The sequence below is a fragment of the Micromys minutus genome, assembly GCF_963924665.1.
Source record: "Micromys minutus genome assembly, chromosome: 8".
Taxonomy (NCBI): domain Eukaryota; kingdom Metazoa; phylum Chordata; class Mammalia; order Rodentia; family Muridae; genus Micromys; species Micromys minutus.
Window position 1 is genome coordinate 991,669 of NC_137977.1, and position 135,473 is coordinate 1,127,141.

The window sequence follows — 135,473 nt, forward strand, 5'->3', positions numbered from 1 at the left end:
CCCACAGAAGCAGTTAAAAGTTAAACTCTGGCTTGTAGCCTGTACACACCTTTAATCCTGGCAGATGCAGGCAGATTTTCTCCAGAAACAAACATTCTAAATTGTTGGACAAAGGCCACTGTTCTTTAGAGGATTTGGAGGAGAATGGCCCCCATGGGGTCAAGTTTGAATATTTGGCCCACTGGAAAGGATTTGGTGCTGTGGCCTTACTTGGAGGGGGTATGTCACTGTGGGTTAGCTTTGAACTTTTTAAAATACACTGAATGGAAACATTTGATAGGTAGATTATAGGGACAGAGGAGGAACCCCTGTTGTGAACCCCAGATGGCAGCTGATGACATCCTTAGGTTTTGGTAGAAGCTAATGTTTACTGAAGCAGTACATTTCAAAAGGTTAGTCAGTCACAGGATGTCAGGTCTGACAGAAGTGATGAGGAGTGGCTCTCGGGGCTAACGATGGACTGTAAATGCACTCGGGCTGCAGCGTACTGACCTCTACCCAGTCACTGGGGCTGCAGCGTTCTGACCTCTACCCAGTCACTGGGGCTGCAGCGTTCTGACCTCTACCCAGTCACTGGGGCTGCAGCGTTCTGACCTCTACCCAGTCACTGGGGCTGCAGCGTTCTGACCTCTACACAGTCATGTTTCATTCAGTTGATCAGCTCTGTGAGTGACTGGATCAGGGTAGGGGAAGGTGTAGCCTCTTTCTGAGAACTTTATCACAGTGATAAAGCATCCTTCCTGTCCATGTCTACACATCTATTGATGTCTTTGCTCAGCTCACATTTGGCAGTCATGTTGCTGAGACTGGGTGGAGCTTCTGACATCCCTAGGAGACAATGATGACAGAGGCCATGGATTTGAAAGAAATGGAGGCATGGGAGATTTTGGAAAGAAGAAAGGGAGGAAGAAAATAGTTTAAAAAACATAATAAGCCTTTGTGACTCCTATGTACTGTCTTGTGCCCACTGCTCTGAGAAAACCAGCTGCCATGTTATACGGGCACTCAGCCAGGACCCTGGAGAGACTGCCGCCGCCCGAAGCTGAGCCTCCTGCCAGTAGCTGGCAAGTAGCTCTCAGCTGTTCCAGCAGTCAAATGAAAGGATGCAAAACATGCCACTCCCAAATATGCCACCCTGTTCTGGTGTTCTGAGAAAACTTTAACAACAGCTACAAGAAACACTTGTAACCTTCCTAAGAAGGAGATGAACTACATGTAGGAAGGCATCCTTCCTGAACCACAGCAAGAAGAAATCTACAAATCAGCCTTGTTGAACTAACCTTTCTCTTCCTAGTCATATGGCCATGATTACCCCTTGCCTATCTTTTTCTTGAAGACTCAATGGCTGACTTAGTTACTGCTCTATTACTGTGAAGAGGCCATGACCAAGGCAACTCAGAACAGGAGCCACTTAATTGGGAGCTTGCTTATAGTTTTAGAGGATTGGTCCACGATCATCATGGCAGGAAGCAGAGGCATGATGCTGGAGCAGTAGCTCAGATTGTCACCCACAGACCCATGGACACCTTATAGTCCATCGTTAGCCCCGAGAGCCACTCCTCACCACTTCTGTCAGACCTGACATTCTGTGACTAACAAAAACTTTTGGTATGTACTGCTTCAGTAAAACCTTTTTAGCTTCTACCAAATCCTAAAGGTATCAGCTGTCATCCGGGGCTCATAGCAGGGGTTCCTTCTCTGTTCCTATAATCTACCTACCTAATGTTTCCATTGGAGTGTTTTTAAAGTGTCTTAATTCATGATTTCTGTGTTGTTGATACAAAAATGTAATGAAACTTACTCTCTGTTAGTACATGAGTTGGAGTAACTGGTCCTGGGCTGTACTTACTCCTATTTGGTTTCGGAGGAAACCATCCTGTTTCTTTAAAGTTAGAATTGTTTTTCTTTTCTTTTCTTTTTTTTTTAACATGAATGTCACTTATACTCTGAAAGTGCATTTTATAACATACTATACTATTGGTTCATGGGTCAGCCTTGTGCAACTTAGAAGTCCCTGCTCCCCAGGCCTACCAAAGCCATAAGTCTCAGCAGAAAGTACAGAAAGTGCACTGTCTTGGATGCTGGCTACCATGGTAACTGCGATAGTGCAGCTACCACTTTCTCATTCTCCTCATCCTGATCTGTCTTTTCAGAGAGCATATCCCATACAAATCCATTGTTCTTGTGTGTTAGTACACACTACACATGGACTAGCATGAGGCAGTTGTTCCCTAATATTCATCACTGTTCAAGCATCGTGATGGCACTTGACATATTTGGGTAGGTGCTCAACTCTATTGCAAATGAATGAAAGTTTGATTATACCTGTGTGGCTCAAAGGCTTAAGAAAACATCAGATGTGCTGGGGCAGATATGACAGAGAATGTTTTATTCTTGCTAACTGTCCCATAGGAAGGAGCAGTACCAGGATGCGCTCCCTAACTACTTGTAAATATAGGGGCTGGAGGCCTTTAGGTGAGTTTGTTACAGACAAGCACAAAAGGGTGTCTTTGTGGACATGTGTCTTCCTTTATCCTCATAGGGATAGAAGATTAAACTCCACCTCTATCTTGTCAGAGGCCCCAAAGGGTCCAAGAATTAATTTTCGTTTTTACAAAGATTTAACTTTATACTTTTTATTAGTGTTTGCTACAACCAGTTCATTTATATATGTTTTACATGGCCCAGGAGCTTGAATGGAAATGAAGTCTAAGAATTTGTTACTGGGAAAAAAAAGAATTTGTTATTGGTCTGACAAATGGCTCAACAAAAGGTCCTGAGTTCAATTCCCAGCAACCACAAAGTGGCTCACAGCCACCTGTAATGTGATCTGATGCCCTCTTCTATTATGCGGGTGTACATAAATAAGTAAATCTTTAAAAAATAATTTATTAATAGGCCAAACATGGTGCCATTCACCTTTAATGCCAGGACTTGGGGGGCAGAGGTAGGTTGATCTCTGAATTTGAAGCCAGCCTGGTCTATAGATCAAGTTCCAAGACATCCAGGAGTTACACAGAGAAACCTATCTCAAAATAACAATAACCAAACAACCAACCAAACAAACCAAGGGTCTGTTGCCAATATACTGAATTGGACAAAGATTAGTAGTCCGGCTTGAAGAAGCAAGGGGATTATGCATGAAGACACAATGGTCCCCAGCTTACCACAGGGTACAGGCCCACAGAGAGCGGTGCCAGCCACAACAGTGGGCTCATTAACATAGTGAGGATAACCCCACAGTGCCAAGAAGCCTGTCCTTCTGTCAAATAAACAACACTAACCAGGACATCACAGCCCCTTTCAGGGGGTACAAGTCTCCCTCGGGATTCACCCAGTGTGTCTCTGTTTCTCTTTTATTTAAATTGATTCCTTGTTTGTTTGTTTTTATTTCTTGGAGACAGGGCTTCTCGGTGTAGCCCTGACCGTGCTGGCACTCCCTCTGTAGCTCAGGCTGGCCACCTTCAACTCATCTTCAACTCGTCCCCACCTGCCTTTTGCCTCCTGAGTGCTGGGATTAAGGACAGTGCTACACTGCCTTTTTTATTTTTTAATTTTTGTGGTGTATGTGTGTGTGTGTTTATATATGTAAGTGGAGGCCTGAGGTTGATGCTGCAAATGATCCTTTATCAGTCTTCCACCTTATTCATTGAGGTAAGGTCTTTAAATCAAATCCAGAGCTCACAGATATGGCTAGTCTTGCTAGCCAGCTTGCTTTGAGGATCCCCTGTCTTTTGGTCTCTGTCTTAGGATTTTAATTGTGATAGAATACCACAGCAGAGCCAAAAGCAATTTCACCGACGGAGATGAAGGCAGGAACTAGAGTAAAGGCCTTGGAGGAAGGCTGCTTCCTGGCTTGCCTTTAAAGGTTTGCTTAGCCTGCTTTCTTATAGCAGCCAAAACCACACGCCGAGGAATGGCACCACCCACAGTGGGCTAAGTCATTCCAGATCAATTATCAATCAAGAAAATGCACCATGTTTGTCTTCGGGCCAATCTTACAGGGACATTTTCCCAATTGAGAGTCCCTCTTCCAAAATGTGTTAAATTGACATAAAACTGGTCAGCACACCTTCCTGGAGCTGTGGAGACCACCGTTTCTGGAGGTCTGGACGCCAGTCCTGCTCACACAGGGAGTGCCTCAAGTGCAGAAGCACGGCCAGCCCTGCAGTGTTTTCAGTCCTGGTGCTAAATAAGCTTTACCCTCATGCCACAGCTTCCAACCCCGAAGCGCCCAGAACAAGATGAACGAGGTGAGAGTGGTCCTGGACCTGTTCTTATTAAAAAGGACAATAGGCTAACATGATGCAGTTTAAACTCCTTCCATCTAGACTCAAAATGACACACTTCCCCTTTAAAAATGCAAACCACCCCAAAGTCCAAGAAACCCTCCTATCTATTCCTCAGCATACTTTTTCTATACACATGTAACTATGCAGAGACACTTACATCGAGGCCCAGAACACCTAAGTACAGGGGATCAGAAAGCAGGGACACATGTTCAAGACTTGCAAGAGAGAATTTGTAACACACAGGGACTAGCTACAGGTGTACATGAGGCAAGGTAGAAAGATGGGGTGTAGCAAGGGGGCAAGAAAGGAAAGACACTCTACTGCTCGGATGTGTCTGTCCTGGTGACTGACGGGAAACCCGCCTAATTGAAGAGACACAAAACCTACAGATGGTGTGTCTTTCCTTCCCAAGCATTCCAAGCAAGGATGCCAAACACAGCAAGTGACCCAGGCTTGCTTAGGCAGCATTTCAACTCTCAGCACTCCCCCCTCATCCCTGAACACCTTTTTATTTATTTATTTATTTTTGCTGCCTGATCAAGGATCCAGCTTCTGCCTAAAGCCCTCCCACTGGGAAGGGAACTCCTCTGGACAGCTGGAGGAAAGGCTTAGTTCTATCTCCACACAGGCTGTTTGGTTTCCCTTTGCTTTTTGAGACAGGGTTTCTCTGTGTAGCCCTGGCTGTCCTGGAACTCACTCTATAGATCAGGCTGGCCTTGAACCCAGAGATCTGCCTGACTCTGCCTCCCTAAGTGCTAGGATTAAAGGTGTGAGCCACCATCGCCCTGCAACACACAGATTACTAAAACTAGTTCCTCTTATATTATCGATGCTCCTTTTCTAACCAAAAGGATTTTGGAAAGTTCAAAGAAGAAAACAGAAGTCATCTAAATAGTGGCTAGGCAGTGAAAAGCTCTCTAGGAACGATGGTGGATGGTCCGTTAGTCATTTGTCACCTGGTCTGACAAAGAATAGGTAACAAAAATTAAAACAAACAAAAACAGCAACAGGAAAGTCTGTATGCTACTTTTCGGTTCTAGAAAGTGTCAGAAGCACCCTCTAGAATGCTTACACAAACATGTGCAGCCGCCTACCTCACAGACCAGAGCTCCTGAGCTCTGCAAAACAGTCTAAGAGTAAAGTAAAGAAGAGAAGCAACCACCCAGCAGGGGCAAGGGGTGTCAGGGCAGGCAAGTGCCCCCAGTCCTTGGCTGAGCTGTCTGAGGGCTGCACTCAGTCTGTCCCCCAGTAATCTGAGCTCACCTCTTCCCAGGTAGAAATCTCTCCTAGGGTTCCCATAGAAAGCCTGGTACTTGCAAGCTGAGCTGTCTCTGAACCCCCACTTTTTGTTCTTTTGTTGCTGTTGTTTTTAAAACTCCTCCAGCCCACAGTGTTTTGGTCTGTCCTTCAAATTCTTATCTTTCCTGTTCTGCTCAGCCCCTCCCTCTTGCTTATCACTTTCAAAGCAGCACAGCCCTGGTATAGCCAAGTAGGGTCCAGCCCTAGCTTCACCAGGCCTCAGGTTTTGGCTGCCTTGGGTCCTTTTCCAGCCCCTTCCTCAGAGGTAAAAGGAGTTCACAATGAATTCAAGCTATAGTTTTAGTTTACTAACTCTTGTTCCATGTTCCAATACTTTATTTAAGCTTTCAGAAGGTACAAAAGTTGTTGAGCAGTCTTCTAATGCTAGTTCTTGGGAGATGCGTGCTATGGAACTTGCCTAACATGCATACTGCCTTCTGGCTTCTAAGTTCACCAGCACTTGTGTGGACATACTTACCAACACACACACACAAACTTAAAACAAAATAAATCTGTAAAAGAAAGTCAAATAGGAAAAAAGGTATTTGCCATAGTAGCAAATGAAATCCATAAGCAAACTTCCGGGAAACAGAAATACATGTTAGGTCAGAAGGGGGCGCCACAAGAAAGGCAAGGCTCCTCAAACTCCGGTAGCTCATCATGCTGCGTGGTAGATGCCTTTATTTATAGAGCCATCTCCTGGACCAGGGTAGTTTCTTCTAGGCCTCTCCAGTTTGTAGCTGGCCACTTGGCTGGCTGGGAATTTAATGCCCTAATTTCTATTTTCTTCTTTAAATAAAGGCGCCAGTCACGTTGGTTTAGGGATCCATCTGATGACTTGTTTGCCTTAATTATATCTTTGAAGCTTCAAGCACATTCTGAGATATTGGGGATTAAAACTTCAACAAGTAAACTCTAAGGGAGGGGCGAAATTTAGTCCTTAACATCTTAGCAGATCACAGCACTCACTTGTCAGTATGACTAAGGTCGACTGCTCAAAAATCAGTTTCTGGGGCTAGACACGGTGAACACAGAAATCGTAGGCTCGTAGGCTTCCTCTGATGCACGCTTACAGTTAGCCTCCTGCCTCATCTCTCTAAACAGACAGAAGCAGGAACCCTAGGCGTAAGCGACTCAGAATGTCACCACTGGTGAGCAAGTTAGAAACCAGGCTGGCCTCCCAGCAGCCCATAGGCTTCCGGGTCACGTGACTAGCCCTCCTCCCTCCTGGAAGGGGCGTGTCCTCGGGATGGTCCCTCCCCCGTCCGCTGAAGCGCAGACGGCCCGGTCACGTGGAGAGCGGGGCGGGGCGGGGCCTACGGCAGCGGCGGAGCGGCGACCGGAATCGTGGACTGCGACCTCCGCGGACGAGCTCCGCCGGTCCCAGCCATGGGCGGCGAGGACTACTACCTGGAGCTGTGCGAGCGGCCGGTGCAGTTCGAGAAGGCGAACCCGGTTAACTGCGTGTTCTTCGACGAGGCCAACAAGCAGGTGAGCGGCGGCGAGGGCCCCGCGCCCTGACGCCTCAGCGCCGCTGCACGGGAGCCCAGAGTGCTCGCACGGGAGCGGAGACGAGTGTGCAAGTGCATGGGCGGTGCCAGGGTGCGCGCTGCTGTCAGCGGTCAGTCTCAGCGTCTGGCCTGCTCTTGAAAGTCGTCCAAGCACCCACCTACGAGAATGCCCTGTTAGTTTGTTCGGATGAATCGAGGACGTGGTGCGGTAGATATGATCCTTGAAACACTGGGTTTAGGTCCCTATAAAGTCTGGCATTAACGTTGCCTCTTTTCCCCAGGTTTTTGCTGTTCGCTCGGGTGGAGCTACGGGAGTGGTCGTTAAAGGTCCAGATGATAGGAATCCCATCTCTTTTAGGTAATTTGCACTTTCAGTATAGTACCCACATGTCAACACCGCGGTTTTCTAACCTGGAAAGTTGAATCACTTTGTCTCTAAGCGGCCTGATGTGTCAGGAAAAAGCAGTGGACATTAGCTGCTATAGTTTGGGGACAGCGCAACTGTCAGTGAAATACGAGTGGCAGTTCAAGTGGGAATCACAATCAGCCAGGGCACCCACTTCCTGGTCCCTGAAGTTATTGAGTCCGTGTATTCCTGCACGAATGAGTCCTGGGGACGCAGCTCCTAGAGTTTCTGCTGGGTGGAGGAAAACGCAGTGTTCTCGCGCAATGGAGGAAAACCAGGGCTTCCACTGAGACAGTGTGATTGACAGTAGCAGTCTCTTTCATTTTCACAAGTCCCTCAGTTTGTAAACACTGTGGCAAAGGGAAAGTGTGGTTGGTGTAGGACCTCAATTCAGTGGTGGCAGAGGCCTATAATCCCAGCCCTCTGGAAAGCTGAGTAGAAGATAGCTGGCAGTTGATGGTGTAGCAAGATCCTGTTTTTTAAAAAAATTTCAGAAAAAATTAAAAAATAGCCAACTTTGTTTTTCTCTCTTTTTCTTCATTATTTTCTTCCTTCTTTTTTTTTAATTTTTTAAAATAATTTTTTGAGACAGGGCTTCTCTGTGTAGCCCTGGCTGTCCTGTGATTCATTCTGTAGACCAGGCTGGCCTTTGACTCAGAGATCCTCCTGCCTCTGCCTCCTGAGTGCTGGGATTAAAGGTGTGAGCCACCACAGCCTGTCTTGTCTTCTTTTATTGGCCCTTGCTCAGCACACCCTGAATGCCGCAGACAAGGATTTGAATTAGTCTAGACCCCTTTAATTGGAGAGAAGAGATTCAGCAAATATTGTTTGCCTGCTAAGCTCTATGCTAAAGCTCTGTTCATTATGAGGAAACATTTAAGGGGTGCAGCTTTGGTGGGAAGGGAGTGATTTCTGGTTGGAACCCAGGCCTAGATAACACCAGGAGCAGAGGCATGGTGTTTTGGGGACTCTAGGTCAGATGATTTGCGTAGGGAAGGTGTGGCCACTACCAGGATCTATTCTATGAAGTTTTCCTTGAGGGTGAAGATCTGTCAGGTCAGGCGTGGTGAGGTTACCGCAGTGTTTGGAAATACTGTATGCCTGCATCCTTGAGGCTGGGTTGTTGGGAACAGAGACAGTAAGAGCACTGCGTGCAGGTGAGCTTTGTGTTGCCTAAATCCATGGGGCTTGGAGGTGCAGATTGCCTTCCTGTGGACATCTGATAGAGCCTGGGAAGTTAGGGGTGAGATACCCCAGTGAGGGGTGGAGACTGGGAGGGAGCTGTCCATCACAGACTGCAGTTCAGAGCTCTGAGGAGCTTGTGGTCTTGGTAGCATACAGCATTTAGTTTGTAAATGTGTATGCATTTTTATTTCCTCCTTGTGGTTTGAGACATTGTCTCATTGGCACATTAGCATGGCAAGCGATCCTTAAGGGCTTGCTTGTCTGTCTCCCCAGTACTGGGATCATGAGGAAATGCCACAGTGTTGAGATTTTTTCCCATGGGTTCACACTCTGGAGATCACACTCAGCTCTCTGTGAGAGAGCTGAGCCCTAACTTTTTATTTTTTAATTATTTATCTATTATGCATACAGTTTTCTGTTTGCCTGCAGGCCAGAAGAGGGCACTAGATCTCTTTATAGATGGTTGTGAGTCACCATGTGGTTGCTGGGAACTGAACTCAGGACCTCTGGAAGAGCAATCAGTGCTCTTAACCGCGGAGCCATCTCTCCAGCTCCTAATTTTTTTAACAGCCTTATTCAGTTATAATTGGCTGGTAATAAATTGCACATTTACAATTGGTATATTTATATACCCAGAAAACTGTCACTAAGGTAATGAGTGCATCTCTATGCCACAAGGTCTCCAGGAGTCTTCAGGTGACATGTGTGTCACCCTAAATTCTCCAACCACTTGGCTATGTCATCTGTTTACCTCATGAGCAAGTTGTTGCCTGTAGATTTTGGTCACAGCTTCAGAAACACAATGGTAGCATTAGTCTCGGGTCTGATGCTTCCCAGAGTTCCTGGCTCTTTGTCAATGGAGCGAGAGCTGGAAAGCCCCTGTCCTAACAAGTGCTTTCTTCCTCAGAATGGACGACAGGGGAGAAGTGAAGTGCATTAAATTTTCCTTAGAGAATAAGATACTGGCTGTTCAGAGGACCTCGAAGACTGTGGTAAGACATGGCTTAGAACAGCACTGGAAAGAGAACAGCTTGGAAGAGACAGAGTCTGAATTCTGGTTGTTTGCTTGTCCTCAGAGGGTCAGTGATGTGGAGCTCCTGAGAATCTTTGCAGATGAGAAGATAAATGAGCTTAGCATTAGTCTGTCCTTAAAAAGCCGTGTGTATTCATGATATGAAATGCTGAGCTTCATCATGACATTTTTTAAAAGATTTATTTATTTAATGTATATGAGTACACTGTAGCTGTCTTCAGACACACCAGGAAAGGGCATCGGATCCCATTACAGATGGTTGTGAGCCATCATGTGGTTGCTGGGTTTTGAACTCAGGACCTCTGGAAGAGCAGTCAGTGCTGAGCCATCTCTCCAGCCCTCATCATGACATTTTCACACATGTTTATTATGTCTGGTGGTCACGTTCCGCCCCACTGCCCTCTCCTGACTCCCCTCTTCTAAGTGGTCCATTTTCTACTCTGATCATTTTTATGTGTGTTCTGCCTGTTGTGTATGTTTCTGAACCATGTGTGCCCTAACCTGAGAAGGCCAGAAGAGGGCATAGGATTCCCTGCAACAGGAACTACAGGTGGTTGGGTGCTGGGAATTGAATCTGGCTCCTCTGTCTGTAACTGTTGAGCTAGTTCTTTGGCCTCTGTTTTGTTTTTTAAGTAATTTGGATCATCATACGTCTTTATCTTGCTTGCTAACTGGCAACATGGATTATGGGAGGTATATATTTTGATTACTTGGTGAATGACTTGTATTTCAGGTCACTTTACCATCTGGTATTTTTCCTGTTTTGGGTAGGAACAGGCAGATAAACACAAGGCAACTTGCCGATACTTCATTTCTTGGACATCTTCACCATTGCTTGCCTTGGGTTGGGCTGCAGTGGTGATTACTCTAGCATGAAGAGATCCCGGGTTTGCTCCTAGTGTCACATGTCAGTCAGTTACTCACCCTGGTGGGGAAACCGGCAGACTGCTGTGTTTGCTGCTGCTTCATTTAGTTATGTTGAATTCCCAGGAAGCCTGAGGAAAGTGATGTCACCCATTTGAGGAATATATTTCTTTCCTTCCTCCCCTCTCCCTCCTTCCTTCCTGTCCCTTCTCTCCCCTCATCTCTTTCGCTCTCCAATCACGTCTCCTTTTATGGCCAAGGTTGACCTGGAACTTACCACATAGACCAAGTTGGTATTGAACTTGGAGTAATCCTCCAGTCTCAGCTTCTTGAGTGCTGAAATCCTAGGTGTGAGCTGCCTGCTTGGCTTGAGGAATGAGTTTTCAAAGTCTGAGTGTTTAGATGGATCCGGTTTAGTTGACTGATACATCTGATATATTTTACCCTAATTGTCTTTATGTCTTTTCACTCTGTGGGTGTTTGTCCAGCTGTCTTTTAATCATCTTAAGAACCTGCTTGTCAGGCATGGGGCGCAGACATTACCCACCAGCACTCAGAAGGCAGAGGCAGGTGATCTCTGCAGTACTTCCTAGTAGGCTGTATCTCAGAACAAAAACAAAAACATTTGACTGTTCTATTTTGTAGTAGGCTGTTCAACCTGAAAATTCCCCTTTGTGTGTGTGTGGTTTTTTTCTGTCTTCCAGGACTTTTGTAATTTTATTCCAGATAATTCTCAGCTGGAGTACACACAGGAGTGCAAGGTACACAGGTGGTGTGGGGGATGGGCCTCGTCTCACTGCAGTGTCCACTGTTGTTTGTGTGTGGAGAACAGTGGTGGGGAGATGTCTGTGTTGATGCAGGACAGTTTCACCTGCAGTGCTGTCTGGGGTTTCCTCACCGTGCTTGCAGGCTTCTGTGTCTCAGGCCTTGGATCCCATATGTCCCATCTTGTGAGGTTCTTCTTTCCTCGATGAGTCTCCCTCTCGTATTCCTGCACCCTCTGTAGGTATAGACCCTAGTCTCTCTTGAGTAGATCAGCTTGGTGTGATAAATAAGGCTGTGGGAGCTCGCCATGGTCTCCCTGGGAGCAGCGGGGAGAGTGGCCAGAGCTATCAGGACATGGGTCTTGGCATCTTGGTTAAGTGGCACACAAGATGGGGTCCTTAGCTGTGAGAGGAGCCTCAGGACTTACACAAGCTCCTCCCAGCCCTTCGGGTGCTTCAAGTATGGAACAGCTCCTTGTCTGAGCCCTGCTATGCCCCTTCTGTGGTCTCAGGCCCCTTGACCCCGTCTTGGTTTGTGTTCACTGAAGAACTTCAGCCCGTGTGTTCCGACTGTGAGTGGGAGAGTGTTGCAGTTTGGGAGGCAGACATTGGAATTTCTGGCCTCTGATATTGTCTTTCTATAAAACTCAGGCTTCTTTCTCTGTTCAGCAGAGTAGAAGGAATTAAGACTCAGAACCTTCAGTAGAAGTGTTAGGACTAAAATCGGGGAAAGCCGTATTTAAAAGAACATTTGAAATCAGTGTGGAGATGCCTTCCTACAGCCCAGCGTCTGGGAGGGTGAAACGAATCTGAGCTCCAGGCTGCCCAGGCTGTATTGCTCAAGGCCGGCCTTTGTCATAGCCTGAGGTCTGTTCTGAAAGCCTCATGAGTTAGTGACAGGAAGGGCTGAGCATTGAGGTTTTGAAGAGAGCTGCACAGCCTTCTTAACAAACTAGAGCATTTACACGTGTTAACGCTACAGCAGGCGCTTGGTTTGTGTGTGGTGTGTACAGTGTGTGCAGGTTAGCCTGCCCTCACAGGTCAGCGAAGGGTGTGCAGTGTCCTGCACTGCGTCATTTTATCCCCTTGAGGCAGGTCTCTTACTGAACCTGGAGACAGGCCAATGGCCAGCAAGCCCAAGAGATCCCCCCCTCCTCTCATGACCCACACCAGCACTGTGGTTATGGCCACTTGTGGCAATTTATGGGAATACTGGGGATTTGAACTCAAGTCCTGCAGCAGGGGCTCTTACCCACGAGGCATCTCCCTAGCCCTTTACTTTTTGCTAATTTTTACTTATATTTTGGAGATAATGTTCCATGTGCAGACTGGCCTGCATCTTGAAATGTAGCCATGGATGGCCTTGGATTCCCAAATGCCCTGCCTTAGCCTCCTGGGTACTGGGATTATAGACATGTGTAACCAAAGCCAGCTAAGAACCATGTTTCCTGCAATTCTTCCAGACCAAGAATGCCAACATACTAGGCTTCTGCTGGACCAGTTCTACCGAAATCGTCTTTATAACGGATCAAGGCATCGAATTTTACCAGGTATTGTATCAGTTATAGTTTGCTAGAGATAAAGGTTCCTAAAAATGACTGTCAGCCCCAGTTCGTATACAATTTTAGTTTTCCTCTGGACTCATGTATTTATTATTGTTATTATTTTACAAAGGGGGCTCCTGCACATAAACTTTGTGGTGTGGGTTTTTCTTGCATAGCAGTATACTTTGTAGCTTGTTCCCAGATTTCATTCTAAGAACAGTTCTGTTCTGTGGATGATCTGCTGTCTTGTCACTTCCTGTTACAAGATGTCTAGCTTGATTTCACTTTTTTATCATTAAGTCAGAACTTGTGCTGAGCCGGCTTATATGTTTCTTCATGTTCATGGGTGACCGGTATTTGGAATTGTGTAGCACGTTCATACTTTGAGAAGTAGTGTGGGAATCTCTTGTTCACATTGTTGCTGTGCCTGAAATTCAGTTGTCTTCTCAGAGAGAGAGAGATTCTCACTGTCCTTTTAGGGCAGTGGGTCACAATCCTTTCACAAGGGAAACCTAAAACCATCAGAAAACACAGATATTTATAACTGTAGGCTTTTCTACTACACCCCGGTTCCTAAAGTGATGACTCTGAGACTGAATTATTTATGAATAAATGCCTAGGCCATAGTCTTGGGCTTGCTCCCTGGCCAGCTCTTAACTTAATTAGCTCATTTATTCTGTTCTATAAATGCCACATGCTTACCTCTCCTCAGATTCATGTCTGTCTCCTCAGAGTTCAGGGTAAATCTCTTCCTGAGCCTGACTTTATCCCAGAATCCTCTTTTCTTACCGGGACTCCCATCTCCTATGACCTGACTCAGCAACATGCAGGGACCTTGACAGCAGGGGCTCCCTGCAGCCATCTTAAAAATATCTGCGCCTGGTGCTTAAGAGAGCACTTATTGGTCTTTCAGGATCATAGTGGGTCGCAGACATCTGAACTTCAATGCCAAGGTATTGAAAACCTCTTCTAACTTTCACAGGTATGAGACATGCACATAGTTCATATTAATATTTTTGCACATATATATGTAAAACATACACAAAAAACAAAATAACACTGGAAAGAAGATCTGTTCTCTCTAGTGAGAAAGTACATCAAATCCCCAAGGCATAAGTTAGGTTTAGTGAGATGGGTCAGCACTTGCCACCCAGGCCTCATGATCTGAGTTCCATCTGTCATGAGAGAACTGTGGCCTCAGAGGTGTGTCCAGATTTCCATGTGCACACTATGACTTACCCAGGACTCCGTATATATAGTAACAACAAAGAAATAGATGAAGGAGAAAGAGAGCTCCAGTGTGCTCCTTTACGGCTCATGTGGAGGTCAGGACAACTCTGTGGAGTCCTTTATTTCCCTCCATTGTTTTGTGGGTTCTGGGATTAGGTTTAGGTCAGGCAGCAGGTGTCATCTTTCTGGTCCTGTACATTCTCATCTTGTGAGGCTTGGATGAGGACATTCATGCTTTCTGGCCTTAATTTCCCTCTTGGTTCCTTGCTGTGTTGCTGGGTGAGTGTTGATTTCTTGAGTCTGCAGTGTCCGCAGTGTGTCAGAATATAGAGGTAGATGTGCTTAGATTCTCAAGTACTGCACTTGCAAGCAGGCTTATGAATAGTGGGGTTAGGAAAAGGGAGCCTGACCTGATCCACTGCCAGGAGTTAGTGTTAGATAGAGCTGGTGGCTAAGAAGGGTGGCTGACTTAATGCTGGCGCCCTGGCATTGCTTTACTTCGACTAATTCTCAGCTTAATGAAAGCTTGTGGCCCTCGCTCTTAGGCACATGGTGCCAGAGCACGTGGAGGCTGGGTCTTCCTCAGCCTCAGTCTCTCATCTGTCATGTGCTGTCTCTCAGTGTGGGAAAACACCATCACAGCATGCCGTAATAAATACAAGTGACATACCTGTGTGACCCTGGGCTGGTTACACTTGCTTTGGTTTTTGATGGTGTTGGTGACTGAACTGGGACCTCATGTGTACCAAGCAGGCTCTCTTCCACTGGGATTTATCCCAGACCTCAGTGGCTTTTTGTGTTCTTTATTTACTTAATTTGTTGTAGCAGTCTTGTAACGTGAAGATTCCTTTTCTTGACCTTTGTCCCAGGTGTTGCCTGAGAAACGAAGTCTCAAACTCCTCAAGAGCCACAACATCAATGTGAACTGGTACATGTACTGTCCCGAGAGTGCCGTGATCCTGTTGTCCACCACAGTCCTTGAGAATGTTCTGCAGCCTTTTTATTTTAGGGTAAGAGTGAGCCTCAGCCCCTTGAACTCTCCACCTGTCTGCTGGTTCTAAAGCAACAGTCACATGTGAACGCCGCACCTCAGACCACGAGAGGGCGCACTTCACCATCCCAGCCGTCAGAGGACGCATCAAAGACTGTCTTCATTGCTTTCATGTGGGGCAGGCTAAAACGTGGAAGAAATGCCCTAAATGTTCCTAAACTTCCCCCTAAACAGGCTGGCACCATGTCGAAGCTTCCCAAGTTTGAGATTGAGTTACCAGCTGCACCGAAGTCAACTAAACTTAGCCTTTCAGAACGAGACATTGCGATGGCGACCATGTATGTCTGTCTTCAGAGGGTAACATGCCATTGCCCTTTGCGACATGAGTGATAGGGGTGTGTTAGAAGCTCAGGGAAAGGAACCCTTAGAAGAAGTAACGAGGACTTGCCTCTTTTTTTTTTTTTAACATGACACTTTTAAACAAAGGTTTATTTTTCTGTGTGTGTGCACCTCAGAGGCTGTAAAAGGGTGTCACGTCCTCTGGAAATGGAGTTACAGCTGGTTGTTAGCTGCCATGTGGGTGCTGGGAACTGAACCTGGGAGCTGAGGTGTGACTTGGTGTGTTGGAATGTACTTTCCTTCTTCCTTCTCCTCTCTGTTCTCCACCTGGCCACCCAGTTTAGGGAGCCGAGAAGTAAGGGCAATTCTGGGTGGGCGTTGGCGGGCCAGGGCTGAGCTCCTTGCTGGAGTTGACGTCCACACTCCATAGCTGCTCCCAGCAGCACCAGTAGGTAACATCCTTTCCTTATGGGACGTGTCCTCATTCTATGAAAGGAAACAAAGATAGAGGTGGAATAACCAGTGGGTGTTGTGACTGTTGACTTCTTCTTCCCTGCTTTGGAATTCTGTGCTTGGCTATGTGGTGTTCTTCCAGAAGACTGTAGTCAGACTGCATGTACTATCCCTTTAAGACTGGGTTGGAACTTGTTCTGTAGTCAAGATGACTTGAACTTCTGATCCTCCTGAGTGCTGAAATTCTAAACATAAGCCACCATTCTCAGTTTATGGCACTCAGGGGGCTCAAACCAGGGCTTTGTGCAGCTAGGCAAGCCTTACTCTACCAGCTCAGCTCCCTACCCAGCGGGGAGGAAGGACTCTGAAGTGGCCTAAACTGATGTGCATTTCTCTCTGACTAGATACGGGCAGCTTTATGTCCTCTTCCTGCGGCATCATTCCAGGACCTCCAATAGTGCAGGAGCAGAGGTGGTGCTATACCACCTCCCACGGTACGTCTTCCTCATGCTTCTCTCTTTGCTTTTAAATTGAACTAAGGCTTGCTGACCTCTTTCTCTGACCTCTGTGCTGTCTTACAGAGAGGGTGCGTGTAAAAAGATGCACATACTGAAGTTAAACAGGACGGGAAAGTTTGCCCTGAATGTAGTGGACAACCTGGTAGTTGTCCACCATCAGGACACAGAGGTACAGTCTCATGTGGGAAGCTGTGGTTGTCTGTGCAGGGCCCTTTAATAGGCTTTGTGAGAACTGGCAGACCTGGACAAGGGCGGGGAAGAGAGCTGAAGCTCAAAGGAGTTAACGGATTAGCTGATTCCCTAGCAGTTTATTAAAGCGGTTTCAGTCTGGGGATGCAGCTTGCTAGGCAGAGTGCTTGCCCCATCTGTCCCGTCCCAGCATTGCTTATGAACCGGCTGTGCGGTGCACACCTCTTAGCCCAGCACTTGGGAGGCAGAGGATCAGAAACTTAGTCTTCTTTAGCTCTATAGTGGGTTTGAGGAAAGCTTGGACTACACGAGCTGCTATCTCAAAAAAACCAAAGAAATTAAAAACTTCGAAAAAATATCATTTGATGTGATGTTTGGATTCTTGCTCAGTTGAACCAGTGGAGCTGGGACCTGCAGCAGACCCTGGTGTCACCGAGTCTGGCCTTTGTTTCATGTGTGGGTGTGGATAACAGTATCTGACCGTCATGTTTGGACATTATTGGGCCCATTGGTCTGTGACAGGTCTTGCTTTTCTGGTAGTAGGAGAGCCACACATTTCCCTAGTTTCCTGCAGGGTCCCACTGCTATGTCTCTGACTAATGCTGGTTCACGTTTAAGTGAAACAGACCTGCCTATGTCTCTGAGATCTTACAAGGAAGCAGGGAGCATTTGTGAGAGCAACAGCAGTGGGAAGGAGAGTCGGCATGAACACAGCAGTCTCTGAGGGAGAGCTGGGCTGGGGGTGGCTGGGAGCACACAGGCTTCCAGACCTGCAGCAGGTGATGTGTTTGTCCTACTAGACGTCAGTGATATTTGACATCAGGTTACGGGGAGAGTTCGATGGCACGGTTACCTTCCATCAGCCTGTGCTTCCAGCCCGATCAATTCAACCTTACCAGATCCCCTTGGCAGGTAAGAGAAATTGTGGGAAATGGCAGTGCTGTCTTTTCCCCACAGGGCCACATTCTTGTTAGAATCTTCTGGGGTCATGCTCACAATGGGACAAAGAACATGGGGAACCCCTGTCTGCTTCATTTTGCAGAGGAACATTTGTTTTCTTGTTTTGGGATGCTGGAGATTGAACTCAGGACCTTATTAATGATTTCTGTTCTCCTGTTTCTGTAACCCTGGGATTAAATTCAGCTGACTGTGGCTGAATAATTTTAATGGGGTTACATGCCCCCTACATTTTCATACTGTGTTATGGTTACTATTTTTTTTTTTTTTTTTAAGATTTGCTTTTTGTTTACGTGTCTTTGTCTGCATGTATGTGTGAGCATGCATGCATGAGTGTTGTCAGAAGGCAGAAGAGGTGCAGGATTCCCTGGAGCTAGAGATATATACAGTTGTGACTCTGAGGATGCTTGGAACTGAATTCAGGTTCCATGTTAGAGCAACAAGGACTTTTAACCACTGAGCCAGCTTACCAAACCCTTGTGTTTTGTTATAGTAGATGTAGCCAATGGTTAGTCACAATAACAGCTTACAGGTATGGTTCTTGAGTTTATTCTAGATCATTCCTCCTACTAACATCAGGGAGAAAGTCAGGAGAGTAGAAGGTCAGGAGTTTAGAAAATAAATAGTCCCATTCGTAACAGGCCTCTGATAATACTGTTACTATACTTCTATAGGGGACTGCAGTCGTTAGCTGACTGAAGCCCCCAATCTATGGTTTGTTAGGAGTCACACTTGTCAGCTGACCTTTGGCAGTTCTCAGCCTCTGATTTCCTTGTGCTTTTGGTACGACAGTTGAGAGCCACGCTCTAGATGGTAGATCGATTAGCAAGTGCTCAGCCTCTGGGCGGCTGGTCCTGTGGGAAGGAGCGGCCGGCACAGCCGGCTCTCACAGGTGTCTGGCCTTAGCTGGCTTCTGTGTGCTTTCGGGCCTCTGGCTTTTCCTGGATAGTAACATTAGTAAGGAATGGATGACGGTGAATTATTGACGTGGGTAAAACCACTGTAAACATGTAAAATTCTCAACTCTGATCCAGTAATAAAGGAGCAGTAAACAGGCTAATTGCTTGACCAAGGTGCTAGTGGATCAGATTAGCCCAGGAAAGACTGATGGAAGAGGGCAGAAACCTATGGGCTCCTGCGGTTTTAGGCGCCTGAGCAGGTGGAGCCTGCCTTTTCCTTCGTGTTTCCTGCTGGAGCCCCTGGGAATCTGAGACTGTTGCCTACCTGGCACTGTCATTGGGTGGGTGTGTGTTCACAAGCTGGTTTTCAGAGATGTATTGGTTTTGTCTTGCTGAGCAGGCAGCTTGTGTTTCACTGATTACCTGGGGTCTCTGAAGATTGAAATGCCGTGCTCTCCTGAGGCCTGTGATAGGCAGTGCAGTTTTTCTCTTCAGTCTTGTGCTAGTGCTTTGCTGACGCTTGTCTGACTGCGGGCTGTTAGAAAGACCATCTTATCTGTGCAGCTTAATAGCACTGCCTTCTGAGTATAGCTGGGCAGTCTGCACAGAACTGGGAACTCTGTTTATCGTGAAAAGCTCTCATTTCCCCAGGTGGCATGAGTCCCAGTCATGAGGGGTATGCTTCTTAGGTGGCCCTCACCTACCTACGTCCATGGCATGCAGAGCAGGTAATGGTGCTCAGTGTTAAGCAGTTAGCCACAAGCCATCTTTATTTGAACCATTGGTGAGCCCTCCAGGTACACATTTAAATGGTTAAAAACAAACTCAGGGCTGTAGAGGTGGCTCATTGGTTAAGAGCACTTGCCTAACTTGCAGAGGACCTGGGTTTGGTCTCTGGTACCCATGTGGTGGTGGACAACTGTCTGTATCTCCAGTTTCAGGGATCCAACATCCTCTTCTGGTCTCTTCAGGTACCAGACATGGATGTGACAGACAGACAGACAAACACACACACACACATTTGGGCAGAACACTGAACCCATAAAACATTTTAAAAATAAACCTTAAAACCAATCACTGTAAGGGAAGCTTTGATACTCTCTTCCTGAAGACGAATCTTCATGACTGGTGTGGGTGTGTCATCAGTGAGACAGGCTCGTCCACCTCCTCACCTAACTACAGTCAAGTCACGGCTGCTGGAGGCATTACAGTCTTTCCATGGCTCAGTTCTCATCCTGGCATGTTTCCTGACTGTCTCCTCACACTTGCTTTCTCTGTTTGTAGGTCCTGCTGCTGTCACAAGCCAGTCTCCTGTCCCCTGTAAACTCTGTATCCTCATGAAGGTGGTAGTACTGCACACGGGATGTGTCCCTGCCCCACTGATGAAGCTACTCTGGGGAGGGAGGCCTTTTGTGGCCTCAAGATGTGGAGGTTGGGCAAGCGCTAAGTGAAATGGGGCTTCCCTTTTATTTCCCAGTGTTCCCAGTGTGAGATTTCCTTTAACGTACAGATTCCTCATCATGGATTGTCTTTCAACCAGACATCATTATCAGTGCAAGCCAAGGTAGGTCTGAGGGCCGCTGCTAGGATAGAACAGCACGTGCCCACTTTACTCCTGCCAGAGTCACGTCAGTGTGAGCTTTGAGGTGGCTGACCTCGGTCTAGAGAGTGGGTTGGATTTCACCCTCTACTCAGGCTCTTTCTTTTTCATGAGCATGTATGATTCTTATACTTAAAGTGACTAAGAATGGCCAGTCCTGGTTTGACTCCCAAAAGCTGCCCATGGGTCTCCATCCTCATTTTGTAGCCCCACTCCCCATGTTCCTGCCCAAGACGCCTGTCCGTTATCTCGTCTTGGCAGTGGACAGCTCCTCCAGCCTGCGGTCTCCCCTGTGTGATTGCCTGTGGCCTGCACTCGAGAACTTTGCATCAGTCTCTATCGTTTTCAGTGTTCAGTCTCGTCCTCTAGGGTTCTTAGACACCCACTGCATACAGTGAGTTCACTTCTTCCACACACGGACACTAGGGCCAGCTCTTGGAAACTGAGAAAGCGGTCACTTGAGTTATTTTTGATGTGACATATCTTTCCCTCATGGAGCTCTGGTGGCACCAGCTTGCTTGTTAGCGCTCAAATAGGCTGATGAGTGAGTGGGGATGTCACTGACGGCTTCTGGGGTACCCATGCAGGAGAAACTCAAGTACCTGGTACAGAGGTGATGAGGCGACTAGGCGTGTTGAAGAGGACGTAGTCCTCTGGGATTGAGCTGTTGTCCTTGGAGACAACCATGAGTGTGATTCAGTGCAGTTCTTCACACATTAGAATTCAGCGAGGTTTTCTGAGATAGTGTGACGTCTTCCACAGTCCCACCATATCCTGGCTCCATGTTGGTCAGGAAGAAAGGGCCTTTAGCTGTATTTAGTCTTTAACCTGGAGAGGTTAGGACATTCTTTGTTGGTTTTGTTCTGGGTTGCACACATTGATGAACATGCTGCCTCTTAACGTCCAGGTTACCTCTGGAACCTGCAGGTGAAACTTCAGCCCATAGTGAATCTCTTGCCAGATAAAGGAAGATTGATGGACTTTCTCCTCCAGAGGAAGGAGTGCAAAGTGGTCGTTCTGTCTGTCTGTTCACAGAGTAAGTGCACTGACCCTTTCCCATGGTCTGTGGAAAAGCACCATCTCTTTATTTTTTAAATTACACCTGTGCATACATGTATAGGCACATGTCATGGTACACATGCACATGCAATGGCAGGTGTCTGGATCTTAGAACGACTTACAGGAGTTTGCTCTCCTTCCATCATGTGGGTCCTGAGATAGACATCAGGCAGTTTATCACCTGCTGAGTCTTCTTGCAGGGGTGTTGACCATGCCTGTTGCACTCTGAAGGCTGGATTCTTCACCCATAGGAAAGGCTGTAGACTGTGATAGAAACCAGCCACTAGGCAGTTGCTCTAGTGGAAGCTGATTACATCCTCTGGTGACACTGCCTCGCTCGTGTCCTCGTCACTTGCAGGGATCCTGACTGATTGTAATGTAGCACAGGGGGATTCTGATTCCAGCGGGTCTGAGCTCATGCATTGTCCTTTCCAGTGCTGAGTGAGTCCGACAGAGCCACGCTGCCTGTGATAGCCACCGTTTTTGACAAACTCAACCATGAGTACAAGAAGTACTTGGATACTGAGCAGAGCTACACAATGGTAAGATAGACCGTGTCAGAGGAGTCCTGCGAGGTGACGTGGTTATGTGGCACAATGGAGAGGGCAAGGTGACAGTGGTGTGCCGAGAGTCCCCTCCTGCAGCTGGCTCAAGGCTCCAACTCAATACCTTCACTGTTTTAAAACTGTTTGTGCTTATGTTTGGATTTGTTGTAGGAAGATTAGCCATGGCTTTTGACAGCCTGCACTAAGCAAATTAGAGGTGTGATCTCCCCCCCCCCCCCCCACTGTTGGCAGCCTTTCTCCTTTGCAAACTATCCTGAGGGAAGTTCGGGCAAAGTGTCCAACGTGCAGCACTTGTATGAACATGTTAATTCTAAAAGATGGTTTTTATCTCAAATAAGAATGAATGAATGGATGTGTGGATTTGGTTGTTAGGGTTTCTCTATCCCGCTGTCCAGGCTGGCCCCGAGTGCTGGGGTGTGCTACGACATTTGGCCAAAATAACTTTTTTTATTGATGCATTGTGTCCTTTGACAATTTCCTGTCTATCTTGGCGATGTTTCCTCTCACTCCTTTCTACCCATATCCTCATCGCTGGTCACCCCCCCCCCCCGCCCCCTTACAAGTCTCTTTCCTGTTTTGATGGTTTTTATGACCCACTGATTTTAATGAGGACTGTCAAGGAGCACTGATTTGCAAGTGTCCCTCGGAGCTTGGTGGGATCACTGTTGGATACTCAGCCAAAAGCCACGACTGTCTTTCAGAATAGTTCAGCAGGGAGGTTTAGGGTCCCATGAGCCCACCCAGATCCGTGATTGACTGCTGACAGGGCCAGTGCATTGCAGTTATTGTGAGATGTGTTGGTGATGTCTGTGTCCAGCTCTATGGATGGTGTTTTGCAGCCCTGTCTTCTGTTTTCATATTACCTCCTGTATGATGTTCTCTGAGCCTCAGAAGGGGCTGAGTACTCAACAGTTATCCTCAGCATCTGACCACACAGGTCTCTGTACGCACTGACATTTACTGACAGAGCAACAAGGCTTGTCCTAAGATGAGAAATAAAAGGTACCTTAGGACACTGCCAGCTTAAGTGTCCTGTGAGCCATTGGCTAAGTACCAGCACTGTGCATTTCAGTTACGAGACCGCACATGTTGAGTTAAAGGTGGGGAAATTATTGTGGCTTATTACTAGGTACCAAGCTTAGTACTTCCATTTTTTTCTAAAGCAAGAAAGAAACTTGAGCAAGTGGAAGAAATTATTTCAAGGACAGCTTAGCAGCAGTGGATATTGTTTTAAACTGAGAACCTCACTTTGTTTAGCTGTTTGGGGTTGGTCTGTCTGATGGGCCGCTGAAGGCCAGGCTGCCTACATCACCTGTCCTTGTTCTGTGTCAGCCGTCTGGTTGTGCCTCCTTCCTCTGGGTCCTTCTGGTGGTGTCCTGGGCTGTGGAGCCAGTGGTTCCACACTAAAGCTCTGCCTGCTCACACAGATCACAGCTCGAGACTCTGAGGAACTCTGGCTCTCTGTTGAATAATTTCCGTTACACTGGCCTGTGGCTGTGACTTGGTGGTAGAACTGTAGAGACTGGTGAAGCCCTGGATCCATTTCAAACACTAACATAGATCCAGGGCAAGAAGCACTGTTTACTGTCTGGGAGAACTTGGTGAATGCGGGTGCAGCTGGCCTCGAGTGAGGGAATCAGGTCAGTCACGAGTCTTCAGAGGTTGGGAAAAGCGTCACTGGCTCGGTTATTTTGCTGCAGTCTCCCAGAACCCTGGAGTGTTTCCAGGGCACCTGCCGTAGGAAGGATTTTGCGTGAGTCTCATTTGTCAGGTGTCTGGCTCACATAAGCTTGTGTCTAGAAATTTAAGTCTACAGTTAACTGTAGTGGGTACATTTCTGTGGGAGATGACTAAGGTCACAAGTTGTCCTTCTTTAGGCAGTAGAAGCAGGGCAAAGCCGGAGCAATCCTCCTCTCAAAAGGCCGGTGCGGACCCAAGCAGTGGTGGACCAGTCTGATGTGTACACACATGTGCTGTCACCATTTGTGGGAAACAAGGTATGTGATGGTTTCTGGCCTCTGAGTGGGTTACTGTGTGGCAGCAGCCCTGGGAAGAGGCTGAGGATGGTCACTAGGGGGTGTGGTTCACAAGGATTTGTCTAACACCAGCAGAGGGAACTCTGGGCTGCCTGTAGCTCCTTTTGCAACTGATATTACAAGACCCCCTTCTTCCTCCATAGGAAACACCACACAAGTTTGTGGTAGCTGTGCTGATGGAGTATATCCGCTCTCTGAACCAGTTCCAGATCCCAGTGCAGGTACCTTCAGAGGGGTCTTGCCATCCCACACTAGAGGAATGGGGGCGGAAGAGAAGGCTAAAGAACCTGCAGACCCCGGGTGGCTAACACGTCGGTTCTGTGAGAATGGGCATAGCTATGATACCATTTACGTTCCTCTTGTGTTCCAGCATTATTTACACGAACTTGTCATCAAGACACTTGTCCAGCACAACCTATTTTACATGCTCCACCAATTTCTGCAGTACCATGTGCTCAGCGACTCCAAGCCTTTGGTCTGTATCATCGGATGTCCATGTTAGTCACTAAACCTTCCAGTGGGAACCTTCTGGCTGAAACCAGCTGAAACCCTGTCTTTCAGGCTTGCTTGCTGCTGTCCCTAGAGAGCTTTTATCCTCCTGCTCACCAGCTGTCTCTGGACATGTTGAAGGTACCTGCCCTGCCACAGCCTTAGGTACTGCCAGCATCCCTTCCTGTGGTTGCCCTGACCGCCATCTTTCTTCCTTGCAGAGACTTTCAACAGCAAATGATGAGATAGTAGAAGTTCTTTTGTCCAAACACCAGGTGTTGGCTGCCCTAAGGTTCATCCGGGGGATTGGTGGCCACGACAACGTTTCTGCACGCAAATTCTTAGATGCTGCTAAGCAGACTGATGACGTCATGCTCTTCTATACCATATTCCGCTTCTTCGAACAGCGAAACCAGCGTTTGCGAGGGAGCCCTAACTTCACACCAGGTAAGGGAAGGCCCAGAGCGATCACAAACAGCAGCAGCTTTCATGAAGCTATTCAGGATGAAATTTAGGCATCGTGGGCATATCTTATATCTGATCTTGGAATCCCTCGATAGAGTAAGTAGGGTTTAGAGCACACATAGTGGCTAAGGACGTGAATGCTTCAGTTGTAAACAAGAGAATGAGCTCGTGCTGAGTGTACACAGTACTGAGAGCCAGGGAGGCTCTGGCCTCACGGGATGTGTGAAGTGTGAGTTCTGCAATAGAAAGACCTCAAAACATAGGAGGAGGAGGTATTTTATTAAAGAAAAATAAGTTAAAACCCAGCATATACCCATGAGTGTTGTCTGCTGTGACCAGCTGGTGACTAAGTCACATTTCCTGCAGGAGAACACTGTGAAGAACATGTCGCCTTTTTCAAGCAGGTTTTTGGAGAACAAGCTCTAATGAGGCCCACGACATTCTGAAGTCCCTCAATAGTTTTTTTTTTTTTTAATATAAAAATGTACAAAGTTAATTTATTGCATTAATAAAGCTCTTTAAACTACAAAAATGTTGTAATAAAGTACCTACAGCATCCTCAGATGTTGCAAACTCCCAAAAAAAGGAGACAGCAAGACAGCACATGGGCTGGCTTTCAGACTGTGAAGTAAAAGCTTAAGAGTTCTCTGGAAAGTCAGTTGTGTTGGATGGTGTCTTGCTGGGGCAAACACAAGAAAAACATTTCACTGAAGCAAGCACGTGAATGACAGGCATGACTGGGTGGTCTGCCTTACATTGCGAAGTTGAGCTCCATCCACAGAGAGAAATACAGACGTGTTAGTCTTGAGTCTTCGGCTGAGAGGAACAGCAGATGTTCCGGTTGACCCTGGCCCCTCCTGCCTACTTGTGGTTCAGCTGAGGCCTGGCTCTTCCTGTTCATGCCACTGCTGTTAGATCCAGGAAGTGTTAGCGGGTGGGTGAGCTGAACTGCTGGTTTCATGACAACACAGATGGGATCTGCTCCAAAGAACCTTCCTAAACAGGTCCACTTCCCCAGTATCCTTACTTTCCCACTCTGGTGGGTAGTTGGCTAGAAGGGAAGTTAAAGTGTTAAAAAATTAAAGTTAAGGAACTGTCCTTCCTCGTGCCCAAGATGAGGTTTCTTAGCCTGTAGGGGCTGGTGACTGTTGCCTTCAGATTCATAATACTGCTTCACAAGTTAAGTGTGCATTCCTGAGTTTAAAAGCATGGGTGGAGCTGCATTTGCCACAGCTGTGACACAACCTGACTTCTGGGAACAACCAGCAGCCTTGACAGTGCAGCTGTTATGCAGTAAATTTGACCTATCCAGACACAAAGTCACCAAAGCCTGCTACAAGGCTAAAAATTGAGGAGCCGTTCTCTCTCTGTCCCTTTGTATCGCTCTTGAGTGGTGTGTCTTTTAGCTTTATTTACTGACGGTCCTGTGTGAGACAAAAGAGAAAGAAGTGTAAACAATCTCCCTGGGCTTGAAAACAACCCATGGTTTTGTTGATGTTTTTCCTGTTTTATTTTTTTGTGTTTTGTCCACATGTACGCCTATGCGTGCCATGCTCCAGAGGACAGAAAAGGGTCAAATTCTCACAGTCTGGAGTCGTGAGCTGCCATGAGGGTACTGGGGACTGAACTGGGGACCTCTGGAAGAGCAGCAGTGTCTTTCTTAACCACTGAGCCACCTCTCCAGCCTCCAGTGACTTAGTAACAAAGCTGTAAGGCAAACTCATCCTGTTACCTTTTCAACTGGGCGTCACTGTATGAGGTGAAGTCACCTCAGCCACACAAGCAAGGATTCTGCAGGGGCTGCGGCAGCTTTCATCTCACGGAAGCAGCAGCGAGCCTAGGTAGGCCTCCAGCACATCTAAGGAAATGACCTGGCTAGCTAACACTAAAGTCCTGGGGAGCTTTCACTTTTTCGTTCTGAACAGGTCACTGTCAGTACAAACTCAAATACTTTAGGAATGTCCAAATCTAAATTTTTCTCTTTGAGCCAGGTCTTCCAGCCTAGGCTGGCCTCAAACTTTGGATTCTTCCTGCTTCCACTCCTGTGACACCATGCCCAGTTAACGCCCGGTCCTTCCTCTCATGCCTGTGAGAAGTGCTCTTACCTATGTAACTGAGTAAGACAGGAAGAAATATTAGTCCATGAGTGGCTCCAAGTAAGACCATGGCTAAGTACATCCTGAAGTAAAATATCTCAAAAATTTGAGATTTGGCAAAGGCCAGTACCACGATCCCTCCAAATTTCGTCAGTGTGATTCCACTGAATACCTGGAGAGGGAGAAGTGAGCTGTCAGTAAGCATCCAGTCACACAAGCCTTAGTGTCCAGCTACTCTACTCGGACAGCCTGGATGAACAGAGTCATGCATCCAAGGATGTCTGGGTGCAAACTGAGTGAAGGTCAGAGGTCAACTTTGGGTGTCTTCCTCAAGCCTCCCCACTTTATGCTATGGCCTGTGAGCTGCAGGGATCCGTCCTGTTCAAAGCACTGATGTTACAGCAGCACCCACCGTATGTGAGTGCCCAGGAGGAATACATTTCTTCAGAGAACAGTTTGGGCCTTTTTGGTTAAAATGGAGCAGTCTGAACAAGGCAGATTCTTAGATTATTGTGTGTGTGTGGGGGGGGGGTCTGTAGCATGCATATAAGGTCAGAGGACAGCTCTGCACATCTTCCATCTCTCATGTGGGTTTGGGGATCAAAGCCAGGCTTGCCGAGCAAGCTCACCTCGGACCTGCTGGTTATTGTGCTGGCCTGGAAACCTTATTGAGTCTCTGAAGTTGTTATAAAGCAAATGCTTGCATTTTCACCCTACTGATGCTTTCTACAGTGGCAAAGTGATTGATGGGGAACAGCAGGATAAAGGGCTGGGTCAGGGACCTCCAGGGGATCTGAACTCACAAGACCCCTTGTGTCACCTCAGAATTGCTTTTAGCTCTCTAAGTCTAGGTTCCTAAATCTGCTTAGAGAGAGCACAGACAAAGACGTATCTGAGGAGTTTCACATGTCTGTAGACCTGGCTGTTTAGTGAACCGTGAGAATCTGTCATTGCTGGGAGCTGCCATATGCAGAATAGATCCAAATTGTCTTATCGTCTGAATTTGTGTTTCTGCTGAGAAGCAGCCAGTCACTGGAGAAGCATTCCTGCTGCAAGCCCCACCCACCCTGGGGCCAATGACACTCACAGAACTGCCCATGTGGGCCAGCGCCTCCTCCGCCCGGCTCACGCGGCTTCCTTTGGTGCTCATTGTGAATGCTCTTGTTATGTGGCTGCAGAACTCCACAGAAATGCCGCAGCTCTGGAATAAAGTGTCCCCATGAGAACACATCTTTTCCAGCTGAAAATTCCCCTAAACTAGAGGGGCTCCACCAAGGCCTCTACTTTTCTACAGTGCCTTGGTTTTGATTAGGGGAATTTCTGGAAACGTCCAAGATTATCTACCCTTCCCCACTGAGCCAGCACACGGCAATCCATCACGCTGAAGGTGTTCTTAGTGCTTACCTTCCATTAATACTGTTTCAAGCTGCCCCCTTGTTTCTCTGCATGGCCCCAGCTGTACTGGACTCACTGTAGACCAGACTGATCTCAAACTCCAGAGATCACCATGCCTGGCTACATCTTCAATGCTTCCTAAGCACTCGAGAGCTGGGCAACTCTACAGGAAGCCTTATAGAGTAAGTAAAACTCAGGGTCTGGATGTCACTAGGCTACATGGTCTTTTGTTTTCAGACAATTTCATTAGTTCTGGCTGGCTTCAGAACTTAAGTGAAATCCAAGGAATAATTCATGCAAGACTCAGAGGAGCTAGGGACAAAGTGAGTTGAGAGTAGACCAGGACTAACCATCACCAAGTTGACCAAGGAAACAGCATTCAGGCTGATGCCCCACAGCCACATAACACCGAACATGTTGACCAGGATCATGGCTATGGTGACACACATGATGACTGCAGACCACAGCTCACAGCCCAGAACCACCAACGTCACCAGAAATATGGAGCCCAGAGACACACTTAGGTTAAAGATGGTGTCATCAATAATGGTCAGGTACTGTTCGTAGAAGACGTAGAACACACTGAAGAGAAGAGGATTTGGTTAGAGCTTGTCCTCCCAGGGCCTCTTTATCCAACCCTGACACCCCAGGAAACCACCCGAGATTGGCACCGTGCACCTAGAGCAAAGCTCGACATCCAAAGGAAGCTTAATAATAACCCAGTGTGAGGCTAAGTAGACCTTTTACTTGTAAGCTCAATTTTTGCTACCTTATAAATACTTTCAAAAGAAAGAAACCACTCAGGTCTGCTCTGGGAACTGCCCTGGGTTACCCTGGGCTGTTTCTCCAGTGTTAACCCACTTCTGCCTGAGAAGTTTGCACGAAAGGGCTGGCGTTCTTTAACCACACCGAACGGTCTGAGAAAAGCAACCATTTGCTTGCTTTGCCTTCCTGATTTTCCACAGAGAAAGCAGCAACAGAACACTAACCCCAGCACACGCCTATATCAGAGCAATTTCCCAAGTAACGAGCAGGTAGGGATCCCGCCAACGAGTTCCATGTGCAAGCTCTACGCTCCTGTGTCTCTTTGGAGTTCCTTGTGCAAGCTCTCCGCTCCTGTGTCTCTTTGGAGTTCCGTGTGCAAGCTCTACGCTCCTGTGTCTCTTTGGGCTGGGACACCACACCAGTCCTGTGGCTAAAGAGGCTATTTGCCCCACTTCCCTCAAATGCCTCTCATCTACCACTCTTGGTTAAAGATAAAGCAGATGTCAGGATGAGAGCTAAGGACCTGCAGCCCTACCCTGTCCCCCTGCAGCCCTCCCTGCTTTACCTGTATGGGAACACACGGTAGTCACTCCCCTTAGAACGCATGGTTTCCGTGATGTTATTGGCTATAAGCCGAGCTTTCTTCATGGCATCAATATAGTCAGCAGAGGTCTTAAGTACGGTGTGGTAGGTCATGAAGTGAGTGGCCCCAACGTACATGTCATCTCCCACGATGTTAACAGCTGAGCTGTAAGCAGCATGTCCCCTGAGGAAGAGGGAGTGGGCGTCAGAAAGGCTGTGGGCAGAATATGAGTACTTTGAGCGGAGTCGCGTGGCTCAGAGGCCACAAGGATGAAGGGCCTATGGAAGGCTTTGCCTTATCTCACTGCTGTGGTTTGCCTGGTGCCCAGCGGCTATTGTTCTTTATCTGCTTCCATTCAAAGCAAACATGATGCAGAGCTGAGGTGTTACTACTGTACAACAGGAGGTGAGAAAGGGCAAGAACCACACTCAACCTCGGTGAATACTCTAGCCTGGGAGTGCTAACCAGTAGGGACAGTGAGGGGTTTGGCCAGACACTGTACAGTGCATACTCCTTTTGGCTACTGCTTCCTAATAACTGAATTCCAAAGAACTCCCATGCTTTCAGGAGGAAAATTCCAGAATAACCTCACTATTAACAAGCCAAGAGAGTTCTAACATCTATCTCTTCTTAGAGGCAGTCTTTATAGAACTAGCAGAAGTCTCAGAACAGCCATAGTTCTCACAAGGGAAGACTGCTCTAATGGAGGCTCTGTTCTTCCAGACACGGTCTCTCTGTGGAGCCCTGGCTGTTCTGGAACTCACTCTGTAGACCAGGCTGGCCTCGAACTCAGAGATCTGCCTGCCTCCACCTCCCAAGTGCTGGAACTAAAGGCATTTGGCACCTCCATCTGGCTCAAATGTGGATTCTTACAAAATCCAAGTATATCCACGTCAGTTACATCATACACATGTGGTATTGAACATTACCTATAGAAGCTTCTGAATCAATCTTTACTATTTCTGGGCCAGATATTCTGCTCCTGCTCATGTGGGCAATGGGTGTTCTGGCTGGACAGGGATTTAGACAGCTCAGCCCCTCACAAGGTTGGAGTGGCAGGCATTGGAACCTAAACCTTACACTGTGCTAACCTTACCAAAGCAAAAACGCTGTCTCTATGCCCACTGTGTTGGTACAGTGGGACTGTCTGGGCCTCTTTCTCTCTCTCCTTTGTCCACCTGTGCCTCTACTCCTTCATGACATGTGTGGGAATCTGCCTCCATCCATAGGCCAGGGTGAGGACAGGAACCAGGCATAGACAAGGATTACACAGTGAGAATGAAACCTTCGGAAGCCCGAGGAATTTTCTTTAAATGGCATCTCTGTCATTGCAGGACTAGGACCCCCTTTCCCACAAGCCTTCTCCATCCCGACTTGTGAAAACTGGAGTGAATGCTTAGAGCTCTCTGGCACTCACCCTTTGCCACACTTGGGGTTGGGGTTATCAGAAAGGAACATGGGCAGGAATTTCATGAATTCTTTTCCCTGAGGCCTCTGTTTGCCCTCTGGAGTCAGAGGTCTGCATCGGACACAGGTTGGGTCAATCACTGGCAAAAGAAGAGTGCCAATCTTTAGAAAAATGGGTGTCAAGAAAACAAACCAGTAGCAACAACAAACACTTAAGACTTAACACTTATGGACTAAGTGTTTAAAGACCAAACACAAGGTTTTCTTGCATTTTTCACCCCCCAAAAGCCTCAGCTCCATTTGGTTTCAAGGCTCAGTAAGTGACAACCCCTCCTTGATGCAGGTGCCCTGTTTTGAGAGCATCTAAGAGCTCAGGACTCATTCATGTTCATGAACATCCTCAGCACTCGCAAAGCAGCTGGAGAGAGCACACCAGTAGGCAGGCACTCTTAGGAAGGCAGTAAGTGTGCTCTCACAAATGAGAAGTCTGGGGACCAAGCCCTGATGTGTCCTTGCTTGATGCAGCTCTGAGAGTCACACGTGTGACTGAGCTCAGGACAAGGGCAGAAGGAAGGAGACAGCCCCAATTCCGACAAACACACACATATGAAGGGGACATGAAACAGCCAAGCGATGCTACCATTTTTTTGAAATTAAAAAAAGAAAGAAAAGTCTAGAAAAGGAGATGGAAGTACCAGAGGCGTTGCAGAACTGATGAGTGACATTGTAGAGTCTACAGCAGGAGGACTTCGGTGACACCCAGTCAAAGTAATCATCAATCCAGGACGAAGGGGCAAAGCCTATGTGGGTGCTGGACAGAGGAGAGACAGTGGTGGGCTTATCGGGACTCTGGACCCCAGCTCCTCCCCCACATTTGACATTGCCACACAACTGACCAAACCTTCCCGACAACCCATGGCCAATGAGTCCACTTTGCTCACATGAAACTTGGTCTAATGGACTTTTTGAAATGACAAAAAGCTTTCCAAAAGAAAATCTGTTTTTAGTGAGAAATTTCAGGCCTGAGTTGACCCTGGCCATGAGGTTCAAGATTACAAAGGACCAAACCCAGGCAGGTGACGAACTGGTCTGTAATCCTAACACTCAGGAGGCTGAGAGAGGGCCCACTCATATCTCAAACCAAATATTAAAGAGAAAAAGGTACAAAGGACCAGACAGTCCTGATACTGACTAGGTGTCCAGCTCAGCTGCATTGAATATCTGCTGTATCAGGGAGTCATTGTCACAGCCCATGCCACCGCACACCATGTTCTGCCCTCTGCGGGAGCTGTAGTTATAGCCTTCCTCCAGGACAAAGTACACGGGTGGGCCTGAGTGCAGGAACTGACCGAGTGACTTGAAATAGTCAATCACATACGAATCCTGAAAGAAGACCAAAGAGAAGTACAGCTTGATGGGAGGCTGCTAAGAACAGACGGAGCTGGGCCCGAGCAACCTAGATGATGCATGGTCCTCCTCCCGGGGCCAGTGGTCCTCCTCCTGGGGCCAGGGATCTCACAGTGATGTCCGGAGTTCACAGGCCAGCAGCCCCTTCAGCAGAGCCCTGTGGCAGATAACTGCTGCCTCTTGCATGGCTTGCACTCAGAAGCAAGCATAGCACCTACACACATGCTCTGAAAACTATCCAACAGCAGCTTAAAAGTTAAAGAAAAGAAAGTTGCTTACATTTGGCATCGAGAGAGACTGATCCAATCCAATTTCTACTTTGTTCACTACCGCAATACTGAACGACAGAACGCCCACAAACACAGATATCTGGAAAACAGCAAATCACGAGATGATTGCTAATGTAATCACAAGCTGAAGAAGAAATAAAATCTTACACACCAAAGATATGTCTCTATTGATTTATTTTGGGGTGGTAGGAGAGGTTGAACCCCATGCCTTGTGTAAGGCTAGGCAAGGACTCTACTCCTAACCTACATTCCCAGTCCAAAGCCAGACTTTGTAGCAGCTCACATAACAACTACAGGCTCTTGCACACTTACATGCAAACACACACACACAAGTCTGACTCTAATATTAAACTATAATTCTGTGTATTATTACAACTGTGTGTGAGACACAGTATACACTAGAAGATACCAGGTGAGAGAAACAGGGTTCTCCACTTTCTTTGCAACATTCTGCAAAACTACAACTATTTCAAAATAAAAACTTAGGGTTTGGGCACAAAAACAAAAGCTAAACTCCAACTCAAATCCAATGTTGTCAATACTCTTGCCAATGCTGCCTGATTGACAACTGCAGGAGGTGCAGGAGAGACGGCTCAGCAGCTGAAGGACTGACTGCTCACCACACACGCATGCAGGAAAGACATCAGTGCACACAAAAGTAAATACACAAATTAAAAAGATGTTTTTAAAAACTGCACTAGAAAAGGACCCTGCTACTGTGTGCATTAGCCCTTGTGGTTTGTACACTGTATTAACAGTGGTTGGAATTGACCTCCCAGGCCTCTCAGAAAGAATGTGATACATCTGTGTAGAGAGAAGACAGAAACCACAGAAAAGTTCCTACCACAATTGGCCGCAGCCAGTCCTTCATCAGGAGCGGGGCAAAGAAGTTTTTGAAGAAGCGGAACAGGTAGCTTTCGGAGGCGTGGGGGCCTTGTCTGTCATCGGCACCTCCAACACAGCACAGGATGTCCAGACGGTTTTTCTGAGCATAGAGATGAAGGGAAGTATGGCAAACGCTTCCACTGCACCTAGACTCCAGACTCAAACAGACCCTTGTCTTACCTCCTGCCTCTTAATATCTAACCCCAAGAGGCTCACAAAGCAGGTGATCTGCAGGAGGAAGTCAATGAAGACAGCCATCCCCGCAAACAGAGAGAAGGTGTGGACAGCTGGCATGGAGGACAGCGCCCCTACAGGGGGAGAAGAGCACTGTCAGCCAGGACCCCCGTCTCAGGTATGTTCCCATGCACATCTGCTTTCCTCTGGACCCACATTATACTGATCGATTTTCGGATCAAAAATATTTTTAATAAGCTGTCAGTATTTAATAGTGAAATAAAGCTTAAACAAAAATCTAGATTCACCAAATTATTTTGGAGGAAAACGTTTTTGATGCTGGGCCAGCCACGTGATCCTAGAGACAAATGAGGACAGCTGCCTCTCTTTAGATGTGGCATGTGTAGTCCTTAGGATGTGGCAACATCCTGCCCCCAAGGGTGGTCAAGTCACCCTGACCCTGAGGCACACTTGTGCTGAAGAGTAAAAAGGTTTGTCCCTTTGCACCTGTCAAAGGTGCAACAGACCACAGGTTTCATGTCAGCTCTATAGAAACAGGAAGTGACATGGTGCCAGATGGTGGTCATGGCAGGCACTGCAGCTGTGACCTCGGACAACGTCTTCTCCCCACAGATTTCTGGCCTCTTTTAGTCTCCACAGGATCTCTTTCTGCACTTTGGGAGATAGACTGAGCAGGAAGCATCCTGACTCAGTGGTGACTCTGCACAAAAGAAGTCCGAGGACTTTTTCTAGCTCATTATGGTTTGTTGTACTGAAGCTAATGAGCATGTTTCCCCCGGGAGTGTGTGCTCAGGGGAGGAAGCCTGTGAAAACAAAGGCAGAGCATCCTGCAGGCCACCCGGTGCGATACTGCGGAGGGAGAGCCAAGGACTCTGTGGCCAGCATCAGTACTGCTCTGGGACAGAGAAGACTCAAAGCTGACTCCGGAGACACTGCAGTTCAGCATAATCAGATACTCAGCAAGCCACAGGCCTGGTACAATCTACTGCAAATTTACCGAAGAAAAATGCCGAGGTCTCAGAAAAGGATGAAAGGAACATGGTCGGAGCCACTTCCCCAAGGATCCTGCCCAGCTGCTGATCCAGCGTCTCCTCCTGAAGACGCTCATCTCTCTTAAAGAAGAAAAAAAATGCACTATTAAAATTTCTCAGTAACAGAGCTGTCTGGTTCCTGTCTTCTTAGCTGCAGCAGCTGATTAATCCCATGAGTTGAGTTGGATCACTATTGGGGTAAATGAAAAACTCGGCAAAACTGAGTCATGTTATCAGACAGCTGCCTGTTATACCTGGGTTGCAGGAAGATGGACCAATACACGATACTTGTATATCACCGAGTCTCCACTCGGACAAGGACTTCAGCAGACTGGGTTGACACTGTGCCTTGGGCAGTGTGTCAGAGCACACAAATCTGTTACGTGTCTGCTGTGTGCTAGACACCATTTTAGTAACATTAATACCTGAAATAATCCCCTAAGTATGTTAGTTCCTGCATATAAGTGACTATAGTATCTAATACCAAATTCTCATTTTGTATCTACTTCAGCAAGTAAGAGAGGGCTGAGGTTCTTGGTTCCAAGTATGCAGAATGAACCAAGGAGACCACACAGCCATGAAGGAAAGAAAGGGCATGGAGCTGTGTTCTCATAGGCAGTGCTGAGCAGCCATTGACAAGCCGGAGTGCTTCGACACTGAGAAGATGGGCAGTTACCTGGTAGGTCTGCACTAGAATGAAGATGTTGTCCACCCCGACAGCCAGCACCAAGAATGGGATGACCTCAATGACTATGAGGGTCAGTGGCATCCCGATGTAGCTGAAGATACCCAGGGAGCAGGCCACTGAGCTCAGCACAATCAGGATCCCCGCAATGCCCAGCGAGATCTTAGAATCCACCTGATGTTGGACAAAAATCATCAGTCAGAGAGAGCTTTCTGTCCTCCCTGTTACAGGGCTCACTCTAAAAAGTATTAAATGTACAACACACAGTGTGAGAGAACAGAAAAATGTGTAGTTGCTCCCTAGCAACCAAGGTCATGCACTTACAGGTACTGGTATGGGCCAAACAGAAAAAAGGGGCTGATACAAATTATGTGAAGTAAACCTTAGGAAGGGAAGAAAGCAGAGACAGAAAACATGAGGATCATGTCTAACACCCTTCCTGCGTGCACCTCACACTCACCAGAAGCCTGCTACAGCTCTGGATGTGTCCCAGGGCAAGAGAAATGTACAGGAACATCACAGCGTAGCTGATGATGACGGTGAACACATCACTGCTACTTTCCCGATTGAGCTCATCTTCAATGCTTCGTTCAGCGGTGAAAGAGATGCTCAGATTTGGGTTCTTGTAGTTTTTCACAAAATGAATAAATCTAAGGAGTAAGCAAATTGTTACATTTTAAATTAAATTTAAATTAAACAACAGACTAGAGGAGTGTCTCAACACTTCGGGCACAAACACCAACCTGCTGGACCTCAGCCCAGGAGCCCAGGCAAGACTCTCAGACCGTAGGAACTCCAGTCAGGCGACTGCACCCTTCGTGGTGTTGCTGGGGACCAGACCCAGGACCCTGGGCACTCTAGGGCAAGCTCTCAACCTACAAGCTGTAACCCCAGTCCTGAAGCTGTCTACAGTTTACAATGTGTTTAAATTGGTTCATGGTCTATTTTTTGTTTTTCTATTTTTTTTTCCTCCATGTCTCACCATGTGCCTTCTGAGCTAAAGTGATCCTTCTGCCTCAGCCTCCGAGTGCTGGGATCACTGGCAAGCACTGCCATGTTCAGCTTAAATGGCACACATGTGAATGGATGTACATGGAACAAAATTTTAAAAGTGGACGTAGAAGTTGTACACAGTCTCCCAGACCCAGTCTGGTTCTTTCTAGAAACGATCAGCCGCTTCCCAAACTCACATACAATTACTGCCCCAAGCAGCCGTAACAGTCCTGAGACAACAAAGTACAATTTTACTTTCTAGTTCCAAACTCATCACAGTAATCCAGAAAGTGTGACACCGGCACAGACACAGGGCAGACAGACAGAAATGCTCAGAAGAACTACAGACGCATGTGCCTGAGGGACAGACTTCCTGTAAGTACACTATGACCACTCAAAAGTACAGGGACAATCTTTTCAGCGAATGGTTAACAGAGAGCTGTGTGCAAAGGATGAGGCTGGACCCTGACCTCACACTGCAGAAGAAATGGACGCCAGGGCAGTTAGGGTTGGCTCAGAGCTGTTAGAGCAAGACCTGGTCTCAAAAAACGAAGGGTGGAGCAGATAACTCCATGGCAGAGCATTTGCCGAGCATGCTAGGGGCCAGATTTGAAAGGTTTAAATGGTCAAAGGCCAAAATAGAGGACTTTAAATTATACAATTCTCAAAATAAAACACAAGATAAACCTCCTGTCACTGTGTCAGGCCACAGACCCACCAAAAGCACAGGAACAGAAGGATGAAAAACTGAACTTCAAAATGGCAAACATCTGTGCTCCAAAACCTCCACGGGAAAGGACCACAGAAATAGACAGCAGTCACATCTGATAAGGGACTTCTACTTAGAATATGTAACAAATTTATATAACTCTAAACAGAAGAAGCACAAATTCTCCAATTAAAATGAGCAAAAGATATGGAGAGTAAGTTCACAAAAAGATGCTTAAAAATCTTAATCATCAAGAAAATGCAAACCACAGGGCTGAGGATGTGATTCTGATGGTGGCACGCTCACTGAGCATGCACAGAGCCCTAGATTCTATCCCCAGCACTACAGGAAACCGGGCATGGTGGTGCACACCTGGAATCCTAGAGGCTCAGAAGTTCAAGCCCTACGCAACATCGCAAGTTCAAGACCACCCTCTACCACACAGGACTGTCAAAAACACAAAAAAGAAATCAAAAAAGATAATTCGGTGCCACCCATCAGAACAGCGGGGCGGTCGAGCACAGGCTGGCCTCACCAGGTGGTAGGAAATCGTCTATCAGGTCTTCGAATGCTTAAAGCAGCATTATTCTAGGATCCAGTGACCTTACTCCTACAGATATATATGTCTCCAAAGGAAATGAAAACATGTCTGGTAAAAACGTGTATACAAATATGCACAGAGCCATTCTTTATAAAAGACAGATGCAACCCAACTGTATGTGGATGGCAAATGCACAGATAAAATGAGGTAGAGTTATATACAATGGGGTATTTGGTCAAAATGAGAAACACAGCACCAACACGCCACAACCTGGAAAAGTCCACATACACAACCATATTCATATAACATTCACAGCATACAAAAATCTGAGGACATAAAGATTTGTGGTTGCCTAATGCTGTGGGTGAGAGGCTAAGAAGGGGCTAAAGGGAACAGGATTACTAAAAGCGACCCCCGCAGGGTCGCTAAAGGGAACAGCATTTATCCTAACAGAATCAAAACGTTCTATTGACTGACGTCTTAAGTGGGATACTCAAAACGAGTGGACTGAACGAATACTTCTGTATTCCCAGGTACAGGTACCTGTTTAGACCGTCTGCTTCTAGGCAATCTGGTCAAGGGCTTCTTAGCATAGTTACTACCAAGAGAAAATGATCCTGCAACCTAGATCTGCTGCAATACAGAGTGAGGTCCAAGCACGCATGCTGCCCAGGTCCAGCCCCATGAGACTCACTCTTTCTCCCAGGCCCAGGCCTTCTGGAGCTTCTCAGTGTCATTATAGTAATTATTGACAGGGAAGGTAATCACAAGTGCGGTGGCATTATTGTAGTTCTGATCTAGAAAGTAAAAATATGACATTAAAAAGCCAGTATTAGAATGCAGAGTCAGATAAGTCTGAGTCACCAGCCACACTCCATTGCTGACTCTGGTTTCCTGACTCAGTGAGAGGCTGGCACAGAGCTAGCCTGTGCTATTTCAGCTAGTAAATGCAAAGAATTCTGACTTCCATTATTCGGGAAGAACCTGCCAACTTATCAATTACACATGATGGGTTAACATATATTGTCATCCATGTACACAATGCATTTGATAACATGTATCCCTACTGATCTTCCCACCCCACCCCCATGCTGACCCATCCTCTTCTAGTCCCTCTTGTATCACAGAGACAGGGTCTCTCTATAGCCCTGGCTGCCTTGGATGTCCTGGCTGCCTTGCCTCCCAGTACTGGGACCGAAGGCGTGTGCACCATGCCTGGCTGGTGAGCACTGCAGAATTCCACAATTTCCGTTTCTAAAGTGTCATTCTATTCCTAGTTCTTTCAGCTGTCAGCAGCTGGGGTGTGTTTGCAGCACACCAGGCAAACACGTGTATAGTCTCCCTTTGCCCACTTTACAAAGAGGAACAGCTGCTCAACGGTATAAAATTGTGTACCCTGGAACCTACTGTGGCACACATCTCAGAACTTTGGACACTCAGGAAGGTAAAGTTGTAGCTAGCCAGGGCCTCGTGGCCAAGTTCTAGGCCACCCTGGGCTACAGATCAAGGTCCTGTCTCCAAACACAAAACAAAAGTCAAAACAGAGATTGCTCCATTTCTGTAGACACAGAATGCATGCTGGTTCTTCTCTGCAGCACATACAAATATTCCAGCATAATTCAACAAGGTCCCTGCCGCTGGGTATCTTTGCGAGTTTTAAAAATTACAAACAAAATTACTACAAAGGATCTACAAAATTTTAAAATAGAGTTCATATCTGTAAAATCAATTTTTACCTGTTCTCTTTGAGTCAAAACTATGGACACATCTAATTTTTAATAAGTTCTGTCAAAATTCCCTCCAAAGTTTTGATCCCGTATTTAACAAAATAATAACTGAGTCCTGGGGCCAGGTTTTATTTCATGAGCTGTAGATACACTAGGAAGCCAAAGACAGAAGCTGCCACCCCTCCTTGGGGCTTCCCGTCTAATAACTAGCCAGACTTGCCATCTTTTCCCCAAACAGGGTTTTCTCAATATCTGGTCTATCCTGTGTGTTAGTACAAAGACAGAAGTGAGACACGCTTCACAAAAAAGAGTGAACATGAGTATTTCCTTATATAATTAAAGGTCAGTGTGGCTGCAGGAATGGCTTAGCAGGTGAGACACACTTCCTGTGCAAACAGAGACCTGAGTTTGGACCCCAGAGCCCTCTAAGAAGGTGGGAAGACGTCACTCATCCTGCCTTTTACCCAAGCATGGGGGGTGGGGGGAGGGTCGCTGGGGCATGCTTGCCCCGAGCTTAGCTCCAGGGTCAGTGAGAGACCCTGTCTCAAAGGAATAGGTGGCAATGATGGAGCAGGCCACCCCAGGTTCTCCTCTGGCACCCTGCCCCCACCCTGACACGTGATCTTTAAACTTCCCCTTCCTCACCATATAGCTCTTTTTATTAACAGCAGAATGTTGTCTGTTATGAGTAGTAATAGGTGTGTGTGTGTGTGTGTGTGTGTGTGTATTTGCACATGCAGTTTCTTGCTGTTTACTTTTAATTAATTTTCTGAAAGGCAAGCAAACAAACTTTATTGAGAAAAAAAATAGCTCCCTATAGCCAGCAGATTACTAAAAATGAATTTTCCTCTTGCCTTCAAACAAACTATATAATCTCTCTCACACATGACTTTAAAATTCTTAGACAAATTCAGTCCTTCCTCTTGTAGCTTTTACATTATCTTTGTTGCCTATAAATACATACTCCATTAAAAAAATCACTTTAAAAAATCCTCTGTTTTCTTCCAATTCTTTAACAGTTTTGCTTTTCACACACACATCTCTGAACCCCGAGAGTTTATTCTGGTGGAAGAAATAAAAACCCAGAGCCATTTTCCCTGTGGGATGGCTCGGTACTGACACCATTCTTTCCCCTCCTAAGAAAGGGCTCCCTACACACAGTCTCTCTGTAGCTCTGGCTAACCTAAACCCCGCTCTGTGGACCAGGCTGGCCTAGAGCTGAGAGGTCCGCCTGCCTCTGCCTCCCAAGGCATGAGCTCCTTATGACAAGATCACAGCCTCTCCCCTGCCAGGGAATGAGAACAAAAGCTACTTGGCCTCTTTAAGAGCGGGAGAAAAACCCGTTTGGCTGGCAGCCATCACAGATGTTAAAGGTGTCACAACCTTTACCTCACAGGGTCTGTGCTCAAGGATGTGATGCAGGAGGCAGCAAGGGATAAGCAGAGAGTGTTCACTGCCCTGACTAACCAGCCAGGGCTTCACTGTGCTGAGACGCGCTCCGGCCTCATGATGCAGCCTATCAAGTAGCAGACTCATGACCCTCTCCTGCCTACACCTCCTGATGCTGAATTATTAAGTATGTCCTCCCTCACCTGACTCACTGCTTTTAAATCCAGGATAAAATTCAGACCCAAAGCTAAAGGAGACATTATTGTGAGGACTCAATGGATGGAGAAATAAGACTACCCACTTTCCTAACTTAGTGAGCACCCTTGCTGGGTAAGGACGGAACCAGGGCAGCACTGTGGACGGGGGACTTCTTACCATCATAACCACCCAGCACCAGCCACGGGAACACCGGTCCTCCATATGTACCCAAGCAAGGACCATGGAGCAAACTCGTATCATTCAAGGAGGCGGGAGCCCTGCCGAAAGTTCAGAAAAACTCATCATTAGAACCTCCACGTCGTCATACCAACCTGCACACTTTGGATGGCGTGCCTGCATTCTGAGCACACTATGGTTCCTTAGTGAATAACACAGATGTCACGCACCCAAGTCACTGGGCACCAGGCAGGCAGAGCTATCACCCCAGAGAGGCCAGCAGTCCATGGTGCTCGCTGTACACAGACAGGGATAAAGGCTGCAGGGGCAGACAGCCACCATGAGGCCTGCCTGGCTCTCTAGGTGAAGGAAGCTGTACATGACAGATCCTTAAACTGTGGGCTGTGAGTCAAATGTGGGGGTCACAGAAAACCCCCACTGTCAACAATAAAGTTTGAAAATTTTCAACAACCAAAGTTATTAAAAAACCAAACACAAAGAATCCTACATTTGTGGTAGTGTTCCCTGACGTCTGTGTGACTTGAGGGCAGCCTGGGTTCTGGACATGTGTACTTTGCACAGCAAACAGACCAACAGATCCAAGACTGCTGCATGCTACAGGCTGCGGTGTTTTACCGTGCATACAGGTTTCTGTGGAAAACGAAACCTTTCAGTATTTCTGTCCAGGTCATTCCCCAGTGGGTACCAAATTATAACAGTATATATTTGGACTATGTTGTGTTAGAATGGCTTGATTTTCAAAACTAATGCTTGAGAAGTTTCATAAAACTTGTTAAAGGAACCATGGCTTGGGATTAAGTCAGAATTTCTAATTGCCCCAAACAAACCTCTGTCCTTTTATACTATATATTTATGAGAATAAATGCTCTGACTATTGATTATTGTAATATCAAAACACTGACCGAATCTGTGTTCTGGGGTGGCCAATGCCCACCCAAGATTTCATTTTTGATGTGAAAGTACGTAGTATACCCACCTCCCAAGAGTTCATTCTTGTGTGAAAGCACCTAAGAATACCACCTCAATGGCGTGTATGTTCGCTTTCATCTTTAATGATGTGACTAAGAACATCCCAAAAGGGAGCCACATGCAATAACTAATTAATTAGACACAAGGACAGAAGGTTCTACTTGAAGAACAAAACCCACCACAGTGGGCTCCAGACTCTTAGGACCTGTTAAGGCCGAGAGGTACCTGGTACATACGACCACACGGGGAAAGCTCCTCCCCCAGGGCCCCTGCATTTACCACTCCTGCTGCCTGGACACGTCCTCTCCCAGCCACAGGCTTCCTCCTTCCCGCCCCTGTGTAGCCATCCTGCTAAAGCAGCACAAACCAAGCCCTTCCTGCTCAGCCGTGGCGTTCTCGCAGTCACACGGGGTAATATTGCTTAATGCGATCATTGGGTAAATACAGATCATGACATTTGCACCAAATTAACAATGATGTTTTCACAATGTGCTCTGACTGTGAAGCAGCATAAACGATTTATTTATTTACTGCTGTTCTCCCTTCGTTAGCACGTTAGCACCATGCACATGTGGCCCCATGCACTGGGTCTCCAGTTGCATGAGGAGAGTAAGCAACTGAAGTTCTCAAATTCTGAGGGGCACACGGATGGCTGCACCACTTACCGTACACAGTACAGAAAGTGCGTGTGGTAATCGGCATAGACAAAGAAGTCATCGCCTAGACGGTGGTCCAGCACCGCATGGCTGTTCTGGAAATAATTCAGCACACTCAGAATGGTGCAGTTCTTGTTGTACGGAGAGAGAGGGGCCACACAGATGTCCTCAAGTGTCACAGTTTCATTGTTATAAGACGCGGTAATACTTTCAATGGCGATCTGTAAGTCCAGAACCTAAAAGATTTGGAAAGTAAGCAAACCCCAGAAAGGTGTCAGGTTTCCTCAGCTCCTCACTAACCAGCACTGCCCTAAGAACTCGTCCGATAAAGACTTTCCAAGGATATACTTCCTAGGACTGGGGAAGATTATTCAACCATACAGAGAAAGCCAAAAGCCCCTCCTAACAGAAAATTGTCATGAAGAACTCGGGTTCGCAGTCTCTAGGAAGGAGACACCGTTACCATAACAGATCTTAATAAGAGGCATAAAATCATCCTTCACCCTGTTCCAGTGTCCACCAACCAGGCTCCAGTTTTGGAGTAAATTTCTGGTATTCTTGACATTGTCCCTTGCCAAAATATACCACTCCCTGCCTTGCTCTGGCCCGTGACCATTTATATGTGTATGTGTGCGCGCACATTCATATTTTCTGATAGAGATTATCTGGGAAGAAAACTTTAATTAAAAAATAGCCTTGGTCAGACTGGCCTGTGGGTATATGGGCTGGGGGCAGTCTTTAATCGTAATTGACATAAAATGGCTCAGGCCCCTGTGGGCAGCACCATTCCCTAGGCAGGTAGTCATAAACTTCCTAGCAAGTACCACCCTCCATGGTTCCTGCTGTACTTATTTGGCTATGATGTGATGGGAGTAATGCTGTGTGGAAGAGCAAGCAGGCTGCCTTATATTCCTGCTTGACTTTCCTTAGTGAAAAACTGTATGTTCTGAAACTTTAAGCCATATAAGGTGTTCTTCCCTTATGTGGCTTTGGGTCAGGCTGGTTATCACAACAGAAATAGAGAAATAGTCTAGCTTCCTTGGAACAATGACTGGAAATGACAGCTTACCTGGTGCAGAATCTCTTTGTTCAGGGGAGGCCCAAAGGGCACATCGGCTCCTGAAGGGTATGGCTCGTAGATGTGGACGCTGGTGTTGGGGGCCTGGATAATAAGCTGCTCCGTGCGAAAGAAAGGCCCAAAGTGCTTGTCAAAGTACTCCTTTTCCAAGCGGGCCTGGCTGTGAGGGGCTGACCAGAGCTCCACAGGATTGGTTGTGACCCGGACAAACACCAGGCCAGAAGCACACGCAGCAATGAAGACCAAGGAGAAGAAAATGACGCAGGTGGGATTTCGGACACAGAAAGCCCCCCACTTTGTGAACATTCGCCTCAGACAGTCATCAAATGCAGCACCAAGTGGGTCACAGCATGAGGCCTCCCCTGGGGGAGAGGAAAGGAGAGGCGGTTACTAGCTATTCCCAAAGCCACAGAGGGGGAAAGAATTAAGTGCTACACCGGGTGCTGGGAATCCAGTCCTACGCCAGCCATGCTTGAAGGCCCCAAAGCCTCTGCTCACCTCACTGTCCTTGGCCCTCTGGTGACTCCACTTCACTCAATACAGCTCTCAGGGCTCCTGTGGCTCCTCCTCCCTCAGCCCATAATAATCACTGCTATTAATTACTTCCTTCTGAGGTACCACACAGATGCCTAGTCACTCCCAGAAGGCAAGGCTGCCTGTCGGCCTTCACTATGGCCGTGTCCTCGGCAACAGTGCTCTCACACTCAGACCAGCAGGATCCCGTCCCCTGACCTCTGCAAACACACCTACCTTTGTCACTGCTGTTCACAGAAAAGGCGATGTTGCTGTCAATGGGGGTGTACTCAGACACAAAGTACCGCCGTCTGAAACAAAGCACAGGCGTGTCACAAAGTGCAGCGAGCTTCCTCGCCCTGCCCCCTGTAGTCCCTGCCTGGCCGCCAAGGAGAGACCTAGGAAGGTATTAAAATGACAAAGCACTGATAGGTCACTCCATATTGGGATCCACACGAGTCACTTTTAGATCCTTTGAAAATGTGTTTCTAGTCGCAAGGAGCACCCCAGTGCCCAGACCATGGCCCTTGAAGCCACTGTCTTAACGAAAGGGACCGGAAACTGCTTGAGCAGAGTGACACCAGGCTTACGGCAGGGTAGTAACCACTGAGCCTGGGAGGGAGCACATCCAGAGAACGGGGAGCCGAGGGAAGGAACTCCAATATCACACTCTTGGATATAGTCCACTGAACGAATGATCGTAAAAGGTCCACTACTGAGTAAGAGGGAGGGTCCTATGAGTAAATGGGGAGGGAGGGAAGGAGAGGGAGAGGGAGAGCCAGCCCCAGATCACCCTGGGGCAAGCAGCACAGATTTGAATGGCCCCCCAGTGGACAGCAGGGTCAGGCTTGAGGAGAAACTGTTAGTTTAGCAGCCAAAATGGAGGGCAACTGATCAAAACTGGCCTTTGTGTACACATTTGCACATGCATGTACACACGTGAACAAACACATATCGCCTTAAAACAAGACACAAATATAGGAGCGTAATGCTGCACGTAACTAGATTTTGATCAGAAGTGGTTTACACTGACTAGCTGGTTTACTACACAGGGCTTTAAATCAGTATAATTCACTTCAAATGGTTAAATCTATAAACAAAACCTGATTTACTAGCTGGAGGGCACAAGCTATCCCGGGGATGATGCCCATATAGATATTTACTTCCTGTCTGTGAGCTCAGGGTGGCATGGGGGCAATATGCTCTTGTCTGGAAGGAAACAACCTACCAACCAGCTTACCTGTGGCACCACACTGCCAACAGTCCTCCAAAAAACACAAGCAGAAACGCCATGTAGGTAACCCACATGATGACATACATGGCGTCCAAGCCCAAGATCCTCCAGGGCACAGGAGGCGGTGGGGGCTGGGGTTTGGGGCCACAGACAACGGAGCAGTCCTGGCAGCTACATGGCCCTGTGACCTCATCTACAGACTCGTTGCAGCCTTTGGTAGCATTTCTCATGGGCTCCATCCCGAGGACTGCAAAATCTACAAGAAGAAATCATGCTGAATTAGGACCTCATGAGAATATGTTCCAAGTTTTGTATCTGCTTACATTTAAACCCCATGGAGAGCACACAGGGTACAGTGTGGTGCAGCTGAACCACAAGGCCGGAGGGCTGCTGTGTAAGCATTAGTCTTTGTTGCTGTCTCTTAGGGTTCGGGGTGGGGTGGGTACTGACAATGTCTTACACAGGCCAAGCTGGCCTGGAACATACGCAGCTGGGTATAACTGAGCTTCTGACTCTTCCCCTGCATCTCCTGAGTGCACCTGGTTTCTCAACAAGGTTTCCCAATCTGTTGTGATGCCAACAACCCTGAACAGCATGTACCCTGATCTTCTGCCGCTCACATAAGGTGGGTCCTCAATGTGTCTGGCTTCCACTCTGAACATCTGGTCTACCACGTCTCAGCTTTTAGAACACACACATGCACGCACACAGTTCAGGGTTTTAACATTATCAATTCCTAAGAGCAATTCCCTTCTCACCCAGCCCTCCCAGGTTAAACCAGGTAGGACAAATGTCCTACTTCTCTCTCTGAATTTGTTTCTATAGCTGATTATGATTCTTGAGTTTTTGAGAGCTGCCATTTGTACCTGAAAATATGGGGGTGATGGTAAATGGCGCTTGTCCGTTGTCCTTATTGAACATGTACTCAATCCAGTTGGTGGCATTGCAGGCACGGGCTTCCCTGCCACAGAGGAGTCCTAAGGCCTTCTCATTACTGGAAGGCGCCTCCACATCACGACAGGCATTGTACATCGCTATAAGAGGAACCCCAAGGGAAAAAGATGGAGATGTTACGCTTGCTTGAATTCACCACTCAGAGCAGGTTAGAACCTGGGGCGCTGTAAGACAGGGAGGGAAGGAGACACAGAACAGCAAAGGGAACCAGCATCAACTGTTCTCCCAACAGCTTCCAGAAATCCCACCCCCACTATGGAGAGGCACTCAGAGTCAGGAGAGAACCTCACTCTGCCAACTCTGCACTGGGAAACCACTAAGCAGGAGGACCGAGGACTTACAGGGATCACACATGAATCAATTTAGTTATAACTTGTGGGTCTCACTTGGTACAGACTTCCTGGGATCACCTTCCCCTAAACGCCACCCTAGACACACAGGTTAGCCAGTGTGACAGGGTTGGAATAGATCCCATTTGGCCTCTATCCTGGCTGAAAAGGACATTTTCAACTGTTTGTAGGCACTGATGTGCTCTGTTTGGAGCCCTCAATCCTCCTGCCTCAGTCCCTAGAGTATGAGGATCACATGAGCCACCATGCTTTCCTTTGTTTCAAGATGTATATTGCTATATATGTAAGAACAAGAAAACACTACAATGTAGCTCATTATTCTCTGTGTGGTTTCAAAACAGCTCAAGCAAAGAAGCTACACTGAGGGTATATCTTTAAAAACACAAAAATCACAAAACAACGAGTCGGGCTTGTGGGTCCATGCCTTTGATTCTAGCATGTGGAAGGTGGCCGGCCTTTGTGATATACCGAGTTTGGAGCCAACTGTAAGAGTGCCAACAGCTAGAGAAGGAGAGCCAGGCGAGGACTGGGGGTGTCTACACCTGCCGTCTGGTTACCAACAGGCACCTGGGCATACAGAGAACTGCCCAAACTTTACAAGTGTTCGAGGATGGTATCACAGGAGTTCAAACCAAACTGCAGGAGATGCTGGGGGCGGGGCATGGACACAGTGGGAGTTCCTCCCATCCTGAGAGATTCTTAAGTCAACAGCAGGTTGACAACTGTTGGGTGGTCCAGCAGGGCCTCCTGCTCACTCATGGTTTCTGTGTGTGTGGTGGGTCTTCACCGACCACACGTGTACATAGTTTCTATAGGGTCTCCCTGTTCACATGTGTTCACAGTTTGAGTGTTGGGGCTGTATAGCTACGTGCCCCCTACACACACACACACATTCATGGCTCCTGTACAAGCTCTCCGCCCACATGTGCTCACGGTTTCTGGGTCTCTCTGCCAAGACATGTTCGGTGTCTGTAAGGAGACACTGAATGTCTGAGAAAATGGCATATTATCTTCAGCTTCACCAGGTATTGCAAAACTGCTTTTCAAATGGTTTCAAACAGTTACAGCAGCCACGAGGGGCAGTCTGTTGACTCCCGTTCATGTCCTCAACAAGCTGGAACTGACAAGCTTACACTGTGCCAGTCTGACGTGTGTCTGGTGAACAACTTCATGCGTTGTTCTGGACGCTAACTGCCTCTGGTTTCTGCCTTTATTTCCTTGTCAAGAAATATTTTCTTATCTTAAAGTCATTATAAAAAAACCCTATGTTTATTTGTACAAATTTCCAAGTATTTTACATCTGTATAACTTATAATATACATACTAAAATATACACAAATATATCAGTTCCATTGCCCCATTGATCACCCCTCCCCCACACACATACACACTTTTTCTCAAGGGTTTGTAATGATACAGCTATGTGGAGCACAGATCCACACATGGCCCTCTCTGGCCAGGACACTCCTTAGGCTGTCACATCACATCTTCTGGAAGATTCTGTCATTTGTGTCCCTTTGTGAATGGGGCTTATTTCCAATAAAGCCATTTAAAACTTGTTTTGTTTTTTGTTTTGAGATATAATGTATGCATTTCAGATTGACCTCCATTTCAGGACCCTCTTGCCTCAGCCTCCAAAGCTAAAAGTTAAGGTGTGTGTAACCACATGTAGCTGTGGTACTTTTTAAATTGGTCTTTTGTTGGGGGTTGGTCTGGTGTGCATCCTAATGCTAAACACTGGTCCCTAAGATCTGGTTGCAGTCTTGAGGATGTTTTCACCCACACCAAATGATGCTGTGTAAACTATGCTCGCCCATGCTCTCTGATTGGTTAAATAAAAGTGGGAGAACAGAGATAGACGGGGCTTTGGTTCCTGGGCTGAGGAATGCAGGTAGGATTCACAAGAGAGAGGAGAAAGCATGTGGAGAGAGCAAGAGTCTGTTAGATGAACCAGGAGTACATGGCTGAGGGGGAGAAGTATATCCCGAGAACAGACCGATGGAGAAGAAATCACCCATGTGAAACTCAAACAGGAAGTAACGTGGGGAGTGCAGCTGAGAAACAGTCTGGCATAGAACAAGAGTTTAGGGGTAATCGCCCAGTTATTGTGCTGAAGCTGATTAAATAAACCCATTGGACTCTGATTCTATTACTGGGGGCCTGTATGGGTCATAATAAGAACTAACAGTTATTAAATACCCTATAATAAGTTGTTATAATTGACAACTCTACTGATCTTACTGAACATAGTACAGTAAGGATTATTGTTGAATTCACACAGGGCACGACATAGCAGTATGTCATTTTCAAACAAAGCACTTTCTTTTTATGTTTCCTTCCTCATCTGCCCCACCCTCTGCCCGGCACTGTAATCCCACTGTTTCCCTTCCTTTCCCGGCCCATCTTCAGCACCTCCTTTAGCCTCTCTCGCTTTTCATTCCAGTTTAAAATCTATACGTGTGTATGTGTATGCTCTCAAGTGTGCATGCAGGCGTGTGTGTTACAAACTAAGTTCTGTACAGTAACAGAACATGCAGTTTTTCATCCTTTTAGCTTTGGGTCACTTTGCTTAATGTTCTATTTTCTAGCTCCAACCATTTTTTTTTTTTTTTTGAAAAACCCAATTTTCTTTACAGCTGAACAAAACTCCACTGTGTGTGTGTGTGTGTGTGTGTGTGTGTGTGTGTGTGTGTATGTGTGTGTTTTCTTTACTCTCGAATCTGTGGATGGGCATCAAGGCGGCTTCCAGTTCCTAACTAGTACGAACCGGGCAGCAGATGGGCAAGTGCCTCACAGGGCATACGGAGTCCTTAGAGTAAATGCCCAGGAACAGTGGAGGTGGGTCCTATTACTTTCTCCTGCTTAGACACTCTTTGTCATGCTAACCTCCGCCCACTAATGGTGAGGCTCCTCGTGCAGTATGGGACACCCCTCATCTTGTAACTGTCTCTTTTCTTTTGATGACTGATTTCCACAAAAATCAAAATACCTTTCTGCTGTCAGTATTTTCTATTTCTATTGTCTCTTGAGGTTAAAGCAAGTCTTGTCTGTCTGAATCAATGGTGGGACGGCTACTAAAATGAATACGAGTAAACTTGCATATACTGAAAATTTTTCACATAATAATTTTAAGAAAAAAATATAAAAATACTTGCTACTTTCTTGAGTTTTATTTTCCTTTTATATGTGTGTCTATTTTTGACTGCATGTGTATGGCATGTGCGCATGTGTCTATTGCCTGATGAGACCTGAAGAAGACATCAGCCAGAAGAGAACACTGGATCCCAGTCCTGGGACTGGAGCTAGAGGAGGCTGTGAGCCACCACGTGGCTGCTGGGAACTGAACCTAGATCCTCGGAGCAGCCAGTGCTCTTAATGACTGAGCCATCTCCCCAGCCCCCACACTTTTGTTATTTTTAGATCTTGTTTGAGTGTGTGGGTCTGTATGTGGGTGTATTTATGGAAGTGCAGGTGCCTACAGAGGCCAGAGGTATCAGAGCCCCTGGGAGCCGAGTTAAGGTAACAACTGTGGTTATAAGCCACCCGACACAGGTGCTGAGAATGGAGCCAGAGTCCTCTGATGGAGCAGTGCATACACTTAACTGCTGAGCTATCACTCCAGCCCCAGTTTTCACTGTTGTAGCTCAAGTTCCGGAATACAGGAAAATGACCAATGTGGCTGTCTATACAGCTGCTAGGACAACAGAAGGTGCACCCAGCCCGTGTCCTGACCCAGCGGTTTAAGGGAAGAATAGCTATGCTTACTCACCGTTCGCAAAGCTCTGTCCGACATAGTACTCCAATTCCTTGACATTTGTCTTATTCTCTCCTGTCTCAGGGTCGACATAGACTTCAGTGGCTGTCACATTCAGAAACTGACTCTGGTGGGGGCTACATGTGAGCTCACAAAACAGGGTCATTAGGTTATAAAAACACGACGGACATCTAAAGGAAAAGTAAATTATATTTTAGGACTTCAGATATATCAGTAAAAATAAAAGGTAAACTAGCTACAGAGTATTTAAAATGCATTAAAAAGAGACGAGTTACCATGAAAACATAGTAGACTCAGAAGAATTTTAATTCTATTTCTCCCTAGGCCCACAAATTCTTTTTATTTTATTCTTATTTTATGTGCATTGATGCTTTACCTATGTGAGGGTGTCAGATGTGCACAGGTACGGAACTGAGGGTACTGATCACCGTGAGCTGGGAACTGAACCCAGGTCCTGTGGAAGACCAGTGCTCTTAACCACTGAGCCTCTCTCCAGTCCTTAGGTTCATTCATTCTTAAAACCTTATTGTAACATAAAGAAATAGCTTTTAAAACTGCCCTAAATGTTACATATAATTTATTCAGAAATAATTCTTAAAAAGAAAAAAGTAAGGATGCTCTTCTGAATTCTGTGCTTTGTAATTAGAGATTTCTAAATTTATTCCAAAAATGTCACAGTTCTGATTAAGAGAATAAGGGGTAGACGTGTGTGTGTGTGTGTGTGTGTGTGTGTGTGTGTGTGTGTGTGTGTCTGTGTGATATAGGATTTATATCATCAGCTTTCTTCTGAGAGCCAGATAATGCTAGTCTCTCCTGAAAGAGGGGAGGGCCTGAAAATTAAAGAGACATCACCACTGAGGCCTGTGGTCAGAGCCTGCCACAGGCAAAGGTAAGCCCAGAGGTGCCACAGCAGTACTGGCGGCGTGTTCTGCAGCAACGCATGGGTTTCCGTGAAGGCCACAGCTGAGTGCTGTCCTCTGGGTTCAAAGTTTACGCTCTTAATGTTGACTTGTGTATGTGGCAAAAGGGTTCTCGCTCCCTTTGGTCCACATTACTTCACTGTTCCATGGAGTTCTAGAAACAGGAGCACTCGAGATTACTGTCTAGTCTGATTCAGTCCCACTGATCAGGTCTGACAGAGAATGAGGACAAGTGTCCAGTCCTCAAGAGCCTGTGCTTCAGAGAAGCGGACATGGAAGTCAGTGGCTCTTTCTCGGACCTCAGCAAAGACCTTGGATGTCCCCAGGGCCTCTGTAAGACCCGTATGTGTCCTTAACCACTGAGCTATCTCTCCAGGCCAAAATCTGAAGAAATTTAAAACAGATACTTTAAAGAGATTGTTTTAGTGGTTGTAGCTCAAGCCCTGAAATACAGCAAACAGGAACAAAATCCTGAAGTATGAGCGCAGCTCTCCGACAGGAGCCTCCCCGGGAATTACAAACACCCCATGGTACTTGGTTAACCTCCATGAGCATCGGTTTCAGCAGCCATATAAAGTCCCTGTTAGTTTGCTTCCCTTGCTATTTTAACTCAAGCTTTATCCCTTGATAACATGGGAAGGGTTTTGGTAAATGTTTATATCCATAATCCTTTTGCCTGCTAACACATCGTGAGCACCTTCTCAGTAGAGCAGAGCTAAAACCCGGTCGATCAAAGCACACCAGACCACAGTGTTTGCTGGTGTCAGCCTACCTGGACAGAAACTGCAGGGGCAGCTGCAGGTTGCTCTTCAGTGTCTGAAGCTGTTGAATGTCACAGCAGAGATCAACGCTGTCATAGAAGAGTCCTGGACAGAGCTCCTGTGAGGGTTCCGAGATAAGCTCCGTCACTGCGGGCCACGAGCTTCACTAGCTACTCTCAGGCCTTGTCTGAGGCTGTCTCAGTCGCCAGCAGCTTTGCCATTCAGAAAGTGGGGATTCAGCCGGGCGGTGGGGGTATACACCTTTAATCCCAGCACTCTGGAGGCTACACAGAGAAACCCTGCCTTAGAGCACCCTCCCCCCAAAAAAGTGGGAGCTCACAAGTAGCAGCAAAGACAACTCCATTGACTTTTTCTTTACTGCTTGGCTTTAGAAGTTAGCCTATTCAAGTTCAAACACCATGCTATGTCCACCCATTACTCCAGGAACAGTCAAAACTTATACTAACCTTGCAGAAAGGCACAAGGATGTTTAAGTGACCTAGTGTCACACTGGATTACTGAAGGCCCAAAGCCAGTCTTTTTAGCTTGATTTTTTTTTCCCCAGTATTTTTTCTTTTCTGAGAATCACACTAACAAAAAGCAGTGTTCTGGGAGGCAGCCAGAATTCACAGGCTAACCGGGAACAGAGAAATGACCAAAAGAGGGGAGGAGACCACCAACCTTTTAGTGGCAGGATATAAGAAAAAGCAAGTCTTGACATCTAGGAACAACAACAAAAGCTAACAGTCTGCAGAAGTTCCAAAGTAGCATCTGGGTACCAAGGTCATCTCTAAACGGTAACTCCCTACTGGGAAACTCCAGGACACACAGAGTCAGCACCTGGAAGATCAGGCCAGGAGCCTTTTATCAGCTCTGTGTTATAGGTACAGGCTGGAGTCTAGGTTAAGGTTTAAGCCCCAGGAGCTAGAGCTCAGCAGTGATGACCGGTCTTGTGGAGAAATCACGTTCAGTTCCCGGCACCCACGTGGTGGTTCAAGAGATCCAACTGACCTCCTGTATACAAAGGCTCATACACATTTGCACATACAGAAGCATCTTTAAAGATTTAAGCCTTTAGTCTCACCTCCAGCATCCCTGTTACCATTATATAAGATATCGCATATGCTCGGATGCTCTCAAAACCGCACGCTCACCTGCACTAGGTCGTAGCCGGCCTCTGGGAGGGACTTTGGTGGGCCCGAATATTTACAGTTGTATCTCTTATCGCCAGTCGCAGCCCCACACTCTCCGTACCAAATGCAGGATTGTGAAGACACCTGCAGAAACATGGAAACAGTTCAGCAAGGAAAGGTGCTCAGCCAACGAACCTTCCCTGTACCTAGCAAACAAAGTAACAAAGGTTCTTGCTAACCATGTCAAGAAATATTAAAAAAGATGGAGTAAGTGTGGCTGGGGGGCTCTCATGTCCGCACTTGTCAAACGCCTTTGTCAGGTCAGTGGCACAGAAATGGGAGCTATTTACAAGAACCAGATTTCCCACTTAAAGACAGTCAAATTCCAGCAAGGTAAAAGCAATATTGTATTTAGCAAGATAGTGATCATTAAAACACTGTTTTTGGGGCAACTGCACAAAAATATTAAACAACCAAAAGGGTATTTCCCCATATATTTAGATAAACTACTATTGGTACTTCAAAGGTAACCTGAAGAACAAAACCCATAAATATCACTAACCTAGCCTATAAGGAGGTGCAATGGACCGTGTTCCGGAGGGCTAAGGAGACCACCAAGGAACTCACGTGCTAAATTTAAGGACCATCAGCAAGGCAACATTAACCTAGTATTTCTAATGAAAAGATGTCTCAAAAGCTGCTCATGTCCCCCATGTGACAGTCATAAGGCTGTCTGGAACTTAAGAAGGAAGGATTCCCGTGAGTCACCACCCTGTCAAGGGTGGTGCCCAGGAGGCCATACTGGGCGTCACAACTGACTCAGCAGATGCCCCAGCAGGCCAGGGACACTGGCCTAGAACTGTCCCACAGGGAAAACATAAACCAAGGAGCAAGCTGGATCCCAAGATACCTGGCGCAAAGCCTTAAGCACACTGAACGGGAGCAATAGGGCCAATCTACACACAGGCAGGCAGCTAAGTCAGTGTTCTTCAGTTTCCAGCCAAGATGCAGATCCAGAACATAAAACATGGTGGGAGGGAAGAAGGGAGACCAATCCCAGAAACTAGATCAGGGCACACAACAGTCAAGGGGTGCAGTCAGGACAACTCGCTTCTGAATTCGTCCTTTGGATAGAAGACAGACATTACAGGTTGCTGGACGTAGCGGTGCCCGTCCTCATCCACTACAGAGGAGGGTGAAACAGGAAGTAGGAGAGAAAAGGCGGAGTGTGAGACCACGCTGGACAACTTGGAGCCCCTGCCTTAACAGACAGGGGTGTAGCTAGTGGTAGACCAGTTGTTCAACATGCAGAAAGCCCTGGGTTCAAAACAGCAAAAACAAAACCAGATGCCCCCAAACTTCATGAGATACACGTGTCTGCCTGTGTCTGTCTGTGTGTGTGTGTGTGTGTGTGTGTGTGTGTGTGTACGTGTGCGCACACGCGCACTATTTTGAGACAGGGAACAGGGTCTAACCATGGGGCCCTAAGACCAACAAGCTGCTTCTGTGCTGTCTACAGGCCTCTGGACTCACTGAAAGTCCTATGTTTAGAAGAGGAATTGTCCAAATGGGGAAGTATTGATAGTTTAAACTAAACTCAGCAACCCTAACAGAGAACTGCACTCTGGCCTTCCAGCAGGCACACACCAATGTAAGTCAAGTTTAAAAGCTGAAGCCGGTTCCAGGTGCAGGTGGGGTGACCCTAAGTATGAGGTAAACATGGGGAGCCCTCCCTCAAGCCTCAGACCTCTACCAGCTGCCAAGCCAGCCTCACAACAGAATTCACAGGAAAAATCCAGAGGCCAGTTAGAGTTTATTTGAGCAAAGCCAAACAAAATCTGATTAGGGAATGCAGTGGGGCCAACACGAGTGGTTCTGAGCTGGGCGTTCTAATAGTGTGACTAGCTGGCATTTACCACACAAAGGGTGAGGTAAAGAAAACAGGTCAACAGCAGTTCTTTGACCTCTGTTAAATAGGCTCCAAACTCAAGGCTCCCACAAACCTAAACAACAGAAGCACAGACAAAAGGCCAGAGAAAATGCCTTAATTCCACTTCACAAAGACCTGCTCCTATGCTGTCACTGAGTTCAAAGCCAAGTGTTTTTCCCCCTTTGAAAGGAGGGGAGAGAGGAGTCAGGAGCTCTTAGGATTCCTGTAAGTCAGTAAGCTGGAGAGAGGTTACTTAGCTTTTTAAGTAGAACAGAAAATATTTGGGGTTTCCTGGCTATTCAAAGGCATTCAGCTCACAAAATCATCTTGCCCACAGCAGTGGCCCTACCCAGAGGGGCCCAAGTTCTCCTAAGAGCACTCAATGGTTCTCAGGCCTTATTTGTCAACTCAGTATGACAGGGTAGCGCAGGTACTCCACTAACAGCACTGCAAACACAATTTGTCCAAGGTCATGAGAGAGTATTGGCTAAGCCAGAATTGAAACGAAAGCCTTTGGCTCCAGGCACAGACTCTCCATAAAAGATAATTAGGCCACAATTAAAGCCCAGCTCAGGAGTCCCACACATTTCACCCAGTAGCACTGAAGTGTGAGACTTTATCCTACCTTAAATGTCTCCAGCCCCTCTTCACACCTACAGCAGGGAGAACTGGTTTCCTCCCTGAGCCTCTTCAGGGAGCCTCACCATCTGGTCTGCACCTGCCTTTGGACACTAATTCCACAGATGTCCCTACTTCAGACAATCTCTGCACACTTCTGCTCTCTGCCTGCCAGCCTCTGTTGCTCAGAGGGACCCATCTGCCTCCACACTGGTCCCTGTCTTTACCTATGGCTAAAGCCGGTCTCCACCTCCCTCTAGAGCACCCACCAGATGTTCTAGACCCATAAGGATATCTCGCACCCCCCACTCTTAGTTTACGAGCTCTTGCTGTCACAATCCCCACCCAGAACAGCTCTGACTCATCTGGATTACAAATGAGCAGGTAAAGTGCCTCATCTGAAGGACTGAGTCATGGCAGAGCTAGACTGCACCTACCTGTGGCCTAGGTGTGTGGGAGGCTGGGGCCCTAATTCCACTGCACCAAGGGACAGGGCTGGGCCATGCTCATCTCTGCAATCTATGGAGGGTCTAAACAGTGACTCAGAGGCAGTAACCACGATCTCAAAATCATCACAGACAGTAGATATGTCACGAAGTCTCCCAGGACGGCCACACCGACAACCATGCTCTGGGGGCAAGTAGAACTCATGTGGGCCATATACTTCCTTTTTAGACAAAGAACCTGATTCCCAAACTTAAAGCTGTCTTCAGTGATATGAGAACCCTGAGTGTGGTGACACCCCTAACCCCTGCATCTGGATTACGATTGGAGGTTGTCTTAGGGTTTCACTGCTGTGAAGAGACGCCATGACCAATACAACTCTTACACAGGAAATCATTTCACTGGAGTGGCTTACAGTTTAGATGTTCAGTGCATTGTCATCATGGCAGGAAGTATGTCAGTGTGAAAGCAGACATGGTGCTGGAGGAGCTGAGAGTTCTACATCTTGATCAGAAGGCAGCCAGGAGGAGACTGTCTTCTGCACTGGGCACAGCTTGAGCACAGGAGACCTCAAAGCTCTCTACTTCCTCCAAGAAGGCCACACCTCCTAAGAGTGCCACTTATCATGGGTCAAGCACATGCAAACAACCACAGAGGCCACCCCAGGCTACACGGCAAGACCCTGTCACTAACCCAACCCAACCCAACCCAAAGGAAACCAAGCAACAAACATACCCTGGTTTTAAACTCAGAAAGGAAGGTTTTAAACTCTTAGGGAAGGAAGCATTATGTGCAGTATTAAAATGAAACTCATCTGTGTCTGGGGTCTACCATCACCACAAAGCAAGCCTAATCACAGCACAAGCTGTGTTCTAGAAAGGGACAGGAGTGGGGGTTGTACACATATGATATACTGAGGCCACTGAACCGTTTCAGATGTCCTTCACCAGATAAAGCGAAAGCTCAGTGTCAAGAGCTTCAGTTCCCTGTCACCATTGTGGGGTCAAACAGGATCAAGGACCAGGAATCCGAGTGTCACACCACACAGCCAAATCTCTCATAGTATATCCTGCTGACTTACGCAGTGGGGACACTTCAGTCTGTGAGATGTTGCTATGTCAGGATACCTGAGATGCAGTGATTAATAATGAGCAGAAAGTTCCCCAGCTCACAGATGTAGGGCTGGAGGGACATCCTCTGCTGTTAACACCACACTCCATGGTGGACAGGAGAGGGGCAGCCCTCCACACAGGAAAGGACAGACCCACCCTTTACTAGGATCTCTGAGCACAATTCACTTCTACAAGGCACTTCTACGGGTCGATCTGTCCCGATAGAGCACACATGGCTTAATTATCAACACTATTGTGGGAGTGTGTGGGCAGAAGAGGGCTCCAGCACATGAACTCTGTCCGGACATTCAAGCCAACAGCAGACATGCTATTTATTTTTCATAGGTGCCACTCTTACAGTAATATTCTTACTGCAAAGATAACATTACTTAAGTATTACATTTTTGTCCATTTCTAAAATATTTTAGACTACAGTTTTCTTTAATTGCAAAAGAACACACACCTATCGAAGATAGCCAGATTTTGCAGATATACTAACTTGAAACTGAAAGGCTTCTCTTAGGTCTCAACCCTACCCATTTCTTAGGTTGAACCAGTATAATTTATCACAGCCAGGTCTTTGTGGCTTTCTAACTTCCCTCACAAGCAAACATCCGATTGTCACATATGCAGAACCACAGTATGGGATCAGTTCCCTTCTGATCATCCCTTGGCTCTTAACCACCCTCTACTATTTCTATCTAAGACCTTAAGGCCAAACTCCCGTCACAGAGAATCAAGCCTCATTGTTTCTTCCAGACTCTAGTATCAGTCTGTCTTCTCTAATGACCTTTGCCTAACTGCCCCTCCCAAGACTCATTTCCTCATTGAGCCTCACTTCCAGCATGGGCTAGCGCACTGTTCCCAAAGCAGGTGAGCTGGGAGCATCCGGCCCCTTTCTCGTCACAGAGGCAGCCAGTGTCTCTTGCCATGGTGACTTGTTTTGGTCACATCCTGAGAGCTCCCCTATGGATCCACTAGGGCTATGCACTGACAAATTCTGCCTCCAAGGGCCAAACACCAAGTAATGAAGGCTTTTAAGACTTCAGGTCTCTGTGGCAAATAGTCAACCCTGCCTGTAAACGTTCAAATGCAGCCACAAGAAGTAAGCAAGTGGGCATGCCCCAAATGTGGGCTAGGCCAGTTTGCTGGTTGTCACTCCAAGATCAAGTAAAATTTGTGAGACCTGAAGGAGTATTTTCCTGTGTTTGTCTTGATGTCCCCATGAGAACATGAAATCCTCAACAGCTGGGCCCCGGTGTCTCCCTTCGAAATACCCTGTACAAGGCACCCAACCTTCACCGTTCAGAAACCAGCAAGACTCACAGTGAAGGGACTCTAATCACTGATTTCATGAGTTCAGAGATCAGAACTCAGTCATCTGGCTTCAGCCCAGGCTTAGGAGTTACAACGCTTGAGAATCTCTACTTTTGAAGGATGGGTCAGATGGGCTTTAATTACTAGAAATCTCACTGAGTCAGAAAGGTACCCTTCGGCCATCTATCAGAGCCTACAGTCTCTCTACTGCCCTTGAGGTGGATGAAGTGAGGTTTCCCACACAGAAGCAATTCTGAACAGCAAGAGGAACATGTACTCCTGGTGCCATGGAGTGAACCCTACCAAGGTCTAAACCCACGAATCCAGAAGAAGCGCCAATGGCGTGCCAGGCTCACACTGTGTTGTTCCTCACTCACCTCGTCCATTTCTAACACTCCATCGTCACACAGAATATGAGGCTCAGTAAGGGAATTAAGGCTCAGAAATGATAGTCCTCAGCATGGCTCAGGTGACAGAATTCTGGAAAACATGACAAATGTCCACCAGCCCTTCCTCTGTCTCTTTCCACAAGCCCCGAGTGCCTGCACAGCTCAAACTCCAGCCCAGTTTGGGCAGTGGCAGCCTCAGAAGAGGCCGCAGCAGACAGGCTTCCCCACTGACTGCAATATTCCACAAACTACAGATGTAGAAGCAATGGCTGTCACGCACATCCCTAGGTGGCTGTCAGGTGTGTCTGACAATCCAGCAGCTGTGTGACAGAGCCCAAACACACCACAGCTGGCATTGCTACCTCTGCTATGACAGAGGGTAGATAAAGGCAACAGAAGAACCTGGAGACACAGCTGGTTCCAGCTCCAACAGGAGAGGCCAGTGGCTGCTGGTTAACCCCACTGCCTGCTGCTCTCTAGGGAGCGTGGACACAAGCCTGTCCAGTCGGAACACGGCAGGGTGGGCCAGAAGGAATCCTGCCCAAAGATTATACTGCCGCTGCTTTTTTGGAATTCAGGAGACAGAATAAACAAACAAGAAGGTAGAGGCTTAGTTTGATCTGACTTCTAGGGTAGAAGCCAGCAAGAGCATGTGTGCGCACTCAAACACGCGCGCGCGCACACACACACACCAGACCTCCTGTATAAAGGTGTCTCTGTCAAATATTCCTAAATGAGATGGGCTCAACCACTTGAGCTACTCACTTCGCAGATAACCCTTTACCTTGCAGTGTAAGTAACCCAGCGCGACCACGCTGCTCGGTACTATCAGACATCTCAGGCGTCAGCACGCACAGGGTCAGAAGGACCACCCCAAAGCCACAGCTCTAAGGCAAAGCCATGAAGTGTTGGCGGACCTGCCATGCCTTACCGCCCAAATGTAGCTCGACACCCATTTTAGGAATCAGGTAGCAACATTTGAACCTGACTAGAGGGCAGAAATAGGAAGACAGCAGTTCAGGCTTCCGGTCTGCCGTTTACTAGCCATGTGACCTTGAGACAAACATGGACTTTAATGTTCCTGTTGATAAAGAAGATATGGGGCTGGAGAGGTGGCTCGGTGGCTAAGAGCAATGGCTGTCCTTTCAGAAGTCCTGAGTTCTCAGAAGCCATAGGATCCGATGCGCCCTTCTTCTAGTGTTGCAGATAAAAGACCCACTAAAATCTAAAAGCAGGAAAATGCACTTTAATGAAGGGGTTCTGAGGGGACAAAATAAGGTTAGCTGTGTGATCACAACGACACCGTGTAAAAACGACGTGGCTACTTTTTGTCTTCAGTCGTCTGCAATCCAGACTGTTCCCACTGCCAGCAAGTCGGCATGGCTACACAATGCCCACAGTGCCAGCTCTCAGTAGGCTGAGGCGAGCGCAGGGCCTGCTGGAGGCCGCTTTGCTTACACAGCAGGTGTAAGTGTAAGTGATCCTTGCCGTTTTTTAACTATTTTACAAAGACAGTTTTACCATAATTAGAATAAATGCAAGGAACAGTTTTTGTTAGCAACTAGATTACTTCCTAGCATTTAATGTCTTTTTATCATTATACTGTATGATGCATGCAATGTAGCTCAGGTGGAAGTCAGGGGACAGCGTCTAAGAGTTGCTTCTCCCTCCATGGTGGGTTTCAGGGACTGAACTCAGGTTGTCAGGCTTGTATTGAAAACACACTTGCTGCCCTGCTACAAACTTTTACTTTTTAATTGATAAATATTTCTAGATATTTATAGGATACATTATAACTAAATATAAGGATATGGCATGAAATGATTAAATTAGAGGAAGGAGTGTTTCAACTCAACTATTGCATTTCTATGGCTGTTCTCCATCTTCCCAGATTGCTCCTGGTCACCTGTCACACAATTCACCCCCAGAGCTCACTTCAAGATTGTGACACTCTGTCCTTGTGTTTATTTTGTCCTTCTCACCCTATGCTCAGTTCACCCATTCTTCCACCATTGTGTGTGCACGAAACAGAGGCAGGAGCTGACATTACACAGGCCTTTCGAGCAAACGCACTCTCTCCTAAAGCCTTGGGTCTTCTGATCTCTGCAACCTACCCTGGACCCAGAACCTCCACTTTGTATCTTGTGACCTAAGGACAGTAAAAAAAGATCAAGGAGAAAGTGTTCAAGTGTCCCTCAAATCCCTCCCAAAGGTCACTCGCTGCATCAGAGTTTTTAAAAACAAGTACTTATTTTTTTTCCAACATAGTATTTTTGTACTGATTATTTGGGAATCTCATATCATGCATCCTGATCATTCTTACTTCTCAGTCTTTCCAAGTCCACTCCCATCCCCCGTGATTCCTCTTCCCCACCCCCAAAACAAGAAAAGGAAAAGGAACATGTCCCGAGTGTGTTGTCCACCTACTCACTAAGGCATGGTCACACCCCCCACAGCCGGTCCTGACAGAAGACCAAGTCGTTCCCTGCCAGCAGCCATCAACTGTGAAGAACTACACTTAAGAACTACACTCACCACAATCTGAAGAGTTCTCTTCAATGCCTTCCTGTCTAGGCTGTTACTTTTGGGGGAGAGTGGGGCAAAGGTCCTCACAGGAGCCTTCCATGGTCCTTTCTCACGTGTCCTTACGGTCACTGATCCACTGCAAAAGCAGCTTCCTTGCCAGTCAGCGGGAGCACAGAGCATGGTCATCTACACAGCCTGACGACATCAATGTGGTCCCTGGGACACAGGCCACAGCATGGACCAGTCTGGCCCATGGATAGCAAATGTGACTCAGGCAGCAGCAGACCACGGGAGGTACTGACTTGTTAAAACCATATTACTTTTAAAGACTAAGATACAAGAGACGGCTCAGTTGAATGAAAGCATGAGGACAGAGTTCGGATCTCCAGCTCCAATCAGGTACTGTGGTGTACACTAAGAACCCCAGAGCGAGGAGGCAGATGGGACTAGCTAGTGAGAGACCCTGACCCGAACGGGAGAAATGACTGAGGCAGCCACTAGGCTCTGCCCCCCACATGCACACGTCACCACCACCTCCCCCACCACACACACAGGCACAAGACAGGCAAGGAAAGCCTGGCTGATCAGTCAATCACTGTCACCACCAGAATCAACGGCAAATACTTTCTGATCACAACTAGCCTTTAAGTCCTTCTTCAGTGTTTAAAAACAGCCACATACCAAGAGTCCTGGCCCCATTTGGGGATGATATATAGTTCTTGCTATCGAGGAGACTCAGTTACAAAGCAAGCAAAGTTTACAAACACCCCGGGAAGCAGACGCAGTTAATCTGACTTTATACAGGGAAAAGCTGCAGAGAGTGTGTGCGCTAAGCACCCCCACATACATCCCAACACAACACACCCAGCCTCTGAGTTCAAAGACTTTTGTTAACAGAAAATGCCACTGCACAAGTTTAAGCAAAACCCAGGAACATGAGTGGGACAGTATCCTGGCTGGGGACCAGCACAATGCCACCAATAGAACTCCAGTTGATGGGACTTTGGCAGCCTGGCCAAGACCTTGTGTGGTTTTGATATCAAATGGTCTGATTTGCCTGCAGGGCACAGCCACAGGTGACAGGGTTCCTGATGGCCTGGTCCAGACTTCCCAGTAGGTGATGAGCCACGCTTGGAACAGTGCATCTCTAACAGAGCAGTGAGGCGGCCTGCCCAGGACAGGGCGCCTTTGCCTCTCTCAACAAAGAGACTCTTTGTTCTGAGTAATACAAATCCAAAAAAATACAGTGTCCTATTCACAAGTCCTTTACTCTTTACCTACTTGCAGAAAAGAAAAAAGAAAAAAAAAATCCCTTAATTTTTTCAGCTATTTGATAATCTGTTATCAAATCTTTCTCTGGATCTGATGGGTAGGCCAAGGCGAGGAAAGACTCCACGGATCCACTCCCCTCCTCTAGACCAAAAGTATGCCATGCGTTACTTGGATGAGCTCCGGTGGGCTGTTTAGTTTAGGCAGGGTCCGTTTACCTGACTGGCTTAGAACTTGCTGGGCAGAACAAGCTGGCTTCAAACTTAAGCCATCCCCCTGACTCTGCCTCCCCAGAGCTCCGATTAAAGACATGCACACCATGAATGATGACTGGCAAACATGGGTATTAAAAACCAGCAGTGGAAGCAGGCTCAGTGCTCACACCTGGAATTCCAGCACTTAGGGGCTGAAGCAGAACTGCAGGGAATTCAAGGCACACCCGGGCAACACAGTGAGCGTCAGAACCTGCTCCCTACAGGCCAGACACACGAAAAAGCCAAACAAAATAGAAAAACAGAACATTCAACTTGGCAATACTAGTCCATCATCTGTAAGTAGAAAACTTTAAGAAAACCAAAAATCTCTCCTAATGCATTTTTGATCTTCCAAAGGACAGCTGCCTCTAATCTCCAGATAACTTTGCTGGTGTTGAGACTGAAATCTGACCAGCTGCAGCCACTGACCAGCGTGAGTTCCAAGCCAGATACCCCACCTCATCTGTTCAGCTGTCCAGAGAGCCTCTAGAGAGCACTGTAAAACAATGGTAGTGTTTTAATTAGGAGGGGGTGGGAAGACTTTCAGGCATTTTGCAAGAGACTCAGCTCAGGCCTACTCCAAATGCCCTAGAAGAGGAGCTCATTGCTTATCTTCTTTGAAGGTTACTGAGGTAAAAGAGAAGCAGAGATAAGTTTAAGCCACTTTATAATGTGAAGTCTGCTGACTAGCTTATGACCTAAAGCTCTAGGGAAAAGAAAGTGCAGATTTTAGATAATACATTAGGTAGGGAAATGAAGTAACTTTATCTCAGTAATGGAATTTTATTTATCATTACAAAAAAAAAAAAAAAAAAAGAAAAAAAAAATCAAGGCTGAGTCAAACACCTAAATCAGAGAGGGCAAGGGCCGGCCCCAAACACCGGGCTCCAGCCCTCACCAGCAGTCTTCCCCGCTTTTCCTCACCTTGCAGCACGTGTACTGGAACCTTGGTCAGCACCCCTATTTCCTTTTGAGCACCTCACAGAGATTTAAAGAACAAAGGGTAAGCTTCCTAGCTCAGGGAACCCCTTCATCTGCTCTGACTTCTAATTCACCACTGTCATACCTCATGAGTCCATTAGAGGAGAGTTAGTGGCCACGTTTCCATTGATTCAGTCATTCTGATGACTAAGGGGGTTTAATTAGTACCGTAGGCATCCCCAAACACACACCCACTTTCCTGAGAAGACTGTAGACACATAAACAGTGGTGACACACCCATACCCAAGTTGGCCACAGCAAGGAAAAGCCAGAGGAGGGAAGTGAGAGCGCTGTGTCAGGTGTCATCCTGTCCCTGGCTAACAGTGGGAAGGGGGGACTAAACTACTGTAGTTGTGAGCCTCAGTTTCCTCAGACGTTAAAGTAAACGTGAGAGGAGGCAACCCACATTCTTTAAAGTACTGAAGTTGGCTTCAATTTGGTACCCGAGTTTTGTCCTCCATCTCCATCGTCTGGAGACAAGGAGCAATAATGCAGTCGGAGCTAAGTAAACTTAGGAGCTCTTGCGCATGTAGAATTTGTTTTGTTAAAATGATTAACAACTAGCAAAGTCCCTATCCTCTGAGCCCATTGTCCCTCCAATTTCACATCCTAAATCAGGTGACCACCGCTGGAATAGCTCAAAGCTAGCCAAACAGAGGCCCCAGCCGTCACCCTCTGCCAGAGCACAGGACAGCGTGAGGGTGGACAGACACAGGAGAAGGCGACTTCCACGGCTGCACCGGAAGACCAACTTCCCCACGCCCGCAGCTCCCGCGCCGGGGGTCTCCCGAGCCGCCGCACGGCCCCGCCGCGTCCCCAGCCCGCCCGGGGCTCTGGAAGCCTCTCACCTGCGCAGGGCATAGCAGCAGCAGCAGGAGGCCGAGGGCCGGGTGGCGCGCGCCCATGCTGTCGCCGCGCCGGGCTACAGCTCTAGGATCCGCTCTCAGTCCACTTGGACCCGAGCGCCGCGGCACCAGCGGGCGGCTTTCAGGACTAGCGCCTGACCAAGGAGGGGGCAGAAGCAGGCGACCGGCTGCGCGCGCAAGGCAGGAAGAACGAAGGCGGTGTCAGGGCTGCTGCCGCTCAGGCCCTCCGGGGGCGGGGCTAAACTCCAAGGGGCGGGGCTTAGAGCGCATAGCTGGGCCGAGCTGCGTCCGCGAGCGCCCTCTACCGACCCGCTAGCCCGCCCCTTCTCGGTGGTCTGCGTAGCCCCGCCCCATGTGGGCGTGTCTTAGAGGCTGGTCTTAGGATTCGCCCCAGCCAAAGCCACGTCTGCAGGCGACCTCCCGGGAAGTGCACCTTGGTGCGGCGCTGGCTTCTTTCACACCTGGGAAGCTTTTAAAATCCATCTTGGGATGGTATTCTGGACTCATTCCAACATCGTCTGACTTTCATGTTTTAATTTACTGTTCCCTCCTTTTTTTTCCTGCTGGGTTGGAGAGGTTAGGCGAGAAGGTTTTAGCACGTAGTATTTTTGAGGCAATTTTTATAATAAAGAACCCGTTCCTTGAATCACTCGGACATTTTAATCTCTGTTTCTTCAGGCCCCAATAAGTACTCTGATCAGCTGCTCCCAAGCCCAGTTACCTAAAAGGAATCGGTGCTGGGGCGTCTTCCGGCCAAACCCCCAGCCAGTGACAGCGATGGCCTGACCCTGTTGTGATCTGACAGCTCACTGTGCTGGCGCTACTGATACTGGATCTGTTTACTGCTAACAGACCAGGTTTGAGAAAGCGCAAAACCGCGCCACCTACTGGCCGAGGCGCGTCTAGCAGAGAACCTATGCTTATAGCAGAAATAGAAAATACACAAAGATTTAGCAAGACTTTTAAGAAATTACTTAAATTTTAAAATAATTATTTATAATTCCACCACTATGGGAATCTATTTTACACTATTCTGTATTTCCTCTTCTTATGAGGTTTTTCTCTTGATGAAAATTATTTTATATGGTTGAGTCCCAAACAGAAGCAAGCTCTTTGCTCTCACAATGCCACCTCCAATTTTCCTTTCCTAGGATGTCCTTCGATTCCCAAACTTGCCTAGATTCTCCAAATTCTTGACTCTTCTGGTACTTTCTCTTTCCTCTTGGTACGACATTACAAAAGTCTAAAAGCTATTGATCATTTTCCTTATGAAGAGAGAGGAGCAAACAGAAGTTCCCAGAAAGAAACCTCACCCATGTAAAACATTCTCCAAGGCTGATTGACCGATAAAAAGTTTTTTTTTCTATGCTTTGTTGCTGCTGCTGCTGCTGCTGCTGGTGTGTGTGTGTGTGTGTTTTATGTGTTTTATTCAGGGTAGAGGGAGGTTGTAATGACAAAGGGCAGATATGAGGGGACAAGCAGGACTGGGGCACATGATGTGAGACTCACTAAGAATCGATAAATAGTTTTAAAAATAAACTTCTGTGTTTATGGAGAGCTAGAAAGTTGCAGGTCCAGAGCCAAATTATTTCAGGTTCCCTAACTGTGGGTCACCCACCTCTGCGTTTGACCAAATATCCTGTGACTGGTGTCTTGAAAGGAAATTAAATTCAAGGTCTAAAATAGAAAAAAAAAACTCATGTAAGTTGGGGCAAAAAAGGTTAGTTTGTGAGCTTAAAGGCCTAGGACTGAGAACTTTGTAAAACAAGTCCAGGCATGCCCTGCTAAGCCCATTGTTAAAACATTCCTGTCCTGGCTGTCTTTTACAACTGAGTCCTCAGTCAAATGAGCCCCTCCCAAGTCTATTCAAATGTAAATTAGATGTTAACCATATGTATCCTGATTTAGACAAGCATCCGCCCCCACCAGTCTCCTGACTTTCTAATAGGCTATGGGTGTTGGGTAAACTTTGTAAACTTTGTACTTCCCAGCCCCCAACCCTCTCTCCCAACCCCCGACCTATAAAATCCCTCAGCTTTCGAGCCTTGTGGCCGGTACCTCTTTCTCCTTCATGAGATACCTATCGCCCGGAGCTCCGTCATTAAACTACCTCATGCTTTTGCAACAAGAAGGTCTCTTGTGTTTCATTGGGTAATCCCGTGTCCTGAGACTCCAGTGGGGGTCACCAGAAGGGGGTCCTACAGTCTCTTCACAGCAGTAAAACCCTAAGACAAAATCTTTTGTTGTTGTTGTTTTCAAGACAGGGCCTCACCATCTAGTTCTGCCTGTCCTAGAATCACTGTGTAGACCAGGCTAGCCTCAAACTCACAGACTCTTTTGTCTCTGCTTCCCAAGTGTTGGGATTAAAGGTGTGTGCCTGTATGCTCTGCCTAACAATAATAAAATTTTATTATAGTCAAATAACTGTGTTTTCCCCCTAAAACAAAAAAATCACTTCTCCATCCCTGCCCAGCAGATTTGGAAACTCCTAAATATATATGAATTCAAGGGTTAAGGAGATAAAGTCGGCCTGACTGCTGCACAGATAGGAAGCTTTCCCAGTTCCTCCTTGGAATCTAAAGTCCGGCCATTAGAAGTAGGGAGAGTTGGGCCTGTGTGGTAACAAGGTGCAACAAGTTTATCTCATGCTGCCTGAGGCCTTTCAATCAGCACCTCTTACCTTTGCTATTTTTTTTTTTTTTTAAAGAAAGAAAGGAAGAAAAACAGCAGAGATCAGTGAGTTCAACATCATGAATCTATTTCTCACAGTTGTGGAGGTTGGAGAGTCAAACGCCACACAGGCCTGGTCCCTTGGTTGTCAGTGTGTGCCATCTCTGTGTCCTCACATATCCCCTCCATGCCACCACGTACTTAATCAGATACCAGTTACTGCATGGGGTGAAGGGATGGCTCAGCCAGCAAAACACTTGCCTTACGAGTGTGAGGACCCAGAACACAAATAAAAGCACCAAGGATACTGGTGCCCACTTGTTATCTTAGCCCGGTGTGAAGGAGACAGGATCATCCCTGAGCTTCTTGGTCAGCTAGTCTAGTGAGTCATTTTCTGTGTTATCGAGTTCTGTTGGAATCCCAGTCTGGGACCAGGAGGGTCTGAAGACTCAGTCCTCTCCTGTCCAGAGCACAAAGCCAGATGCTGCGCCGCTCACCTCAGATTCTCAGTCTGGTTTTTTTTTTTTTTTTTGTCTTCTCTATTTTATCTTTGGTTTCATTTTTATGATCTCCATAATTTTGTACTTTCTGTGTTAAGTGGTTTCTGTGGCTCTTGGGGTGTCTAAATGGATGAACGACATGGGTAATAAGACTCTCATACCTAACAGCCCTCTAGCCAGTTCTAAAGAATTTTAACAAACTTTACTTGCCTGTACTCAAGGACGAATATGATTATCCTATCACCAAGAATGACCTCTGAACATTCAGTGAAACCAAATAACCCTCACTTGGGGTGGAATGATCCCCTGAGGATACTTTTAATTTTCAGCTAACCTAGACAATGGTGAATGTCACCCTCTGTAAGCCTGGCCATGCAGATCAGATTGAATATCTTGCCTTAGGCTGAAGCAGCTTCCAACCCACCCGCCTCTGGATGAAGATTTGTATAGTCTGTAATGAGCAAGGTGGCCAAGCTGGACCCTCTGAGGGCCTGTAGCAGAGTCCCCAGAAGCCCCCTTGAAATCTATTCTGCAGGACTCACAGGAGGAAGAATCCCTTCTCCCTCTGTGTAACCATTTTTACCTTCCTCCCTTCTCACCTCAGCCTCTACCTTTGCCACCCTGGTCCCTCCCACCACAGCCTTCTGCCCCTTAGTCTGTTTCAACCCCTCCCCACTCTGCCTCATCCTCCACTTCACTCTACCCTACCATCCAGTCCTGACCTACTTCCCCTGTCTTTCCCCCTCCCCACACTAGTCCCCTATGGCCCTCCTGACTCCTCCCACTGTCACTCTGAGACTCCATTCTCTCTGTCTTCATTCTCCTGCAGCAGTTTCTCACAACACTACCTGTCTGCCCCATTCTCCACTACAGATCTTTACAACAGGAAGAACCAGAACCCTGCTTTCAGCACTAACCCTGACTTAATTTCTCTAATCTATTCTATCTTTTTCAATTACCTCCCAACAGAACTTCCAGCAGGTCCTCCATACGACTGGAGAGAAGGAATGGATTCTCATGAAAGCAGTTGACACACTCCTAAAGTAGCTTCAGTGACTGATGACCAGAGGAGTTTTGCCAATATGGAGACCCCAGTGGGAAAATAACACAGATTTAGGTAGGAGGTCACTTGGCGAGTGCCACCAGGTTCTGCTGGAAGAGATGAAATGGGCAGCCAGAATGCACACTAACCTGTCTAAGGTAGTGTAACATTTTCCAGAAGAATCACCTTCAGTCTCCTGGACATTAATCACCTTGTAAACCCAGAAGACCTGGAAAATATCAAAGCTATTAGCATTACCTTTGTTACTCAGTTGACATACATAGAAAGACACAAAAGATGGATGGGCTAACAGAAAAGAACCAGTCAGAGCTATTAGAAAAAGCCCAGAAAGAGTTGGACAGCAGAGACAATAGAGATCTTTTGTCATGATAAAAAGAGAAAACCTTTGCAAAAAGATAAACGTGCCCACTACAAAGAAATGGATCACTGGAAGAAGGAATCCCATGATGAGAACATGTAGGACCCCAAACCAAAGCCAACCCATAGCTAAGGAGGATTAGCAAGGCCAAGGCTCCTTTGAACTAGGCCTTTAGAAGCCAATGGTAATCTTCACCACTGGGGACAAAGCTGTAAACTTACTGGTAGATATGAGGGCTACTCATTAGGTATAATGGGAATTCCTAGGACATCTTGCCAACTAAGCAATGGAAGTATGGCGTTAACTGCTGGGAGCTGACAGAATTAAGAAACTTCCTTAGTCTGAGCAACGCCATTTTACATAGATTTTAGCCTAGGTTTCTGTTTCCCACAGTAAAGGCCTTTTCCCAGAAATTAGGTGATCTCACTTTGATCAGGTAGCTAGCCAAGTAGAATAGTCACCCAGACAACGGATCTTACTAGGCAGAACACTCCCTCCTACACCTAGGTCATCCCCCTCCTCAAGGGTATTGTGAGAAATTCTTTAACCAGAAAGTTCCCTTAGTTCCATACCTTACTTTCCCATGCCTTATTTCCTTTTACTACCTGTATAAAACTAGCTTGGGAAAAAAAAAATGCCAGCTTGATCAGACCACTTGACTTGATGGCCTTCTTCGAGCCTCTTGTTCCCCCAGTCTCTCCTAGGTGATCCAGGGTTCCTGTTGACTGTCCTGTGGGTCGGAGCAGTTAACAGGGGATATTAAAGAATATAAGTGGACCACTGACTGGACAGTTAACTTAGGACAAGGAACTATGACTTTTATTCTTAATTTTTTCTACTCTTTAATGGGACAGGACCTCTTGAACTAGGCAATAATATTGTTTTCAGGAGACATTCTTGGGCTGCAATTGGGAAGCCTTGCCAAGACTTTAACTATAACCTACCCAATAAGGTAGAAATATTTCTCCTCCAAAATTCAGCCCATTCCCTGGAAGAGGAATGGAAGAAGTTGTAGATGGAGGAAATCCTCACGGTCTGGGCAGAGGACAATCCTCTTGGCTTAGCTAAACATGTGCTACTCAACATAGTGCAACTGACATCAGGGGCTGTGTTCATCGAGTCAAGCAATACCCATTTGTTCAAAAACAAGAAAGAGGTCAAGGTTCATATCAGGCACTTGCTTGAAGCAAGCATGCTTACTTCTTGCCAGTTGGTCTGGAATACTCCCTAGATTCCTGTCCAAAGCCTGGAACTCAAGATGATCAATCAGTGTGAGTGGAATGAACAAATGGTTAGAAACCATTCACCCAGCTGTTACAAATCCCTAACTCTGCTCAATTTATTAGCACCAGAACATAAAGCTCACACTGTATTGTCCTTAAAAGATGCATTTTCTCCATTTCCCTGTCAAAATCAAGTCAGCTTATCTTTGCATTTGAATTGGCCAACCCTGAACTTCGATATCAGGACAATTAACCTGGGCCAGACATTACAAGGGTTTAAGAGCTCTCCTGCCATCTTTGATAAGGCACCTAACCAGGATTTATGTCTCTTCTTCAGTAAGTGCTGTGAGATAAGCTTGCTTCCGTACATGGAAGATTTACTATTGGCCAATAAAAATTAAGAGAACTGACTGAGAGCTACCAGAGGCCTTTTGGAAACTCTAGCCCAGTTAGGGTACAGAGTTTCAAAAAGAAAGCTCAACTTTCCTCCCTCCTGCTTTGGGATATGGACTGAGAGAAGGGGAAAGACTGTTGTTCCAAGCCTGCATACCTACCGGCCATAATGCAAATCCCAGCCCCAACTACTAAGAGGCCAGTCAGGGAGCTTCTGGGAGCTGTTGGGTACCAGCATCTTTGGATGCCTGGATCCCCCGAAACTGCCAAACTCGTGTGCTCTGCTATGGGTGACACTGAGGAGCATGAGCACACCTTTCGGATGTAAGGTTTTGTACAAGCCCTAGCTTTAGATCTCCCTGGTGTCTCTAAGCCCTTTCATTTATGTCCAAGAAAGAAAGGTCATTGCCAAAGGAGTCATGACTCAGACTCTGTGTCCCTGGGAAAGGCCAATAGCGTACATCACAAAAAGACCAGTTCAGTCTTGCTGTCCTGCTGCTGGACAATGACCCTTAGTAACCCATTCGTGACAATGCTCAGGGACAGTAGAGAGGACGACTAGAACCTTAAAGGGGATTTTAACTAAATGCACTCTTGAGACTGGCAGCAACTGGGCTGACCTCTTTCACTAAGCCCTTCTCAGGGCTACTGTACCCTTTACCAAAAACATTTACTCTATACTGAAGTATGGTCAACCACCTTTCATAATCCCTCTGGTGCATGTGTGACTGTTATCAGATTTCTCCAATCTCTTAATTCTTAACATGATTGCAATTAGCTTTGCATAAGATTTTCCCTCATGTTCAGGGTTCTAACCTGCTGGGTATCACCCACCAGACCCATTTCAGCCACTGCTGTATTGGTCAGCAGATTCAACACAGACCATCTCAGACCTAAATAGAGAAGTCCTTACATCATGATTATCTAGATTCATACTGCTTTAAAGTTTCTGGTGTTCTTGACTAGATTCATTACTTGTATCTCAAGAAGGCACCCCAGGAAGCCACAGAAGTGGAAAGTAACTGAAAAAGACCACCAAAAATCAAACTTTCTTGGTTTTAACTAACATAATATTCTTTGTGTTCTTCCTGTTGGAATCCCCATCATAATTGTCCTATGGCTAACAGTTTTACTATCTTATTTTCAACCCATGCAACAGAATCTAAATGTATCCTGACAGGGGAAATAAAAGTCACCCCTCTCATAAAAACACCTTGATAATGTCTTGCCATGCAAAAGATTGTTTTTATCCAATAGGGTCATAGTTTGGACCAAAGAAGGGAACCAAACTGTCTTGGAATGGACTAATCTAACTGACCAATCCTGACAGAATAATATAGACTTCAACATAATAAAATATTCTTTAAAAGTTTCTGAGACACCAACCAATGAGCACACATGGAGAGTCCCAGTTGCATATGTAGCAGAGGATGGCAGTGTCTGGCATCAGTGAGAGGAGAGGCCTTTGGTCCAATGAGGGTGCATTTTCCCAGTGTGAGGGAGTGCCAAGGCACTGAGGTGGAGAGGGTGGTTGGGAGAGGAAACACCTTCATGGAGGGAAGTGGAGGGGGAGGGTGAAGAGTGAGCGTGGGGGGAAAGGGGATAGCATTTGAAATGTAAATACAGAGAATATCCAATGAAAAAAGGTTCTGAGAACAGAAATTACAGGTGTGTTAAAAAAAAAAAAAAAAAAGCAAGATCAATCATAACATACCAAGAGGAAACCTGTTTGTAACTCATAACGTGGAGTATGACCTCTGGCCCCATCTAGCACTAAAAACCCAGCAAGAAAACTTCTGTGTCAGAGGACAGCCTTCACTCCTGGAGGGTTCACATGCAAATTACACAAGGACAACAGGGACAAAGGGATCATGCCCCCACTGATGTTTCCAAAGCTGTGGCTAATGTTCTCATTCATAACGTTTTTCTTTTTCCTCCACCATCTGTGTTTCGATTGCACTAATGTTCCTTCTTAGTGCGATTGCACTATCACCACACCTCCCTGTTAGGATAGACTTTTTTCTGAGGACATGATACTTATGCTACACTCCCTGTTGTGTCTAACGGTTTGTGTGGGCTAGAACATGTCACATCCTTTTCCCCAACGAATCTCCACAGTGAGTGGCTAGAGTCACAAGAGCTCTTCCTGAGAATTGCCATGATTCCTTACTTCTATTAGATGTTACTGCTGCTGCCACCATGGCCTTTCTGTTTCCTTTGCAGGAGTTATTGTAGGACTACAAACAGACTTTCTAAAGTAGCCTGTATAATTTAAAAACTACCAATAGTATAGAAAAAATATTAGCAGAAATTAATCAAGAAATGGGAGAACTGAGAACAATGCTTCTACAAAATAGAGCTACTATAAACTGCCTGCTATATAAGCACAATCTTAGAAGTTGTCAGCAAGTTACCGAAGTGTGCTGTTTTAATGTTTTCTCTCATCTTATTGACAACCGAATTGATGATGTACATAGAGAAAGAGACAAAATTTCTCAAACAAACTTTGACTGGTGTCTATGGCCAAGATGGCACTCTCCCTTCATTGGTTCTCCAGTATTATTTCTACTGGTTATCATAACTAGGCCCCTGCACCCATCAGATAAATGATGCTAGAATCATGTCAAGTGCTTTTATTAAGAGATGTGTGTGAGTGTGTGTGTGTGTGTGTGTGTGTGTGTGTGTGCATGCTCATAACACAAATTAAGTACAGTTCCAGGTAACTAAACCTTTTCTGGTGCTTGCTTGCTTCTTTCTAAGCAAAGAAAATGTGTTCCTTGAGTGGTGGAGCTCTGTAGAGGTAGCAGCATCAATCTGCAAATCCAACCACTAAATTGTGAGCTTCCCCAACACTGAGAGTGTGCTGTTTGAGTGGAAGTACACCACAGTCCGTGACTGGATTAACTTCAGTATCCATCGTAGGGTAAATAACTGTCTGGGCAGCAGTGCCCCATTTCTAAGTCAGTCATAGCTTTTGACACCGAAGTCACATGTTGTAGCTACAAGCTGTTTTGAGTGAAATGTCTACAAAATTCAGTTTGCCTAAGTAGGAAGCTTTAAAAGTCTTATTGCAGAGTGGTGGCTAGAGAGATGGCTTGGCAGGTAAGAGCGCCCTGGATCAGCTCCCATCAGCTGGATGGATGGTTCTGGTTTCAGAGCATCCAACAGCTTCTGATCTCTGATCATCAGGCATGCAGAGGTGCAAATACACCTATGGGCAAAATATTCAAACATATATAACATTTTTAAAAAATATTATTGCAGAACCTCAAAGAATTGAGAAAGTATGTCGAACACAGATATGTTCAAGCATGTTCATGGTATGTGGGCATCATGGTATATGTCTGTAATATCAGTACTAATCTTAGGAGGATTAGGAATTTAAGGTCATCCAAGTTTGAGGACAGGCTACACTGGATTTTATTAAAAAAAAAAAAAAGAGATTTCTGTTTGGAGGTTCAAATTTCAAGACTGGCAGTCTTGTCTGTTTAAATCATAGTGAGAGCTTTAGTTATACCAAATGGCAGGTGGCATCATATAGAGGGGACGCGTGTAAGCAGATCTCAGGAGAGGACGCTTTCTTCTCTCCAACAACTTCTTTTTTCTTGAAAATTAATCTAGTCCTTGGAGATCCAGCCCACACATGAGACCAACACTTTCATGAGGGTTGTCATGGGCCTTGTAGGTTCCGTCTCCTAAGGGGTCCCAGGATTCAGTACTGTTCTGTTGGGAATTAAGTCCCTACACGAGTTGTGGCACAGCATTCTAAACACAGAACTGTGAACCTCTTCTACTTTTGCTGTGTTTTACAAAATGTTGAGGTGCAAGTAGACAGAAGGGCATGAGCTGGTGTGACCTGGTGTGTGACACAAACATGGAAAATCCTGGTAAAAAATCCCCGTTGTGTCAGTTCTCTCAGTGGAAAGACACTGGTGATGTCATCCTGCCGAAGGCGGAGTCCACGCCATGGAGGGCGGAGCGTGGCTCTCAGCAGACTTCTTCTGAGGGAATGAAACTTAATTCTCTGGGGACAGCAAAAAAGGAGAGGAAATCAAACACACACACACACACACACACATATACACACACATGCGCACACACACACACACACACATGCACACATGCACACATGCACACACACACATGCACACACATACACACACATGCGCACACACACAGTGGGTGGGAGTGGCCTTTACATATGCATACGTGTATTTTATGGATGGACACAGCAAATCACCAATGAGCAGGCTCTAACAGACTTCACATGTGCTCATATACACATATATACATGTTTGATGGATGGAGCAAACTCCAACTTTATTTTTTCTCTTAGCTCTTTTATACCATCTAAGACAAAGTTCTCTATGTAAGAAAAGATTACCGCAGAGCCACAAGTTACATATTCTTTAAAACATATTCTTCAAAAAAGATTAAAATCATTACATTAAAAACAAATGACAACAGGATTATTGATTATGTATTCTTCTTTTGAGCTAAAACATTTCCCATCTATCTTTTTCCCACAAGTTCAATGTAATCACAAAGCAATAATTCTTTTGTTATTGACTAACAAAATTTATGTAAGCCGGTCTATAGTAGCAAGTTTTCTTTTTTTTTTTCTGATGCTTAGCTGACAAAGATTTGTATTTAGCAAGAAATAGAACATTATTTTTAAAAAGTTTTTTTACATTTTTATTGGATATTCTCTGCAGATGTTATCCCCTTCCTCCAATCCCATCTCCCCTCCCCCTCCCATTGCCTCCATGAAGGTTCTTCCTGTCCCAACCTCTATTTGTCCCATTATTTTCTCCCATGAGCCTTTTGTTCTCTCTTCTAAGAAGGACTGAGGCATTCGCCTTCTGGCCTTCCTTCTCTTTGAGCTTCATAAGTTGTGTGAATTGTTTCTTGGGTATTCAAGCTTTTTGGGTTAGAATCTGCTTATAAGTGAGTACATACCATGAGTGTTCTTTTGTGACTGGGTTACGTCACTCAGGATGATAGTCTCTAGTTCCATCAATTTGCCTAGGAATTAATTTCATGAACTCATTGTTTTTAATAGCTTAGTAGAACTTCACTGTGTATATGTACCACGGTTTCTGTATCCATTCCTCTGTTGAAGGACATCTGGGTTCTTTCCAGCTTCTCGCTATTATAAGTAAGACTGCTATGAACATGGTGGAGCATGTGTCCTTGTTAGATGTTGGAGCATCTTTTGGGTATATGCTCAGGAGTGGTCTAGCTGGGCCCTCAGGTAGTACTAAAACATCATCTCTCTTACATCTTATTTTTGAAGTCTGTTCAGCTAAATTGGCTGACCATCCATTCTCCATTCTTACAGAGTTATTTATGCTTTATTTATAATTCTGTCTTCTCATGGTACACACTGAAGCTTGTGGCTGCACCCCTAGATCACAAGATCCAGGAACTCAGACTCAACCCAGAATGAAATGCTTTCTTGATCATTGACTTGTCTGTTTTTCTTGCAGGCACAATTGCACGCTTGGAACGCATGGGATCACTGCGCTCCATTCTCGCCTATGCAGCCTTTGTTTCCTACTCTACAAGGAGGCAGCTTATTCTGGTCTTGATTCTAACTTTGTTCTATCTTTCTGGCAAAACAACTTAAGCCATCTTCTTAAACTTTCTACCAACTACCCAACTTCCTAAAACTATCCAAATCAAATCAGCAGTTTCATAGGACTATTAATTCATCTAAACAATGTTATTTTATGAAAGTTCACCTTCATTCTGATCGACAGGAAACTTGTCCAGCAAAGTGGGCTGTCACCAGGAGGTGTTCCCACAGATGAGAGGCAGTGAGTATCTCCCTGTGCCGATCACACCATGTGAGGCACACAGCAATGGCAAACATGAGAAGCCAGTAGCAGTAGCCAGAAACAACCCTGGGTTGAAACCCTGGGGCTGCACCTCTCCAGGGCACACCCATTGAAGCTGAGAAAAAGAAAAGGTGGGCTGTCTCCAGGAAGCTGACCTGCCCACTGCAGCTCCTCCTGTATGACATTCACCACTATCCTAGCAGGACTGAAAGGAAGATGTTCTAAAGAGAGATTCTTGTGTCCCCCACTTTGGTGAACAATTGACATAATGGTTCCAGACGAACTGGGGTCCCCAGACCTCAAGCTGGGAGAAGGGAGAGGCACAGCTCTGATGCCCTCTGATGCAGAGGAGAAACTGTGTCCAGGAAGTGATTCACACAACTTTAATTTCCAAAGCATTTATCAGGACAGACTAGAGCCTAGGCAGAGATGGGTCAGAGATGGGAGAAGCCGACCTCAGCCAGGACTGTCTGGTTATATGTGTCTCTTGGCCTCTATTTAAACTTTAACCTCATGTCGGTACTTTCCAAATGTACCAGGAGAGAGGAAAGGTATTGCAGGGACTCTTCCCAATGTGACCACATCAAATAAACGTCCTTTCTTACTTTGTCATTATCTCTTGCTTCTTTAGTTGACTTACTGAAGATGGGTGGTGGAGTTTGGCTTGTTGGGGATGCCAGAGCCCAGGCTCTGCCCTCGAAACTCCAATCATTGTCAATAGCACCTATTGTGTACGGTCAGTAAGGCCAAATGAGAGTGTCTGTACCAAGTCCTTGCCACACAAGGATCCTGCAGTAAACATTAGCTTTTTATTAACCTGCAACGCATCTCCTCTCCTGGTAACCACTTGGGGCATTCAGCCAATTCCTGCACCATGGCCACCTTGCTAAGAAGTTAGAAACTCTGGCATGACACATCTCAAATCTGCAGCATCTCCATCCCTCCAAGCAGCCTTGTATTCAGGTTATTCTTTCCTTTCTCCTTGCCATTCCTCCCATATCAGGGAAAATGCCATGCAGTTTCTTGTTGTAGAGGATGGGTCAGGAAAGCCAGAGCCACCACAGGGGTCTTCTCTAGATTTATAATGTCCCTACTATACTTGTTTCCTATTCCCCAACTTCTGCAAACTGGTCAGCTATTTCACAAGAGAAAGTTTGCAAAAGGCTGATGTGCAAGGAGCAGTTCCAACAATACCAAGAGAAGCCAGGAACTTCCACTTCCAGTGCCTTTAATGACTACCTAGGAAGTTTTGTTTAGTGGAAAACTTTGGGAATTGCTCACACACTGTAGCAGTAGAAGCAAGAGCTGATTAGTTGTTTAGTAAAATGAAGCCCAACGTTTGGGATCCTAAACTATAATCTATTTACTGATGGAGCTGAATTACTCACTCTGAACTTTTGTTCTATTCTAAATCACATAGGGGGCAGTGGAGTGGCTCCGTGGTAAAGACACCTTCTGCCAAGCTTGAGGAGCCGAGTTCCATTCCCAGAACCCACAGTGGAAGAAAGAATGTTCCCTGTACTGTTTTCTGACTTTCTACCACAGTGTCCACAAACAATAAATGTAAAAAGAGGCTTTAAAAACCATAGAAATGGCTTTTTTTCTGGGAGGAGCTTGTGGTGCTGTCATGAGTCTCTTCAACTTCATGGATATTGGTATCAACCTGACAGATCCCACGTTCAGAGGAATTTATTGGGGCAGAGGCACTGCAGTTGGCACAAACCGATGCCATGTTTTCAGTGCAGTGGGGTGTCCTGTGATGGATTTGAGGACAGCCCTGGTCAGTACTTAGCAGGATTGCTGCATCTTGCTGAGAACAACAAAAGAAAAGCTGTCGCAATAGGGGAATGTGGACTTGATTTTGACCAACTTCAATTTTGTCCCAAAGATACTCAACTCAAATATTTTGAGAAACAATTTGAACTGTCAAAACAGATTACCAATGTTTCCTCATTGTCGAGATGCACATACTGGGTTTTTGGATATATGAGAACTAGGGATCGGTGTGGGTGGAGTTGGGCAACCATTTGATGGACCTTTATATAGGACTTAATGGTTGCTCTCTGAAGACTGAAGCTAACTTGGAAGTTCTGCAGTCAGTACCTAATGATTGAGACAGATGCACCTTGGTGTGGAGTAAAAAGTACACACGCTGGATCAAGATACATAAAAACGTCATTTCCTACGGAAAAGAAATGGGAAAACAGACACCGTCTAAAAGACAGAAACAAACCCTACCATATAATTCAAATCCTGGAGACACGGCAGCAGTGAGAAAAGAGGATCTACTGGAATTAGCCAACATGCTATAAAACAACACCATTAAAATATTTTTTCCTGAAAAAAAAAAACCCACAGAAATAACACCTGTTAATAAAATAGCAACAAAGGCAAATTGGGAAGTGTATTAACTTTATTTTAAGTATAACATGGGACGTGTTGTCAAACAGATGGGCGTGGTGACAATCTTTTGTAGTTCAGCTAAATGGATTATTTGCAGAAGAAATAATAACCAGGCTCATGTTAAGCCTTTGGATGAAGACTGGCTGGATTTCCACATGTGTGCAAATGGAAACACGGCTTCTAAAAGAACAGACACCTCATTCAGTCTTTGGTTGGTTCTTAACCAACTTCTCTGCATGGATAACATCATAATTACATACAGATCGATGCTAATCCAGACATCTGCTTCATACAGTACAAAGGTATTCATTACGTATTGCTAAAGATACTGAATTAGTTTCACGACCCTAAAATGGTTCACAGGAGGGACAGGCCAATGTCAAGAGGTTTCAGTGAAAAACATGAAGTTTCTGATACTGTCTTTTGGCTTTTTTTGTTGTAGTTGTTTTGTTGTTGGCATTTGCAATACTGTTTCCTTCTAGACCTGTGATGAACAACTGGTTCTCGTATAAGGCTAAATAGAGGGGAAATTGCAAAGCATTTAAGTCCACATTAATTTCTTCTTCAAGGCAAATATAGCATTTCAAAATTCCCGTGGAGGAAGTGTGTATTTGCATAACTTTGCTGAGTGAAAGGCTGCCAATGGGGAAATTGGCACTGATCTTGAGCTACCAAAATATTTGTGTCTGGTGTTGTGGCAACACCCAGCCTTCTAATCTTTTATCTTGAAATTAGACTGGGGATTTCTGCCGAGCCCGTCAGACTTTATCCTCTCTGAGGGCTGAGTGCTGCTTGTCACTGGCTTTGTTAGCAAAGTTTATCAAAATCTTATCAGTCTGGTTGCATTTATCATAAACAATTTTAAGAGACCATCTTCTGATTTCAAAAGTTCCATTTTAGCATTTACAGACTTGTAATTTCTCATACCATTGCGTGTTAGTTAAGCAAAACCTTCCTTAGGATTACTTTTCCCTCCATCTTAATGACTTTACACAGAGACTACTGGTTGGAACCTGGAGTATAGTATGAGCAAGAATAAAAGATATGTGTTTACACATGAGAAGCACTGTTAGTTTTCTATCTGGTGTATTATAGAAGAAAGCTTGGTTTCTGTATATGCAGTTAGGCACCGACAGAGGCAGATAGACACCATTGGAAGTACATTGAGCATTGACTTTAGACCCTCCTCACATAGTCTGCTGAACTTGTGGTTCTTTTCTGGAACCAGCTCACCCGTGAGCACGCATCAATGTGCACCTGGTAAATACTCACAACTGTCTGTACTATGCAGAGTCCCCAGCAGTAACGGGAACAGCAACAGTACTCACGTATAACATGTTTCATCCAGTGATCTCACGGCCAGTGTGTCAGAGACTGTGCTGCGGAAAGCTCCAGAGTCCCCAGAGTATGTCCAGAGTGTGTGTCCTCCCTCGTGCCCCGGGAATTGGACTCCAGACCAATACAACTAGAGTCAAAGCTCAAAAAGACTTGTGGTTTGCAGCTGTTGGGGTTTTCAGTTTCTCTCCTCATACACTGACAATGTGGACTAGGAGACAGTGACTTGTTAGGAAAAAGATGGAGTTTTACCGTCAAATAGTTTATCTTTTCTGTGTGCTAATGGCCCATCTTCGCATAGGACATGGTGGAATGTCAGAAGTGGACTGTAAATAGCAGATGCTTATGTATTCACTGGTTCCCAATAACCACCACTCTGATCTTTGGGTGGTAGAAAATACTTTACAGGGAATGGACAAATGAAACTGTTATGGAGGCATTGTATTTTATCATGGCTACATTAAACACATTGTATTTTAGCATAGCTACATTAAACACATTGTATTTTAGCATAGCTACATTAAACACAAAGAAAAAAACGTATACTGTTTTCTTGAAGGGCAGCCTCTGACTCTTAAAGGATGAAGCTTTTGTTTCTTTTTTTTTTTTTTAAGCACTAAAACCATGTCCAACATGGAGTTTAACTTAGGGACTCATGTTAGCATAGTTGTAGATAAGTTTCTGTGGAACCATGTCCCCGAGGGCCAAGTTACAGGGCAGTGTGAGAAGCCCACTGTAGATAAAGGGGCCTTGAGCCTTAGTGCAGAGTGTGCAAACCCACAGAGCAGATGTTCCTTCTTCATTTCCAACATTGTTAAGAACTGTTTCTTTCTGGACACTGTGGTTCACATTTCTATCTGTCTAAGATGGTTCCCAGTTCATTCTTCCCAAGTTCTTCTTTCTGTCTCAGGAGGTGCAGTATACGTTCATTTTTGGTTAGTTCTGCTGGGAGCTCATTGGCCTGAAAGGAGACGAGATGACCATTAGTGCAGTCCCCCACTGATGTAATTGTAGGGACTCAGAGGGGGCGGACGAGGAGCCTCCTCTGGACTCACTCTTCTGTAGTAGGCAACGGGGTATCCTTCTAATGAGAAGTAGCACCTGCTGTTCTCTCGCTCATACTTTATATTTAGCCAGATCATTACTGTACTGGAGGCTCCCAGAGGGCAGGGCCTTTGTCGTATAAATCACTGTATTTTCAGCACAATGTCCAGCACATTACATCTAATATTGTTCAATGAATAAAGGCATTAGATTTAAAAAATATTTAGTTTATTATATTAGGTGATTTGTGCAATAGGGAGGACTCAAGATGGTTTTTTATTCTGCCCACATTCCATCTTATTTATTGTAACACACTTTCTAATTTCTGTGAAGAAGTAAGTTCTCTCCTACTACATTGTCTGGACCTTGAATTTAGCTCATCAGTCTCGTCGGCAAGCACCTCTACCTGCTAAACCGTCTCGCTGGCCCCTCACTTACCATTTTTATTTGTTCATATTATGGGGTACAGGGTGATAATTGATGTAGAGATAAAAAGTGTAATGAATGAATCAGGATGGTTGGCATCTCCATTTTCCTAACTGTTCAGTGCTCCTCTGTTGGGGAAGCTTCGGATGTCTTTCAGTTCTTTATACAGCACAGAACACACTGTTATGAACCACATCACCCGCTGTGTGACTAGAACTTATTCCCCCTCTCTGTACTTCGCTCACCCTCTGCCCTGCTCTGAGCTCTGTATTTATTCTCTGCCTCATTAAGAACCCTCACCCCAGCTTCCGAAGGTGAGGGGGAGGGGCAGTATGACAGATGTGGTTTGATGGGTCAGGAAGCCTGCAGAGTGTAACACACCCAGGAAAGGATAGTGTCTGTGCCTGCGACTTCCAGCAGGGCCCCCAAGTCACCACTGAGCAGCTCGAAGCACGTAGGGACCTGATTCCTCCCACAGGTGTCATGTGTTGTAAGGGAAATAACTCCTGAGCTTTCATGATTTCAGCACAGCTGTACACTCTTAAATATTATGGACACTCTAATAAGTTTTTAACTTGCAAATGAAATCTGAAAAAAAATGTATTTCTTTGTTAATGGAAAATATAAATCTGCTACAGTTTGGCATACAAAATATATTTCTGAAAGAACAAGCTGCCTTTGTAAAAACAAAAATCTTCACACAGGCTTCTCTGGTGATGGTTTTGGTGGCCCCAGGTAGCTGGGAAGGGAGGAGGAGCCTAATGTCTACACAGTTCTGGTTTACAAGAGACCTGCCTTTTCCTCTCCTACCCCCCCCCCCCCGCCCTCCTCTTTCTCCTCTCTCCCTAGTGTGTAGCAGTTGCCATCCTGGAAGAAAGTCAGTGAGACTCAGGAACTTCTAAAGGAAGCTCCTGGGAAGTAAACATAGTCTTAGCACTGAAGTTTTTTGTAAGTTCCTGAAACTTACAAGACAAGCACCCCACCCCCTTCCCCCAGGACTACTGACAGGAGGGACTCTCAATCTGCAGAACAGCCTGCAAGTCAAGCAGAGAGCTCCAGGATGCTGGCTTTCTGAGTCTTCACCCCATGCTGGCCAGGGTGGGCCGTGATACTGCTGCCTTGGCTCCTGTAAGCAACCCAGCCCTTCACCCACGCTCCCTTTGGTGACATCATTCCTCTGGTCTGTTGTCAGTTCCTTATCTGGGGTTGAGGACACATTTTCCAGGTCTTTCTAGGAAAAGTGTCAACTCTCTCCTACCCCTTTCCCTTCTTTCCCTCTTCTCCTCCCCCTTCCCCTCCTCTTCCCTTCCCCTCCCCCTCCTCTCCCTTCCTTTGCCCTTCTCTCCTCTTCTTTTCCCTCCCCTTCAATTGTCTCCTCTCTGTCTTCCTGTGTATGTGTTTTCAGTTTTGGTGAAAAGGTCTTGCTCCGTAGTCTGGGATGGCTCAGAATTTCTTAGTTTCCTGAATGCTGAGATCACAGGCCAAAGTAAGACATAGTTTCTTATTAACAGCCACATGGGGTCTGGAAGCATATGATGAACCACTTTGTACTTGGTTGCATGGAAATCTACATGTTTTAGCATTAGTTATAACATTTGGAACATATTAGCTTTCTGAGCCACGCAGGTTGTACAAATACTGGCATGTTTCTTTTGGCCATATCAAAAAGTCACATTCACAAAGAGTCACATTCAGTAAAATTACTATTAATTCATCAGAAAAGACTCTCTAGATTAATAATCTATTAAGCCCAAGTTTTGTTCTTCCAAATAAAACTAGGACCAGTGAGTGGCTCAATCGGTAGAACTTGGGTTCAGGCCTTACTCATCTAGTTCAATCTCCTGTTCAGTCACTGGGTTCCACAAAGTAGCCAGAGATTTGACCTCTGACATCCACAGACACTGTGGCACACTGGTGTCTGCCCTCTTTCTCACTCATATGCACAAAATAAATACCTCAATAAAATGGGGATTGATTTAAAAGTGTCATTTCTCCCTGCAATCTCAGCTTCTGCACAAGAGTTTCCTCGAGACAACTGTGCATAGTGACTGGAATTATTTTTCATTGTTTCATGGACAATATAAAAATATGTATTAAGAGTCGACTTTTAACAAATGTACTATTTCCAAGGTTCCATCCTGGAAAACAATTAGCAAAGCTTATAAAGCAACTAGCTTAGCCACCACTCTCTTTGGGAAGCTTCAACAGCGTCTCCTGTGTCCCCGAGTTAGCTCATACTGTTCTGTACTATGTCCTTCCTTGCCCTATTCCTCCTCTGAATTCTCAGCCCAACAAAAGCAGAAACCGTAAATTATGTCCCCAGAGTAGGTGCACAGCACACAGTATCCAGTAGGTATTCAATAGAGATTTGCTAAATAAAGGATTGAGAGCCAAAGTCCTTTTCCAAAGCTGGTATGGGATATGCGTCTGTAATCCTAGGACTTAGTGGGTGAAGACAGGAGGATCAGGAATTCAAGGGCATCTCTGGATGCAGACCTCCCCATCAACAACAAAAATAAAAAATAAAACAACAAAAAATATCTCTTTCAAGAATTCTAGGTTGCTGCTCTAATTACCTTGCTTCTGGGGCTGCAATTAAAGAGACTGGCTTCTCTTGGGTGTCTTGTGGGCAGATGAGGTGTCTGGGAGTGATTCCTAGGACTGTAAGGCTTTCAGCAGTATGAGCTTCCATACCTGAGTTCAGTTCCTCTAGGGAGGTTGAAAGCTCAGCATTCTGTCCCCTGGAAATTACCCATGACCATTCCTAGGAGGCTCATCCATTGAGGGGACAAAGTGGGACGCGCAGCTTTTTTTTTTTTTTTTTTTTTTTTTTGTCTGTTTCTCTATATTTAAGGTATTAACGGTGTTCCCAGTCTTAACTCAGTCCTGCATAGCTCACCAGCAATGTTTGATTTCTCCAAGAGTTCTGTGAACAAGTCTGGAGATAAGATTCCAGAGAAAGGCCGTTGTGACTTCAGCTGGCTTTATCACCCAGCCAGGCCAGCTCATGGAAAATAAACTTAGCTATCAGGGAAAGGCAGCAGAAATTATAACAGAAAAAGCTTTCTGAAAGCAGTTCATTTCCCTAGGAATGGAGAAATGGTCCTACTGTGTGCTAGGTACAATGAAGATGGGAGCTTTGGCCCTTCTTAATGGGTTTCATGTGTGTGCAAACATGTGTGTGCTGTATGCACTGATGCATACATTGCTATGTACATGGAGATCAGGAGCCCTCCTTTATCCCTTTCTCCTTCTGTCCCCACCTCCCTCAGTTCTGGGGTTACAGGCAAACACAGCACATGACAAGCTTGTTACATGGGTTTTGAGACCTGAAGTCAGGTTCTGACTATTGTTCCGCAAGTACTCTTAATAACTAAATCACCTCTCCAGCCGTCATTCCAATTGCCAACCTTACAAACCCAGAATCACCTATGATGAAAGTTTCAATGAGAGATTGCTAAATATGGCTAGACTGTGGGCATGCCTGTCGTAGACTTCTCTTTAGTTGGATTAACTGTGGTGGGAAGACCCATGCCACAGTGGGCGGTTGCATTCCCTGGGCTTGGGACCTGGACTGAGCAAGAGGATCTGAACACCACATGTGAATGTACTCATTGTTCTGTGTTCTTTACTGTGGGTGGAATGTCACTAGATGTTTTAAAGTCCTGCTGTCTTGACTTCTGGGTCGTGGTGGACTATAACATGGAATTGTGAGCTGAAGTAAGCCCTTCCTTCCTGCATTGTCTTTTGTCAGGCTAATTATTATCACAGCGACAGAAGTCAGAATACAACCAATGGGCTTCTCTTTAACTTCCAGTCTGCACACAAGACAGCTTTAACAGACATCAGGGAAGAGGACATACAGTGACAAACCTTTCTACTGTGATTAAAAATCTCTGACTTCCAAATTTAGTTCAACTCTAAGGATAGTAAAACGTGGATTGGTGTTGTAGCAGTGACATTCGATCCTACTGACAACACAGTTTCCTGACCAAGTTGCTAAGCATACATTAGTAATTTATAAGATATAAACATTCAACAGGCAGGGAAGGCAGCAGGCTTCCAGGATGCTGACATTTCTAGAGCACATACTACTGCCTTTAGAGACCACCGCCTTCTCCCTACCAGGAAGCCACACCATTGTACAACCTTGTATTGGCATTACAACTACGAACCACCACTACTGGTTTATGCCCTACAGGGATCCTGCACACATTCTGCCAAGTCACATCCCCACCCCCAATGTTTGCACATTTTATGTGAGTAATGGTTAGCGACAGCCATGAATGGTATAGGGAATTTAGCACACTTCTCCGAGTCTAAATGTGTTGGCTAGGAATAACTTGTAATTGCAACCCAGCATTATTGTGTGTTAACTAGGAAAATTGAGGCAGGAGCCTGTGAGATGCTTGTCTTGCCTTATGAGGAGGTGCCGTGTAGTTAAAGGATGGGCTGAGTGAGTACCTTGTTTCTCAAGGCTGGATCTGCCCCTGCTTCCAGGAGCAGGGCGACTGTTTTTACATTTCCGCTGAGCACTGCTGCGTGGAGAGCCGAGGTCCCATTCTAAGAGAAAATGAGACTGCAGTCAGGACTTGAGCTCACAGCCCCCGGTGGCTTTGCCTGGCTTCGTCCCCGGTGGCTTTGCCTGGCTTCGTCATGCCACGAGTGACACAGTTTTACTCCCTGCTGTCTTCCCTGTACTTCCTAAAGTCACATTGGTGCCACTACAGTGTCTTCAGAAGCTGAGGGGGTGTGGGGCCGATACTGAGCCCAGCAGTTCAGGGTCTACAGATGTGAAGGACAGATGGAATGATTCCAGCGTGAACACTGTACACTGTCATTCCACGGGTGTATCCCAAGGGCACGGCTGTGCCACAGGGCCAACTTAGAAGAGACAAAGCAGGGCTGGAAACCCTTCAAATCAACAGCCTGCGGGTTAAGCCTAGCCCACCGGCTCTTTTCTGTTATGTGCCGAGAGTGAAGAATATTTTGCACATTTTATATTGCACACACCCAAATAATAAAATGTCATTAATATCACCCATAAATTATAACTATGGATGACAGCCACATGTGTTTGTGTCGGATTCTCTGGACACCTTGAGATGGCAGAACTGAGCGGCTGCAGCAGCAACTGCGGGTGGAAAAGCCCGGGGCACCTGCTGCCTTCCGGGGCAGTCGACACAGCAGCACAGAGACACTTCCATCCAAAACGACTGCAACTTAAAGAAGCATTGCCAGTCCCCAGATACAGTCTCTGAGGTCCCAGATGTTGTGGCTATGTTTATACTTAAATTAACCAAGCAGAGTGGGTCTTTAAGACAAGGGGTGTCCTTTGGTTTCCCAGACCTTCCAAGCGTTATCAATAAATAGTGTGTCTGTCGTCAGTGTCAGCCATGCTGCCTTTCCCTGGAGGACCAGGTATGACTGTCCTACTTACCGTCGTCTGCCCCACCGGATCCACGGACCTCCATCTAACAACGATCCAGTCTGCTCTCAGTCTCCCTCTCTCCTCTAGTCTATCTCATTTTTTGGCAGAATAACATAACGTCTTTTTATGTCTTACCTTCAAGATCCCGAGGGTGGGGGAGAATTTGAGCAGCTCCTCAATGACATCATTGTACCCTTTGTTGGCCGCTTTCAGCAATGCCGTCGTACCGTCCTGAAGCAGAGGGGACATGGGGCCATTGTCAATGTGTTTGTGCCGGCTGAGAACTAAGTCAGTTGACAAATGAGTGTGTCTCAGTCTAGGGCAGGTTAGAACACAGTAGCAGTGACTCTGCATGACCGCGCCATCCACAGTGACCGCTGTCTGCTAAGTCAGACACACCTCCAGGCCCTGAGAACACAGGGCCGGAGTCACTTCAGGACCATATATATTTAAGGCAACTGATTGACCCAAGAGGCCTTCTCTGCTGCTCGTGACTCTGTGGCGATTGCTTAACTGTCTTTAATGATTTATGTATGCCATTGTTACGGCCTTAACTGTATTCGGTTTTGACGTCACCTGCCCTGTGTGTTTATTTGCCTGTGTGGTGGTGGTGATAACCCAGGAAGAACAGGCTAAAATTTGACTCTTTTTAAAAATGCATAAATTTAAAAAAATAGATCTTTAGTGATCATTTTTGGCTCAAAAAAGAGACTTTGCAAACCACCAGTTTCCTGCTTGCTTTAATAGGTCAGTGGCGGTGCTGGGAGGAGCCTGAGCTGCTTTCAGTCAGCCAGGAAAGCCTCTGGAATGTGGAGGGTGAAAGTGTGTGATGGGGGGTTTCTCTTCCGATCTCAGAGGTGGAAACAGTGCCTTCAGATTTTCCTTTTCTGACGTTAGGCAACTACGTAAAGGTGCAACGACAGAGATCAGACACAAAGAGCCACCAGGCTCATATCCTGGTGACCTCCGAGTCCCCCACATTGGTCATCCTCCTTCCTCTGGGCAGCCTGGCACGTGCCAGCAGGATTAAGGGCAGGTGCTTGAGGGATGGCGCACAGGGGTTTGCGGCAGAGAGAGCAGCGGGGTGCATCGGGGAGCTCTGCCTGAACCCCCTTCATAGACCCTGCATGTTCCATTCATGCTGTAGGTCAAGTAAACCGCACCCCTCCCCAGCTCCTCCAGAAACCGTGTCAGATGGAGGAGGGAGAAGCCGACCATAGCTACAAACTTTCTGCTCGGTTGAACTTTGTTTTCCTGCTAAAGAGCAGAGCTGGAGGACCAGTCCGCAGGTGAGGGGCGGGGCGGGCGCTACTCACATGGCGAGCGGCGTCACGCTCAGCTCCCCGCAGCAGCATCACCCGCACCACCTCACTGTGGCCCATCTGGGATGCGATCCACAGCGGCGCGGTTCCATCCTGCGGGACAAGGAGGCGGCTAGGGTGACGGCATGTCCCCGGGGATCGCAAACCGTTCATGCCGAACTTGTCTCATACAAGTGGTCTTTTCCCGTCTCTCTTGAGAGACAGAATCTTTAGATTGGATGCAAACTCACTATCCTCCATCCCCTGCCTCTAGGGAGTGCTGGGATTACTTTAGCGCCTATACCCTGTTATGCAGCACTAACATGTCAGAAGAGGGCATCAGATCCCATCACAGATGGTTGTGAGCCACCGTGTCATTCCTGGGATTTGAACTCAGGACCTCTGGAAGATCAGTCAGTGCTCTAACCACTGAGCCATCTCTCCAGCCCCTAGATCTACTTTCGAGGGTGGATGTTATCATTATTTAGTTACAATTTTTATTAAAAGCATAAATTAAAAGTAAAAACTAAAAAATTGCTTATTATTTATAAAAGAACTTGCACAGTTTTCACTTGATTCTCGAAATTGAGCGTGTAAGTATCCATCCACTTAACCAATCAACAATGAATGCATAAAAGAATCTGTTTTCAAAGGAAAGTCTAGAGGAAGAGATACGGTTGAGATTTCTGTACAGTTGCACATGATAGTGAATGTGAAGCGTGCACATGATAGTGGATGAGAAGTGTGCACATGATAGTGGATGTGAAGTGTGCACATGATAGTGGATGTGAAGTGTGCACATGATAGTGGATGTGAAGTGTGCACATGATAGTGAATGTGAAGTGTGCACATGATAGTGGATGAGAAGTGTGCACATGATAGTGGATGAGAAGTGTGCACATAGAGATGGACCAACATACTGCTTGGGGTTTGGTCACACTCAGACAGGGTGGAAGCTCAGGTGAGTCTTGAAGGAAGACCAGGACTTTGTCAGCAGGACAAACCGGAGTTTGAGGTGGCGTGGCACGCAGAGCGAGTGTGCCCTGGCACATGGTTGTAGGCAAGATTCTGAGAGACAGCAGAAAGGCTCTGAGCTCCAGCCCTGCCGTATTTAAGGTGACCTGGTGCTGCCAGTGACCAAACGCTTGCCCCTGTCTGCTCTGGGTCCATTTTGTCCTTCGTGGATGTCACCACTAGAGGGCAGCCAGGGGAGGGAGATGGGCTGCCTGCGAGTATGCGTGTCAAAGGTTGTTTTTAGTAAAATTGCCTGTGGAAAGGTGCTGGGCTGTTCACACCGAGAACAACTGTCACCACTCCCAACTGATGTCATTGTGGTAAAGCTCAGATCTACCACCTTAATGGGCAAGAACAACAAAAACTTGAGTCCTTGCTTGTGAGACTGCGTCTCTGCCTCAGTGTGCTCTGCACCTCATCACCAATGCCCCCTCCTCCAGATCTGACACGTGTGTCAGATCATACCAAGTCCCACGGTTCACTGTCAGCAGGTGCAGTTGCTTCTGCCTCTTGAGAGCTGGGATTAAAGGCGCGTCCCACCACACCCAGTGCCCTCCTTTTCATAATAAAAACGATAGAATACAAGTCGATTTGCTTCCCTTTTCTGGGATTTTGGAGTGAATATGAATTGGGCAAAAAAGATATTTAAATACTTTTGACTACTTCTAGACAAAAAAAGAAAAAAGCAAAAAGCTGACATTTAGCTCTGTGTCCACACCCAGTGAGGGGGATTTAGACTTAGGCTGTAGGTCTGATGGAAGGGGACAGACAGATGATGGACACATGGGGCCTGAGCCGCGTGACGAGGGAAGTATGAGGGTTGGACCATCAACCCAGGCGTAGCGAAGCTTTGCCTGTACCTGAAGGTGTTCAGCACTGGCTGACCATTACAAAACAAACTCGGGTGCCAAATGGGTAGCTAATAGGGTAACCTTTGCATTTCCTCCCAAATCTAGTGCTATTTTTTGGGCTACATCTAATACATTTTGCTGGTCGACGGGCATAGACAGCATTCAAGTCAGAGACTAATCTATCATCTTACCTAACACCTGCTTAGAAAAGATGGCAACCCACTAAGTCCCCAAGGATTTGAACGCAAAATGCTGTATTGCTCCCTGCTCCTATGACATTCCAGTCCTTAGGCGAGGACATTTGGACTTCAGCTCCTCTGCTGAAGACTTGAGCTGGCTCCACAGCCACTCCTCATCTCCCTCTGGTTTTGTGGGCCATTGAGGGCCACAGACCTCCCCGGTGCTCCGACAAGTCTCGGTGTATTTCTGGCAGTCATCAGAGGGACCAGGGCGGCCATGCCCTCCACCAGTGTTCTTCTGGGTTCTGCTCTGTCTCCACATGCTCTGGTCTCTCCCACTTCACACATGCCCCCAGGCTTGCGACCCAAGAGAACATTTACTTTTTGAACCCAGCCATTTTGTGTCCAGATGAAGGCTTCTGTTGGGACAGTGGCTCTCAACCTTTCTAATGTTGAGACCCTTAGCACACTTTCTCATGTTCTGGTGACCCCCCTACCAAAAATCATTTTCATTGCTGCTTCATAACTAATTAATAATTAGTATTTTTGCTACTGTTATGAGTTACGTATGAACATCTGTGTTTTCCAATGGTCTCAGGTATCCCCTGTGAAAAGGTTGTTTGATCTCTCCCCAAAGGGGCTGTGACCCACAGGTTGAGAACCACTGCTTTAGGGAACACACACACAGGTTGAGAACCACTGCTTTAGGGAACACACTCACACAGGTTGAGAACCACTGCTTTAGGGAACACACACACACAGGTTGAGAATCACTGCATAGGGAACACACACACACACAGGTTTAGAACCACTGCATAGGGAACACACACACACATGTTGAGAACCACTGCATTAGGGAACACACACACACACAGGTTGAGAACCACTGCATTAGGGAACACACACACACAGGTTTAGAACCACTGCATAGGGAACACACACACACATGTTGAGAACCACTGCATTAGGGAACACACACACACACAGGTTGAGAACCACTGCATTAGGGAACACACACACACAGGTTGAGAATCACTGCATAGGGAACACACTCATACAGGTTGAGAACCACTGCTTTAGGGAACACACACACAGGTTGAGAACCACTGCATTAGGGAACACACTCACACAGGTTGAGAATCACTGCATAGGGAACACACTCACACAGGTTGAGAACCACTGCTTTAGGGAACACACTCACACAGGTTGAGAACCACTGTATAGGGAACACACACACATAGGTTGAGAACCACTGCTTTAGGGAACACACACACACAGGTTGAGAACCACTGCTTTAGGGAACACACTCACACAGGTTGAGAACCACTGCATAGGGAACACACTCACAAGCTGGTCTTTCTGTCACTGCTGTGGAAACACTGACAGGCAAAGGAGACCTAGGTAGTGACAAGTAAACCATGGAAACCGAACGCTGGGAAAACAAGGCCAGGCGTGGCAGCTCTAGAAAGTAGCGTTAGTGATGTGGGTGAGGTAGGCTGGGGAGAAGTGTGTCAAGTATGTGGTTACGAGAACCGTGGGCCAAGAAACATCTTCACCACTGGTCACAAAGTTCTCCTTGAGAAGACGAGTGGAGGAAGAAACACAGTTTCCTCAGTGACCGTGGACATCCATGACTTCAAGCTGCACACTGTCCTGACTGTGGCTTCACACTTCCGCAGCACAAAGCACGAAAGCGTTCTGTGTAGTTCTCAGGAGGAAAAGTTACCAGGAGAAGCCATTCTTTCTACAGTGCTGACTCCCCAACATCACAGCAAATGTCCCAGGAGGGATTCTCAGCTACTCCATTAGGCTCTGTCACAGGTGTGCGTGTGTGATATGTGTGTGCATGTGTGTTGTGTGTATATTGTGTGTTGTGTAGTGTGTGGTTGTATATTGTATAGTATGTGTGTTGTGTCTTGTGTATGGTGTGTATTGTGTATGTGTGCTGTGTGGTGTGTGTATGTGGTATGTTATATGGTGTGTGTGTATGGTGTGTTTTATATTGTGTGTGTGTTTGTGTGCATGTGTATGTGTGCAAAAATGGGACCCCATAGAGGTCAGAATAGGGATGTGTGCAAGTGTGCAGGTATGATAACTGGAGTTTGGTCGTCAGCATCACATAAAAGCTGGGTGTGGTGGCGTGTGCTCCTAAGCCCAGAGCTGGGGCGGGAAGGAGGGGAATCTCTGTGACTCACTGATCAGATAGTCCAGGTGAAAGTTCCAGGGAGAGACTCTGTCTCAAAACAAAAGGTGGGTGGCTCCTAAGGAAGGACATCTGAGAGTGACCTCTGGCTTTTGCACTCATTATACCTGTACACACACACACATGCACACACACACACACACACACACCAAATTTGTGTAAAAATATTAAGAACTGGAAAATCAGGCATATATCCTTGTCCTTCATAAATTCAAGAATTTCCTAACAAAGACTTACTGAGCTAGTGGGGATATCAGACACCCTGCCTGCAATGTTCTACCCTGGGTAAGCCATTTTAATGAGAACTTTAAATCCACTTTCCTTAAACCTCTGAACAACTCACAATCAAGTCAGCAGAATGACAGACATGGAATGACTCACCAAGATAAGCGCATCTCTAACCAGAGCCATAGGCTCCTGGCAGGTGGGTGACAGCACCACAGGGTGCGTTCTCACAGCAAAGAGGAAACTGTCATCGCTCCCTCTCCTCAAGTAACTCCCGCCTTTATAAAAGTTTTCCCGAGTAATAATCTTTTCAGACCCGGACTCTCCCAGGTCCAAAGCACTGTTAGAAACAGTCTTTGGAAGGGCGTGTCCCTTGTCTTTTAACCACAGGGTGGGTTACCCACTGGCCAGCCAGGTGAACCTCACTGCTGAGGAATGCAAACAGCTGGTGTGTTGTGGTTACTGCTGCCTTACTTAACAACTTGCTGGTTTCAATGACAACGGGTGACCCAGTTCATGCCCAAGTGCACGCGCACCCATGCGGTCTGTGCTATACCAATTCATATCAACTTGGGGATTGCTTTTGAGCAAACACGTCTGTGCACTTGTGGCACCAGCCTGCTGACTAAAGTCAACCCCTAGAATCCAAGGTAGAGGCCAGCAGACGGCTAAAGACCGTCTGTTTCCACAGTATTCTATAGCACGTGCCCGCAAATAACATTCAATTCAGTCTAAAACTCCACGGAGCTAATGGGGTGTGGTGGCTTGTGGTCCCAGCATTTGAGTGTGAGGCAAGCCTAGGCAACTGAGTGAGACGCTGTCTCAGAGAAGAAACCAATCCCCAACAACCAACCATACCATTGGCAGCGCTGGTGGAGAAGTCTAGATTGTTAACAGCAAACCTACTACGCCCAGACTCCGGTCTCATTCCTTATGCATTCAGGCTAATGAAGACCCAAGAAGCCTGTGGCCAGGAACACAGGCCATCCTGAGGATCCACGGAGCTCTATGTTATTTAAATACCCAGGCTTCCCTTGCCAGATCAGTTAAAATAGAAGCCACCTGCCTTTGGGGCATTACTGTTTAGGAAACCGGTTTGACTTCTGAAAGACATCAGTAGCGACCTTCATAGCCACGCTTTCTGGCTCCTACAGAAGAACAGTAGGCTGTTTGGCATAAACGCCTTACGGTTAGCAGAAACGCCAGCATTGCGTCCCTGAGCTTTAAGTGTCAACGGATGGAATTGCCAGACATTAGCAGACGCTAGATATCAGACACTGGTAACCGAAGTCTCAATGGCTGTGCGATTGTGAGTGACAGACCCCACTCACGGTGTCCTGACTTCAAGGGCTCCGCCTGGGTTGCTGGAAAACATGCTAGACCGGAGCTATGGTAGCATAGCAGGACAGAGAGCAGGTTGGATGGCCTCTGTTTACCATGTCCCAGGTCAGCCAACACGTTATTGCGGCACAGTCATAAATGATGTGAAAGGTGGCAGACTGCGTGCCTGACCTCAGACATCAAACACTACTGACTCCTGATGTCAGCTGGAGTTCAGAGACACCCGGCTGACCTCAAAGCACAGGGTAGGAGACATCTTAATCAAAGTTAATTTTTACCACAGAGGCAGGATTGAAGACTGCCCACGGTGACGGCCGTACCAGCCCCACGCTGCTTTAGAGCCCGGCCTCCTGCTCCAAAGGACATTACCTGCCGTGGCTGGTTGACTTTTGCTCCTGAAGACAGCAGTAGTCGAATGACATCCAAGTAACCACCTTGGGCAGCCAGGAAGAGGGCGGTGGCTCCATCCTGAGATAACAGCGGTTTAGAGTCAGAAGACAAGTAAAAGTTCACAACTTAGGTGCCTCATCTGCATTCTCTTCTGTTTCTATTCTTTTGCCAAGTAATAGTTGTCAGATAACCACATTATAGAGAAGTGTGTGTGTGTGTGTGTGTGTGTGTGTGAGAGAGAGAGAGAGAGAGAGACAGACAGACAGACACAGAGAGAGACAGACAGACAGAGAGACAGAGAGAGAGACAGAGGAGACAGACAGACAGAGACAGACAGACAGAGACAGACAGACAGAGAGAGACAGAAAGAGACAGAGAGACAGAGAGAGACAGAGACAGAGAGAGGGAGAGAGAGAGGGGGAGGGAGATGTGTGTTCACCTGCACACACAGAGGCCAGAGAACAATTTCCAGTGTCGTTTCTCAGGAAGGCTCTGTGCACTTTGTTGCTATAGTGTCTCTCACTGGTCTGGGACCACCAAGAGGACCCGCCTGCCAGGCCCCAGATCCTGAGGAAGCTGCCTGTCTCTGTACCCCAGGGGCTGAGATTGCGTGCATGAGCCATCACACCCAGATTTTTAAAACATTTTTTAAGATTTATTTTACTGTATGTGTATGAATGCTTTGTCTGTACATATACGTGTGCATGGCATACATGCCTGGTACCTTCAGAGACCAGAGGCAGGCACTGGATCCCCTAGAACTCGAGTTACAGGTGGTTGTGAACCACCATATGGTTGCTTGAAACAGAATTCGGGTCCTTCGCTTGAAAGATTTAGAAAATTAAAGTCAACACATGATTTCAACTGCTATCTCTTCATCTCTCTGGCAGGACTCAGGTTTTTTAAAAAATATTTATTTAATTTTTTAATGTGAGTTCTGGGCATCAACTTCAGGTTTTCCTGTCAGGAAGCGAGTACTTCTTTCTTTTTTTTAAGATTTATTATATATGAGTACCCTGTAGCTGTCTTCACACACCAGAAGAGGACATCGGATCCTATTACAGATGGTTGTGAGCCACCATGTGGTTGCTGGGAATTGAACTCAGAACCTCTGGAAGAGCAGACAGTGCTCTAACCACTGAGCCATCTCTACAGCCATCCTGTAGTCTTTTCTGAGACAGACTACACGTTGAGTTTCTCACTGTAAATTACAACTTTTAGTTTCCCTATCCTATCCCATTTTATTTTATTTTATTTTATTTTTTGGTACAGGGTCTCCACTCTGAAGCCCTGGCTGGCCTGGAACTCACTAGGTAGACTCACTGAGATCCATCTGTCTCTGCTTTCCCTAGTACAGGGATCAAAAGTGTGTGCGAGCTCAAATGTTTTAAATAGAAATATTTAGACCATTTTACTAAAGTACAAAGGGAGTTAGGGCACATGCCATTTTCTTAATTCACGGATTAACGGGGGATTTACTGTGACTGGGGCTCTGCAGAAGTCTGTGTTTCTGAGGGCATCTGGAAGAATGCTATGGAGTGAGTGTAAACTTTATATCCACCCTTGATTCACTGCCAACTGTGGGTCATGCTGTGAAAATAAACAACAACTTTGTATTTCCAAAGTCTCTGGGCCCACACACCCATATATAATCTAGACGCTCAGCTATTCTTTACTTCCATAGGTCAAGCAAGAGATAGCCAAGGCTTTAGACATGCATTTATTTTTCTTTCTTTTCTCTGTGTGTGGTATGTGTGTGCACGTGTATGCGCATGTGTGTGGATCTAAGCGTGCATGCATGTACAACGTGTATAGGCTAAAGGCCAACAAGAGGGGTCCTCAATAGCTCTTTACCTTATTTTGGCAGATTGGGTCCCACTGAATCCACAGATCACTGCTAATTTGGCTAGATGGGCTGGCCAGCAAGCCCCAGAATCCCCGTCCACTCCACCTGCTGGGGTTGCAGTGCACACCACAGATCCCAGCTTTGTATGTGGGTGCTGGGGATCCAAGCTCAGGTTTCCCCGAGCCACCCCTCACCCGGCCTGTGTTTCTCAGAACACGCATCAGGGCCGCCTGGTGCTGCAGCAGTGACCACAGAGACCGGCTCTGCTGCTCTGAGGGCAGCTTTGGACAGCCCTGATACGTGTTCTGAGAAACGTCCTGCAGGTGCGCCTCATGGGCAGGCAGGCCGAGAGGCGTTTGTTAGAGCATTGTCAAGGGTCTCAGCCTCTTATGCAGGCTCAAAGCCTTACAGACTTGGAAGTGCCAGAGGGTAAGGCTACCATGGACTTCAAAGAGGCCTGTGATTCACCAGAGTTAACAAGGTGAGCTCTGGCAAGGACATTCAGATGGAAGCCTGCACACCTCCACAGCCCAACAGGTGCCTCCGAACACCCACTGCCTGTACGTTTGCAGCATGTTTGAGAATGGCCGAAAACAGTTCCTGGATAATTGGGAGCAGGACCGTCTCCCTCTCCGCCCCGAGACTGTCAAGTCACCCCATCTCTCATATTTTCTTTTTCCTATAAGACCAGGATAATAACACGTGTTGCAAAGCCTATGGAATTTCAGTGACAATTAAAAGGGCCCTTGGGCTATGTACTGATTGCCAATTAGCTGCAAACAGACTGACAGTGGCAGTGGAGCCCTTCCCAGTCCTACCCGTGAACACAGCTCCATGGTTTCCGCCTCTCAGTTCCTTGACTAACTGTTGGTGCCACTCCGATCCACTATCTTTACAACAGGAGGGGGAATGCATAGGCTGGACCACATGGCATAGGCTGGACCACATGGCATAGGCTGGACCACATGGCATAGGCTGGACCACATGGCATAGGCTGGACCACATGGCATAGGCTGGACCACATGGCATAGGCTGGACCACATGGCATAGGCTGGACCACATGGCATAGCTGGACCACATGGCATAGGCTGGACCACATGGCATAGGCTGGACCACATGGCATAGGCTGGACCACATGGCTCGTCATGTGTGAGTGGGCACTTTGCGCAGTTTAACAGCATGTGGGGAATGTTTGCAGATGTACAACAGGTTGAAAAGGGAGAACAGAGGTGAAGAAACACATGGTCTCTACAGCAGGAAGAGCTGATTTTCCGTTGACATCTCCAGTGAAAACCCCACTGTGTAGGGCTGGGGAGGTGGCTCGGTGATCAGGACATGCTGCTCTTCCCAAGGACCTGAGTTTGATTCTCAGCACCCACATCGCGTGGCCCACAACTGTAACCCCAGCTCCGGGCACCGGGCACCTCTGACCTCTCTGACACTTGCATTCACATCCACACCCCCATATGCATAACTCAAATTGTAAATATACATCTTCAAAAAAGATGTGCACTTTCTTTTAGTGCTCGAAAACATATTTAAGTTGTGGTTTCTGACACTGGAATTTAGATCGAATGCTAGCTGGGATCAAGGGATAAGCTCGGGCCTTCTTGAAACACTCACATAAAGTTGGTCATGGATGTTGGCTCCGTGTTTCAGCAAGGTCTCCACCACTGGCATGTGCCCATATTGACTAGCAGCCAACAGGGCGGTGCCCCCATCCTGTGGACGGAAAGAGCACATGCATTAGATTTGGCACAGCGTGTATTTTATCGAGAACAGTTTTCACATAGAATTAGGAGAGTATAGTCCCAGAAATAATAAACCCACTTCCCTTCTGCCTTTTACCTTATCTTTTAAAGACTTATTTTATTTCTTGTTTGTGTGAGTTTCGTGGGTGTGTCTCTGTGAGTGTATGTTCGTGGGGTGCCCGCAGAGGTGAGGACTGGCACAGTTTCAGGAGGCTGCGAGGCACGCAGCTTGGGGGCTGGGCTCTACCCTCTGGCCTCAGAAGAGCAGCAAGTGCCCTCAGTGGAGGCTCTCTTCATATCATCCCGAGGACACGGATGCTGCACACTTGGATAAGCTGCAGGGTCATAATGCAGCCACCTCACCTGTCATTGTCACCACAATCCTGCCCGTACCAGAGGAGACGTCATCCACTCACAGCTCAGCACTGGAAGTACAGCCCACTTCCAAGTATTGCCAGCTTTGTCTCAGAAGCACTGGCTCTCCGCTGGAGCTAATTGGTTATAAGCCACTAAGTTAAAGATGCTTACCCATCTACAGCCATGGTTTTTATGGGACAAGATATGCCTCCATTAAAAGAGCAGATGATGACATCCCACTGTCTGGCTCAGGGTTTTCCTTTGAACATGTGCCAGTTTGTCTAGGTCTCTTACGGCACGGGCCTAAGACTAAGCAGAGTGTTGTAAGGTAAATGGTGCTCTGATGTGGAATGAGGCAGCCCTTTGATCCGCCGACCGCACTTTTATCTTTGCAGCTGAAATCAGAATAAGCACTTATGCCAAGCACCACAGCACCGACTCAGGGAGTCACTGATGGCTTTCTCCGGGCACTACTGTGAGACACTTACCAGTAGGTATCTTTCCCACCTTTGTGTTTGGTGTTTGGTGCTGAGAACTGTGATGTGCAGGTTTAAGCTAATTATGAATAATTCAATAACACTCAACTTAACTGAAAATATTAATTATGAATATGACAGTATAGTTTCTAATTTGGGCTTAGGGTTTTTGTTGTTGGTTGCTTGTTTGATTTGTTTTTTTAAATTCAAAGCAAGTTCTACCTTCAGAGGGTCTGGTTCAGAAGATAGCGGTGAGCCCTGAAAAACAAGCCTTTAACTAGTTGAATGGATGTGACAGGCAAGCGGCAGGAAGCTCTACCTGTAAAATCTCTGCTACAGAGCTCTGTGTTCATAGTCAAAGTGACATCCCATGCATGGCAGGAGCTTGAGAAGGCACACGGAGGGAGGAGGGAGGGAGGGGGAAGGAAGGAGGGAAAGAGGGAAGGAGGTGGGAGGGAGGGGGAGGGAGGAGGGAGGGAGGGGGAAGGACAAAGGCTGAGGCAGCCTTGGGTGGAGAATGGACAGGAGAGGCTGAGGCTGGTGACAAGACAGGGACATCAGGACAGCACTCAGCAGCAGCAATCACTAATTGCTCTTGTGAGGCTCTGTCCTGTCCACTTTCTGCTCTCTCTGCCCGATAAGGTTAGAGAAGAGTAAAATATATTGGCCACGACAGAAGGACCACTCTCTTTAAAAACGTTTTCAGGCTACAAATTTTATACACTTAATAGCAATAAGGTGATTATTAAAAACAAATCAGTTTTGAGGACAGATTCACATTAAAACTCACAACCTCCTGACAGCCCCTTCTTCCCATAGAAAGCTCTTAGGACCCTTGCAGTTGACCTGCTGGAGTCCCAGACTTACTCATTCTGGGCTCTGCATTCTATGGAGCTGTGGGAGCTCAAATGGCTCCTTCATAAAGGCGTTGATCGGGTCGGAACTTAAGTGAGAAGAGGGCTGGAGTAGCCATGTGGTCATGTGATCCTTCTGATCTAGTTCTAAGGTGTTGAGGTTTAGGTTCAGTGCTCTTGCTACTTTAGTTGCAATGCACATGGTGTGTGTGAGAGTGTATGCATTTGTGTGTGTGTGTGTGTATGCACAGCTTATACACAAATTCACCCACATGGAAGCCAAAGAACATCTTCCTTTACTGTTGTCTCACCTTAGTCTTTGAGACAGAGTCTGGTACTGAACCTGGAGCCCATCATTTTAACTACAATAGCTGCCTTCAGGATCCTCATGTCTCTCCTACGCCTCACACTCAGGGCACAGTTATAGATGTATGTCATGATCCCTGGCTTCCATGAGTTTGGAGGATGTGAACTCTGGGCTTCAGGCTTATGCAGCAAGCATTACACCCAACTGAGCAACCCAGGCCTCTGTTATTTCAGTTTTAAAATGAAGAGTAGATAATTACTGTTAACTGTGTGTGTTTCACATTATATTATATTATGCTGTGCTATGTTATATTATGTCCAGGAATTTTTAAGGAATGTGCACAAATATACTAATGGGGTTTACAAAATCCATATAACATCTGGACCATTTGATAGTGTTTCATTAGGAGAAAGAGCCAGTGGGAACTTCCCTGGTATCTAATTATTATATACAACCAATTAAGAAAATTCAAGTTTAGCCATGGGATAAACTTCATGGGCTAAAATCCAGGAATTAATATTACAAGTAGACCCAGAATGAGCTGAAAGTGACAAGCATCTTACATCAGCTCAAAATTTTCTGTTATAAATGATGAAAAAAATATCATGTGAACACAACATTCATCCTTTTGCACCATGCTTTCTTATTGGAATATGAAAAGTGAGAATAAAACCCTTTAAAGGAAGAACTGTAGTCTCTGTCCTGAGCGACTCTGAGACCCGTAGTCTGACTCCATGTCTTTCTGAGAGGATAGCTCATGAGTGCAGGCTGCCAACCAGACGCCATCTCAGAGCACCCAGCTCACTAGGACCAGGTCACCCTCTGCTAACTCCTACTACTGTGTTGGATGGGATACAGACATAGAGTAGAATGCAGAAATAGGGGCTGCTAGAGAGGTACCTGGCTATAAAGCTTGGTGTCCTTGAACAGAACATGGATAATGCAGGGGAGAACTTTAGTCATCCCTCTTGAAACTCTCCCAGTGCAAAGCTTGGGAAGAAATCCCAAAGACTGACTAATCCTGAACCACCACCAGCAACCCTGGGAAACCCACTTCCTTAGGCTTCTGAATCTTCCAGCAGGAGAAGCCCAGGTCTGTGTTATGGATAAGGCGAAAATGAACAGCATGATTGTTGGAGATCTCCAATGTGGTGTGAACTCAAGACTTCAGAGGTCTCCAATGTGGTGTGAACTCAAGACCTCAGAGGTCTCCAATAGGGTGTGAACTCAAGACCTCATAGGTCTCCAATGTGGTGTGAACTCAAGACCTCATAAGTCTCCAGTGGGGTGTGAACTCAAGACCTCAGAGGTCTCCAATAGGGTGTGAACTCAAGACCTCATAGGTCTCCAGTGGGGTGTGAACTCAAGACCTCATAGGTCTCCAATGTGGTGTGAACTCAAGACCTCATATGTCTCCAGTGAGGTGTAAACTCAAGATCTCAGAGGTCTCCAATGTGGTGTGAACTCAAGACCTCAGAGGTCTCCAATGTGGTGTGAACTCGACCTCAAAGGTCTCCAATGTGGTGTGAACTCAAGACCTCATAGGTCTTCAATGGGGTATGAACTCAAGACCTCATTGGTCTTCAATGGGGTGTGAACTCAAGACCTCGGAGGCCTCCAATGGGGTGTGAGTCAACTCAAGACTGAGATTCTCTTACTTTGGTTCGACATTCAGTGGATGCTCCAAATCCAAAGAGAAACCTTACAACATCATTGTGGCCTTGTTGGGCAGCGAAGAACAGGGCGGTTGTTCCTGACTGAGAGAGAGAGAGAGAGAGAGAGAGAGAGAGAGAGAGGATTGCTTTAAGGAGACATTTAGCAAAATTAATTTCCAAATAAAACAGACACTTCTTAGCTCTAAGAGGTTCACATTTGATTTGCTGTAATTTTCTTTCTTTTTAAAAATTTTATTTTTGTATGTGTGGTCTTTTGTCTAAACACATGTAAGTGTACCGCCTGTGTGAAGTGCTCATGGAAGGCGAATGGTACACAGGATCCTCTGAAACTGCAGTTACAGACTGTTGTGAGCTGCCACGTGGGTGCTGGGAATTGAACCTGGGTCCTCTGGAAGAGCAGCCAGTGCCCTTTCCTCTAAGCTACATCTATAGCCCCCAAAGATCCCCAAAGGCTAAACTCTTCGCTCAGCTCTGTGAAGTGCGCTGGGTGCTGCAGGCCTATAAATCCCAGCAGCCAGGAAGCCAAGGCAGCAGGAGTGGAAGTTGGCGGCCAGCCTTGGCTACAATAGTGTGCCCTACCTCAGAAATCCAAACCAAGCCTAAACTAAACAACGAACCACTACCGAGGAAATGTCTTCCTATGGATAAATGGAGGAGTAATGCGGCATTGTCTACAATGGCAGATTATTTAGCTTTAAAAGGAAGGAAAGTAAGACACACCCAGTGGTGTAAAATGAAAGTGGACGAAACGAAAAGCTTTGTTACATGATTCCAGCCTGTTCCACAAGGACAAACGCCATTAGATTCTTCCAAGGCGTCTTCTCATGCCTACAGACAGGGAGCCGGTTGCTGGCAGCGGGGAGGGAGGCAAAGACAGTTACTGTATCATGGACACAGACTAGAGTGGAAGTGTCACTGAGCAAGGTGGCTGCCTCAGTGGCCAGGCAGCGCCGTGACTGAATGCACGTTGCCCTAACTACATATTTTAGGGTGGTTAAGATGAAAATGGTTAAGACAGTAAGGTTCATGTACATTTACTCCAGTAAAATAATCAGAAGAAGACTGATGAAAAGCAAAGACACAATGGTGGAAAGCTGAAGCCACAGCCTCGGAATGCGGTAGCATCAGCTCTCGAGGCAGTAGAGAATGACAGCCACCCAGGGGGCTCGGGCAGGCATGTCCACCCTTGACATTGTCCCCCAACACTACCGTCTCCAAAACCCATGCTTGGGAGGTTATCCTGGGGTGCATGTGGCCTGGAGGCTGTGGGTCAGATATGCCTGCAGGAGGAATAAGGTCTGCCCTCAATCTGAATATAGACTTCTGGCCTCCAGATCTACAAGACAACGAGTTCCTCCTGTTTTAAGCTGTTGTAATGGGTATGGACAACAAATATACTTGGAATGGTGTTTGGGAAAATCATAAATCAAAACCTGGAAGAATTCTGGTGGAGGATTGTGGTTCCAAAACTTAGTCTACAGAGTAGAAAGCAATTAACGAGGAGAAAAAAAATGCAAAGAAAAAAAAGGGAAAAGAATGTAAACAATTCTCCTATAAATTATCTAGCTGGAGGTCAGAGTAGAAGTGGGTATAAAATATTTCTCAAAACTGGACATATTAACCAGTAACAGTCTAAATTCACATTTTTCAGGCAACCTAAACATGGTATTTTTAGTATGTGTGATGGTTTGTATATGGTTGACCCAGGGAGTGGCACTATTTGGAGGTGTGGCCTTCTCCTGTTTACCTTCAGAACAAGATGTAGAACTCTCAGCTCCTCCTACATCATGCCCACCTGGACACTACCATGCTCTTGATGACAATGGACTGAACCTCTGAACCTGTAAGCCAGCCCCAATTAAATGTTGTCCATTATAAGAATTGCCTTGGTCATGGTGTCTGTTCACAGCAGTAAAACTCTGATGAAGACAGCATGTCTCCTTCAAAGTGACTTTTATAAGCCCATTCAAAGACTGGTGCCCAAACCATAGGATCACATGAACAAACTCATCCTAGCTCAGCAGGGGGCAACGTCATTTGTATGAAGATGCATCTTATGGGGGCTAGCTGGGAAGAGGGGTCAACAGCAGGGATGGGAGGGGACGAGAGAGGGGGTGAATGTCATACTGATACACGTATGGCTGCAAGAAGAGGAGGAGGAGGAAGAAGGGGGAAGGACGAGGCAACCCTTGACTTCCACAGTCCGAGCTTTGTGTGAAACCAAGACACTGGAACCTATGGACATTAGATTCTGACTCTGGCTGAGGGGCTAAGGGAGGACAGCAAGTCTGGTGGGCTGTAGTGATCATTCTAAATTCTAAGGCAGGAACATGTGGGATGGGAGGACAAAGCCCAGGGGCAGAGATCTAACTCTTTTGCAGATTTAATCCTCTACCTCCAGCTGTGCTCCAGACATGACCACCTGACCACCAGCCTTTCTGCTGTCCATGTGGTTCCCTCCCACGGTTCTTACAGATGCGAATCTGCAGCCACTGTCCATTGCTGTCTGACAGCGAAGTCTGCTAACTTCTAGAACATTTGTAAAGAGGTCTGAATGAAGAAACTTGGGAAGAATCAAAGACTTGCTTCCGATTAAAAAAAAAATCTAGAGAGTACCTGGGATTCTTTCTGGTGTTTTCTGTACTAAGAGAAATATTTATTTTTTTGGTCATTTTTGATATATTAACTAAAAATGATTATCACCGTGATTGAGCTAATTTTTACATGTAAAACGAGTCATGTACAGAAATACAGTAATCCTTAGCTAATAGGATTTAAACTTTAGCCTGAAATGTGAAGTAAGTCTTCAGTCTTTCCTCCTGAAGGAAGTCAGAGAGATTCAGGCTGACTTCCAGGTCTCCGACTCTGCTGTTCAGGACCATTGGCCTCAATTGGTCTCTAGCAAATTTTGTGTATCTAGGAAAACAAGGTTAGGTGTGTTCTGAGGAACTGTTCTGAAGCTGTGAATGGATTAACAGTGGGCATCTCAAAGATTCCTGATGCAGGCAATGTTGGGATTCTCTAAACCCCACCCCTCAGTTACCTGGCAGTAGCCAGGTATGCTCCGCCCCAGTGACCTGACACTATAAAAGGGGCTGCTTGCCCCTCCTCTCTCTCTTGTTCTCTTGCTCTCTCTCTTGCTCCCTTCTCTCCCCTCCCCCTTATCCCTTGTCTTCCTCTTCCCTTCCCCCCCTCTCTCTCCACATGCTCATGGCCGGCCTCTACTCTTCTACTCCTCTCTTCACTTTCTCTCTCTCTCTCTCTCTCTCTCTCTCTCTCTCTCTCTCTCTCTCTCTCTCTCTCTCTCTCTCTCCTCTATTACCCTCTGAACCCCCCATGACCTGAATAAACTCTATTCTGTACTATACCATCATGTGGCTGGTCTCTCAGGGGGAAGGGATTCCCAACATGGATCCCCCAGAGGCATCTCCGTCACCTCCAGGCCTCGCTGCAGATCCACTGACCATCTCTCTCTCTCCGCCCCCAACTCTCTTCATCTTTTTCCTAACATTGGTGCTGAAACCTGGGACACCATCTTTTAACAACACTGGTGCCCGTGTGAGGAGATTAGCTTTCCTCATGACCGGATATCTCTTTTTCCTTTCAGGCCATACTTTGGGGTCTCTGGCAAGTGCTCGGGAAACCTGTAGGGACTGTTGGAAACTTCTGTAACATCCGCATATGAGACACAGTTTATGTCTGGACTGAATGTGAAATCCCAAGGGCAATTGTTCTCTGACATAAAGGGTTCCATCTGCTGGCTTAGATGAGCCACTAAATGAATAAATACATATAAAACCACAATGCCACACACTAGCTAGAAACCCAGTTTCTCTTCCTCTGCTTTTCAGGGAGGTATCGGTATACCACATACCTGCAGTTTGGGGTCAGATTTTTGAACAAGCAGATCTGGATTGCATTGTTTTATTAGAGAAAATCTGCTTTTCATTTTAAAGTTACAATGAACAAGGACTGTAGAGAGAGGAAAAGGTGAGGGTAATTTTAAAATATTCTTCTAAATGGGTTTAAACATCTTTATCCCAGAGGAAAATTTTATTTTAGCTGCTCATGCAAAAAAAAGATCTGAAACAATGACCTAGTGTTATGCAGACTGCCCTAAAAACTCTTCTTGAAGACCATGATGACTTTACATCAGTCTTCACGCTGCTGTTCTCAATAGTTCACCCCCACCGAGGCTGAGGGCCATAGCCTGTGGGTTGTTCTTTCATAGTTTACAGACAGGGCCTCTAAGGCTTAGAGGTAGATGAGGGATTCCTGGAGGTAAGGCAGATTGTTGAATCTGGCCAGATGAAGCAAGAACAAGGGTCCACTATGGTTAGGAGCTGTTCCAGGAAGCCCATCTCATACCTGGGTCTGTGTAAACCCAGGTTGAAGTGACGACACGTGTCCACAAAGCTTTGTTTGACCATGTTCTATGTCAGCTTGGAAGCATTCATGGTCTCCTCAGACCTGACTCCTGAATATGTAAAAATGTCCCAGTCATCTGGCTGTTTCAAGTACCCCGGACTGGACTCTGGTGTGATCACAGGCTCACATTTTACTGTAACGTTACCTCTCACGACTTTTGGAGAACTTAATACATGGACAAGCAGAAAACAGCTTTGTAAATGTGGTTTCATTTACAAACTGTTCATTCAAGCTTCCCGATGAATAGGTTGAAGACAAAAAAAAAAAAAAAAAAAAAAAAAAAAAAAAAAAAAAAAAAAAAATCCAGGGACATCTGGAAATTTCTATAAATCCAGTGGCATCTCATCGAAAATGCTCTTTATCAAAGCCAAGTGGGGAGGCTGAGGAAGGGGAATCATGAGTTCAAGGCTCCCATGGGCTACATTATGAATCTGTGTCTCAAAATCTTTTCTAAGTTTTACTCATTCATCTTTTGAATAAAAAAGTACTCATTCATGCCTGAGACAGAATGTGAGACTGTTTAGGGGGGAAATAAGGGCCGCACCTGGTGTGGACCAGATATGGTCTGATCGTGCCTCCAAAGAGTCAGTGCTAGGAGTTGAGTGTCTAGTGTGAGGTCCTTTAAGACATAGGTGACAGAGCAAGGTCCTTGGGTACAGCTATGAATGTGTTAATGCTGATCTCTTAGAGTATGTTAGTGTCACAATCACGAGCTGTTTTCTGCACACGGCCATTTCTTTTTCCCTTCTTCATCATGTTGTGAGGCAGCCAAGGAAGCCCTCAGAAGCCAAACAGATGCACCTTCTCAATCTTAGATATTCAGTCCCTAAAATCGTAAGTTAAATAAACCTCCACTTAAAAAAAAATCCAGCTTATTCTGTTATAGTAGCAGAAACAATGGATACAGTTGACAATGATACATTCCCAGAGCTTGTTTTAGGTTATAAACAGACAGACAGACACGCTCACTCTGCAACTGACTCTGGGGTAGGAGCAAAGCAAAGCACCGGCTGTCCCCTAAAGCAGTTATTACCATAAAGGTGAAAGGTCGCTCACCGTGGATCTTTTTTTCACAGGCACAGCCTGACTTACCTCTCTCTGGAGGTTGATGTCTGCTCCCTGCAGAACCAGCTCCCGCACACAGTCTATGTGGCCAGCATAGGAGGCAACCATGAGAAGTGTGGTGCCGTGCTGCGCGGACGGGAGAAAGACGACAGTTATACATGCCCTCACCGTATAAAGGGAGCCCAAGAGACCGCAGCGATGGGTCCCTTCACACCAGAGATGCCCAGGAGACAAATGGCTCACTAGGAACTATGGTGGTGATTGGATGGGAGCAAACAAACGGATAGGTCGCCAAGGTTAGATCTGAAGGTTACAAATTCTCTTCCTGCATCAGCTTCAGAAACGGGGCCAGTCAAGCATCGCGATCGCACTTTACCCAGCAAAAGTACAATAATCTCATGTCACGACTCACGCCGAATGATCACTGATCCACACCACTGCTACGAATCCAAAAGACAGCTGAATGTTAGCAGTTGGTCTTATGATTTGGGAAATTGTTTTGTTTTTGTCTTATACATTTACAAAGTAAGTTGGTCATTTCCACACAGACTTTTCCCTCTCTTCCTTCAGAATCCCACTTCCTCTCCTCACACACGCCCTCTGCAGGCCCCTGTCCTCTGCCATCCCAGGTCTGTCAGCCTGCTCCCGTACTGACTGGCTCTGTTGGCTTGGTTCTGTGCAGGTCTGTGCAGGTCTGTGCAGGTCTGTGCAGGTCTGTGCAAGTCTGTGCAGGACTCTGCAGGTCTGTGCAGGACTCTGCAGGTCTGTGCAGGTCTGTGCAGGTCTGTGCAGGACTCTGCAGGTCTGTGCAGGTCTGTGCAGGACTCTGCAGGTCTGTGCAGGTCTGTGCAGGTCTGAGCAGGTCTGTGCAGGTCTGTGCAGGACTCTGCAGGTCTGTGCAGGACTCTGCAGGTCTGTGCAGGTCTGTGCAGGACTCTGCAGGTCAGCACTGGTGCAGCAAGCATGAGCACGCAGTGGTCACATCACGTCCAGAAGACACATTTGAATTTAAAAGCATTTTAAATGTTTTTCTTGCTTTTTGTAAAAGTCAGGTGGGGAGGCTGAGGCAGGGGGATCCTGAGTTCAAAGCTCCCATGGGCCACATGAGCCTGTCTCAAAAACATTTCTAGGTTTTACTCATTTAGTTATTGATGAAGAGTTGGAGTTTATTTAGAAAAGATTTTTAAAGAAGATCTAAACATGAGAGGTAAGGGAAAGAGTCTTAGGAAAAGAATAACCCTCAGCTACAGATGTGGCTTCTCAAAAGAACCAACCGGTTTCTATTTATTTCACTTTTTAAAACTTTCTTCTTTGCCTTAATTGTTGTTTAATTTCCACAAGATTCCATAGCTCTAGAAATTCTTTCTGATCTTAACTTTCATTGGATCGTGTGGTCAGATCATTTCATTTTTTCTGAATTTGTTAAAAGTTGTTTTGTGTCTCAGAGTGTGGGGTGTGTGAGAGAAACTTCCATGTGCTGCTGGGCAACATGTATATCCTTTGATGCTTGAGTGGAACGCTTTGTAGCTGTGTCAGGTTCATTAGGTGTGTGATATCACTTAATGCCGGTTTCTCCATTTATTCCTTCGCTCGGGCTCCTTTTTTCTGCAGTCTGCAGTACTGGGGAGGCAAGCTTACCTTCACCGTCTTCTTCCTGAATGGAGAACATTTATTTAGACAGGAAATAGGGGAATCGTTGGTGCTGTGGTTTGAATGTGGCTCTTCAAAATTCATGCTGGGATCTAATTCCCATTGTGGTGGTGTTAAGAGAGAGGCCTTAGAGGAAGTGGTTAAGACGTGAGGAACTTGCCTTACAAGTGGAATTAGTTCACATATGAAATAGTGTGGCGGAGCTCCTGTCCTCAGGAGTTATTAAGAGCAGACACCAAATCTGCAAACACCTTGGTCTTGATTTTCCACTCTACATGATTATGACCAATACATTTGTGCTGTTTATAAACTACCCAGTCCAAAGTATTTTACTATAGCACTTCACGTGGACTTTCAGGTTAGAGTCAACTTATGTAAATAAGCTATATTTTACATGAGGAGTAAGAATAAAAATATCCCACAGGTCATACAGCTCTCAAAATAAAATAAAATCAAAAAGGTCAACCATGAGCTGAAGAAAGTACCAAGTATATAATTTGGATATTTAAAAGGGAAAAAGAGGGGCTGAAGAGATGGCTCAACAGTTAAGAGCACTGGCTGCTCTTCCAAAGGTCCTGAGTTCAATTCCCAGCAACCACATGGTGGCTCACAACCATCTGTAATAGGATCTGTCGCCCTCTTCTGGTGGCTCTGCGGACGCGATAGTGTACTTATATGTAATAAATAAATATAGTTTTTTTTTAAATTAAAGAGAAAAAGAGGTTGGAGAGATGGCTCAGTGTTTAAAGAAAGCATATTGCTTTTACAGAAGACCCATGTGTCTATAGCTTCAGGGGACTTGACCCCACCATTTTTCTGGCCTCCAAGGGTATTTGCATTCATCTGACATAAATGCACACAGAAGGGAAAATACTGAGTGGCGGTGGTGCATGCCTATAATCCTAGCACCAGGAAGCAGAGGCAGGTGGATGTCTGTGAGTTCAAGGCTAACCTGGTCTACAGGAGGAGTTTCAGAACAACCAAAGCTATTCAGAAAAAACTATGTCTCAAAAAACTAAACCAAAAAACTAAAAAAGGGAAAAAATAGCCTTAAAAATAAAATGAATGGAAAACTGGCAAAGATGGAGCTGGATTACAAACTGGAGTAGCCTCCGGGCCACTGCTGCCGGACCATCCCACACCCCGCGAGGCCGCGGAGACTGGGGGATGGAAAGGACAGACATCTTCTCTGGATCCAGCTATGGTGAAAGATGTTTCACAAAGGCAAGAATCAACACAGCAGCAGCAGGTCCCGGAGCGGTGAAATCAGTACAAAGAGCAAGTCTGGATTCCAGCATTGTTGCAGCCTAGATACACACGCCACTAAAAACTCAGGACAAAGTAGCAGTGATTTAGACATGCGCGCTGAGTTCCGAATAAAGTACGCTGGTGCCATCGAGAAACTGGCCGTGTCTGAGGGAACAGCCTCGAAGGACCACCAGACCTGATAAATTACATAGATGTTGCCCAGCAAGATGGAAAATTGCCTTTTGTTCCCACGGAAGAGGAGATTATTCCGGGCGTTTGTAAGTCCGGCATCAAAGTCCCGACCGCGCACCAGCACAGTGTCCTGCATAGTTGCGCTGGATCTAGTCATCTGGATGCTGTGTTAGGATGATGGTCTGGGAGCTGGGAAGAGCTTGCTGGCGCTCAAGACCACAGGTGCTAGCAGTGAAGCGTGCAGCCTGTGCGTGTACCAGCGCAACGACACGGAGCAAGCCCGAGCAATCCGCAAGGTCTTATCCACAGCGTTTGGCTCCGTGTTGACCTCTGACAAGTCCTGAACTCTGCAGGCAAGTGGAAACTAACCCACCGAGAGCTCTCCTGTTTCTACATCAGCCTGCATCCGTGGACTGTTAGAGGGTGTAAAACTTGACCCAGTTTTCCAAAGTGTAATGTATAAAACATTGGTTTTATACTAAAAGGTGTCATAAACAGTAGGTCAGCTTCCAATTAATTACCTGCTTTCTGGACTAAAGAGAAACCTTGCAGGGGACCTGGGTTCAGTTCTCAGCACCAATGTGGTGACTCAAAACTGCCTGTAACTCTAGTTCCAGGAGATCCGACTTGTTCTGGCTTCCTCAGGTACCAGGCACACATGTGATATACAAACAAACATACATACATACATACATACATACATGCATGCATACATACATACATGCAGCTACTCACACATCACATTAAAAAAATAAACATAAAAAATAAAATTACTCTTTAAAAGAGAAGAAGAAACCTTTAGGCTGATCTGTTTTACAAGAAGGTGAATAAAATAAATAATAAAAATATACTTTTATAGATAATGTTTAATTCTATACCATGATCAATTGAAACAAAGATTGGTTCAATAGAGAAGGAGCATAAAAAGTATCATAGTACAATATACAACAATATTTCCCTTATATTTAAGCTTGACTGGTTTTTGGCTCCTGAAATGTTAAGAGTATTTTATTTTATTGACTGAAGTAAAAAAGTATATTTCAAGATAGGCTTGTTTTGAACAAAGTCCGTATAAATGAAAAAGTATGTATAAAGGAAGCAAAGCACAAAACAAAAGTCATCAAAATTAATACATTAATAAATTTAAACAAGATTGCAAGAATCTTGTAAAATAGGTTAAAATCTTGGTTAAATAGGTTAGATAAGCAAATCAAAGCAAAACATAAAAAATGAAAAGGCAGAGCTGGCCTTAATTTAAGGTTCCCCAGGCCTGGGAGTACAGCTTATGATTCCAGGGAAGCGGGGGTTGGGTGCAGACAGTGCTTGGGCGGTGTACTGAGCCTGTCTCTGAAAGTCTGGGGTCCCAGGCAAACATGCTAGCCAATCAAAGCTTTGAGCACACGGCATGAAGTCCCAAGATGCAGTATGTGCTCTTTACAACCTGTTGGGAAGTTTGAAAACAGCTGTGCAGTTGAGAGCAATTTTCAGAAAGCTGCATGGGGGCATTCTTTGCATTCTAAAATGACCCTGTGCCTTAGTTCCATAAGCCGGAATAGAGACAGCCAGCGGCCAGTCACCACCATAACAATCCTAGGACGCAGATTCCACGCCCAGGTGCCACACAGAAGGGGCAGATGGCTAGCCAGGACATTCCAAGAGGAACAAAGGCCTACAGTGCTTCCACATATGTCCTCATCTTTCAAAGCAGCAAGATGTCTGAAGCAGCTGTCACTCACCTGTGCTCCACATGTTAAGAGATTGTTTTCCGAGAAACCCCCGGATTAAGTAACTGCTAAATTTATTTTAAATTTTTATCTCATTTATTGTTCCTCTATGTGTATGGTGTGCATTTGTTGTGGGGAGTAGAGCACACGTGTGGAGGTCAGATGACAACTTCATGGAGTCAGTCCTCTCCTGCCTTATGTGAGTACCCGGAATCAAACTCAGTTCATCAGGCTTGGGTGGCAAGCATTCTTACCTGCTGAGCCATCTCTCCAGGAGAGCTACTTTATCTAGTTAATCTAAGAGGGATAATTTATAAACATTCATTTATTCGTCAAACATCTTTCTGACTCTGACTGAAAGTACCAGACAGGGTGGGTCTGTGAGGTACAGAAAGGTAACCTTTAGCTAGAAGTCAGAGGGTGTCACAGGAGTGTCTGAACAGGAATGACTTAAATCAGACACCAATGTGGACCGAGACAAAGGCCACAGGCAGCAACTAGTCCTCTACCCCATTATGCTGGTCAGTGTGGGGCAAGAATTGGTCCATTGAGACCAGAATGACAGTTCACAGATGCTCAAAGTCCCATGTAAGCCTGGGTTCTGACAAAGAACAGATGGTATATTCACATTGGGATAATCTGAGGGAATTTAATTAAAGGACTATTTATCAAGAAGTGATCTGGCAGTGTAGTTCTGGGCTCTGTGACTGGCCAGGCTGGAGGGTTAACAGCAATGTAGTAGGTCCAACAGCATGGGTGCCAGTGTGGGCTGAACAGGGAGCCCGCTGGCCTCTCGGCTCTCAGCTCTCCTCCACCTTTGGCTCCCAGTGGATGCTTTATTAGCCAAACTGAAGGACCGAGGGAGGAGGCTCCTGGCATCGCTTATGATTCAGATTCTGGACCCAGAGCTAGACGGGAAGGGACAGAATGGCTCTGGATGTCCCTGGTGACCCTGCGGTGTGAATGCAGCAGTAGTCCCTAGTTTATTTTCCCCTTCTAGCTCACCACTTTTTTTGGAAAAAGAGTCTTTCCTTTTTCCAAAATAAAAGGATAGGAGGCTGGTAGAGGCTTCGATTTCTCAGTTTTTGTATCATGTATTAAAACTACAACTCCTACAATCATGGGAGCCCACATGTGTTCTGAATTATCCTCATCTTTTTCTTTCTGACAGTTGTGTAGTAAACAGCCCTTTATTCTTGGAACTTGCTAACCTGCATCTTAATGGAAGTCCCTTATTCACAATGCCAGAGGCCTTCTGTTCCCCTGGGTAACTTTCTGACTTCCTTAGTATGTTTCTAGGTCCGCCATTATACCTTGGGATTCTCGGAAAAGGCAAAGGCAAGCAAAGGCAAGCGGAAGTACACAAGCGTGTGAAAGGAGAACACTTGCAAGGAGCTCAAGCCTGCAGAGTGCAAAGGCGTGCTCTGGGCATGCAGATACCACGTCCCTCCGTACACTGTCTCTGCAGTCCACGTCTACACGGCCACTGTTCAGCAGCAGTTTCAGCAGGGCCAGGTTTCCTCTCTTCGCTGCCCAGAATGCAGCGTTGGCAAGCGGAGTTTCCTTCTGCAAGATCAGAAAGAAACAGGATCTTAAAATAGAAGTCAGAGATCATGGCTGCTTCCATGGACACACATAACAGTCTTCCAAAGGAGGCATTTCCAGATGAAGGATGCCCATCCGTAAGGCTGCCCTCCTCTCCATATATGAGGCTGTAGAAGTCCTGGCTGTGAGAGGGGTTTTATTTACTGTAGACGTCTGAGCAGTGTAGACACCCGGCGCAGCACAACCCACGCCTTACCTTCCCCAGGGCCTTCCTGCCTCTGTTGGGTCTTTTGTTCACAGTTTCCTTTAAACTTGAAATGAATTTTTCCCATCCTAGAAGGACAAGGTTCTGCCCAGATGCCATTTCCTTTCCGAAACATGCCAAACAACTCTTTCCTTGTATGTGAAGCAAGATCTCTTCCTATCCTGACCCTCAGAAGGAGTTTGGTGGCACCTTCTCTGAGTCCACAACATTTTCTAGCCTATTCCAGCTATTGGTGTCGGCAATTTACTTTCTTTCCACCTAATATTTTTTCCCCTTCAACTGGAATTTGCCAGAAGTTCTGGGTGAGAGCTAGGGTCCCTGGCAGAGAATGCTATTTTGTGTCTGAGTTTCAGGATGCTGTTTAGAGTACCTGGGCTCATGGAAGTCATTGTCTCTTTTTGCTTTAGATAGAGATCAAAATACCTGCCTTCAAGTTTACAGAGAGAGGGGGAAGGAGGGGGATTGAGGTAGACTAATTGCCTAATAAACACTTTCTCTTGGAAGAAAACTCAAAAGGCACAAGAAGTAAACCAACTTAAAGATCTCAGGAAGTTCCTAGAACTTACAAGATTCACATGACTTCTTCCCCAAAGGTTTAAGGTATAGTAATTGCTGAGAAGAGAACGCTCTCTAGCCAGCTGAGCCCCATTAGTCCTGCTGTGCCCGGAGCTCCAGGGAGGCAGCTTTTCAGGACTGTTCCCCACACTGGGGTGGGCTTTTCAAGGATGGAGCTGCTACTCAGTTACTCATGCTTTTTAAACCCATAACTCCCTGGTTCACTATGCTAGACCTGGGTAGAACTGCTTCTTTGGTCTGTCCTCAGTGTCCAACGTGGGACAAGCACATGCAGGAGAGGCATGCAGTACTGCTCATTTTCCTCATGAAGTTAAAGTAATAGGACAAATTCATTCCCAGGATTCGTACTATGACAGAATGCTGCTGCTCTCAGGACACTTATGGTATTCACATTATCTAATAAAATTATTCAGGGAAGGTGTAAAGACATCTCTCTGACTGCAAAAGCCCATTTAAAAATGTCTTTTGTGAGGTAACCCAGTCACAAAAGAATAGACATAATATGCAGTCACTGATAATTGGAAACTAAACCCAGAAAGCTCTGAACACCCAGAAACAACTCACAGACTATATGAAGTTCAAGAAAAAACAAAGGCCAAAAAACAGGAAAAAAAAAGAAAAAAAGAAAAAAGAAAATGAAAAACCATTATGCTTAATCTTTACACACCAAGAAAACTTTGACTATTTCCAGGTTACATCTTGTTTTACATGTACTTTATGCTCATTGTAACTAGTAAGAGTTTAATGCACACTATCAAACCTTTAAAAAAATCAAGTACTGACAAAAATGTATTCATATACTTTTATGCAAAAATGCTTAATATCTGTACATTTATCTTTGTTTTTCAAAATAAAGTTGTTCAATTTATAAAAAAGTATTACATTTTAAATGTTTAAAAATGTCTTTTAAATATAGTCAAATGCCAAATAACATTTGGTTACTGACAAACAGTGTGTACCATGACAGTCTCCTGGGATATATTGGCTTATGACACTGGCTGTCTTAGTGCTCATTAGAGCCTCCTAAGACCATTTCTCAAATCAGCTATCACTAAGTGAAGGCTGCTAACCACGTGGTAGTCCCTCTAAGCTGTGGCCTGATATCTGCGGTTATGGATACCCACCGTCAACTCTGGTATAAAAATGTTCCATGGAAAATTCCAGACGCAAGCAATTCATAAGTGTTAAGTAACTACTGTCTGAGTAGCATGATGAAGCCCCGCACTCTCCTTCCTGCCCGGGATGCACTGTATTCACACTGCATGTGCCAGCCTCTGTTCACTTGGCCACTGGTGATGCTGATGGTGCTTGTGTCTAGGTGGCGCTTACTTTTCTTGGCCACAGCACCCCAAAGTAGTGACGTGGGAATTTTATTAAAGTATTCCATCGTTACTATTGTTCTACCTTATTAATTTTATCACTAATCTTTAGAACCCACCATAAACATGTATAGAAAAACAGAATATAAACGGTTTATAACTTCTGGTTATTTCTTGAGGATGTAGGTCTTGAATAAAGGCCTGAGCACCAAGTTGTATTAAACATAGTGCTTCCCTAAGGTAAAAGAACAGCCCCGTTACCACTAGCTCAAGAGAGCCATGTGCAGAGCGTTCGGTGCTGACAGATGACTACATTTGCTGCTGTGAAGACTTCATTTGAGGTCTCTCAGGGCAGACAAGCCAGCACTGCAGTGTGAACCTAAATGGGAGGCAAGGTGGGGAGTGACAGATGACCTTCGTGCTCTGAAGAGGTTCCAGGCTGGGGGTGGAGCACTTCAGATCCTGGGCTAATTGTTCACCTTCCCTGAAGGTATTTATTTGGCTCTCCTCAGATTTCAAGCTAACCTGTGCCTGGGTGCTCACACCAGAGCCTCCTACACCTGCCCTGTGTAGTGTCTAACTTGTTGTAGTTACTGTACCCCAGGGAGCCCACAGCAGGTGGGTTTGGTATGAATAACAAACAGTTCATGAGATAATGCTCTTCTAACAGAGATTGCACAGGGCCAAGGTGAAGCAGGGGCGGGTGATCTGAGCAGATGCTTCAGAGCCATCATGGAATACCTCTGTAGGTAACACACAGGCACACACAGGCACATACACACTCACACACACACACACAGGCACACACAGGCATATACACAGGCACACACACAGGCACATACACATACTCTCACACACATACATAGGCACACACGGGCACACACACAGGCACATACACAGGCACATACACACACTCACACACACATACACAGGCACACACAAGCACATACACACATACACAGGCACATGCAGACACACACATGGGCACACACACAGGCACACACACATGGGCACACACAGGCACATACACAGGCACACACAGGCACACATGAGAATAACATTTTATTGGGTGACTTTGCTGCTTCACTTGAAACTTGAATACCTGGAGGAAACATCTGCAAACAGCAAATGTCTACAGTCAGAACAAACTTTGGAGCCAGGGCTCCTTTCTCTCCTTAGGATGGTTTTGGAAGTTCCTCTCTGGTTGGGCTGTTCAGACTAGTTTCCAAGATGCTAGAGTTTAGTGAAAAGCCATAACTATCCCATTCTCCCTCAGGGCTTGTCTGAGGCGGAGCACGGTGGGACAGAACAGCTGATCTGGGAAGAGAGAGCTAGGTTCCAGTCAGAACCACTTGCCAGCTCTGTATCTTAAGTACGTCACATAGATTTTCCTGATCCCAGTAAAATGGGGACAGAAAGAATAATACAGTGTCTTAGTCTGTGCTGGAGGGCTAAGTGAGACACCACACACGTGTGCTTTGTGTGCTCAAGAAGTCCTATGTGCAGATGCACATACAGCTATGTGCCCCTCCAGGTGACTCATCCTCTCTGTCATTAGCATATGCTGGGGGCTAGGAACAGATACAGCACAACTTTGGCCTCTTCTTACAAAGGCTTTACAGCCTCCAGGGAAATAAATCAAGTCAAGGGCCTGAGTGTAGGCGGCAAAGGAGGAGGGCAGCTGCTTATGGTAAAAATTCGGACCAGAGAGTGGTTGCTGCTGCCGCTGCCCGCCCCAGCATCACTTCCGAAAGGTTAGGGTGGAGGACATGGGGGGTGGGGGACGGAATGAGCTTATGGGGTCAGGGCACCAGAGATCTAGGGCAGAGCAGACACATAAACTTAGACTCTATCCTGGGAGTCAATGGGCTGTTTGGGGGTGAGAAATACCGGTCATGCATTTAAGAAAAGTCCCAGTGATCTGTTATGGAGACTAAGACGAGGAGCTCAGTGACACTGGAAGTGACACTCAGTGACTCTTGGCTGAAAGGTAAGAGAGTAAGTGCTGGAGCCACAGACCACTGTGGGATCTGAAGGGGGACACTGAAGACATCTTAGGAAGGATGGAGAGAAGGAAGTGACTCCAGGCCTCACTTAGGAAACAGGGAAGTGACAGGAACAAATACTGGGCCAACTTTGAACACGCTAAGTTTCAACTGCCCATTGCAGCATCTCAATAGAAATGTCTGGCAAAGAAATGGGAGTGTGCTCCCCCGGCAGGCCCTCACTCACACTTAGGAAGTACACGTTTTGTGCCACACAGTCTGCTGTCCGCAGAGATGTCTCTCAATCCTTAGCACAGCCCAGAGAGATGGGTACCGTTACCCATTCCAGACAAGCAAGAGAGACATGGCAAGTCGAGCCCTAGCACCAGAGAGGCTGCTGCTCCAGGCTGCCCTCTTTGTGAGCTACACTGTTCTGCCCCCACAAACTCTTTGGTGACAGAAAGGGACAAGGCTGCAGTGGCCTCCAGTGACTCTTCTACCTCCCTTTCAGTTTTCTCTCCCAAAACAGAAAGTTCCCCCCACCTTCCCTTCAGGGGGGAACTTTGTGTGTGTGTGATCTACAGAGATCACACACCCTGGATAACTCCCAAATATCATCTGCATACATTTCCCACAGAATCATAAAAGGTGTGGAGGGGCCAGGCAAGTCCCACAGCCTTAAAAGGTCACATTGCATCTCTCTCTCTCTCTCTCTCTCTCTCTCTCTCTCTCCTCTCTCCACCTTTTCTTCATTTCTCCTTTTCCTCCTGGACTTCTCAGCCATACAAGTATATATACATTATAAATCTCTATTAAAAATAAAAGAAATAAAAAGATGATACTTTAAATGGGTGAATTATAACGTTTATTTTTCTTTATTTATTTTCCGGTGGTTTGTCTGTGCAGCTGAGAGTAACAGTCAGCTGGAGTCTATTATGAGGTAATGTTGGGGGACTTGGTTGGAGCACATGGGTTCCTGTACTTGTCTAGCTTGGGCACAGATGGCTTCAGCCATGATCAGAAAACTCAGTACTGAGATACTTCATCTTCCTTGCTAAGGCATATTCAAGAAAGTTCCAGAGACTTCTGTTAAGCTAGCAGTGATGTTTTCTCTAACCATAAACTTCCCTCATCCCCAACTGAGTAAGGCTCTTGGCAACCTCAGCCCTGAAGGTTTGAGTATTTGGAATAAAATGTATAAATCCAAAAGCCAATGTACTGAAATCAACAGACCCTATTACACACGTGCACACACAGTTTCTTACCACCACCACCACCATTGACAACAACCAAAAAAAAAAAAAAAGAAAGAAAAAAAAAAAGAAAAAAAGAAAACCCTGAGTCTTACTCCGTGTCTTAATTATCTTTCTGCTGCTTTGATCACAACCAAAAGAACTTTGGGGAGGAAAGTATTTAATCCTCTCCCTGAGTTAACAAGTCTGTTGTTGAAAGCAGTCAGGGTGGGAGCTGAGGCCTTGAGCACCGCCCACTGGCCCAGGTCTGCTACACTCACAGTGGTCTGGGCCCTCCCACATTAACCACAGGCTTGATGACAGGCCTGTCTGGGCTGTGTATGGCTGACATAAAACCAGCCTGCACACACTGTAGACATGTATGTGTGTTTCCTTGGCCAGCACAAATGACCAATGACCAATCAGGAAAGGTAAATTTCTGGAGGCAAGTTGGTACCCGAGGGGACTGAACACAGGCAGGTGTGGGGTGGAACCCAGTGGTAGAGTGTGACTACCCTAAGCACAACCCTGTGACTGTGGACATCACAATGACATCATAACGGAGAGCTTGGAAGGGCCTCATGCATCGATTCCAGCTCAACCCCCTCGTGGATGCGGCCAACAATGCAGTGTGGGGTTTGGAGGCCTACAGGCATGGAGTAGAGGCGGTTCTGCTGCTCTGAGCAGGGAAGGGTTAACAGTGCCCAGTCGATGACTTAGCCAAGGCATTATAAGATTAACTGGTGTGTGTGTGTGTGTGTGTGTGTGTGTGTGTGTTCTATTCTCAGATCTGAGATAGCTCTTGGGCAGGTGTGCACCTTTGACCAGCCGGAATTCCTGCAATGACTTGGGCTGAAATGAAAAGGTGAGCCCGGGCTCCCAAGTTAAAGTTAACAAATGCTCAATAAAACCATTTAAGAACATTATTACACTGTCACCTGTATTAATTGCTGACTTCGTTATGTTAATCTCAGAAGAAAATAATGTGTAGGCCTGGCTGTTCTCACCACGTTTACTGAGCGTAGGGGACAACTGTAGGAAAAGAAGTGTTCTTTAAAGGTAAATTACTCACTGCTAAAGAACTGGCTTAGGGTACAAATATCTAAACAACTCCCTAAATGTCTCAGTACATTTTCGGCAGTTATCTGGGCATCTGGGTGTGCTTTAAAGAGATCTGATGGGGCAGACGAGGAGGTGCTAATGTAGTCCGGACTGGCCTGACGCTCAGCCTCTCCCAGCCGCGCCATTCTGTGGAGCTCTCTCTCTCTGCTCTACCCCCCCCCCCCCCAGCTCCCCTTCCTGGTAAAGGCAGGCTCATCTCTCGCTCCAGCATAGAATGAGCCTGTCAGACCAGTGTCCTTCCACTCAGTGCACAGATCTCCGCTCCTCCGAGACTCTAGCATCTGCTCTTTTTTAAAAAAATAACAGTATTAAAATTATTTCCTTTCTTTTTGAGATTATAATATAATAAAGTAGTGTCCCGTTACCTTTCCTCCATGCAAACCCTCCCACACCACCCCTCCTCGTTCTTTGTTCTTTTTCAAATTCATGACCTTTTTTTTTCTTTAATTATAAAATACATAAATACAGCCTGTTTTTTTTTTTGTAATGGCCAGGCTTGGTGCTGGAGAAGGATGCACAGGAGCTCCACCCACTTTATGATCCTCCACCTCATCTCACCTAGTAGTTGCCACCTAATCTGCCAGGCAACGTTTTCGTGAGCACACGTGTGTGTGTGTGTGTGTGTGTGTGTGTGTGTGTGCCCATGCATGCGTGCAAATGCATACGGAGGTCAGAGTACAATCCTGGCTGTCATTGCTTAGGTGCCATTCATCTTTTCCTTTGAGTCAGAGCTCCCACTGGCCTGCAGCTCTCCAGCACACCTGGCCGGCTGGCCAGCGAGCCTCAGAGATCAGCCTGTCTCTGCCTCCTCACGGCTAAGATTACAAGCTTGTGCCACATGCCTGGCCTGGGACAGAACTTAGGACCTTACCCTTGCACGACAAGCGCTCTACCAACTAAGCCACCGCCCAGCCCAGAAACTTCCTTTTCACTTAGCCCAAGTCTGAAGCAACTTACTTTAGAAAACATCCCGGAATGTTCAGCTCCCCACCTGAGGTTCAGCCTCCCCCTTTCCTTTAGTCCCATGGGGGAGCCCCACTTTTCTAGGTCATCCCTCTAGAGCGGTGGTTCTCACGCTTCCTAATGCTGCGACCCCTCACTACCGGTCCTCATGCTGTGCAGACCCCCAACCACAACATCATTTTCGTTGCTACTTCGTAACTATAATTTTGTATTCTTATGAGTCATAATATAAGTAGTTTCAGAGGCAGAGGTTTGTCACAGGGGTCACAACCCAGAGGTCACTTCACCTGTCTCCTGAGGAGACCACCAGGTGACAGTTGTCCCTCTTACTTCCATAACTGTCTTCCTGACTAACGCAATCCACACACTATAGAATCCTCTCCAAAGTGCGTTGGGTTTTTTGGTTTCGGCTATACAACATCACTACTATCCGTTCCAGAACCTTTGATCCCTCTCCACAGAGGAACACCACACGGTCTCCTCTCTGCTCCTAACCCTTCCAACCGTGAATCTACCGGGGTCTCTCTGGCTTCGCCTGTTCTAGACATTTCTTTGAAGTATCTGGCTTCTTTCACTTACCCTGCGCCCAAGTCTCCTACATTGCAGCAATGCATTAACAGTTCATTTCTTTTGATGGAACATCTGTGCTATGCAGTTACATTTGGTGTCACTTTCTGTCCTGTGAGGCATCAGATAGGGACAGGCAAGCTGCAAGCAGGGACACGGGCCTCACTGAACACAACTCGGCCAGCACCCCAGCCCCTAGTTCTCAGACTTCCCTGTCTCTCAGAACTTAAGCAGAAACGTGTGTGTGCTGAGACGCCCCCCCCCCCCCGTCTGTCCTTTACAACACAAACTGTACCACTGGATGATGGCCATTTGCTGTGGGTCTGGTTTGGGCTATTGAGAGCATCCTTTGAATGGTGCCTGCGTCTGTGTGACAGATTTCCTTTCACTCCCACCAGGTGTGCATCTAGGAGTGAAATCGCTGGACCACGCGGGGATTCCATGTCTAAAGTTTTAGAAGACAGAAGATTTTCCGAAACCACACGTGGGCAGGGAAGATGACTCAGAGGTCTGCAAGTGTGAGGAACAACTGTCCACCCACAAGTACGGCCTCAGAAAGGGGGATCCCCGAGCAAACTGACCGGTGAGACTGGCAAGAGCGCAGCGTTTGCCTGAGAGGCTTTGCCTTATCGAATACGGGGACAATGCAATCAAGGATGACTTTTGACACTGACCTTGGGCGTCCGTGTACACCAGCACATTTGTGTGCTCACACCCAGACAACATGCCCCACCACCCCAGGACAAACAAGCATGCATGATACAGGCACACGCGAAAACAAAGGGACAATGAGATTAAAATGACACATCATATTGCATTCCTCCCAGCGATGAAGGGCGGCTCCGTCCAGTTTCTGCAATCTGCCACTGTGTAGCTCATTACTCAGCCGCATCGCAGCGTCCCGGTGATGATGTTGAACATGTCCTTAAGCACTACTGACATATGGATTTGCCTGTTATCCTCTGAGGAGTCTCATGTCTCCCATCATAAAGAAACAAAGAGTCCCCTAAACTTGTGGGTTTCACCATTACCCTGTTCGCATGCTGTTGCCCTCCGCGTCTGAACCCTTGGCAACGGCCTGGCTGCCGCGTTGTTATGAAAACCAGTGGTCCTTTCAGTCTTGTTTACATTCCCAGTGGTATTTAACACCAAGCGCCTCTTCATTTTTATTGAAAGACTAGAGAGCTGTGGCTTGCTTAGTAGCACTTGGTTTTGTCATTTCTCATCCATCCCTGGTTGTTCATTCTCAGTTTTCTGAGAATCAGGATTCTTTTATTCTGCTCATTCTAAATCTCCATCCTCCTCCTCCTCATCATCATCTTCATCACCATCACCATCCAAGCTTCTGTGTATGTGTGGTGCATGTCCCCAGGACACCAATGATGTGTGCTCACACCGTGTGTTAGTGTGCCGTGTGTGTTTCAGAGGTCAAAGGTCAATGCCACATCTTCTGCTGCTCCCCCACTTTATTATCCACAGGGTGTCTCAAGAAGAGAGGCTCTAGCCAGTGAGCCGCTGGACGCTGCCTGTCTTCGAACTCCTACCCTGAGCACGGAAGTCGCTGCCTGAACGAGCCATCTGAACCAGGGCTTACCCACTGAGCCACATCCCCATCCCTCATTTTAAATCTTGATCTTCACAGAGGAAGGCTGAGTTCAGCGAGTACAGACTTCTGCTCACTGCGAAATCTCATCTCCACTGGCTAACTTCCCACCCCAGGGATCTGTCTCATCAGCACCTCTGTGTAGACCCCATTTGTGTTCAAGCTTTATCCCAAACCAAGCATTTCACCCCTGTCTCTCTTGCCTTCCTACGCATGGGTAACATCAGTTACTAAAGTCTGCCACTTGAAACAAATCTTAAGTCAGTAGTCTACCTTCCACTCTCCTTGCCTGTACTCTGGTCCAAATCCATTTCTTCTTATTTTTAAAAATTTAAATTATACTCTTATTAATTCTCCAAGAATTTCACACAATGTATTGACCGTATGACACCCGCAACACCTCCCAGATCCATCCATAGCGTGCTTCTGTGGCTATGGTCCCCGACCCTGCCTCTTCTCCAGAGGGACCCAGTGTCTTTCCGACACGCATATCTCATCCAGTCATTCCTCACTCAAGTGAGATCTCTGAAGAGACAGGAGCATAGGGGCTCGGATTTCATCTTAACACCATCAATTTTACAGGTGCCAACGATGAGAGGACTGTTTAGCTTTTCTATGTCTTTATTGTCTAAGAGAGAGAGAAATATAGAGACGGAAGTAAAAAGGAGGAGGAGAAGGACCGATAGAGCATCATTTCAAAGTCCTCCCTGAACCCTGGTTCACCACTGCACATTTTAATTCAATCCACTTGACTATTGCTTTTATTAAAAAAACCTAGCCAGGGCAAATCAATGAATCCAACTTCCACCCTCGAGTGTGGGGATTAAGTGAACGACTTTAATGAAAGAACTCTTTAAGAAGACGGGAGTCCTTTGGCTGCAGAAGCCTGAGGATCAAAAGCACTAGGGCCTTGCAGAGGAAGTGCTCTGAGGACCCCAGGGCCTGCCTGCCTGGGGCCGCCGCAGGGAAGCCCTGACCTCGCCGCTCCTCCCCGCCGCGGTCTGTTACTATGGCGACAGTCCGGGCCGCCCCGCGGGGCTCTCGGGACCCCGGCGGAAAGTGCGGGAAGCCGCAATGAAGCGCGCCGGGGAGTCGCCCGAGCCCCCCTCCCGGCCGGCCCGCTCGCTCACCTTGAAGGACATCCTGCACATGTCCGCGGCGCCAGCGCCCGCCGGTCCCCGCCGGTCCCCGCTCGCCGCAGAGGGGCGGCCCCGCGCGCTCCCGTGGCCGCTGACAGACAGGGCGGCGCCCGGGCACGCGCAGGGCGGCCAGGCGCGCGCGCGCACTGCCCCTGCTCGCCCGCGCTCACGCGCCTCACCCCGCGGGCGCTCCCTCGGACATCCTCCAGCCCGCCCCACACACAACACCCAGCACACCGTCCACACCACCCCAGGAGGAACCTCGTCTGCACTGCCGACCCAGCCTCCATTCACGCACGAGCACTGAGTGTCTGCTCTGTGCTACTCTTAATGACATTCTTCTCCTGTCCACACGCTGCACACCTGCCCTCCATCACCCGCACCTTCCACTGCAAAAGTTAAAAGAAGGAGATTCCAGTGTAAAGGTAGACGTGGCTGTCTTCCCCTGCAGCACTGTGGCCTACTCATTCATTCATTCACTCATTCACTCATTCACTCACTCACTCACTCACTCATTCACTCACTCACTTATTCACTCACTCACTCATTCTCTTTTGACTTGTGTCTTTCTCCCTCTTCTCAATGACATTTGCGATGATTATTTCATTTTAAAGTTGTTAAAAATACAAGTACGAATAATATTTTGAAAGTTGAATTCTGAAAATGGAGACATTTATTCTCTTGTAAACTTGTTTGTCCATTCTTGCTATTAGCTTTTACACTAGGGCAATCTTTTTCAGAAAGTCCTACCCGTGTCTGGTGTTTTTCTTCCAACAATTCAAAGTTTCAGGGTTTTGGCCGATTTTGCATTGACAACATTTTATTTTACTTTATTTTTCTAAATCAAGAATGACCCAACGACTTTGAGGGATTAAAGCATCCTGTTTGTCCGTGAGGACCTCTGGCCTCTGGCCAGGGTGCAGACAGGTTTCTTGTCAGTCCCCGGAAAGCATGTGACTCAAAGGCAACCCACGCACCTGTCTGATGGGACTATGGGTCTCTGTGGGTGCTTAATGTTCCTGCCCACATACCTGGCTAAGGCCATCCCCATAAAACAGTTCCCAGAGAGAGCCGTCGGGTCACCCTCAGACAAACCCGCCCCAAACATGGTGGCCCATGCCTAGCTAACATGGACGGGCGTCCGTACTCGAATCCATATAAGTCCGCTCCCTTTCTTGTCCCCAGCAATCATTTACCAGTTTTAGAACCGGGGAGAGGCCTCGTGAATCTTGTTAGTTTTAGTTTTTTTCAGAGGTTTGTTTACTTACTGAGTCTCATGAACCTCACCTTTCCTTCTTGGAAAGTTTTAAACCTTCATGAACCTTAAGGAACCCACCTTGGGTATGGAATTTTTTAAAACTTGAGGGGGGAGGGGAATCTCTGGAGTGTGAGAGAAGGGGTGGGCTACACCTCAGATGCCCTCACCATGGTATGGTGAAGCTGAAGTCTTTATCATAAGATTTTGGGCAGTTTGAACTGTGAAGCAAACAAACCTCAGCTCTTTACAAATTTCCCAGCCTTAGGTATTTTGTTATAGCCACAGAAAATGAGCAAAGGCAGGGTCCATGCCTTTTTTCTGTCCAAAGCTTTCTCTGGTCTTGTAACCTTGTACTTATACAGGGTTTACTTGTGGACATGTGACAGATTCTGATTTATGACCCAGGGAAGGTGTTCTGGGTGGTGGCAGTGTGTGTCTATGTGGTTGTGCTTCTGAGACCTTTCCTTGATTCAGAGATATGTTCAGGAAGAGATGGTCCTGGGATGCTGCAACCACACCTTGACTTCTGAAGAAAATTAGTGGCAGAACAGACAATGGTGTCACCAAGGCCATGTGTGAGCTTCTTACCCCTGGATTTCTTGTTTAAATCACCTGCAGCTGGTTTCTCTTATTCTGATACTGGAAGTGAGATTGGAGCACAAGGTAGGAACGAAGGATCCGGATCATTCCGTGTTACCGAGGGCCACCGAGTGCTGTGAGTTTGGGTGTACTTCAGGCTTTAATTCTTCTAACCCGAGGCACAAGCTATGACTGCCGAAAGATCTGAAGCCTTGGTTGTGATCACGGACAGGATTCGAGCCCAGGATAGGCGAGTCTGTTCTCCCAGTGTGGTCACTCGTCAGCTTGTGTGCAAGTATTTGCTCCATCCGTGTCAGAAGGAACTCACGTGCTCTCCAGTTCACAACCTCAGGGCTGTAGATAATACCCGACCAGCAGACATCACTGCTGCGCGACACCCATGGGTCACCTCACTTTAGAAAGACTGTGTCATCAGTCTCTGTGTGGGACACTATGTCACGTAGAAGAGCAGGAGCAGCCTCAAGGGAGGACCTGACTCCCCATGGCCAGGGCCCTACTCCCGGCAGCCAGTGCAGGCTAATTGGATTGCTGCTGCAGCAGGACCCTGTCCCCTCCACTCAGAGGACAGATACAGTAGTGGGGTCTGGACAGGTGCTATATATTGTACAAACCTAAGCATAGCATAGGGCACACACTGAGTCTGAACCAGACGGCTATTCCTGCAAGAGATGGCAGGCAGGCGCAGCCTGTTCCCCATGGGACAACTTTCCAGGCCCCACGCCCTTTCTCCTCCTTTTTTATCTGTACCAAATCTGTCTATTTGGAGGTATGGCACAAACGCAGAATTTCAGTGGATGTCTTAATGGCACTTACAGAAAACGAGTGAAGAAACTCCATGGCTCTGAGAGTGTCAGCTTTGTTCTCATTATCAACATGTCCCTCATGTGCTTGTCAAAGAGACATTCCACCGTGGCAGATCTGGGGGTGCCTATCTTCGGCAAGTTGGTGACATGACCTCTGAGTCTTGGATGGATTTCACTTGCTTATTTTAGTGAAGAGTCTCAATAAAGCCATGTAAGTGAGGGTTTGTCAGTTGCTCCCGTGTGCAGTTCCACGGGACTGATTTACATATTTTTCAAGTGTAGGGTAGACACTTTTCCCATGTGCTCCTCTGTTCATCATAGTGTGGATTCTTGGTATCCTGGAGGGAGATTTGGACACCTAGTTGGTGCTGAAACCTTGACATCTTCTCAGTGTGTTTCTTCTCATGAAGAAAGTACTTGGCAAAGTTCTCCAGAGTCACATCAAAGCAGCAAGACATGAACATATAGACAAAGATGTCCCGGGCTGTCTAGCAGCCGCTGGGAGCCTCCAGGTCAGGGCCGCGGTTCTGGAACTGCTGTGAGGGGAACACAGTTAACATGTGTTGGAGTCTACACCCATTCTTAAGTGGCTACATCAGGGGTTGGAAATCTGAGGCTGCCTTTCCAATGGTGTCCTCAAGGAAACAGAATTGATATCAGGGTGCTGATCATTAAAACCAGAGGCCACACAGGAATTTTTGCCATTACTTTTGATAATCTCATCAATAAAAATTCTCAAGGTTGATTATATGATATATAAACCCAGACTCAAACTGCAGCATTGCAGAGGGTAATGATGACTTGTAGTGACCTGAGCTACCATTTGAAAAATGCGCCCCAAGTCTTTTCCAGTAGTGTAGCAACATAAGAGTCACATGGATCCCACTATTTCCTAAGCATAATAGTGCACATGTTTTCCTCTGGCATTAAACACTTCTCCATTTTCTTCCTTTAAAGGGCTGTGTCTAAAACTGGATATATTGAACCCAGGGCTCTGCCTGCCTCCTGGGACAACCAGGCGAGACACTCACACCCCAATCCCCCAACTGCTTTCCATCTCCACTAAATTTAGCAGCTGTGAGGTCAGCCCCATCCTTTCCGAGATTCATCTTCCAGTCCACACCTCTACCTGCAATTGTGGATCTGCACTCTACTCCCCAACCCACAGCTCTGCCTGCCTCCCAGGAGACCTGCTCCCAACTGGAACAACAAGCCCACATCTCTGTCTTCCTCCCATAAGGCCTGTTGCTACCCAGGACAACCAATCCCAGAGGCCTGCTACTCCCAGGTTCTACCAGGCCAGCCAACACTAGAGACAACCAGATGGCTAAAGGCAAGTACAAAAACACAATCAACAAAATCCAGTGTAGTATAGAACCACTAGAACCCAGGTCTCCTACAATAGCAAGCCTTGGAAATTCTAACATACCTGAAGAGCAAGACTATGACTTAAATATCATCTTATGAAGATCACAGAGAACCTTAAAGAGGAAATAAATAAATCCAGAAGAGAAATACAGAAAAGTACAAACAGATAAAAGAAATGAACAAAACTGTTAAAGACCTGAAAATGGAAATAGAAGCAATAAAGAAAACACAAATGGGGCAACCCTGGAGATAGAAATCCTAGGGATGAGAACAGGAGCTACGGACGCAAACATCACCAACAGATTACAAGACATGGGAGAGAGAATCTCAGGTATAGAAGATACCATAGAAGAAATTGATGCATTGGTCAAAGAAAATGCAAACTATAAAATGTTTATAAAACTATAAAAACCTAAAGAGAGAGAGAGATGGCTATAAATGTGCAAGAAGTTTACAGAATATCAAATAAATTAGGATCAGAAAAAAATATTGGGATGGGAAGCTCTCCTCCTGTGAAGGCTTGATGTACCAGTGTAGGAGAATGATAGGTTGATGGGGCAGGTGGAGTGCACCCTTGTGGAGACAAGGGTAGGGGAAACCAGAAAGGGGGATAACATGTGAAATGTAAATAAACAAAATAACCAATAAAAAAGAAAATCTTCCCACCACATAATAATCAAAACACTAAATTACAGAAAAAAATAATTAAAAGCTGCAAGGAAAAAAGGTCAAGTAACATATAAAGGCAGACCTATCAGAATTACACATGACTCCATGTTTTGCAGACTTAGGTCTTGCAGAAGCTAAGAGAATACAGATGCAAGCCCAGGCAAACTTTTAATCACCATCATTCTGCTGCATACAAGAAACACATCTCAACAACAAAGATACTACCTCACTGTTAAGGACTGAAAAAAGGTTTTCTAAGCAAATGAATCCAAGAAACAAGCCCGAGTAGCCATTCTAATATCTAATAAAATAGACCTTCAACCAAATGTAATCAAAAGAGATGGGAAAGAACACTTCATATTCATCAGAGGAAAAACATTCACCAAGATGACCTCTCAATTTTCAACATTTATGATCCAAATGCAAGGACACCAACATTAATAAAAGAAACATTATTAAAACTCAAAGAAGACAGTGTACCCCACACAACAATGGTGGGAGACTTAAACACCCAATTCTCACCATTGGCTATGTTATGGAAACAGAAAGTAAATGGAGAATTAATGAAACTAACAGATGTTATAAACCAAATAGACTTAAAAGATATCTACAGAACCTTTCACCCAAACATAAAAGAATACACTTTTTTATCAGCACCTCACAAAACTGTCTCCAAAATGGATCATATACTTTGTCACAAAGCAAACCTCAATAGATCCAAGAATATTGAAATAACTCCTTGCATACTATCAGATAACTATGGATTAAGGCTGGACTTCAACAACAATAGAAAGCCTACATACTCATGGAAACTGAACAATTTTCTACTCAATGATAACTTGGTCAGGAAAGAAAGAAAGAAGAAAAGACATTCTAGAATTCAATAAAAATAAAGGTACAACATATGTAAATTTATGGGACACAATGAAAGCAATGCTAAAAGTTTATAACACTAAGTACCTTCATTAAAAAAAAAATCAGAGAGAACTCATACTAGTAACTTAATGGCACACCAGAATACTCTAAAACAAAAAGAAGCAAACACACCCAAGAGGAGTAGACTGAAGGAAATAATCAAATTCAGGGCTGAAATCAAAGAGAACAATACAAAGAGTCAACAAAACCAAGAGCTGTTTCTTTGAGAAAATCAACAAGCTAGAACAATACTTAGCCAAACTAACTAAAAGGCAGAGAGGCAGTATCCAAATTTAAAAAATCAGAAATAAAAAAGGGAGACAAAATAACAGAAACTGAGGCAATTAAAAAAATCAGTACGTCTAACTTCAAGAGCCTATACTCCACAAATTTGGAAAATCTAAAGGAAATGAATAATTTTCTAGACAAATACTACTGAACAATGTTAAATCAAAATCAGATAAACTATTTAAACAGTCCAATAACCCTTAAGGAAATAGAAGAGAAGTCATTAAAACCTCCTAACCCCCACCCCAAAAAAGCCCAAGGCCTGATGATTTTAGCACAGAATTCTACCAGACTTTCAAAGAAGAGCTAATACCAATACTCCTCAAACTATTCCACAAAATGTAAACAGAAGGAACACTGCCAAACTTCTTATATGAGGCCAATGCCTAAATCACACAAAGACTCAACAAAGAAAGACAATTTCAGACCACTTTTTCTTATGACCATTGTTGCAAAAATACTCAATAAATTCTTGCAAACTGAATCCAAGAATGCATAAAAGTATCATTCACCACAACCCAGGAATGCAGGGATGATTCAATATATAAAAATATATCAATGTAACAAGTCAAAAAAAATCACATGATCAACTCATTAGATGCAGGAAATAAACAACTTGACAAAGTCTAATACTCCTTCATGTTAAAAGTCTTAGAGAGGACATGAGGCACATACCTAAATACAATAAAGGAAATATATAGCAAGCCAATAGCCAACATCAAGTCGAATGGAGAGAAATATAAAGCAATTGCACTAAAATCATGAACAAGACAAAGCTGCCACTCTCTCCCTATCTATTCATTATGGTACTTGAAGTTCTAACCAGAGCAGACAAGAGGAGATCAAAGGGATACAAATTGGAAAGCAAGAAGTTAAGGAATCACTATTTGCAGGTGATATGATAGTATACATAAGTGACTCCCAAAAGTCTACCAGAGAAGTCCTACAGCTGGTAAACACCTTCAGCAAAGTGGATGGATACAAAATTAATTACAAAAATATAAAATTATAAATTACAAAGTGAATGGATACCAGAGAAATCAGTAGTTCTCCTTTATGCAAACAATAAATGGGCTGAGAAAATAAGAAAACAACAACCTTCACAATAATCATAAATAATATAAAATATCTTGGTGTAACTCTAACTAACCAATGATATGAACTTCAAGTCCCTGAAGAAAGAAATTAAGAAACCTTTAGAAGATGGAATGATCTCCTAAGCTCATGGATCAGTCAGATTAACATAGTGAAAATGTCCATTTTACCAAAAGATATCTAAAGATCCAATGCAATTTCCATCAAATTCTAGCACTTTTTCAGACCTTGAGAGAGCAATTCTCAACTTCATATGGAAAAACAAAAACATCCAGGATAGCTAGAACAATCCTGAGCAATAAAAAAAATTTGGGAGGACTCACCATTTCTGACCTTAAGCTGTACTACAGAGCAACAGTGATAAAACTGCATGGTTTGGTACAGAGACAGACAGGTGGATTAATGGAATCAAATTGAAGAATCAGAAATAAACTTCTATAGACACCCAATTTTTGACAAAGAAGCCAAAGCCATGCAATGGGAAAAAGAAAGTATCTCCAGCAAATGATGCTGGTCTAGCTGGATGTTTACATGTAGAAGAATGCAAATAGATTCATTATTTACCACCCTGCACCAAGCTCAAGTCCAAGTGGATCAAAGACCTCGACATAAAACAAGCTACAGTAAATCTAAAAGAAGAGAAAGTGAAAAATAACCTCGAAGGCATTGGTACAGGAGACGATTTCCTGAGCAGAACAGCCATGGCTCAGACTCTAAATCAACAACTGATAAACGGGACCTCAGGAAACTGCAAAGCTCCGGGAAGGCAAAGGACACTGTCAATGGGACAAAGTGGCTTCACTATCTCTTTCTCTCTCTCTGTCTTTCTTTGTCTCTTCATGTATCTGTCTCTGTCTTTGTCTCTGTCTGTCTCTCTGTCTCTGTCTCCCTCCCTCTCCCTTCCTCCCCCACCTCTCTCTCATACACACACACACACATACACACACACACACACACACACACACACACACACTCAAAACATGTACCATTGCACTCATCATGAAGTGTCATAGCTATAGGGGCCCTTTCCTAGAGCCTGCACTACAGTGTTCAGATTTTCATGCTCCCAGAATGTGAGCTAAATAAATATATTTTTTGTTATAACTTCAGCTAGCTTCCATTATTTCATTAGAGATTATTAAATAGTTTCATGAAAACCTGGACTGGCACAGTTGAGTCTTCATGTTGGCCTTGATGATCAGGAGGAAGGAGGCTGTAGTCACACACCAGAGTATGTGGAGCAAGAGCTCTCTTTTCTTGCTTCTTGACAGTCTCAACCGTGCTCAATGGTATATGTGATAGCATCCTTCTGTGGTCCCCATCCTGGGGAGGTGGCTACAGGAGGATTGCTCAATCTTCCTAGCCAGTAAGCCTAGCTAAATTACAGAATTCCAGATTCTATTAGAGACTGTCTCCAGAATTTAGATGGAAAATGACTGAGGGAGACACCCAACATTGACCTTTATCCTCCACATAATCTTAAATAAAAAGAAGAAACTCCATTAGGGAGATATAGTGTTTAGGGCCCACCCCTATATGTAGTGGGGTCCCAGCCATCTCTCTGGGTAAGCTTTGAGGATGGGAGGAGATGTTAGGCAAAGAGGAGTAAGATGGTGGGTTCAGCTGCATTAGGGAGTGCTGTAATGAACTACAGTAGAAAGCACTGTCATGTGCCCAAAAACTTCCTTCTTAGTTCACCCAGGGAAGCTGAGAGGCTGGGAAGCCAGCTCTGTCAGAGTCATGGAAGACTTGCTCCTGGCAAGCATATGATATGGTTTGGAATAGGTAGAGGGCACACTATGAAGTCCCTGTAAATAAATCAGTCTTTCTGTTATTGTAACAAACACTGAAACAACCTGAAGGAGGAAAGATTTGTTTTGGTTCATTGTTTCAGTATTATAAGTCCATGGTTGGCTGACTCCATTTTTTTCTGGGCCATGGTGATTACGAACATTAAGGCAGGTAAGGCTCGATGGAACCAGGTCGCTTATCTCATGGTCTCCAAGGCACAGAAAGAGTTAGCAGGAAAAGGCCAGGGCCAAAATATATTCTTCAAAGGTATACCCCAGCGCTTTCTCCCAGGAGACCCTACCTTCAACAGTCACACCACTTCTCAACAGTCTACTCAACCTCTGCATCTACAAAAGGATTAAACTTCTGATTAGGCCAGAGGTGTCTCGACAAGAGCTGACATCAACACATCCAGACTTTACCCATCTGGGCATCTCTCAGTCCATCAAGTTGAGACTCAAGATCAACACTGCGCATCTTGGTCATGTCTTCCTTCAGAAGGACTTGCCATTTAGCCAGATGAGGGTTATTGGCAGGAGACTGTCTTCAGTCATCTCTGCTTGGGTTTCCTGGGCTGCAGAGAATTACCTCTCCCTAGGGCATGATGTCTTCTCAGGGCCGGTTCTAACGGTGACTAATGAAGGACTGTAAGAGCCTGGCCTACGTGTCCATTCAGTTTGCTTTCCTGTTGCTCTGATAAATGCCACGACCAAAAGCAGCTTAGAGAAGGAAAGGACATAGTTCAGTATACAGGTAATAGTTCATCACAGAGGGAAGCCAAGAAGCTCAAGGCAAGAGCTTGAAGAAGAAAACATGGGAGAGTGTGGTGCACTGGTTTGTTCTCAGGCCCACCCCCAGCTTCTACTTTTATCCCACCCATACCTACCTCGCCATGTTATCACCCACAACGATAGCTTTTCATATCAAGTAGCAACCAAGACAATGTCCCACAGGCGTGGCTACCAGCCAATCTGGTAAAATTCTGTAGTTGAGGTTTTTTCCTCCTAGATGACAACCAGGATTGGCCACATGTCTCTACTCAGCCAACTTGGAAGGGTCATTTTGGTCACAGATATCCCTCTGGGGACACATAAGGTTGTCACTGGCCTTACTGTTTTTCATCTTTTTTCTGTGCAGCCTCTCTCCTTCACATTCTTTCTATCGCATGAGGTGAAAAAGCCATTCCTAACAAATGACTTGCATGTTAAAGTGTGACCCAGAGTCTGCTTGCCAGGGAACCTGGCCTACAATAGCTTCTTTCTGAAACTTGACAAATATCTCAAGTGTAGGCCTGTGTACTAAATCCACTTGCTTTAAGTTTTACTTCAAACAGAAATGACTATTGGGTTTTAACTGTTCAAATAAAATAACTTT

General features: G+C 46.1%; 3 protein-coding genes and 2 pseudogenes across 7 annotated transcripts; 3 read left to right on the forward strand and 2 right to left on the reverse strand.

The window, feature by feature from the left end:
* The first annotated feature begins 6,923 nt into the window (after positions 1–6,923).
* Positions 6,924–26,005, forward strand: RMC1 (regulator of MON1-CCZ1). 3 transcript variants are annotated; one of them, XM_080920068.1, is made up of 20 exons: positions 6,924–7,082; positions 7,384–7,460; positions 9,601–9,685; positions 11,295–11,351; positions 12,818–12,904; positions 14,998–15,138; positions 15,354–15,457; positions 16,316–16,405; positions 16,493–16,598; positions 17,419–17,530; positions 19,759–19,803; positions 19,985–20,038; positions 20,982–21,110; positions 21,569–21,675; positions 23,577–23,696; positions 23,879–23,956; positions 24,106–24,210; positions 24,297–24,365; positions 24,446–24,671; positions 25,056–26,004. In XM_080920068.1, exons 1-20 carry the CDS (start codon positions 6,981–6,983, stop codon positions 25,133–25,135), a joined length of 1,974 nt encoding a protein of 657 aa, XP_080776194.1. In that variant the 5' UTR covers positions 6,924–6,980; the 3' UTR covers positions 25,136–26,004. The 3 variants fall into 3 exon arrangements, with proteins under 3 accessions (XP_080776194.1, XP_080776196.1, XP_080776195.1); XM_080920069.1 differs by lacking the exon at positions 7,384–7,460 and having other exon boundaries at positions 7,024–7,082; positions 25,056–26,003; XM_080920070.1 differs by lacking the exons at positions 7,384–7,460; positions 9,601–9,685; positions 11,295–11,351 and having other exon boundaries at positions 25,056–26,005.
* On the reverse strand, positions 24,950–65,359 carry NPC1 (NPC intracellular cholesterol transporter 1). Its single transcript, XM_080920067.1, has 25 exons — positions 65,215–65,359; positions 53,548–53,670; positions 52,405–52,511; positions 50,707–50,882; positions 46,500–46,667; positions 45,640–45,889; positions 44,637–44,710; positions 43,878–44,248; positions 42,818–43,044; positions 41,163–41,263; positions 38,366–38,468; positions 35,889–36,078; positions 35,420–35,602; positions 34,710–34,824; positions 33,698–33,825; positions 33,477–33,617; positions 32,622–32,711; positions 32,128–32,318; positions 31,631–31,746; positions 30,946–31,075; positions 29,511–29,711; positions 28,531–28,762; positions 27,873–27,986; positions 26,795–26,957; positions 24,950–26,113 (listed from the first exon to the last, which is right to left on the reverse strand). Exons 1-25 carry the CDS (start codon positions 65,269–65,271, stop codon positions 26,031–26,033), a joined length of 3,834 nt encoding a protein of 1,277 aa, XP_080776193.1. The 5' UTR covers positions 65,272–65,359; the 3' UTR covers positions 24,950–26,030.
* A 13,547-nt stretch (positions 65,360–78,906) lies between these two features.
* Positions 78,907–79,690, forward strand: LOC308423723 (deoxyribonuclease TATDN1-like; annotated as a pseudogene). Its single transcript has 2 exons — positions 78,907–79,182; positions 79,326–79,690. The product of its transcript is annotated as a deoxyribonuclease TATDN1-like (transcript).
* A 2,180-nt stretch (positions 79,691–81,870) lies between these two features.
* ANKRD29 (ankyrin repeat domain 29) lies at positions 81,871–121,165 on the reverse strand (the record flags this gene model as incomplete). Its single annotated transcript, XM_080920513.1, has 10 exons — positions 81,871–81,978; positions 86,952–87,050; positions 88,054–88,149; positions 89,235–89,333; positions 95,402–95,500; positions 98,892–98,990; positions 102,672–102,770; positions 108,210–108,308; positions 114,437–114,562; positions 121,049–121,165. The coding sequence occupies 10 exons, from the start codon at positions 121,163–121,165 to the stop codon at positions 81,871–81,873; spliced, it is 1,041 nt and encodes a 346-aa protein (XP_080776639.1).
* On the forward strand, positions 111,044–111,616 carry LOC308423294 (integrin beta-1-binding protein 1-like; annotated as a pseudogene). The gene has a single exon. The product of its transcript is annotated as an integrin beta-1-binding protein 1-like (transcript).
* Positions 121,166–135,473: the final 14,308 nt, after the last annotated feature.

Bases quoted from the DNA above. Each gene is read 5' to 3' on its own strand.
- RMC1 (XM_080920068.1), top strand. From the start codon at position 6,981: ATGGGCGGCGAGGACTACTACCTGGAGCTGTGCGAGCGGCCGGTGCAG. The intron at 19,804-19,984 runs GTATCCTCATGA...TTTAACGTACAG, and splicing joins TCCTGTCCCCTGTAAACTCT to ATTCCTCATCATGGATTGTC. The intron at 23,957-24,105 runs GTACCTTCAGAG...CTTGTGTTCCAG, and splicing joins AGTTCCAGATCCCAGTGCAG to CATTATTTACACGAACTTGT.
- NPC1 (XM_080920067.1), bottom strand. From the start codon at position 65,271: ATGGGCGCGCGCCACCCGGCCCTCGGCCTCCTGCTGCTGCTGCTATGC. The intron at 44,249-44,636 runs GTAGGTGTGTTT...CCTCTCCCCCAG, and splicing joins TGTGAACAGCAGTGACAAAG to GGGAGGCCTCATGCTGTGAC. The intron at 26,114-26,794 runs GTAAGAGCACTT...TGTCTCACACAG, and splicing joins TGTCTTACTCAGTTACATAG to GACCGTCAGTAAATAAAGCT.